The sequence below is a fragment of the Amborella trichopoda genome, chromosome 4 (genome assembly GCF_054954075.1).
Source record: "Amborella trichopoda isolate Santa Cruz 75 chromosome 4, AtrichopodaSantaCruz75HAP2 v2.0, whole genome shotgun sequence".
Classification (NCBI taxonomy): Eukaryota; Viridiplantae; Streptophyta; class Magnoliopsida; order Amborellales; family Amborellaceae; genus Amborella; species Amborella trichopoda.
In genome coordinates, this window is record NC_142339.1 from 50,349,144 (window position 1) to 50,492,715 (window position 143,572).

At 36.3% G+C, this 143,572-nt stretch overlaps 9 protein-coding genes across 46 annotated transcripts in view; 6 read left to right on the top strand and 3 right to left on the bottom strand.

The window, feature by feature from the left end:
• LOC18429059 (Agenet and bromo-adjacent homology (BAH) domain-containing protein) overlaps nt 1–1,831 on the top strand; it is a 7,953-nt gene extending 6,122 nt beyond the window's left edge. For all 3 annotated transcript variants that reach the window (XR_016054672.1, XM_006838352.4, XM_020664285.2), the window contains 3 exons: nt 1–150; nt 307–517; nt 899–1,831. The exon at nt 1–150 is cut by the window's left edge. Coding sequence is in view for 2 of the 3 variants with exons in the window: in XM_006838352.4 (XP_006838415.1) it covers nt 1–150; nt 307–517; nt 899–1,506 (969 nt within the window). In the remaining variant the exon portion in view is untranslated. The remainder of the gene's footprint in view (nt 151–306; nt 518–898) is intronic.
• A 294-nt stretch (nt 1,832–2,125) lies between these two features.
• On the bottom strand, nt 2,126–4,556 carry LOC18429060 (Bifunctional inhibitor/lipid-transfer protein/seed storage 2S albumin superfamily protein). Its single transcript, XM_006838353.3, has 3 exons — nt 2,775–4,556; nt 2,579–2,626; nt 2,126–2,483 (listed from the first exon to the last, which is right to left on the bottom strand). Exons 1-3 carry the CDS (start codon nt 3,097–3,099, stop codon nt 2,338–2,340), a joined length of 519 nt encoding a protein of 172 aa, XP_006838416.1. The 5' UTR covers nt 3,100–4,556; the 3' UTR covers nt 2,126–2,337.
• A 4,012-nt stretch (nt 4,557–8,568) lies between these two features.
• On the top strand, nt 8,569–34,602 carry LOC18429061 (Protein kinase superfamily protein). Of its 30 annotated transcripts, none has more exons than XR_016054677.1 (18): nt 8,569–9,235; nt 11,212–11,298; nt 11,429–12,939; nt 13,090–13,271; nt 13,424–13,653; nt 14,001–14,069; nt 15,016–15,088; nt 15,252–15,408; nt 15,500–15,791; nt 15,960–16,074; nt 16,377–16,540; nt 16,877–16,951; nt 17,145–17,579; nt 18,024–18,090; nt 18,487–18,544; nt 30,224–30,356; nt 32,711–32,777; nt 34,219–34,602. XR_016054677.1 is itself a non-coding variant. In XM_088865520.1 (13 exons), the coding sequence occupies exons 1-13, from the start codon at nt 8,870–8,872 to the stop codon at nt 17,331–17,333; spliced, it is 3,510 nt and encodes a 1,169-aa protein (XP_088721646.1). In that variant the 5' UTR covers nt 8,569–8,869; the 3' UTR covers nt 17,334–17,795. The 30 variants fall into 30 exon arrangements, 4 of the variants coding, with proteins under 4 accessions (XP_088721646.1, XP_088721647.1, XP_088721648.1 ...); XR_016054680.1 differs by having other exon boundaries at nt 34,211–34,404; XR_016054679.1 differs by lacking the exon at nt 34,219–34,602 and adding an exon at nt 32,918–33,033.
• AHP2 (Tat-binding protein 1(Tbp-1)-interacting protein (TBPIP)) lies at nt 18,024–50,757 on the top strand. 3 transcript variants are annotated; one of them, XM_088865525.1, is made up of 8 exons: nt 18,024–18,090; nt 18,487–18,544; nt 46,540–46,586; nt 46,781–46,806; nt 48,300–48,567; nt 49,553–49,623; nt 49,726–49,914; nt 50,327–50,757. In XM_088865525.1, the coding sequence occupies exons 3-8, from the start codon at nt 46,559–46,561 to the stop codon at nt 50,420–50,422; spliced, it is 678 nt and encodes a 225-aa protein (XP_088721651.1). In that variant the 5' UTR covers nt 18,024–18,090; nt 18,487–18,544; nt 46,540–46,558; the 3' UTR covers nt 50,423–50,757. The 3 variants fall into 3 exon arrangements, with proteins under 3 accessions (XP_088721651.1, XP_088721650.1, XP_088721652.1); XM_088865524.1 differs by lacking the exons at nt 18,024–18,090; nt 18,487–18,544 and adding an exon at nt 30,232–30,356; XM_088865526.1 differs by lacking the exons at nt 18,024–18,090; nt 18,487–18,544 and adding an exon at nt 32,709–32,777.
• A 348-nt stretch (nt 50,758–51,105) lies between these two features.
• Nucleotides 51,106–54,486, bottom strand: LOC18429063 (Regulator of Vps4 activity in the MVB pathway protein). Its single transcript, XM_006838356.4, has 5 exons — nt 53,949–54,486; nt 53,741–53,844; nt 53,460–53,631; nt 52,598–52,720; nt 51,106–52,492 (listed from the first exon to the last, which is right to left on the bottom strand). Exons 1-5 carry the CDS (start codon nt 54,132–54,134, stop codon nt 51,335–51,337), a joined length of 1,743 nt encoding a protein of 580 aa, XP_006838419.1. The 5' UTR covers nt 54,135–54,486; the 3' UTR covers nt 51,106–51,334.
• A 10,705-nt stretch (nt 54,487–65,191) lies between these two features.
• Nucleotides 65,192–74,383, bottom strand: LTA2 (2-oxoacid dehydrogenases acyltransferase family protein). The gene is made up of 6 exons (XM_006838357.4): nt 73,312–74,383; nt 70,689–70,880; nt 70,408–70,495; nt 70,243–70,313; nt 70,073–70,156; nt 65,192–65,606 (listed from the first exon to the last, which is right to left on the bottom strand). The coding sequence occupies exons 1-6, from the start codon at nt 74,233–74,235 to the stop codon at nt 65,502–65,504; spliced, it is 1,464 nt and encodes a 487-aa protein (XP_006838420.1). The 5' UTR covers nt 74,236–74,383; the 3' UTR covers nt 65,192–65,501.
• Nucleotides 74,384–79,359: 4,976 nt separating this feature from the next.
• Nucleotides 79,360–87,668, top strand: LOC18429065 (Cytochrome c oxidase biogenesis protein Cmc1-like protein). The gene is made up of 3 exons (XM_006838358.4): nt 79,360–79,598; nt 87,126–87,273; nt 87,439–87,668. Exons 1-3 carry the CDS (start codon nt 79,544–79,546, stop codon nt 87,503–87,505), a joined length of 270 nt encoding a protein of 89 aa, XP_006838421.1. The 5' UTR covers nt 79,360–79,543; the 3' UTR covers nt 87,506–87,668.
• Nucleotides 87,669–98,446: 10,778 nt separating this feature from the next.
• Nucleotides 98,447–119,806, top strand: LOC18429066 (Ribosomal protein L12/ ATP-dependent Clp protease adaptor protein ClpS family protein). Of its 4 annotated transcripts, none has more exons than XM_020664257.2 (3): nt 98,447–98,584; nt 106,954–107,104; nt 119,294–119,806. In XM_020664257.2, exons 1-3 carry the CDS (start codon nt 98,521–98,523, stop codon nt 119,460–119,462), a joined length of 384 nt encoding a protein of 127 aa, XP_020519916.1. In that variant the 5' UTR covers nt 98,447–98,520; the 3' UTR covers nt 119,463–119,806. The 4 variants fall into 4 exon arrangements, with proteins under 4 accessions (XP_020519916.1, XP_006838422.1, XP_088721654.1 ...); XM_006838359.4 differs by lacking the exon at nt 119,294–119,806 and adding an exon at nt 118,524–118,987; XM_088865528.1 differs by lacking the exon at nt 119,294–119,806 and adding an exon at nt 118,705–118,987.
• An 11,941-nt stretch (nt 119,807–131,747) lies between these two features.
• LOC18429067 (uncharacterized) lies at nt 131,748–136,463 on the top strand. Of its 2 annotated transcripts, none has more exons than XR_016054701.1 (7): nt 131,748–132,356; nt 133,691–133,932; nt 134,077–134,199; nt 135,049–135,201; nt 135,348–135,530; nt 135,663–135,804; nt 136,129–136,463. XR_016054701.1 is itself a non-coding variant. In XM_006838360.4 (7 exons), exons 1-7 carry the CDS (start codon nt 131,927–131,929, stop codon nt 136,287–136,289), a joined length of 1,398 nt encoding a protein of 465 aa, XP_006838423.1. In that variant the 5' UTR covers nt 131,748–131,926; the 3' UTR covers nt 136,290–136,463. The 2 variants fall into 2 exon arrangements, 1 of the variants encoding a protein (XP_006838423.1); XM_006838360.4 differs by having other exon boundaries at nt 135,085–135,201.
• The last annotated feature ends 7,109 nt before the right edge of the window (nt 136,464–143,572 follow it).

Consider the following 143,572-nt stretch of genomic DNA (forward strand, 5'->3'; position numbering starts at 1 on the left):
CTCTCTGCCAATTGTCCCATTGAAGTGCTATCACAGGATAGTGGGATAAGGGGGTGTTGGTTTAGAGGTGTAGTTTTAAAGAAGCGCAAGGATAAAATGAAGATTCGATACCTAGACCTTCAAAATGCAGAGGAAACTGGTAGTTTAGAGGTAAGATCTCGTGCAATTCGAGTGGGTTTCACTGATCAATGATTGTTGAAATGTTGGTATATATGTTTTCTCAAATATTTGCGTTCTTGTCTGTTTCATGAATTTACTATTAGAACTTAATTTTATTTTTTTAACTGATTGTTGTTATTGGTGTAGGAATGGGTTCTTGCTTCGAGGGTGGCATCTCCCGACAGATTGGGTCTTCGCCTATGTGGGAGGCATATGGTTAGACCCTCTCCTGCACCGAACAATAGATGCACAGACATTGATATAGGCTCTTTTGTGGATGCATGGTGGCATGATGGCTGGTGGGAAGGGCTTGTTATTCACATGGAATCTCAGGATCTTATCCATGTATATTTCCCAGGTATAAAACTCCTGGCCACCTTCTAAATCCATGTCTCTCTCTTGATAAGCATTGTGAAACCATACTAGGATTCTCTGGGTTATGAAAATTGATATAGTCCCATGGGTCATCACCATTGAATGAATTTTGCACGGTGGAGAGTGGGATCCACCAGGAATAGACATGGTCCTAATGGCAGGATCCACTCACCTTCTGTCGCTTTCATTGGGCTCTGTGGACACCCAGTGGACTATTATTATCCATAGTCTATTGTAATGTAGCATACTTCTCCATGGACATTATTTTTCTTTGTTGACTTACCTTAAATCTGATTGCTGTCTTAAATATTTATAAAGCACGGTACTCGTTTGTAAACTTATGAAAAAGCTGAAACTTTTTCAGGTGAACAAAAGACCTCAGTATTTGGTTCCGACAAATTGCGATCCTCTCAGGAATGGGTCAATAATAAATGGATTGCCATAAAGAACAGGCGTGATCTTGCAGTGACTCTTTTTTCAAGGCTTGATGGTCAAAATATAGGAATAACTTTCAAGAGCTCCCAAGTGTTGGATTTTGAGAGATTGCACGAATCCACATGCCCGGATGGCTTTAATCCATCTATGGCCTCAGTGGAAGAGAAGGCCTCAAATAAAAGCCCAAATCTTAGAGAGGGGTTGTCTTCTTTGGGGGCATTGAGCAAACCATTGGCTGATGGCAAGAGTGAGAAAGTAGCTGGGGTAGTGAACCTCGCTCGAGACAATTCGCTTGCTTCTCTCCGATGGAACAGGTCAAGGAAGAGAAGCCGGCTTAGAGAGAGTATTGTTTCTCTTTCTAATAAAAGGCATTCTAGTGGTAGTAGTAGTAGAAGCAGCAGCAGTGAAGAGGAAGATTTGGGTAGTTTCGAACATGGTTTCTTGATCCCAAAAGTGATGAAACGAGACAGAGAGAATTGCAAGTCGGGCTTTGGTGCTACATTGCCTCACCTTCCAAATTTGGTTATGTCAAGCTAACCACTGCTTTTGTTTTTGCGCTCATCCTCTTCATCATGCATGGATGCTTGTATTATACCAAGGTAACTTCTGGGTTAGTGCGATTGAAGGTGACCTTCCTCATACCTTTCTGTGAATATTTGGGTTTGGTAGGTTTCCTAGGTTCGCCTGCTTCATGGCTTGTGATGAAGCAAAATGATCAAAGCCATTTCTTGGGGCTACTGCCAATTAGGAGATTCCCTGTAATTTGTTTTTCGCTTTTGTGTTTCTTTCTCGCCATGTTTCTTAATGTAAGAAGAAATTTTGAGTAATGTGATGGGAGACTGTTCAGTCTCACCTTTGATTCTCCCATGTTCTTGTGCAGCTTATGTGTGTGATCTTGATATTAAATTCTGCAATTCTTTTTTTTGATTTTTGGGTTGATATTGTGGTTTGTTGTTTGGCTTGCAATTCTTCTGAGGTTTGGTGGTAAATGATTCTTTTCTCAGTTTGGTGCTAATTTGTCCAACTGATGCAACTGTTCTTATGAGTTGGTTTTGTTTTCGATTTTGCCAATCCATGCTTAGTGCTTCCCAGCCTTAAGTTTGCTGCATTATAGTGATCAGTTTGACAGATAGACACCACCTCTGTTCGGTAGAAATTACACAAAGCCCACATTCAGTATTGAAAATATGGCTTCCTACAAAGAACATAGACAACACCCTACAAAGACCATAGTCTCGAACACTATCTATTGCATGTACGAAAGAAATCCACACATCACACAAGTAGAGACTCTCTCTCTCCCTCTCTGCACGTACACTGGTAAACCTACGACCTAGAAAGACCTCTCTCTCTTTCTCTCTCTCTCTCTCAACTCATTAGTTCCAATAGCATATAAGCACCAGCCGTGAAGATCAGTGTCCAGCTTGTGGCTTGAATTTGTGAACTGGAACTCGGTGGGGCATGCCGGATGGGTGTGCTCATGGCGAATGGTGGTAATGCCCCTGTTGGTGACACTGAAATCCAAGAAGGAGAAAGTCAATAAGCGAATATTTCATTAAATTGGATCATCTAAGCAGGTAATGGAAGTGTCAATGCTTGTCATACATACCGGCAGCGGATTGACCTTGGGTTCCATTTTGTGCTGCACCAAGCAACTCTGAGGATTCAAGAGTGGCATGGATCAATAAATAGACAGAGAGAGAAAAGGTTACCTTCACTGTGTGTAGGGAGACGCTGTTATCTAGTGAAGGGGACGTAACTACTGTGTGTTTTTGTGTTTGTGTCTGAGAGAGAGAGTCCATTACCAGGGCAGCGAGATATGTCAACGTGGAGCTGACAAAGTATCGGGAGGTTCAAGGCCAGGGTCTGGTTTACTGCAGGGAAGCCAGCCATCATGGAAGATCCCTCCTGTAAAAGTACACAGATGCACTTTGGATCTTCATTATTGAGCCGCGCCAAACCATCACAACAAGCCCTAGCAGGAGAAGGGAACATTCCCTGAACATAAGGCAAACATGGTGCAAGCATGAGGACCCTAGTTGCACACTCGGCTTGGTCAGCTGTCCCTGCACTGGCCATCAAGAGAAGCCCCACGAATAGTCCAGCACAAGAAATGGAAGTAGAGGCCATTATACTTGTTCTTTCTGCTCTCTGTAAATTTGTTAATGAGAAAAAGGGGTGTGAGCTTCTGTGTGTTTGGTGTTGAGGTCTTTAAATGGGGTGGTATGGCAGTTGGGTTTGTGGGCACACTGGTTCGGCGTGGCCTGCAACATGGGTTCTTCATGGCTTTCACACGTGTGATTCCTTGGTACTTGTTTGAATGTTGGTTTTTGCTAGACTTGGGTAGGGTTGGAGAACACTTACCTCTGTTTTGAGTTCTCTCCCCCATTAATAAGAGATGAGCTAACAAGTGTTAAAAAAAAAATTAAATAAAGCACATCTAAAATAGCTTAAAAAAGTAATGAAAAAATGGATTTTGAAAAAAAATCAATTTGTGACAGGGGTATCTAAAAAGGAAAAGCTTACTATGTTCCCTCTACAACATAAAAGTTATATCTTTCTTCTCATCCAATCCTTCATTTTTTATTGGGAGTTAAGATTGCCTCAATCACAATGTCATGTTTCCACATTATTTTATTTTTAATTTTTTTTTATAAACTATTATGACACCAAATTTTGGAAACTCGCACTAATGAAAAATATAAAAAATGTATTTTTAATAAAATAAAATGATTAAAATACCCTTGAAAGTTTCGAGGAGTATTTTAGTTATTATTTTTTATCGAAAAAATTTTGTTAATATTTTTTATAGATGCGTCCAATGAGAAGATGGTATGTACCAAATTTCATATTCAGAAAATTGGTATTAAAAAAATTAAAAATAAAATACTTTAAAATGTCGGATCTAAGATCAAATGGTGAGTGGCTCTCTTGATAAAAAATAGATGGCTGGATGGTAGGAGGACGATAGAACTTCTATGTTGTAGGTGGACCATAGAAAGCTTTCCCATCTTAAAAATGCAGAATGATTTATATAAGGTTGCAACCTAGAATTAAAGATGCACCTCTAAAATTCATCGAAAAAAGTTGTTTTATTGTTTTTTAATATTTTTAATGTTGAAAAACCTGCTAATTGATCATCTCGACATCGAGATATTTGAATGTAAAAAAAAAGATTTTGAGTCACAGAAATAGTGCATCTTGCAACACATTATCTAGACCATCCACTTTCAAGATTTTCATATGTTTATCGATCTACTTGATTTTGCCCATTTTTTGAGTTTAAAATTTTATAATTAAAATATGAAAATAGATTTTCAGATAATCTTAAGATTTTTTTGGAGGAGCGCCTTAGTTGGATTGTTTAAGGTTGCAACCTTATAGAAACCGCACCCTTGACAAAAAGTACAAAGGTACATGTTATGATAAAATTTGGATGTGCATATTTATTGGATTATTTAAAGTTGCAACTTTATGGAAATCACACCCTTTAAAAATAACCTAAAAAAAAGGAAAAATGTAAAGTTAAGTATTCGTAGCCAAGTCACCTTTTTCAATCTTTGTTAAAATAATAAATAATACAAAAAAAATATTACAAAAAATGTATTATTTTTAAGATTTTTATATATATTTTTTCATAAGATCCTTGAGTTGACCACGCAACTCTAGGAAACTCGAGCTCACCAAGGTGGGGAGTCCAATTTACTCATGTAATTCAATAGCCAAAGGTGATTGCAACCCCTTGTACGAAAGATAAATGCTTTAATTTTATAATTGTTTTTTAAAAAATTTATTATATTCAATACACGGAACATTAAAAAGGCTTTTTTAGTATTTTTTTGGTTTGGTGTCATAAAATATTGAGAAATGTCATTACAGATTCATATTATCTTACAAAATTACTAAAGAGCTAAAAAAAACATTTTACTAGTGTGGGGTTTAATTTCATAAAAACGCCTACTCATAAAAAAATAATCAAATGTTCCCAAGTTACTCCCATTCGAGATTAAGAATCTATGATATTTGACAAAACTTTCAAATGTCAACAATTCCCCTACTTTCAAATTAACCAAGGGCGTATTGGTTATTTCACACTCTTAAAAAAATCAAGGATATTTTTGAGCCACCTAAGTAAGTCAAGTTACTAAAATACCCTTGAATGTTCATGTCCCAAACCTGAAAGGGGTAAATTGCATATTTCAAGCAATTTTTTTTTTTGTGAAATAAAAGTTAAAGTAAACCCTAAGATGGTAAATGAGATTTCTGAGGAATAACTAAGGGAAATTAAAATTGGATAAGTAAAGCTGGCCGGATGAGGTTATATATTTTTGTCTTTAACTCGTATCATTTAAAGGAAAATATGCACGAACAATATACAAGAGAAATTTTAAAAATAGTAAGGAGGTTGGTAATTGTTAAGAAAAATAAGATAAATATATTTTACAAAATCATCGAGGTAATCGAATCATCTCATTTAACATTAGATTGAATATCTTTTTAAGTTCCATTTCACTTATACACATACTAAAGACTATGTTCGAAAATGACGAAATTGCCTTTGTTTGGTATTGAAACTCCTCAATCAATAGAGGCATTTAATTAATTTTGTTTGGTAGGAAAAAGCCCATAACCCCTTGGGGTTATCCTGCGTTTGGAAGAAGAAGTAGGAAAAAGAAGAAGAAATATAGTGATAGTTTCATTCTTCGTTGTCGTAAATAGAACAAGTCGGGCGAACGATGGGGATTGAACCCGCGCATGGTGGATTCACAATCCACAACCTTGATCCACTTGGCTACGTGTAGTGGATTGAGCTATTAATACTATATTAGCAAAGTGGAACTGGCAAATTATAAAAATACCATTTTTTTTTTTTTTGGGTTGGCCCCTATCCTTTTGTAGGAATTGAACTTAGATGTTGCAAATTTTCAAGTGCTAACCAATTATGCCCGGACTCTTTTCCTAAACACCGTGGTTGTTTATGTTAGTAACACGACTCACTTTCTTTGGTTTTATTCTTTGCGCTACACGTAAAAACAAATTTTTTTCTCATCATCTTGCTAGGAACACTTAATTGTAGCAAATTATTGATTCAATAATTTTCAACATATTCTTAAGGAAGCACATGACTAAAGTAAAACTTAACAACTAATGATGCTAATGTTAAATGGGATTATCAGACTACTTTAATGATTTTGTAAGTTGGTTCAACCAATTGAAAAATAGTGAATGGTGCAATTTTGAGCTGCAACTTTCAATAATTACTACAACTTGAAGTCATACCAAAAAAACACAATTTTGACACTTGGAAACCTTGCAGTGACTTGCAAATCAATTTCCGCTTCTAATTGTGAAATTTGAGGCTCCAAAATATGAGTCGTGAACACTTGAAATGATGGTCAAGAAAATATATTACAAGATGAACTAATTTTCGAATTTAATTTTGTTTTTCAAATCTATTATGCTGAGGTCAATGATCAATTTATAAATTTTTGGACTGAACTGCATTTTTCTCAAATGAGATTTGAAGTGGAGAGCCTTATGCCTAAAAATACTTTGCCTATAGAAAATCAAGATGTAAATAAACTTCTATTAAACTCATACCAAACTAGTAGAGGCTGTAAATTGAAATAATCCTCGACAATAAACATTATTAGATTAAAAAATATTTAAGAATAAGATAAGATGAGATGCCCTTTATTTGAAAATATCATTATCCCTTCTAGAATCAAGACTCCATTCCCTTTATGTGAAAATTTTATTCTATATTATATAATTGCAAAGATCATCTTGCCCCTGAGGCTATTCTTCCTTCTATATTTCCCTAGCTATGGCCCATCATGCTCTCTGTATAGCTATTACCCTCCTGTTCTTATATAAAATGTTTTAGGGCAGAGAAACTGACCAGAAAGCTTTTGGTTTTTTAAAATAAGAATGGCATTTGAGGAGTGGACTTTTACAAATTACTTTATAAAGGTCTTCATTTTAAAATTTTCACACATGGATCGTAATAGTGAATTGCTAAAAAATCATTTATCTTTAGTACAAAGAGGTGACTGTCACTTCTTATAATCAAATGTTAAATTCAACAGCTTAGGTTAGCATAAAAGGTTTAAAATTTTTTTCTTGAAACTTTGAGCTTAAAGCACACCTCCAATAGATATTTCATGTCCAAAAGATGATTGTAACCTCCTTGAATAAAAAATAACCTTATTGGATGATTTTTTTAATTAGAAAAGGAGATATTTTTCTTCTTTGTTATTATAAAGCACTGTTGTATGATGAAAAATTTACACTAGTATTCTATCAAATTGCCCCTATTTAACCCCTAAAAGCCCCCATCAAAAGTTTGTTTTTTATATTCATACCTCTATTTTTTAATTTTTAAAATTTTTCACAAACTACCCCTTTTTTAGGTCCGAAGTTGAGTTTAAGCTTTCAAACAATTTAAGACCTTGAAGGTCTGAAGTCCCAAACACTTCGAAACATCAAGATTCAAAGTTGAGTTAATTTGAAAAAAAATTAAAAATAATAAACAAGAACGTGACGACGAAATTTTGGGGGGAATTTTTAAAGGAAAATTCAACAATATACACATGAGATATCAACTATTTAAGATATTAGTTTTGCCTTTTAATTTAATTTCAAAACAAATAAAAAATACACCTTACTATGAGTTGAATAGTTGAAAAAATACTAAATTATTGAAATATTGAAAATTAAAGTTTATTTTAATAAAGGACATGGCTTCTATAAAGCCTAAGATTTATGAAAACAAAATAAAACCTTATTTCAAATCTTTGTCCCGGCATAGAAAATATCCATGATGGTTCTAAAATCAATTTCCAACACCAACAATAAAATTTGAATTGTAATTTTGGATTTGTGAACACTAATTTTTGGGGAGAAAATGATGGTCTAGATACTTTTTTATAATATACACTATTTTTAGAGCTTGATTTTTTTTTTTTTCACAAGCATAATTGTTCAAGTCGAGTGATCGATGTAAAGGTTTTCCAATACTTTAATTGTAATTTTGCATTGGTTATGAGGTGAGGCTTTACCTATTTTAATAGGACTGCCGCCTATGAAACCATTTTCCTTTAATAAATTTCTCATTTTTAAATAACCGATATTTGGATGGATATTCACACAATTTTCCGCTACAATAACATCGTTATATGTAAAGTTGTTTTATGATATGTAACATTGAGGAATATCAAATTCAACCCCAAAAACCGGACAATGTTTATATCAGTCCTAGGGCTCATACGTGGAAATGCGTTCCCTCTTAAAAATTTATTTATGAGGTGGATTTTAGATCTGATTTCTAAGGAATATACCATCGATATTCATGTGAATAAAAAAAATAAAAACTAAAAATAATAATTTATATAACAAAATATTTAAACCATTAACTTTTTTTTATTTTTCTAAAGAGGGAGCACCCTTTGCATCCATCCTAGTGGTCGACGTTTTATGCCTCAGGGGATGCAAATGTAGAAATACGTCCCTCGACGCATACTACACTTTTAAAGGATCAGCCAGTCGCTTCTCTCTCCCTTAATCGTCGTGAGGACGAAAAAACGAATTTCCCTTTCTGTTACACACAACCCGAAACCCTAATCACACACCTTCCATCTCTCTTCCCGTAATCCAACCTCGTTTAAGTGCCCTCCCCTCCTTCCTTTCCCGTATTCCCTTATTCATTTCTGAAAAACCCTAATTTTTTTTCTCTTCTTCTTCTTCTTCCCCTTTTTGATACCTAAAATTTTTACAGGAGGAACTCTGAGTCTAACCCTAACCCTAACCCTAATTCTTCTTCGTCTTCCTCTCCAATTCACTATTTTTTTTGCACGAATACTTTTCCATTGTTCCACTGTTCTAGATCCGAACGCATTTAATGGGCTCTGTTGAAGCAGAAGCACAAAGAAAACACAGAAGGTCACCTGAAAAAGAAGAAGAAGAAGAGGAGGGAGAGAGCACGCAAGCATCAAAGAGAAGAAAACACCATGGACGTCACCACCACCATCACCACCACCATCGAAGCAAGAACAAGCATCGGAAGCAGACAAAGGATTCCCAGCCTGTTACTGCCATGGCTGAAGATGATAAGGAAGAAGGTGAGATATTTGAGGAAGGAGAAATCCCTGGAGTGAAGGAGAGCATTTTAGTGGAATCAGAAATTGAATCGGGAGAGATAAAGCCTGGTGATTCAATCTTTGATGATATATCAACCAAGAAACTTGTGCAATCCTCGCCTTCAAAGGTATTGCTTGAATATTTGCAGTTTGTCACCGTTCTTTGTCTGTCATTAAGAATTTACTTTGTAATTGTCGTCATATTTTTATCCTGTTTCTTCTTGTTTTGAATTAACTCTTGCTATTTTAATTGAACTCATTCTCTTGTTGGATAATTGACCAATCCCAGCCTTCTCAAAAGGGTCTTGCTGTTATTTGCTTGTGACTAGCTGAACAATGTATGAATTGTTGCATGTTCCTTTCTTGTATTAATATTCTAAGTCTAGAAGTAGTTGTCTATCTCTCAAATTGGGTTGTTAGTCTAGTGGGGGGTCATATTCCTAGTTTTGGGATTCAATATTATGACTTAGGGCAAACTGGAACCGGTCTGATTTTCCTTTTTATCTTGGGGTTCTGAATATGATTAGCCTTTCAAAGAAGAAATGTTTAGTCCACTTTCTTGGGTCGTTGATTATTTTGGACATGGTGTACAGTTACTTTATTTTTCGTTAAGCATTGTTCTCTACCGTAGTTTACTTAATTAATCACTTTCTATTGTTTTTGACTAAAGAGATTACTGCATGTTGCTGGTACAAGGCCTTTAGTACTCATTTTTGGATGTTCATATTGGTGATTCTGTTATTTGGATGCTCACTTTACAGTCTGTTAAGTGGCATTTATGATGTTGGTGCAACACTTTATCCATGTATTGGGTCAAGATTTATTGCTGTTTGTTCTTAAATGGCATTGCATTGGCATATAATAAATATACCAGTTTGAATGATTAGCGATTAGCTCAGAATTGATGAAAAAAATATATGCTAGATCCCTAATTGTAAATGAAAAGGATATCTGTCTAATAAAGAAGACATTTGGGCCTTACTTGTATTGCTGATATGAGGGGCACTTGGGAATGCTATTATATAGTTGTTGTTGGCTTTCTTCCAAGTGATGTTTGACTTGTTGAAATAGACCTATCAGTGGATTATTTGGTGTATTGACCTTCTTCTTTGTCTCTGAAAGACACAGTAGACCCTGGGCTTTGATGATTGGAAATCTAAAGTGATCTGCTCCCTAGAAAAGCCACTATGTCTTGTTTAGGTAGCACATGGCACTCACAAGATCTGTTCTTCTATAGTTTTAGGTACCAACTTCAATGTTTGTGTACCCCATAGGCTTTGAAAGGAGTTTCTATTGGAGATTGGCTGATGGTGGGTCAAGAGTATTTGAAGGCCATCTGATATAGCATTAAAGAGGCCATCAAGCAAATTTTGGGGGATTTTTGGTGTGAGGATGTTCCTGTTTTTTTGTGTGTTTAACTTGATCTTTTTAGCCTTTTTTTTTTTTTTTTTAAACCAAAGTAGATGGGCCTTTTAGTTCTGTGGTGGATTGGAATGTTTGCGGCGACTCTTCTTTTTACACACTAAGGTGTTGCTTGGGATGTAGTGTTGGTTCTGATATTTTAAAAGAAATGTTTGAGATGTGGAAATGATCCAGCCCTAAAATGTGGTTTTGTTTTTCAACCTTTGTGGCATTTGTTGTCTCAAAGTAGGATCTTGTTATGTAATTTAATTTGAAGGTATAAGCTGATTGTCTTTGTAGCCAATTAGTTGTGATGCTTTTGAAAACTGGACTTGCCATTAAACTGGATAGGCATCTTGTATGGTCATTCACAGTGAAGTCTTAGTCGAATTGGTGGGTTTGATTGCATCATATTGACATCCCAAGTATATAAAGAAATTTGACAAATTTGGATGTCTTTTTCAATGCTCAATAGGCCCCTTATTTCTGGCCACTGGTGGCATTATATAGAAGTCCATGGTTCCAACAAAATGTTCAAAAATGTTCTTTGATATCTTTATAAGAAGTTTTGTTCTTAATAGTTTTGGATAGCAATAAAAGAACATATTTATTCTCTGTTGTTTCTAGTAACTTCCTTGAAAATCCTGGCGGTAAAATGTTACATCCTTATAGATTCTTGTGCTTATTTGTCATCTATTTAAAGGTTGTTCATGTCGATACCAAGGGTGATGAGAACATGGGAACTTTTAATTGGTATGAGAAGAATGCAGATGGTAAGGTTGAGATGAAGGTAAGAATTGGTTACAGAAATATTTTTTATGAACTGCAGTGCAAACTTTCTATAGTTCTTGAGAAGAAACTATGTGCAAATATGACGGGGGTTATGAAGCATTGATTCCATGGTATAAATGTTTTTGCAGGATGATGTTCTGAATGGAGAAGATTTAGAGGACTTATCTGCGGACACAGACACCGTTAAACTTCGCGGATGCTCTGTACATCAAGAAGATATTGGTCAGGGCTTCACACGTATTGATTCTAAATTGCATGATAAGGATGCCGAGTCTAGGAAAAAAGGGGACACCTTATTGAAAAACAATGCTAAAGATCTCAAATCCATGAAAAGAAAGGATGTGTCTTTTCAATATGATGACGTTTTTCAATATGATGACGTCCACATGAGGCAGCTATCTATTTGTAATGGGGAGACTCTGCATGGTAATTTTGAGGAGGGTGTTCATTCACGTAATGAAAGAAAGAATCGGGATGCCTACTCCAGCACTAAGATCTCCATCAATGATACAAGGATTGATACGAAGGAAAGATCGCCAGTTGCTAAAGAAAAATCAGCCTCCACAAAATATAGGATAAGTGATGCTGCTGAGGATATTGCCAGGAAGTCTCATGATGCAGAGCATAGATCTGCCAAAAACAATGAAAGAAGACACTCAGAGTCCATAGAACTTTGCAGGGATGGTTCAGTGCATAAGAAACATTCTCTTTCACCTGAAAGTTTCAAGGATGATCACGACAGAAGGGGCCATTCTCAATTAAAAGATAGGCAACACGATGATGTTTATACCAGGCATATGCCTAGCTCTCGTGATTCTATTACGGAAAGGGTGTCCCAATCTAGAGATCACAGGGTCAGATCTCGATCTTACGACAGGTATCATGATGATGACCATGGAAGGAACCGGTCAACGTCACGTGAACATGCTTATGAAAGGGCATCTCGATCTCGAGATACAACACATGACAGAGGCTATTCTAGAGACGTTTATGAGAGGATTTCAACATCTCACCATTCAAGGTCGTACAAGGATAGCAGTGATCTAGCAAGACGTTCTGTTTCAAGGGAAAACAGGAAGATTGATACTGATCGTGATAAGTTAGGGCATCATGTACTTGATACTAGAAGGGATCGTCATGGTAGTCGAGACCATGACAGAGGTAATCGACATGGCAGTCGAGATCTTGACAGATTGGAACAGCATGGTAGTCGAGACCGTGATAGAGGTGCAGACAGGGATTGGGTGCGAGATAGGGACGGTAGTCATAAAGATGGTGATGGGGTTTTAAGTAGACGTGGTGGGAGAGATGGTGGGCATGGAAACCGTGATCGTGACAGAGATAGTTATGGAGAGAGAGACAGGGACAGGGATAGGGATAGGGATGGCGATAGGGAATGGAATAGGCAGAAGACTATGGATATGGATAAGGACAAGGATAGGAATAGAGAGAGGAATAAGGATAGGGATCGAGACAGGGTTAGGGATAATTGGGATGGTAAATACGATGGACGTTATCACAAAGATCGACGTAGTGGTCGAGACCGGCCTAAGGATTCCAGAAATGAGAAGTCTGATGAACGGGAACGTGGCAGGGATGGTGTGATGAAGGATTCTCGTGAAGGCCCTGATAGCAGCAGGTAGATATTCAACCATGCTCTGACCTAAGTTGCATTGGAGTTATCATATTTAGGTATTCTTGAACGTAATTATACATGAAATTTATGTAGGTAACTTAGCCCAAAAATAGGAATATTTGCTTTTCTTTAATCAAATGGGGTCTTTTGCAGAGAGGATGATGCTGAAGAGGATTATGAAGAACGAATTGCACTGCAGCTAGCAGAGCAGGAAGAGGAAGATGTTGAGAGGGTGAAAGAGGAGAGCAGAAAGAGGAGGCAAGCGATTCTGGAGAAGTATAAACAGCAGCAGGCACAGCAACAAGCAGAGTTGCTTCAACATGATCGAACAGGAGGTGATGAGCTAGTCTTTGTTTTTTTCTTTGGAGATATCGACTTCAGAATTAAAACAATAAGTTGGTTGGGTTCTTTATGGCATACACTTGGTTTTTTTTTTTTTTCATTTTTGTTGAGTAGTTTTTGCCTTGCTAACACATATCTTGGACAGAGGAGGCATCAGATACTGATAAAGGGCAGGACGAGCAGTTGATTCAGGTGGTAAATTCTGAGGATAGTACAAATCCAGTTCGTGCTGAAGGAAGTAACAATAAGAATGATATATCAGATTTGCTTGTTGCTGATCCGTCATTCTCTCTGAGGAAGTCTCCTCTGCAGAATGGAAATTTGACGTCGGAGAGGCCATTGGGTGCTGGTGGACTTGGTGATGGTTCTCCAAAGGTTTGTAAAGTATTTATACTTCTAATTAAATTTTAGAATATGTATTTTTTTCTTTTTTTTTTTCTTAATCGAGAAATCAGGCTGTGCATCAGGAAATAGACTTGTTGTGTTTCATGATGTAGTAGTACATGCATGTGTTATGTGTCTGATTAATGTTGCCGTTATTGTGATTGAGTGGGAAGTGATTTCTTACACACTTATCTTAGAGGTTTCTTCAGGTGAAATATTGACTTGTTAATTGTTGTAGTAGCTTGTTGTGTCATGATCATGGCGTTCATGCTGCCATGGTCAATTGGTTTCAAAAGTTTGAAAGTATCTTATTGTGTTCATTTGTTTGCTTGGTGCAGAGTGAGAGGTCAGAAGATATGTTCTGTGATGATATATTTGGAGAATCACCTGCTGGGGTCCGTAAACCGGTAATAATCTTGAATATTTATATTCAATTGATTAATTGTTTGTTTTTTTGTTGGCTCTGTATAACTACTAGTACTCTTAATTCCTTGCTTATTACGCTTAGTTGTACATGATGCTGGTGCTTGTAATATGTTGTTTATGATGATGTGTCATCGTTTTTGATTAATCGATGCATGTTAGTTTTGTTTCACTTACTAGAGCAAGATTGTGCTGTTTTCGATTTGTTTTATGCAATTAGATGCCATCTCTTTTTTTTTTTATGGGTCGTACTTGCACATTAGTTCTGTTTCTATGCTGTTTCTGATGCCATTCTTGGCCATGAAAGATTTGTAGATTGTAGTCTCACATATTTCAAACTTTTCTTGAGTGATGCTGGTCAAATATGCACCATTGCACCACCTTCTAGAAAGTTTGTTTTACTATTGTGATTAGTGTGAAATTTACATTTTGAAGTACTTATTTTATTATAGCTGTTGTTCTTTAAGCCATGCTACGTGACTTGATTTGGATAGTGGTGTTCTTTTTCTCATCAATGACACGTGACTCATATTCCAACTTCCAAGTAATCAGTTTTATTACCTGTTTCGTATGCTGGATGGTCTTCAGTTTTTGTATATTTATGTGTGATAATTTTCTGGAAATTGTTTGTGGTGTATGCTTGGTGCTGTATGAACGCAGCTGTTCTTAGATAAGACAGGTGTTTTCTCAATGTCTGTGTTACACAGTTTAGCTGATGTGATTCATCCTAGAGGCAGAGAATACTTCTGCTTTATAGTCGGTTCTTATTTTCGTTTTCAGTTTTTGTGATTATTATTAGATCCCTGCCTCTTCCTGGTCAAGTTTACCAAATAAAGTTTGATTATATTATCTATACCATTTTGACTTAGGCTGTTGATTGTTTAGATACCGTATTCATAGGTATTCTAATTCATTTGCCCATGATTTTAGGGTAAAGGTGATGGATTGCATGTTGATAGGAGTGGACTTCATGACAACTGGGATGATGCCGAAGGATACTACTGTAAGTCCTCAATCTAGCACTCATTTCTCAATGGGTTTGGGTTTGTAAATGTATGTGTATGCATGGACTTTTTTAAGTTGTTCTAGACTATGCAATGTGTGCTTTCTATGAATATCTCGTGTGTAGGGTTTCTGTAATTTTAGTCAGATTTCTTTCTATACAGGTCACCGTATTGGAGAAGTTCTTGATAGCAGATACGAAGTTACTGCAGCCCATGGTAAAGGTGTATTCTCCACAGTCGTTCGTGCGAAGGATCTTAAAGCTGGGAAGGAAGAACCTGAAGAAGTAGCTATTAAAATCATACGTAATAATGAGACCATGTAAGTTTTATGTTGTATTTTCTTGTTGAAATAATTACTGGTGATATTTTTGAAAAATGTTCTGATCTGTTTCATAATTCCTATGACAAAGGTACAAGACAGGTTTAGAGGAGCTTATCATACTGAAGAAGCTGGCCGGGGCTGATCCTGAGGATAAGCGCCATTGTGTTAGGTTCATCTCAAGTTTTAAGTACAGGAATCATCTTTGTTTAGTTTTTGAATCACTTAATATGAATCTTCGGGAGGTTTTAAAGAAGTTTGGTCGTAATATTGGCCTTAAACTAACTGCTGTAAGGACGTATGCAAAGCAGCTTTTCATTGCATTGAAGCATCTTAAGAATTGTGGTGTCCTGCACTGTGATATAAAACCAGATAATATGCTGGTAAGCATGCTTTGTATCCTTCAATATTGAATTGAAAGCTTCCTGCTGGATTGAAGGTTATTTGTTTGTAGAATTGTTCTGAAACATTTTATGCGCATAGAGTAGCAATCTTGTGATAAAGTTGCAATCTTGTGATATATTTTTAACTTATTTTGTATTTACATGCAGGTAAATGAAGCAAAGACTGTGCTCAAGCTTTGCGATTTTGGTAATGCCATGTTTGCGGGCAAAAACGAGATTACTCCGTACCTTGTGAGTCGCTTTTATCGTGCCCCTGAAATAAGTAAGTTTTCTCTCTGATTGCTGAGCATTTCTTGTTTATGGTGGTAGGTCTTTGTTTTTTCTGTTAATTTTTTTATGGAGGACTATTGGGTGGTATCTGTGCATTTGTAGTCATGATCATGTTTGTTGCATTTGTAGTCATGATCATATTTGTTCTATTTTCTTGGGCACGATTTGGGTGTATATGCATTCTTTGATTTCCTCAGTGGGTATATGTGTACTTGCATGTGCGGGAAAAGGGAATTCATATTTTGTAGCTTGAGGAATCGGATCCAGATTATTGATTAATTGCTTTCCTTTCAGTTCTTGGGTTGCCATACGATCATGCTCTGGATATATGGTCGGTTGGTTGTTGCTTGTATGAGCTTTATTTAGCGAAGGTCCTCTTTCCTGGTCCTTCAAACAATGATATGTTGCGGCTTCACATGGAATTAAAGGGTCCCTTTCCAAAGAAGATGCTCAGGAAGGTAATGATTATCATATAGTTTCGTAGATCTCTATTTGGAATTAAGAGAATGGGAATTTGATTTTCAGTTTTCATTTATGAAAATCATGCACTTATTATTATTATTGACCATCATACAATAGATTGTGATACGTCTAATGTCTAATCTCTTAGTGGAATTTATGTGTCGTGTTCCAAAAGGTGTCTTCCTAGTTACTCATGTATCCATCAGCTGTGGAAGTTATGTAATCTGTGCTTGTTCAACTTTGTGTTCCTCGTACACCAATATTTATCTTACTGTCATTTTTATTCTCTTTTTTTTTCCTTGTTTTTCTCCTCCTTTATGGTGCTACTGCAGGGTGCTTTTACTGATCAGCATTTTGATCAAGATTTGAACTTTCATGCTACAGAGGAGGATCCTGTTACCAAGAAGGTAGATATTTCTTTCTCGAGTGGATTTTGGGTTTTGTTCATCTTGGTTTTGTTTCAACTGTGGTTACTAAGTAGAAAAGCCTTGTAAGACAGTGTAGAGCAAAGAAACGTACTACTTATTAAAAGAAGTGATCAAAGAAGAGTTAATTTGAAAAGTTCTTGTTCTAAGTGTATTCTATTTGTTGTGTTTGCAGACTATAAAGAGGATGCTTGTGAACATCAAGCCCAGGGATATTGGTAGTCTAATATCACCTTCCCTGGGTGAGGACCCCAAGATGTTGAATAATTTCAAAGATCTCCTTGAAAGAATATTTGTGTTGGATCCAGAAAAGCGAATGACTGTGTCTCAAGCACTGAGCCACCCTTTCATCACGGGCAAGTGAAAAATGATGCTGCTTTCCTAACTCCAGAATTGCTCTTGAGTTAGATATGTATACGTTTTATGTTAGTTGATTTTCATTTAATCTGACCAATGGACATTTGTCCTGTGTGTCGCCGTCTTCATGGCACTTTGCCGAGAGCGAGCGGTACAAGTTCCTGGCGAGGATGAACCGTGAAACTGATGATGTTGGTTCGAAGACCTTTCCTACTTGGCGGTTCTTATCAGTGGGGATGTGTTCTGTTCGATTGTAAGACAACTCGCCAAAGGCGTTTTTATCTCTTGTAAATCACTCTTTAATGATGAACTCTGAAGCTCTGTAAAATTTATGCCTCTCATGTTAAAAAATTCAACGAACTGTCTTATCTTTCCTTGGTGTTGGATTCACATTTTTCGAATAAATTATTATGTGATTGTAACTGAGCAAGATCAGATAAAAGCACCATCTTTGATTGAAGTCTCAAAACTGAGTTCTAGGATGTAGTCGATCTCTTTTATTTTTGAAATTTTCTAGGTATATATCCTATTGTGGCAATTGTGATTTGGCTGCTTGGAGTCTGGTATAGGTCTTGTTGTTGTTCTTATGTCGGTGTGTTTGGCATTTCAGTGTTATCACTTTCTTAATGTCTAGCATGTTCATTTAATTAAATAGGTTCCTTGAATCCTGGAGAGTCTAATTGTGTATTTCATTCAGGATGTCTTCCATTGCTCATGTGGCTAGCGATTCAGTACCTTAGATGCTAAAGGGCGGCATAAAGAAGGTACCCCTGGTTGAAGTCTGTATTGTGGTTTGACACATAAGCAATATTTTCGAAATGATTCCTATGGAGGATGATCCTTCCTTAATTGCTGAAGATGATGCCATTTTATTTGGGATGAGTTTTTTTAAAATATTTTATTTGCAATGAACTTGTTTTATTCTTTTTAGCTGCTTCCCTATTCTAAATGCAAACGGTGGTGACTTTTAGTTCGCTTGTTTATTCATATCAAATTTAAAAGGGGAAGCTAAATAGAATCATCCCATCTATACCCTCCACGTTTCTATTGACAAAATGTTTTTGCCTTCTTGTAAACTTTTTAATGTTTTTGCCTTCTTGTAAACTTTTTCTTCTATAAGCTTCATTCATGATCTGACCTGCATTTTCGTGGTCCTGGAGGCATTTGGACTGGAGATGGATGGGCTGTGGTCATTATGTTGCTATTCTGAATAACTTGGTGAGTTCACTTTTTTTATCCGCCATTTTTCTTGTGAGCTGTAATGTGTTTGTATAAGTAACTTATGAGCATCATGCATAAATGTTGGGGGTTTATACAGATTGCTTGGCTTAATTTTTCTCTGCATTCAGGCCAGTATCTGATGCAGCAGCTTGGTTTATTGATTATAAAACTATACCAAGGTCACATGAATTATTATTGGTTGATCTTTGAAATTCAGTTTTGAATTTAATGATGACTATTACAGTTCTAGTTTCTATACTCATAGATGATTACCACATTTGACCAAAACTTTTCATGGTTTCTCACTTGTCTTTGGCCCAGAAGGAAAATTATTACAATTGGACTCGTACTCAGATATGGGCCTGTTTGGTTGTTTCACTTCTTTGAATATATGCTTTAGGTAAATTTAACATGAAAAATATCGTGGGCTATATCTTGTCATTTTACATTTTCTGATTTCATTCTCTTATATTTTTTATAGCTGTTTTGGACCTTGGAATAATGATAAACAGCGATTCCTCTATTGATGTAGATAGGGACATTTGAATCTTTCGTGTTATATGCTACTGAAACTTGGGAGTTCCAATTTTGATTCAAGTTAATATATCTTCATCTTTTATATAAATGTGGCTTTAACTTTTTATTTTTGATAAGTATGATCTGACACGAGAAGTGCGTGAATGGGGTTATAGGCGAATGGCCATTTCCTGCATGTGCTCTTGGTATATTACGACGTCCAGGTGATGTATGTCTGACTTTCATTTTTAAAGAAAAAGAAGTTTATTATAACTAGTTCTTTTTGGGTAGTGTAGGGGTTTGAAATTACCATCCTCATCCTGCCTAGGAAAGTTTAAGAAATAGTAAGAAGCGTAATGCATTTAAAAAATGTTGGTGCTGTTGTATATAGTAAGAAGCAATGCACTTAAAAAATGTTTGTGCTGTTGTATTCCTTATGCACAAGTGTATTGTATGTTTCTTTGCCTGACCTTAGAATTGAAATGAGGTGTCTGGGCAGCATATCCTAGTCTATTGTGGGTGAGGTTCTAGCCTTTACACTGCATCAACTGCCTTGTATCCCTTGTATCATATGAGGTTGTATAATTGTACCAGGTTGTATAATTGTACCAGATTCCCAAGGATGTAACTGCAGGAATTTTGCATATGAAATGACACACATTGTCAAGGAATCTCATGCTTGTGGATTCTTTGTAATATTGCCAGATAAATGTGTGATTTGTTTAAGAATCTGCTTAATCGAGCTAGGAGGTGTCTATCTCGTGGTGCATTGCATTTGTTGGATTCTCAGTTTTCCATAGTTGAACAAACCTTGGAACTTGGGTGATGTTGCCTGGAATAAGATTGTGCTCTCATTTATGGGCCTTTAGTTATATCAACTCCACTGTTCTTTTCAGGTAATAAATGTGATCCTTTGACAGAGGAATCTTGTACTGAAGTGATTTTGAAATGCAATCTCGATGAGTTTAATTACAAGTCCTTTCTGCAATGTATCAGGACAAGAAAACAATGGTATTTGTGCTAGATATCCTTCCCAATAATGAAATGATCCAATGTGCATCTTAACTTAGCATCCATCTTTGTTTATCTGCACTATGGGTTTAACTCCATGTGTACTTTTAAACAAAGAATAATGAAGAAAATTCGATTTCTCAGTTTTGCATATTGAATAAGGAAAAATCCTGTTTTTACGAGAAGAAAGCTCCGTGCTATACGAAGCATTATCTGCTTGGTAGTCCAAATTCATCTATTTATATTCTCCTTGATTTTCTTCGTATTTTGTATTCACATATCATACCATCTGAATCAATCACGATCTCATAAATCTCCTCTGAAGCATGCAAAAATGATGACTCCTATGATGCTTTTATGCCCTTTAAGTGGTAGTAATACTTGCACAATACAGTCAGCCAGGTTCTTGGGTCCCATGACAATCTCCTTGTATGAAGCCCCCATCTTGTTTTTCATTTATATAATTGTAAAAGAGGCCTCAACCCTCACAACTCCTTTGAACTAGTTTTCTTCTATTGCAGCCTTTGAAGTTCTAATTTATGCATTTTAGCAGGGGCAAGATCCACATCTCGGTGCTCTTGGTCGCAAAGTGTAACTCCTGTATGATGCCTGTCCTTACCCAAATCCTTACTGCTGACATCGTATACACCATTCTTCTTCTTACTTCTTGTCTGCTTTTTATATTTTGGGTTTTTGCTGAGTTAGCTGGGGTTTGAACCTTGGGTGTTTTGCTGCAACCCTCAATCCTAGACTGCCCAGCCAGGAGGATGACCCCCATTGTGCTATATTTTGTTGCTCCATCCTGATGAGCTTGTCCACCTTGGAATTGTTATGTACAATGGCTCATTGTGTTTTGTTCCTTACTCTAAAGACCGATTATTGGCGGGGAAGTATAGGGTAAACATTATATGGATGCCTGAGCATCCACAAGCAACATCTACACTGTAGGATGGAGCCTTTTGGAGATGTGAGAAAGTAGGTATTGGTCGACTTGTAGCTCCTGTTTTTATTCAGTCTCTCTCTCTCTCTCTCTCTCGCAAAAATGCAAAATTCCAACCCTCCGCTTCTTTGTTTCTTCTTTGACGCATGTGTTTCCATGTCTCTCTTCTGATTCTCTTTCCTCATTATGTCAAAAGTCTTACCCCCCAAGGAGCCAGACTGTTTCCAGAAACTATCATGATACACAAAGTTTATTGAATAGGGAGTCGAAAATCTTATTTTGGATCTGTTAAACTATCATGATACACCAAGTTTAATGAATGGGGAGTAGAAAATCTCATTTTGGATGTGCTTTCTCTCTCCCTCTCTCTCTCACTCTCTCTCTCTCTCTCAGAAAAGAAAAGAAAATACGTTAGAATAGGGAATGTCTTCTCAGAACGCAAGAATCATCTGTACAGTAGCTTGAAAATTTAGAAAACTGAGAATCCATCCAGGAGAAACCCTAAAACTAATACGACTTAGAGCCAGAATGCGTGATTCCAATTGAACACACTCTGAAAAGGAAAATCCGAAACAACAAAATGAAGTGTAAAACAGAAGAATCAATGGGGTTCCTTATCCAATCGCACTTCTCTGTCAAGAATGCTACCTCCCCTTCGGGGGAGCTCAGGTGCTGATCAGGCTTGTCTGTATGTGCTACATTGTGGGTCATGTAACAAGGAGAGATTTACCCTATTAGTGATCTTAAGGAAATTAAATTTAAAAATAGGGGAATATCTTCCTCTGTAAATCCTGAAGTCTTTGTTTAAAGTTATTTTTAGCAAGTATTTTTCCATAATCGTTTGCTTTCTTCCTTTACTCTTCTTCTCTTTTATCTTATCAAGATAATATATTCCAGATATTCGTAGTTCCTGGTTTCATCTCATTATAATTTGTGGGAAGGTTTAGGCTTTGGGGTTTTTCATGGATTTGTGGTGGTCGGGGTTGGGGGTGCGTGGAGTGGGAGTGGATGAAGTAAAAGAGAGCCTGACCCTTCATACATGGAGGAGAGAGAAATATGGGAGAACCATCTTGTTCGAGGAGAATGTGAGCATGGACAATTGGGTTTGCAAGCTAGGGCAGAGAGAACAGAGCAAAAGCAAGGATTTTGAGTTTGCTAACCAGGAGAGAGAGATGGGGGGGGAGAGAGAGAGAGAGGGACATGTATAAAGGAAACTGGCTCTACCCAGTAAACCGGTAGTCTCGTTTGCATACTTAACCAAAGGGGCCATCTGACAGTGTCGATGCTACTTAGGGATGCTCAAGTGTCCACATATTTTCTAAGCAATACTTTCCCCTTAGACATATATGTTTCATTGTATGTTCTCTCCCTTATTGATCCGTTTAACTTGTCCAGATTCTAGTGAACTTCAGTTTATACCATAGCATATTCATTGTGATAATATCCGACCATTGTTGCAAAGCTGTCTCTCTATGAACTAGTTCAAGGTTTCATGGGCCTTGTAAATTTTTTTTTTTTAGTTTGAATGTGGCTGTTGTCAAAGTTATTTGTTGGTAATTCGGACATAAACAAGGTTGGATGCTTTGGAAGCTGTGTCCAATACTCTTATATTTCTGATTTGGACATAATGAGGGAAATAGTAAGATCATTGAAGGCATCTATGTGCTCTAAAGAAAAATAAGGGCTTGAATGCGTGGTGCTAGAATATGAGAAGAAAAGCTTGACCAGTTAAATTCTTCTTGAAGAGGAGTGAGGCTCTTGATGCCAACCTGTTTTTTTTTTTTTCTAAAAGGCATTCTAACTATCTAGAATGCTTAGGAATTAGCTTTCCCAAACTTCCCATTTTGATAGTGGTCCATAACTGCAAGGCCTAAAAACTCGTTTCAGTGGTTGTTTTGATTTTGTCCTTTATATGAGGTTTTGGAAATGTGATGGTGTTTGGCTTAATGGTTCCAAGAATATTTTGCCAAATGATAAAGGCGTTTTGCGGATTGGATAGAATGGTGTTACAATGCATTTGTCAAAGGATGTGATGTTATGGTTTTATGATTCGTTTGTTATTTTTATAGCACTGTATGACATCATCCTATGTTTAAGTTACAATTTTTTTTAGTGTGTATACCGTGCTTCCTCGGGAGCATACTATACATTTACTTGGGAGTTTTTTTTAATTTGAAAATTCGGGATCCATCTTATTATTACTAGATAATTATTTTGAATTTGAAAAAAAATTTGATTTTGAGATCTTGAACATCTAGATCATTCCCTTAAAAAATTGGATGGGTCCAGTGCAATCTTTGGATGCCCTTTTTTTAGGCACATAGAGAGTTAATTATTATATTTATTATATTTCTTCATTAGGTTGGTTGCTGGGTTCTAGAGATCGCATCCCCAAATTTTGGGATCTCAAAAATACTCCTAGTGTAAGTTTTGCTGGAGGGAGTAGATGGATGTGGGCGTAGGAAATCTTTGCCTTTTTTTTTAAACACTATTTAAGTTCTATATTTTCCTCATGTTTTGTGCCTCTTGAGTTTGATCTAAGAGTATTGATATGAGATGCAGCAGTGACGAATTTCATAGACCTTCTATTTGAATTAAGATATCTTAATAAAGTATGTGTATTAATTGTCTTCATGGCTTTTTCTTGAAGAATGTAGATTCTGCCTTGAAATTATTTGTTACCTGCATTAGCTTAATCTTGTTAAGAAAGAACGTAGAAGCTGGTTTCTGAGCACCAGGCCAGAATATCCCAATGATGCTGCAGCAGGCAGATAATTTATAAAAAAAAATGTGTAGCACCCTAGAAGACCTATAATTTTTTTCACGAGATTCATGATCATGGTGGGTGAGATGATGGACCTGTGAAGTTCTGAATTCTTAATCCATCTCCAAGATGGAGTTTGGGACGTGGACACGGTACCTACCCTTTAGATGTTCCATCCCTAGATGGTTCTAGATGCAATGTAACTTTTAGCTAACTGGTTTATATTCTATCACATCATGATTTGTATTTTTTGAAATGTGGTTGATAGTATTGCTTTAGAGTGGCTCGTTTAAAAATCGGATGCTGCTTTGGAATTTATTTCATACAATAGCATTTGTAATCTTGAGTTGAAAGCAGAGAACTCTTTGTTGCTTTCTCTACTTTTATTTTACCGATATTGTTGGTGGGGATAATGTGATTTCCTTTACTGGAAATGAGTTGGTGTAATGAAATCTCGAATATGTTGACTCTTTTTCTAATCCACTCTATAGGGATAAGAGATGGGATTTGTATCTATAAGGTTGTGTGCTCCTTCCATATCCAGTCTTTCACTGATTGATTAGTGGATGGCAGTGAACAATGAAATCATGCTTCTCATGCTTGGATTTCTCAAGCTGCCAATAGCTGTGTCACTTGCCAACTGGCTCTTTGAAGTTCAAGTCCAGCAGTAGTTCTCTTGGGCTAGTGGTGTTTCCTTGTTTTATTTGGATTTGAATACATCTTGGATGTGGTCAGGACGATCGGCAGACGGCAGCTGAACCCAATCGGCTCCATTCACATGCTTCATGTAAGTAAATGGAAGGAGATAGTTTCGAATCATGAGAAAGTGATAGCGGAGTTGGTGTTATGGGTTTGTTTTCTCTATTCACTGATGAGTTTACTATGACAATTAGGGGATGGAGGCTGTTGGCACTTGATGAAACAATATTGGGGACTTGCTGATCCAACCCCTAGGGGCAATTGCTATCCCCTGCTCCCCTAATACCCATTTGACCTACATCCCTTCCCTCTCTTCATTTCCCTTTTTGTTCCACTGTATGGCCAAACCATGCATATTAATTCACACTTTGCAGTTGAATGAATAAATTGTTGGGAGGGGTTTGGTAGGGAGTTGGTGGAAGAGAAGGAAAGGAAAGGCTCTTTTCTTGAAATGTAGAAAGCATTAATAGCGAACTTCTAAAATTCATTGGTTGTAGGAGGTATGTGAGATTTTACGTAGTGTGTGTGGGAGAGATAGGGAGAGTTCCATGCATGAAGGGTTCTATTTAACTGAGATTCTGAGAAGCTTTTGTGCTTTTCTGTTTCTTATCTTCCCATGCTTTCTCTCATTTACATGCTTCCCTTTTAGGTTCACTGCGGTGTGCTATATTTTATTGGGTGATGTGATCCACAATCATTGCACTGCAATTTATGTATGTTATTTTGTTTTTTGTGTTATAGAAATGAAAATTTAGATTTTGAGTAAATGATAAAAACAAACCAAACTATGTATCAAAGGCCAGCTTTTGACCCTTTATCTATTGATTGCGCTGGTTCATGTGGAAACCATCACTATATGTTACTTCGTTTTTATGCTTTTTTTATACTATTGATTACATTTTGTAAATGTTAAGATTCACTTTTTAGGACTTGTAGTGAACTAGTAACTTATCTACAAAGTCAGAAGGGATAATATTAAGTCTATCAACAATATTAGTGTGTGCAGCAATGACACGTCTGGAAATGGAGCTATGTAGAAAAGATGCAAGAGGTTGGTTTAGAGGTAATTTGGGATTTGAAGACATTACTGTTGCATAATGGGAGCTGGATTGTGAGCACGGGATTGCTGTTTGCTAGAAGCTGCTTCACTAGGGAGCACCATGGAGTTCTTATGCAATAAATTTTGCAAATGTATAAGTACTCGAAATTGGTTTTGGTACTCAGGTAGTTATGTTAGTTTGGTCTTGACACTTTTGTTACTGGAGTTCTCTTGTGAACAAAAAATATGCTTGAGTTCTCTGCTGCATTTGGTTTAGAATTTAAGTGTTCCGCCTTCTTTAAAGCCCAAAGTTTACCTTGTGATCCATTTTGTGGTTCCCACAATGGAGAGTGCCGGAGAAAATGTGGGGTTCTTCCTTGACAACTTTAGAAGGAAGGGTTTTCCAAGAAAACGGGGAACACATTCCCACAAGCTTGGGAATTCATTGTCAACAAGTTTGTTCTTCCAAATTGCAAAACCCTGTTCAGGGTGCCAGAGTGCCACCTTAGTTCGAATATTCATCCCCCAAAAGAAAAAGATCCAGTAACTATGGTATGGATTGCGATGCTTCTTCTCGTGGGGAATGATCTACTGGAGGGATATGGGGTTGCATTTCATTTGCGTATCGACAAAGGGGATTCCTTGATCAGAGTGGTTTGTTGATGGTTGGCAATGGCAAAGTGTTTATGGTTTGATCGATGGTGTTAATATTGCGAGGAGTACCTTTGAGTTGTGAAATTGTTAATAACATGCTACTCTTTATATAATGGGAACTTATTGTCTTTTATATTACTTTGCACGGTATTCTTATTTTGAGAGATAAACAAATGTCACCCGTGAAAAGGCAGCCAATGAAACTTGGACGTTTCTACTTTGGTTGTTGTAATGTGGCTGACTAGTTTCTCGGGATTTACCTCAACCTCAAAAATACATAACTGAGGCACATGGACTTTGATGTTGCTCTCTAATTGTGTAGCACAACATTACGCAACTCTCCGAGAATTCAGAGCCCTTCATGTATCCAATGTGATCCTATGCCTTGTTTTCATTCTTTAATAATTCTCGAGGTTCGACAGCATACTCGGGGCAGGACACAGCTTTGTCACAGTATTATCAACGAGACTCTTCTGGGTTTTTTTCAGAAAATAATAGTAAAGTATCTAACTCTTGTGAGTCTTAAATTGTATAGCACGACACTCTGGGCTTTCAGGTCAAATGGATTCAGGTGAGTCCTTAGTTGACTTGTGTTGTTTTAAAACCTTGATAATCCTAAGCACTGTATAGCCTCTGGTAGAAGCTTTCTCAGTGTTGGGACAAACTACAAAATAATGGGATACTGCAATTAGGCATTAAGGAGAGAGAGTGAGTGATTGGGTGCCCAACTTGAAAGACATCTACCTTTGGGGATGTATAACGTGCCTATGACGGATAGAGGAAGAATTTATGCTTACTTATGATAGGGATATACAGAAAGCTATAGCCTCTTAGAGGTTGCTCACTGCTTAATTGCATTGAGATTGAGTGACATTTTAAGGCTAATGGAGAGGGTTCTCTTTTCATTGGGTATCTTCAACAACGGTGCTTCAACTCGAAGGAATACCCTGTGATGCACTAATAGATATAAAAATTGTTATTTTAAGTTTATCGCGTGAACAACAATTTGCTCTATAGGCCTTGAATTTGAGGAATAGCTTTTGATATGACTGAAGTAAGTGTTGGGAACTTGACAACTGTACCATGATAAGGATAGTGGGATGTTGTCTGCATTTGTCATTTTTTACATTAAATTTAAATGTTTATGAAGGAAATTTCGGTGTTGCACTAATAGCTAATAAGATGAGCGAGAGTGGACGTAGGTGGGCTGACCATGTGATGCGCAGATCTAGTACAACACCTATAGGAGGTGCGAGTTGGTTCAAGTGGAAGGCTCAAAAAGGGCAAGGGGTAGTCTTAAGAGGACATGATTGGAAGTAGTGAGAAAACATATGGGGACTTATGGCCTCACTAAGGGTATGGCCTTTAATAGAGCAGAATGACAAATCAGGATTCATGTTGCTGACCCTCATTAGTTGGGAAAAGGCTTTGACGATAATGATGAAGGAAATTATTATTAGGGCTTGTATACTATGAGAGCATTTATCTTTGTTATTAGGAGGTCACAAATACAATTAGCCATTAGATGACAAATTGGATGGCTTGGGGTGTGACACAAAGTTTGAGAAATTTTTTGTTGAATTTTGAACCTAGTTAATGACACACTCACAACAATCATCCAATTTGAAATCCAATGGACACGATTGATTGTGACCTCCTTGTACCAGAAGTAAATGATTTCTTTGTATGCTTTTCCATATTATTATATGTATGTGAGTATTCTTTCTTGGCCAATTGGTATCATATTGTTTTGTAAGAGAAGAAACTTCTTGTAATTTACTTCAGACTTTCAACATGTTATTGATCATTAGTTTTGTCATTCATGCTACTGTTTTTTGGCATGGATGGTGAGAAACAATCAGCTTGATAAGTGGTGCCTATTTTAGAGTTGTATTGGATGGTGTGGCTGCTAAAGAATTACTTGGATCTTAAGGCATTTAGACACAGAACCAATTAATTGTTGAGTTAGAATTTTGATGGAAGACATATCCATATGGTTTTGGATCCTTTATCGATGGAGGATTTAGACTGGGTTGAAGATTTTGAGTTTATTCAGGCAATATACCATTCAATAATTTTGTGAGATGAACTATTTTGACATTAATGTATGACTCAGAAAAAAGCTACTTGCAGGATGAGTGGGATGTGTGCTAAATGTTTTAATCTTTTGTGCATGTAAGGATCATTAAGAAGGCATGTAGCATGAGGGACACTCTGGTTGGCAACCTTGCCAATATATTGAGTTTTGGGCAAGGGCATTAAATTTTCTTGTACCATAATTTCTTTTAACTAATGAATTTATCTGATTACAAAACTTATCATGAACATGCTTTAACTACGAACCAGGATTTACTAACACATATTTTAGTCTTTTCCATGTCAAATGCAAGATTGTCGCATGTTGACAGTGATCCATGTTAGCACGACATTTAGGCAAGTTTAACAAATATTCAATTTAAGTAAATGGGACATTGGCGACTGGTTGTTAGACATAAAACTGATGCTTAACTGTAGTTTCTGTGGTGTACTTATTAGGACACCAACAGAATATGCTTGATCAAGTATATTGAGGTGTCTGAACTCTTCAGGAGGATAATGTCATCAAAATTTTTGAATTATGGATGAGAAGCTATGAAGAAATATTCTTTGTTTAGGGATGACCCTTACCCAATTGCCAGCCTTATCTTGAATTTTTTTTTGAGAGGCTTCTTGTTACTTAATGTTTTATTTGTTTGTTAGAGGATGATATCCCTTGTGAACTCTTTATCATCTTGGCCTTGATTTGGGGGGATTAAGAAGGGTAGGCAGAAATTGTTGTGTGGGTTGTGCACCCTTTGCGTGGAAGTATAGGGGAGTATGCAATGTTGGGATTGTAGAGAGAAAAAAGTCATGTGAGGTGGATCGATACTTCGATATTTGTATGTGCTTATGGCCTGGTTGCACAGGCCACTTGCATGAAGTAAGTGCCACAGTTACACTCTTAACTTGAAAACAGAAAACTGGAAGTTTGGTCTGCCCCTGCTATTTCCCCAAAATGTGCAAACACACCCTTAATGTACCAGTGTACTCGAATTAGTGAATACTGAGGTTTTTGTGAGTTCAATTGACGAGTGCTAAATTATGCATTCATATCGTTATGTTTCTAAATGAACGAGATTATTAAATATTATATCACCGAACTGTTTGCATCATGGCAGGTCTTGGCTTTAAACCTCCGTCTTATAAATGAGGTAAAAGTTTATATGAGGTTGACATCTTAGAATGTAGAATTACGATGCATCTCAAAAACCTTTTGAAAAAGGTTGTTTTGATGTTGGTGAAAGATTTAATTCATCATCTTGATATCGATATCGAGATGCGTAGATATGGAGAAAGGAGATTTCAAGTCCTAAAAATAGTACCTGCGTTACATTATCTAGAGCATCCATGTTTAACATTTTCATGCTTTTATAGATCTGCTTGATTTGAATCTTTTTTGGAGTGTAAAATTTTATGATGGGAGAGATAAAGACATTCTTGCACCATCTTCAGAATTTTCGACACTAAAAAACCAAAAATGCATTTCATGATAAAGTTTGGAGATGCACCTTTGATTGTTTGATTGTTTAAGGTTGCAACCCTATGCAACCATACCCGATAAATAAAGCTGACTGTCCGAAATAACAGTTGTAATACTGTGGGGCTGTTATTCTGATTTATTTGATATTATCATGGTTATTGACGGCATGCCTTGTGTGGAACTATCTAAATTATGGGGGAATAGTGTCATATGACCTGTAACTATGGAGGCTGAGGAGGCTATGTAATATCTTTTTGTGCTTTGGTGCTGTATGTCATAATGTATGTATCTGTGTGTCAGCATCTTTAGATCATGCTAAAGGTGTGACATGATATAATAAACGTTGATGACGCACGCAGTGGGTGCTTTGATAATTTATAATATGATTCTTTATAATAGTTTGTGAAAACTACCAGGATCAACTATCATTCCATATAGGGGGGAATTAGCTGTCTCAAAATTTTAACAATTTCAACCTCATTTGTAAAATACAGTTGCCATCTTATCTTCGACGTTAATTCTACTTCAGAAATTTGGTCACCAATTATGCATAACTATAAGGAGCCTAGATGAAGAACAATGGTTTCATGCGGGTTGGACCGCATTTCTACATTATGCAGTCCACAGGTATTAAACATTTATCTGAAAGATGAAAGTTACAATTGTTTTTACAATTGTTTTTAGATGGAGTGGTCCATCTAAAAACAATTGTAACTAACTGTCCAATTGCTCTCTTAATAATTATTATGTCTAGTTTTTAATTTTTTATTTTATTTTTATGTTCATGATCTCCATGGTAAATATTTTATATACTCTAAAAAATTAGGATCAAATGGAATTAAAAAATATATTTATTGCCAAGCCGGGGTTTCTACAATATGCCGGCTGGCTGCATGCAAACTGCGCCCCTAGATGAAAGTCGAATTATGAAAAATGCAATTCATGTGCCTTTGATATACGAATAAGCAATCATATCTACTTTATATGTGAATAAAGAAATCGTGACCATATTACACTCGCTCTCCAAAACCAATTTCATCCATAAAAAAATGCTTTCCAGGACCTAATAAGTTTATTTTTCAAAACCTAATAAACTTTCCAGGACCTAATAACCTAATAAACTGAATGTTAAGGTGGCACAGAAAATTAATATGGACTTTAGCATACACTTGGAATGAGTGGGTCTGATTTCTTGGGCTTTTTGTTCAACTCTTTGTCAATTCCTCTGAAGCCACTAGTGTGGTTTCAGAGGAATTGCTTTTATGAAAGTGCCCCAAATATGGGCTGAAGGTTGTAAAAAGTTAGAGACGAGGAGAATCATGTTGTACTCCTGCGGTATCGGTCTGCTACTGCAGGCTTCAAAGCAAATACAAGAGATGTCCATATGCGCGGTTCTAAATAAAATAGGGAAATTTAGAATGTCAGTATTTCTCACATTTAATGTTAAGAAACCTTCTAAAGGTCACTACTATCGGCTCTAAAGCGTCTAGTTGAATAAAAAACTTGACCTACCGAGAAGCCCCAGAATAGGGTCGCTGGTCGGAACTCTGGATCAGTAGAAGTGGGAGGCCTCGCAATTGGAAGAATACAATGATGCTGAACCAGTGTTGGAAAAATTGATCCGGAATGTTTAACTAGATATGGGCACGGAAGCGGTTCAGTTGGCTGGATTAGCTGTTTTATTCGGGTAGCACTTAGGTGGTAAAAAAAGTGCTAAAAAAAAAAAAAAAAAATCTACTAAAACATAAAAAGTAAATCTTAAGAATGATTAAGGGAAGTTGAAAATTAATAAAAAAAAATGAATTTTAAATAATTAGTTTGTGTTTAGATGTATTTTTGAAATTTTCTAAAAAAAGGATGGGGAAAATATAAAAATAAATATTAATGGCCAAAATAAAACGAAGATAAAAGGATGGAGAAAGAAGTCGTTGACAACTCGGCTAGGAAACTAAATAGGCTAGAAATGGAGATCTCACTTCCTAGAAGGAAAACATTCCTACACGACAAGGAAAGTGGCCTTCAGCAAAGTCAAACCTGTCTTGGGCGCTAACCAAGAAGCAAAACCCTCCAGGAAAAAAGAAGACCAAACCCATTATTCAGTATTATTGCAACTCTTAAAATCTTCACTTATTCTCCACAAGATTGAGAGAGTAGATATCCCTTTTCAATTATTTTTGGGAAAATTGTTTCATGCGGGCTGGACCACATGACTACATATGCGATCCAAAAAGTGTAAAGCATCCATCTTAAAAATGGATGCAAATAGGTGTTCCATCTAAAAATAATAGAAATTAACTGTCCAAATATTTTTTTACTAGAATTATTATTTTTATTTTTAAAAAATTATTTATTTATTCATATTCATGATCGTCATATTAGAGACTACAAATCCTTAAAAATTAAGTACAAAAATCCATCACAAAAATAGATTTATCAATAAGTCCGCATTGTCTGCATAAAAACCGGGTCCTTATTTTTGACCTAACAACAAAACGTCCAAGTTTTGGACACTTCTCTGTATCTTCGAGTGAATGACCTGACACAAAAAGAGTGGTTTATGCGTCGGGGAATGCACAAGTTCACCCACCGCCATCCGACATCGTTCTTAAAGATGAATGTAGAGTGGTCGTTCCTCCAAAAAAAAATAAAAAATAAAATAAAATTCAACGGTCTAAATTTTTTTAAAAATATGCCATTTTTTTATATAGGAAAATAATTCGATAGGGCTTCAGCTCTATTAAAACAAGTAAAGTCTCATCTCATAACCCATTGAAAATTGGAGTTCAAGCAATAGAAAACCTTTATAACAATCATCTTGGCTTGAACATTATAATTGTGGAAAAAAATAAGATTTCAAGTTCTAAAAATAGTGTCTATTGTAACAAATTATTTAAGACGTCCATTTCACCCTAAAAATAAGTGTTCATAGATTCGAAAGATCTATACCATTTCTTGAGTGTCGAATTTCATTGTCATTGTAGGAAATTGATTTTAGAGCCATCATGGAGATTTTTGTTGCCGAAAGTGCTTTCGGGATGAAGATATACGGTAAGGCTTTATTTTGTTTCATATTCCTTTGCCGAAAGTGCTTTTGGGACGAAGATTTGCAGTGAGGCTTTATAGAAACTTCATCCTTTTATATATTAATGATATTTATATTAAATATTACATGTACCTACAAAATTAAGTCATTCCTGGATCGTTGAAGAGGAGACACATATCTCCATGAGTGAAGGACACATAAAAACCATGTCCTTGTGTATGAGGAACAAGTGATAAAGAACATTATGGTTTGGGGCACGCATATGATTTTTTTTTTTTGTCCTTTTTTAAGTCCAACGAGCACGCATGTGATTTTTTTTTTCTTTTTCTTTTTTGGAAAAATTATGTCTGTACCATTTTATTTGACCATTATTACGTGATAATCCAAAAATATGTGACATATGCGGAGGTCTTTGTCCGCCCGAGTTTTTATATATTTTTTCAAGTTTGTCTTTGGTTCAATGTTTTAAACATTGGTCACGTATGAAATTCATTTTTTTGATTTTGTGACCACCTTAAACCTTCAAAAATCTAGGTCTAAACGCACTTTGATTTTAGACCTTCAACATCAGACCGCCTTAAACCTTTAAAAAATAAGTCTAAATGCGGTCCGATGTTTAAAACATCGGACCGCCTTAAAACTTAAAAAAATGAGGTCTAAATGGACAATTGATGTTACCAAGCCATCTGATGATTAAAAAATCGGACCAGGGGGTAAATTTGTCAAAAAATAAAAAAAATTGAGCGGCTTGTACTTCTGAGTAGTATTTTGGGCCCTTTTCGTTATAATGGTTTTAAAAACCGGTATGAACGTAAATTTCCCCTTTTTCTTTTGACTCAAAGGATCTGGATGCAATTGATAATTGATGTATGACGAACAAATTAGAGTGAAAAGAGGACTTTTTGTGGGCTGCTTTACACTTTCTTTATATCTCTTCTTTACAATAGCCTCATGTGTCACCTCCTTTTCCTATCTTTCCTCCTGCCTTAGGGCGTCATGGAAGCCATGGTTGCAAGAAGCCACAGCATCCACAACTGTAGTACTTCTCATGTTTGTTTGAGGCTGGGGCAACATCGTCTTGTAAGCCACCGAAAACATCTGCTTTCAAAAAATGTCAATTTGATGTTGCTTTGTAGAAGGGCCCATGTAATCAATCAAATGGCAGCAGAAGATGAGTCTTTGACAGCCCACTTTTCCATAAAACAAACGCTCCCATAAAACTTATCCTAGTCTTGTTGGTACTGGTTGCGTAAACACTGATGGATTCCTAATAACAATGGACTCCCTATGCTAACATGATTCTTATTAGCTTTAGGAATTCTCTAGTTAAAGAATACACCTTCATTGGTGGTTGTCTTCCATACCTTTAGCTGCAGTTTATGCGATGATTAAATGAACAGTTGTAATCTTTGCAATTCAACTAAAATTTTCTTGATAGTGTTCCAGGTAGTTTGAGAAAATCCTTCAGCCACCACCCATGCGTTGGAGCTCTCAATTTCAGCATTAGATGTACATTTTATTTTCTAAACCACTTGCAATCAATTGCTTCTTGCCATTTGGAAGATGAACCAAATTCCGTATTTGGTTCTTGTATCAATCTCTTCTTCTATAACATGTTGTCGCTTTGGACTACCTCTTACTTTTTCAATGCTCTTCAGCTCATGGTTATCTTATGACATGCATTATGTATATATATTGCATGTTGTACACATGATAATCATTGAGTCTTTTAAATGGATAAGTTGCCTTTCTAGATACCGCTTAATTTGTTCTTCAGTCTTGAGTAATTTTCTTCTCTTTTTACAATATGGGAGCTGTCGTTTTCTAACTTAACTTTGGATCTTCATTGGATGTCTGAGACTTTTCTTTTTCTTTAACTTCTTGCATAGCTTGATGCCATTGTGCTTATTTATTGAAATTCATATCTCTGCATTAGAACTGTGCATCGATATGTTTTTCTGACGATTACCTAATAAAGGTACACTTTATAGCGTTGAAATTAAGATTGTCATGATTGCCATCATTGTGCTTCACATAAATTATATACCGACCACATGTCATATCTGGTTTCTTCTTATAGAGAAGCTGATATGACACCTTAACTGTATCTCTCAATGGCATCCAATTGATCAAGTTACCTGCAGTGTATCTTGCCTTGGCCCAATAAATTTTAGGCCAGTCCTCACTATTCATTATTATACGAGCGATTTTCAAAATGTGAAGATTCGTCCATTATGCAATCCCATTTTATTCAGCTTTGATACAAATTCCCCTCCATTGTCTGTTCTGAAATACTAATTGTATGTTCTGAAATGCTTGATTCTTGAACTAAGCTCGTATTCTAAAAGTACTTTGAATTCTTTAAGTACCCAAACACTGCATATTTGTTTATAGAAATAAATCCATGTGCACTTTGAATAATCATCATTGAAAGTGGCAAAAAACCTCATGCACCTGTGAGATTCAATTAGACTTGCATCTCACAAATTATTATGGATTCTCCAATGGTTTTTTGCTGTAGTGGTGGATTGGATGAATAGATACTTTGTAGTCTATGCAAATGTACAAGCTTTATAAATGTAATTCCATAAAATTGGACCACATGCAACCCAATAATTAGTGTCGTAGCTTTTAGTTTTGGAAGATTACAATGTGTCATTCTCTTAGTAAATGGCAAATCCATGCTCATCGCATATAAGTGATCAGCTTTCTTTTTCACAGTCGACAATCTTCACATCTTCCTGTTACTTGCTTTCATGTTCTCTTTCACCAAAAATGCATGAAAGCCTTGATCTACCAATTCTATTACGGACATGAGACTTTTCTAAGTTCTAGAACATGCTGTACGTTAGAAATGTGCTTAAATTTTCATTAGGCACTCGAAATGTAATATGTCCTCTGTCTTGCACCTGGTGTTGTCTCATATCAAGACTCCTGACCTGTTAGATATTGGTGATGAGGATATTGCCTCTTGGCATTGTTTGGTATGAACATGTAGAATCCATGAAACACTGGTCTTTGCTCTCTTGAGCATTCATACAAAATGCTTTTTCAGCTTTTCTCCTCACAAACTTCTTTTTCATACTTCCATTTTCCCTTGGCTACAAACTTTCCTTAGTTGTGCTAGCAATCTTTGGCATGAAATCAACTTCCCCACCAGTAAAAAGGAATGTTTATTTGATCTACTGGCATTGAAACTAACTTTTCTAACTATTTTGAAATTATTATTGGGATTATTTAATACTTTGGATCCTTCCCGGATCACAATAGCTTCCTCTACAGCAAGACCTCCCACAAGAGTTGGTAAACAAGGCATCATTCCGGTCTTTGAATTTCTTGGAACCACAATTTATACCACAATTTTCTTATTTAAAAAAGTGCTTCTTCTTAAAATAATGGCCTTATAACATCTTCTGTGGGTGACATAGATCAACCCTCATGACATCAAACTCAGTCCTTAGATTTTCGAAGATGAGGACAATTCCTTGAATTTTATTGATAATAAGACAAAAGATTTCATGTAAAAGAGGATATATGAGAGTGATAAACCATGAGACTACTACATTTATTGATGTGGGATTATACGAGTTTATTTTTTTTCTTTTTTGTTTATTTTTTCATTGGGGGATATCTTTTTAATTTTATTTTTTCTCTTTTTTGTTTATTGCTTTCTTCTTAGCACGAGGGATAATGAAGGGAAACGGAAAAGGGAAATTTTTTATTTGTGTCATTCTCACGGGCAAATGGCACTTGAAATGTCCCCATTCTAATTTCACCCAACAAGGTTGATGTGATGTATTAAAATCAAGTTTCTCGAAAAGGATTGTCTACGAAGAGACCGTTGACCTTTTGCAAAGGGAGGTCACAATCGTTATGGTCCCTTAGATTTCAAAATGGGTGGTTGTAAAAGTGTCATTGATTAGACACAAAGTTCCAAAACAAAAATTTCAAACTTTGTGCCTCACCCAAGCCACTCAATTTCACATTTAATGAGTGGGAATAGTTGTGACCTCATTATACAAAAAGTAAAAGATCTCCTTCTAGACAATCCCTTCCCAAAATTGTGATTTCCATATAATCGATTGAGAAAATAAGGCACGAGAGAGACAAATAAGGAATGGATGAGAGACTTATATTAAGATCTCCTAGTACAAAAGCCAAGTCAGTGGGTATGGGTTATCCAATTAGCTTTGATTATCAGTTAGTGTTTAAAAAAATCGATGATTTGGATTGAAATTGGCCAATTTAGATCAGGAAGAGGTTGGGCCGATCTGGATCCCCTAAAATATCAGGAACTGGCCAGTTTCCCCTATTAACCAGCTAGAAAATAGGCCGTTTTTGGTAGGTGTAGCTTCCATGTTTCGAAATGAAAGCCTCATTTCACATTCTTCCATATTTGGTGGGAGATGATTTTTTGGCATTGCCGTCTCCCACAATCAAACACGCTAAGTTATTAGGACCCGAAAGTTCCAAACTGGTTTGACGAATAAATTTGAGGGCTTTGGAACTTGACATTTTGAATAATTAGAGCTATGAAATTTTATTTAAGAATTATTGATCTAGTATCTCACTTGCAGAAAAAAGCCCTCACCAATGCGTCAATGTTTCTATTTTGAAAAAAAAAACAACAAATCTTAAAAAGTGACGAGTGTAAAATTAAAAAGAGAGGAATTTTTTTTTTTTTTTGAAAGACAATCACAGATTTATTACTCATTCAAACGAGATTACATCATTAGAAATTAGAGGGAATCAAGGAAGACACCACCCTTGGCTAATGTATCGGCAAGAACATTAGACTCCCTGTACACATGCGAAAAAGTAACAGAAAAAGTCGAAGAAAAGTCTAAAATCTTCAAGCAAAAGGAGCGTAAGTCCCACGGAATTAACTGCTCTTTTGTACACTATTGGATGACATTCAGATAATCCCATTCAATCAAGCATGAGGAGCCCTTATTCCTCTCAACAAAGATCTCAATCTCATTCAGTAAAGCCCATAATTCTGCCATATTAGCCGTAGCTACTCCAATTGGACCCCACATAAGAGAGAATGATAGAACCAGCGGTATCTCAAAACACTCCACCAATACCAGCAGGGCTCGGATTACCAAAAGAGCTTCCATCAAAATTCAGCTTAATGCAGCCAATTAATTGGAGGGGCCACCCAGAGGCCTTTTGGTTTGCATCTATGAAGACCCAGAAGGAATAAATTAGGAAGGTTAACCATTACATCCACTTTAGATATACCCCTCCTTGTCTTAGAAACTGAGATACTTCACCAAATGGCCACTTTAATTAAGTGTAGTAAGTTATCAAAAGACCAAACAACCCCTTCAAAAGTCCTTCTATTTCTTTCCTTCCAAATTTCCCACAAGATAATACCCTTTGCAATCTTCCATATCTCACTTCCCACCTTAGGCAAGAACGGGTGAGAGAACTGGTGGATACAACTAAGAACATTCGGTGGTAGTGCAATAGAAATACCCACCAGATTCATTAGTCAATGCCAAATACTTGAGGAAAACAGACAATGGAGAAGGAGATGGTTAACTGATTCCCCATCCTATTTACATAATAAACATATGTTTGGCAAAAAATTTCCCCTTTTAATGAGATTGTCCACCGTTAAGATGTTCTCTTGGGCAGCTAACCAAATGAAGACCTGCACTTTATGTGGGTTTGGCCATTTCCAAACTTGGTTAATTGAGGGAGAAAACCATCTCCATTGGTCATGAAAGAATAAATTGTAGCACGACCCTGTCCAATAATTCCAACAACCTACACCATTGTATTAGAATAACATTATCCAGGCGTCTATAAATGAGGGGAATGTTCCATGATAATCTATTACCTCCCCTTTCAACTGCCTCTGAAATTATGATATTTGGGTTTGAAACCACTCTTTACAAATCAAGAAACACCACTTTCAAAGGATAGTCCCCAAACCACTTGTGCTGCCAAAGCATAATTTGTCTACCACTACCTGGGATCCATCTCAAATATCCCGAAATCATAGGCTTGCATCTAAAAATACTCCTCCAAATAAAAAAACCTTTACTTCCTCTACCACCTCCCAACCAAGTTCCATGCATTTCCAGTCCATACTTTGCTACCAACACTTGACACCAAAGATGATCTTTTAGATAAATACTTCTCCACCACCATTTACATAATAATGTCATATTGAAATTTCTTACATTCCTTATACCCAATCCTCTTTTCCTTTTGGGTGTACAGACTCTATCCCATCTAAGCAGATGATATTTTCTATTTTCACCATTTGACCCCCACAAAAAATCTCTCATCATTCGCTCAATCCTCTTAGCAACCATAACGGGAATTTCAATCACATACATCTGGTAAACTGAAAGATTGGCTAGGCATGATGTAAGCAGAGTAACCTTGCCCCCCAAATAAAGGTATTTATACCTTCAGAAGTCCAATTTCACCTGAATTCTTTTTATCACCCTATCCCAAACAGCAATGGGAAATTTGGAGTCTGAGAACGGTAACCCCAAGTAAGTAATAGGAAATTATTCAACTTTGCAACCCATGACTAGGGCCAGCTCTCAGACCTTTGACATTGGACAGTTGATTTCTACCAGCGATGACTTGTGGAAGTTAACTTTAATGCCTAAAACAACTTAAAAAATTTCCAAGAATCGTGCCACATTCCTTAGCTGATCTTTATCGGCATCAGAGAAAATAATGGTATCGTCTGCATATTGAAGATGCGAAACAACGATATTAGAGTTAGCAATTTGAAATCCATTAAAATTGCCGCAAGTTTCAACTCTAGCTAGCATAAGATTGAAACATTCCGCATAGATAGTGAATATGAACGGAGAAAGAGGGTCTCCTTGCCTAAGTCCTCTTGAAGCACTAAAAAACCAACATGGCTCCCCTTGAAAAGTACATAGAAATGTGCCGAAGAAAGACACCTAAAGATCCAGCTTCTCCACCTAGCCCCAAACCCTATCTTATCCAAAATTTCAAGAAGTACACCCCACTCAACACTGTCATATGCTTTTTTCAAATCTAGTTTAAGGAGTACACCCGACCTCTTACTTACAACACGTGAATGAATACATTCTTGAGCTACTAACGCACTATCGGTATTTTGACGATCCTGGATGAACTTAGATTTTGATTTATAAATCAGTGAGGTAAGAAACCTTTAAGATGCTCTGCTAATACTTTCGCAATAATTTTATAAGTACTCGAAAGTAGAATTATAGGTCGAATGTCAGTTAGCCCACAGATCATAGATTTTTTACGAATCATAGCCAGAAAAGTAGAACTAATTCCTTTAAAGAGATGACCTTTAATGAAAAATTATTTCTCCATCTGCAATAAATCATCTTTCAACAGCTCCCAGAATCTATGAAAAAATGCTAGGGCGTAGCCATTTGGTCCTGGTGCTTATCACGAGGTAGATTGAAGACCGCGGCTTCAAGCTCCTCAATGGTAATATCCTTTTCCAGAAAGGCAATTTGGTTGTTATCAAGAGTCTTAAAAGGGACACCATCAAAGTTACACTTTACAGATACTTCCTTCGAAAACGCATTCTTAAAATGCTGAATAACCCTACCTTCCATAGCCGTACAATTGTCTGGGTCAATTCTAGGAATAGAGAGGCCGGAGATATCATTTTGTCTTCGTCTGGCACTAGCAATTGCGTGGAAGAATTTTGTATTTAGAACAAATTCTTTCAGCCATTTATTCCTGGACCTTTGTTTCCAATAGATCTCCTCCATTCTCCTCACCTCTTCTAACTCTTTAACCTTTAGACTACGCTCCAACATCACCTATTCTGTCAAAACCCCACTTTCTTGGATATTTTGGTCAAACACTTCAATGTCAGCAACTAAACCATCACTCTTAGCTCTAAAATTCATGTGATTCTCTTTTCTCCATTCCAACAGTTTATGTTTCAAAATGAGCAATTTTTTGTGGATTTGGAAATCCATCGATCCTATGACCACCGTGTTAGCCCACGATCTCATGATGAGATCAATCACATCCTGAGACTCCAGCCAACTCAACTCCAATCTAAAAGGTTTGGGGCCACCTTCGAACTCCTCGTACTCAGGAGTATAGGCAGATGATCAGAGGACCGTCTCACCATAGATTTAACAGTAAGTAGAGGAAATTGATCTGCCCATTCCGCTGCAACAAAAAATCTGTCAAATTTGGACATAGCTAGATTCCCAACACTATTATTGGACCAAGTGAAACTTGATCCAACAATTGGCGGGCCTAGAAGAGAATTATCAACAATAAATCTATTAAAATATCTCATCACAGAATTAATTGGCTGACCTGCTAAACACTCATCATGCCACCTTATGAGATTAAAGTCGCCTCCAATGACAACCGGAATAGAAAATTCTCTAATAACAGATAACATCTCATCAATAAAAACACGCTTCAAGGAAAAGAGAGAAGGATCATACACACACATAAATCCCCAAGAAAAACACTGAGAAGGCCCCACAAAACCCAAAGAATAAAATTGTCTTTAACAACAAAAACAAAATTACTAAGCACCAAGGGGTCCCACAATATCCAAATCCCACCAGAATTACCAACTGCATCAATACCACAAAAACAGACCACCCTAGAGCTCCAAACTTCCCTATCCATAGAAAGAGAAGGACTAGGAAGCTTGGTCTCTTGCAAAGTCAAAATCAAAGGTTTATACTTCGAAACTAAAAATCTAACATCCCTTTTACGCCTGGCATCAATTAGGCCCCTAACATTCCAAGATAACAGATTCATTAAAACTAAGGAAGAAGAACCTGGTCCAGAAGGATCGACTCCTTCACGATCATCGAACATCTTCCCGGACTCCCATTCATCATCATCAGTGTCAGTCAAAGAAAAGGGTATCGAGGTCCCAACGTCAATCAGCTCAGGCTCGTGAATTGAGGTAGCAGTGTTCAAATAGCCTCCTTTAGGGACATCCCAAGCCTCCAACCTAGTCGAGGAGCGTACCCCCTGGTGAAGAGTTTTTTTCCCTTTTGGCTTGGTTGAGGTCTTCCCAGACGGGGTACAGGTAACCAACTCTTTCATAGGACTCTTTTCAGCATGATCAATAGAGTCCGAAGCCTTCAATTTCTCTTCAATCTTTCTACAATTACGAATCTCATTCAAAACCAGCCTCAGGGGAGCTTTCTCCATACCCATATCAATAAGAATTTTTTGAACCAAAGATGCATCATCCATTCGGTCTTCAGGTAGAATTGTCGAGGCTTCAAAAGGTGAGGGGAGAGCTAGCAAAGGTAATGGCTCGGGATTCATCACCAACGCTTGGTCAGGGGGCTGGAATGAAACATCGTCAAAACCACCATCGTTATCAACCACCGGAGAGTTCAGCGAAGCAAACATATCCGCAAATGTCCTCCGCTTCCAACATCAGATTGGGTTCATTAGGATCCACCACTATTATCGTCAAAGGGTCGATCAGCAGTGGGGTCAAAACTATTCCGACTCTTTTTGGATCTTCCATTTTAACGGGTGCATCCTAAAGTTGATGATAGCCGTCACAAGCACCATGCACCACGCACCACTCACGACCAAACTCTTTCCAGTGAAAAAAGAGGAGGACCAGAGCCGTAACTAGAGAAAGCTCCTTACTCTCTCTCTTCAGATATCAATGGCCCTTAGCCACCTATACAAGGGCTTAGTTTCCAAAGGTGTGCTGGTGGCAGGTTGCAGTTTCCCCAAGCAAGCACATCATAGATTTTGTGGGTAATAAGTCCCCTTGAAACTTTGATGGACCCTCGTTTAACTTCAATAGATGACCATATTGTGCCAATGAGGTATCGTCTAGTATCCATTCCTTAAGAGCATCATTTGGCTGCAAATCCGTGGTAATCGGGGATTCTATTGGAATGACCTCTTTCAAACTTTCTAAATCTCCTTGCTCAGAAGACTGAAATATTTGCAGATAATTTGAAATCCCTGCGAAGATTCTTGAAACCGCCCTACTGCCACTCAGCGTTTTGAAAATTTTGGAGTTATCTTTTTTTGAAATTCATTTCCCCTAGCAGTTACTAGCTTGTAGAGCTTCCGGCATCGGAATCTTATTTTCTGGCCACTACAGCACACCACTACCATGGCGTACTTTCGAGTGTCCACCATGAGGAAAATCTCCCACAACCAGGCTCCCACTGTCACATTGTACTTGAATGATAAGGAATCATTCCCAATATGGAGACAAATGTGCTCAGGATTACTGGAATTCTTTACAATAGAAACCTTGACACAATTCCTATTGCGTATAGGATTTAAAAAGGAATCCCAATCCATATCCAAATAACAGCCCACCATATTAGCAATCCTTTTAATAATTTCTAAGTTCCATCTAGACAGAGGAATACCAGAAAGGCAAATCCAAATATTCACTTTTTGTAAAAAGGATTTATGATCGCTAACCTTCCATGGATCTAAAAAACGCAAACTCCCACGAATACAACAAAAACGATGTTTGAGAGCTCTAACAACCTCCTCATGAGTTCTAAGTTTAAAAACAACCTTGTTAATAACTATCACCTTGACATCAGGACAATACAGGAGATTCCAACACCTTCTAGCCGAATCAACCAGACCAAAGAAACCAAATGGGAGGAGAGAAGAATCCAGTGACAAAATGTCCCGGATTAATGTTAAGCTTTTCCCATTTTGATTGACCAACATTCACCGATGGAAAAGCAGACACTCCATTAAGCTCCAGAAAAACACCATTGACAACCATCGTAGACTCTACCTTCTAAAGCCTTCTCTTTCTCTCATTATATCATCCATTAGTTGTTATGACAACCTCCTACAGCCCTATGAGTCTGGAAATGCTCATTAGTCAGCTCAACATTTTTTCGAACTAGAGGTCCCTAAAAAAAGAGGATATTCTTTAATGGTAGTCTATTGACCTTAAATTTACCTAAACCGAGGAAAGGAGGTAGATTGTGTTAGGTAAGCAACTAACATAAAACTGTCATATCATCAAAACTAGTATATCGCTAGCAAAGAAAAACCCTCATAAAAACTTCAATGTTTCTATTTTGAAAAGGGTGCAGTTGGCATACTGACGCTTCCGTAGGTGTAGAGGTACGACGCCCTTCAAATTTTATCATGGTATATAATTTTAATGTAAAATGTTATTAGGATTATCTCAAAATCTATTTTTATATCTAATTATAAAATTTTAAATTTAAAAAATGGTTAAAATCAAGTAGATCTATAAACATATGAAAATCTTGAAAATGGACGGTGTAGATAATATATTGTAAAATGCACTATTTCTGAGACTTAAAATCTTTTTAGTTTTCATAGTCATACATCTCGATGCTGAGATGATCAATCAAAGGGTTTTCAACATTAAAACTACTTTTTTCGATGGATTTTTGAGGGGCATCGGTAGTTCTATATTATAAGGTAGCATTCTTATATAAACTTTTTCCTTTTGAAAAATAAAAAATCTCAAAAAATTACATGTGTAATTTTTTTAAAAGGGAATATTCTTTAATGATAGCCACTTGAAACTTTTCCCAACCCATCCCAAGCCTGGGTAAATGAGGTAGATTGCGTTAGGTAGGCAACCGTAAAACTTTGCCGCATCTTATCATGAATTGTAAACCTATGCTTTTGTTTTTTATTAAGAGTCTGGCCCTTGATAGAGGAGAATAGAGGAACCTAATTTTTGTAGCAATCCCAAATAATTGGGATAAGGTTTGTTTAAAAATATCTCCTCATTTTGTAGAAATAATGCGCACCTCTAGAATTTGCTTAAGGATATCATTATGGTATCAAAAACCTTATGATGGCTTGAAATTTATTTTAATGTCTAGTTATAAAATTCAATATTTAAAACATGGTGCAGATCTAGCGTATCAATAAATACTTGAAAATCTTGAATACAAACAATGCAAATAACTTGTTACAAGATGCATTATTTTTTGGACTTGAAGTTCTTTTTTTTTTCTTCATATCCATAGGTCTCGAGGTCAAGATGATCAATTTGAGGGTTATTCAACACCGAAACATTCTATTATGCAGGATTTTTTAAGTGCACCTTAGTATAAGGTTGCAACCTTATATAAATTTATGAAAAGTTCCCTTAAATATATACAAATAATAGCTTAAAATGTGAATTGCATTGAAAAAAATTCTCGAACATCATGTAGTCAGCGGGCTCAACAAGTCAAACAAATAATTAGACCGATTACACTACGCTATTGTTGAACTAAGCTGGCCAAATCACCGATAAACAATCCCATTGGCCATTCCACGGCTCAAGGGTGGTGCGATGAGAATGAGAATGCGAAGCTCATGCATGTCATTTAACATAAATGCTTTTTTGCATCACAATACTCTATACTTAGTAAGTCGGGGAATAATATATCGGCCGACTAAAATATTGGTAATATATTGGTTTTATTTAAAAAACCAGGGGAAAAAAACAGATAAAAAATACGGATCACCAAAAAATATGTTAAGTTATAGATTCGTAAATAATTCGGATTTTGTTCAAAAAATGTATTGAAAAAATCGGATATGTAAAATGACACAATATAAGATTATGATTTGCAATTATTGTATAGACATATTAAAACCATTAAACAATAATTTTTTAGCCCTAGTGTCATTAGAGTAACACTTGACAATTTTTTGTTGAAACTTTCAATAAATCTAAAAGGTCAGTGATCTAATGCAACGGTCGTATCATAGTATAATGCAATGGGCTAAAAACAATGATTGCTTTGTTACCACAACACAGAACATATCGTGGATTTATTGGGAGCATAAAATAAAACAAGCAACTACTAAACACAAGAAATAATTTGCAAATAACAAGAATTGTGAACCAAGGTATAGGATTACCTTTCAAAAAAAACAAAAAAAACCCCAATATAGGATTAAAATTAATTAAAAGAAAACGCATAGACCCAAATATGTAAAATAGCGGTCCATCCAAAATGCAATGTTGTATACACCAATGAAATAAAAAATGAAATTAATCAAAATTTTCCTTGTATAAATAATATAACAAAATGCTTAAGCAAATTCGAATATCGCACTAAATTCTTAGCTACCTAAATCTTTAGTATTATTGAATATATTTCTTTCTCTTTATAAATTTTCTATGGGGTTTATAGAAGAACAAAACTAATTTTCATTGGGTTATTCTTCCTCTAATTCTACCTAATTATTTTGAGATATACAATTGTTTTGATTACTTTTGTTAGGGAATATATTGCTTGTAATTTTTGTATATTTGTTTTAAGAGAACTCATTGTTGGATTTTTTGATAAAATTTATTTTTGAATAAATATTTTTAATTTATGCCCACTATTAATGTACTTATCTTAAAATCAAATTTCAATAATAAGATATTAATGAAAAAATAAAGTTATATGGAAGAATTTTTTTGAAAAAAAGATAAAATATGGATTTATATCGGTTCTATTAAAAAAAACGTGATGTTTTGAAGAACTTTTAAAAAAACTCATAGTTCTAAACGGATTTAAAAAAATCCGAGACTTTTTGAAAGAATTATGTTTTAAATGGAAAATTGCTAATTATGTAATACCCTCAAGCCTACGCTTATATGACAAAGGCCATTTATGTAATTTTCCATTTTGGAGGGAAAATTAAAACGCGGTGTCTTTCTCACTCTTCTTTTCTACCGCTGAGTTTTGCTTCATTTGATGAGAGAGAAACTGTTTATACTTCTTCTCTCCTCCCCACATTTTCTTTCACATTTTGCAGGTGACTTTTGCTCCCTGAAATGGCACCGAAGCAGGACAGCACTGAAGGTATCATCATCATTCTTTAGCACCGCCTTTCAATTTCACTGTTTTTGCCATTTTTGCCCCCTATATTCAGCTGCTGCTCTGAATCTGCGCGCAGAGAGAGAGAGAGAGAGAGAGGAGGAGTCTATTTCGATTTCTATTTCTTTGCATGATTGATTGATCGACTTAGCTTTTATTTTTCTGTTGTTTTTGAGCAGGAGTGGTGTTGAACTTTGTTAATGAGGTAAGACCATCAAATCCTCTTTTTTTGAGTTATCACTAAGAAGATTTCATCATGTGGTGATTCCCTGTTTGTGCAAATCCTTGAATCATTGTTCTTCTAATTCATTGATCTTAAGTTTTGAAAACACGCATTTTAATTCCTTAGATTTCGGAAAAAAAAGTGGTGGAATTCTTTCTCCAAAATTATTAAAAAGAGATAAAGACAGCGTTATTGAAAGATATCTTAAATTTGATATGCACTTTTTCAGAAAAGCTTCTATTTGATCTATATCATACAACCTTCATGATTCTCTTTTCTTCATGATAAATTTCTTGTAACATAGATATGTAAAATTATATCTCCGCAATTTATTCTTTTTCTTTGTTTGATTAGTATCTAATTGGATAAATCACTGCTCTGGATTAAATGTTGATTGATAGCAGCTGGTTTCTTGGAGGTTACTTTAGAAATACTAAGAATTGCTCTGAAATAATCAAATTGTCATAATTTGTGTTTCTCTGTATTTGATTTCTTTAATTGTCTGTTCAGTTCTGTCAAATAAGCAGACTATGTTTGGTGAAAAAAAATATTGTATTCTCATGGAACATGCCGATGCTCATGATGTAAATTTACGATGTACTATACCTGATAAGAATTTGTGATTTACAATTATATGTTAAAAGCAATATGATGTAGCTGGTCTATTCTAAACTTTGATTCATACTGTGATCTAAATTTTTTTACAAGAATAAATGTTGTGATATCGAAAGTATCGAATGTTTATACGATTTCGTGCCCTTTTATAATATGATGGAAGCAACACAGATACTCTTAATTTCCTTAAGAATTCGTTATAATGCCCAAAAAGTTGGGGAGCATCTTTCCTCTGCTTGAAGTTCACCCAAACTTCTGTTGGACAGAGGGATGACCCTTCCCAACCATCTGCTGTTAACAACAGATGGGAGACCTGTTTATGTCCAAACATAATAATAATATACACAGGTAGTTATATTGTACTTATCCTTTTAATTAACGACTACAGACATATATACCACCAAATCAATTGGGATTCTGAATGGACATTCACCATTCTGTATCAATATTGAACAATGGACACCTCTACTTATAAAGAACATAAGAAATTGATATATAGCGAGGGCATGAACCACATAATGAATGAACAGTTGCCAGACTATTTGTTTTTGAGGCTTTAGTTAATACCACATAGTTTATCTATCTAGAGTATAATTTAATTGTGTAACCTATTTGGGAAGATAAGTGTTTTAGCAATCACTTATAGATTCTTGAAATGCATTGCTTGGATCTATGATCTCTTCAATTCTGTGAGTGACTTTTGTCATCCTGATTTCATAATTCTATTTGGTTCTTGGTTGCTGTTTCTGACCTTTCTATATTTCATTAGTTCAATTCATTTTAAATCCTTATGCCATTAGCCTTTAGGAGTGACTATTTGGGTTAGGTGAGTTATTAATCCTTTTGTTTTTTCTCCTCAGCAAAATAGGCCACTAAATTCTCAGAATGTTGCGGATGCTTTGCAAAAGTTTGGACTAAAAAAGACGGCTATTCAGAAAGCGCTGGACGCGCTTTGTGACAGTGGCCAAATTTCATTCAAAGAATATGGTAAACAGAAGATTTACCTTGCTAGGCAAGATCAATTCAAAATTCCCAATAGTGAGGAGGTCGATCAGATGAAGAAGAAAAATGCCAGACTGCAAAAGGATTTGGAAGATCAAAAGAGAGCAATGAGTGAGATTGAAGCAGGTATCCTCTCTTTGATCCTCTGCAATCTCTTAAATAACTTATTTACGGCATCGGGAAACACTTAGAAATCTATGGGAGAAGACAGAACAATCATAAGCTGGTGCATATTTTTCTAATTTATGTTTTAAAGGTTGTGTTTTTTTACGTCCTCTTTCCTGAAAGAATAAATGTAGAGATATTCAGGAGCAATAATTTATGCTATAAGGAAAAATACTTGATAAATGAATGTTCTAACTTGTGAGGTGATTTGCTCATTTTTAGAAGATTGCAGTGTCCTAAGACTTTAAGAACGCAAAAATAAGATATTCCGGGTGCTCTGGTCATTTTGAGGATGGGGACCGTGAGTGGTATCAAATCGAGATGAGGGACCAGGAAAGGCTAAAATATGCTACAATTGGAAGCACCATCCGTAAAATTAATATCTTAGGGATTTGGAGCCCCAAATATTAAGGATCGAGATCCCAAGTGTTTGGGGATCTTGATCTCGGCTTTTCGCGCTCTTTATCCTAATCTTTTGGGGATCTTGCTCCCAACCTAAAGGTATTGATCTATTTATTTATAGCGAGTAAGTAATGCAGCTTTATTAAAAGTATAGTCATATTGCTAGCTGGCTATAAATAAAAACAATCATTAGTTGCCTTGGTTTTTATAATTGGGATTGATATCTCAGGGAATAGGGATCCCTAATAGTGGGGATTGAGATTCCAATTTAAAAATCGAGTTCACTTAAAGATCCCTTTCCTAAAATGCCAGAGCAAGATCCCGTAGTGGGATATCCACCTATGTTGGGAGATCCCAATAACCGTAGCTAAACTTACTAATTATCTATTGTAAGAGGATGTTAGTAAACTACTTGGCTATAGAGATTACCTGAAATTTATGATGGAAATCTGCTAAATTGTCAACTTTTGCTGCTTATATACAAGTATGTTGCCCAAGGGATTTTGAATTGGAATGATGAAGATGAGGGGTTCTGTTTTTGTAGAAAGTAAAGCTCTACAGTCAACCTTAACCTTGGAGCAAATGTGTGCCAAAGAAGCCAAATTGAAAAATGAGGTGAGAATTTCTTGGAAATATCTGCCATTACTTGTAACTTGTTTGGTCTTTGCAGATAATGAAGCTAGTTCTGTGGGTAAATTATCTTTTGAATTCTATCAGGTAAACCAAATGGAGGTCAAGCTAGCTAAATTACGAGAAGGAACTTCCCTGGTAAAACCCGAGGACAGAAAAAAGGCAGAGGAAACTTACGTTGAGAAAATCAATCAGTGGAGAAGACGGAAGAGAATTTTCAAAGACTTGTGGGATGCAATAACTGAAAACATGCCAAGAGATACAAAAGAATTCAAGGTTGTCCTTGTAATCCATGGCCCAGTGTTTTTAGATTCGCTTTGCTTCGGCTGAAGAGGCCTAAGTCTTCAGATTTTAGGCCCAAGTGAAGCGAAGTTTGGTGCTGTGCTGTGGTCAGCTTCGGGCCAATTCGGCCTAAGCAAAAAAAATACCTATATAAAAATAAAATTTGTATTAAATTTTTTTAAAAAATTATTTTTTATTTTTTATATATTTTTATATATAAATATCTAATTTATTTCTATGAAATTAAAAAATATATATCCGAAGTCTTCCCCCGCATCGCGCATCGTTTTTCTCACCAAATCGAAGAAAACTCCGAAGCGAATCTGACAAGGCCATGGCTACACCTTTAGTTCCTTTGATGGTTTTCTCCTAAATTAAAATATTTAAGTTCTGATTCTTTTTACAGGAAGAGCTAGGACTTGAGTACGATGAAGATGTTGGAGTAAGTTTCCAGTCCTTGAGTGAGCTATTAACGCAGAGAAAGAAGCCCAGGAGAGGTTAGCGAATGGTCCCTTTTGCAAAATCTCCTTTAGCTTGGAGATTGGGTTTCCAATAGGACAGAGCAGCACATATCTCTGTTCTTACTTCTATTGGAGAACAGAAAATGGGGATAACAGGAAATCCACTATTGAAAAAACTTGTATTGATGGTTAGTATTCTCGATGCTTTGTGGCTTGGCTTTCCATATGCCAACTGCGTTGGTTGTATATAATGTGTTTCGTGGATTATTTGGAGATGGAAGGTAAAAAAATGGAGGTCTTTGTATACACGGTCAAGTGGTCTAGTTTCATTTTGTACGACTTTCTTTAAAAAAAATTTTGTTTGGTTTGGATGCCTCATCCTGAGCCATTTGAGAATGTTTATTTGCACTTCTTCCTAATGTATCACACAGTGTGGAATCAAGTAACACACTTGAAATTGTACTAGTTTTAGTAGTAATATGTGAGAAATTCAATTATATTAAAAAATGAAAATTCATGTATAATAGGACCATTATAGTCTATCATTTTTACTAAATAAGTGTTAATTCACTCTTCTTTTTTGAAATTATACACAGGTATATTAATTCAAACACACTTGGGGTCGATTCAGTTCTTGCATTTGGCAATATTAGTGCATAGAAATGCAGCTCTAAATATGTTATACCATCTTGACTCAAGAGTAGCCTCATATACTGCAATATGCTTTTGCAAAAATAATTTATTTCACAAGCAGGCCTGCTCATTTAGAGAATACATACTCACCTATACAATAACAGTGCTCAATCAACTACACATTCAAGCCTCAACTTTACAAGATCAATACTAGGAAAGGCCCCCATACGGGGCAAACAGGAAAACGACTGATAACTAATAATATGGGACACTACAACCTTGCATTAAGCTTTCTTCTTTTTTGCCTCAATATATTTATACTATTGCTTAGTCCCCGGCCTAGTTCTAACAGAAACAAAATTGGAGCCACGCCTGAGTGTTCTTTTAGGAAGATCAGAAGCTGTCTCCTTCTCTAGGCTTGATCCCTGCCCCTGAAGTTTGCTCGAAGAACTCGCACCCACATTTTCCAGTTGAGATGTGTCATTTGTTCCATATAGTTTAGGCTCCTTTTTTAACTCAATGTGAACCTTTTGATTCAGTTCCTTGGGAGGTGAATATGACGAAGCCTGTGATCTTTTTGGGCTTCGCTTCTTGTGAGAAGACTGAACCTTAACTCCTGCTGTCTCGGCATCTCGAATTGTCTCAACATCAGTACCTCTCCCTCTTGGTAACCAATTATCGGGTTCTTTAGACAAGCTCAACACAGGACCTGGATTTCTATAAAAACCCACTTCACTGTGCTTCAAGTTTGATGAGTTGAAGCCTTCTCCACTCTTACTTTCATGATCACTTTCATCAAAGACGATGGCCTTTCCCAAAGGCTCGGTCTCATTAACTTTGGTCTCTTCCTCATTTCTCTCTACAATTCCGTCTGAATCTGAACTTGAAGAGGACAAAGATCTTCCTAATGGCGATTTCAAATTTTCTCCATGTACTCCATGTACTCCATGTAGTGATTCGCAGAATTCTAGTTTTACTTCATGATCTTTTCTCTCTTCAAGCATTTCATCATCTGATTCAGAACTATCAGTTTCTGTGGGGTGTATCTTTTCAAAGCTCCGTTTGATGCCCTGATTATCAATGTGCTCTGATATATTTTTGCCCAGATCATCTGGAAGTCCAGTCCTAGAGTGAAGTTCTTTGAGCCCAAGTCTAGATCTTGAGGATCCCTCACTTGGTTTCCCATCAAACTCCTTTCTACCTCTAGGACTGGGACTATCTGAATCTGAATCATTTTTTGCGAGTTGTACAGCTGCTCTTGCAGCTGCTGCTGCATAAGCAGCCGACTCAAAAGCTGCTTGAGCTGCAGAAGCCACATCTGAATATTTCCTCCCTGCTTCCATTGATTCCTCAAAGGAGTTATCGATTTCTGAATATTTGAGATCATCAAGATCTGCATCCACAGATGCTGCTTCATTCAAGTTCTCTCTCATGGGTCTTGTTCCTTTAGTCTGACTATGGTTATATCCCAATTCCTCCTGCATGTAGAAGTATTTACTCTAGGATTAGTAGAAGAGTGGAATGGGGCTGTTTTGAATAAATTTAAAGGAGGTTTTAGTTTGATTATCTGGTTTGCTACATACCATGGTGTTTTGACGAGGAACTTCTACTATATTCACATTGAGACCATTCTCCAAAGCTATCTCTTGCACCACTTTTATCCTGGCTTCCAAACTCGACAATTTCGTTGACATCTTTTGTATCATCTGCAAATCCAGAGACAGATGCTAAGAATTACAACAGTTCAACAAACACTAGAAGTGAGGAGAAAGCTAGAGAGGAGGAACTGATAAAGAACAATTCAGAAGAAATAAAAAAAGAGAAAGCAGGAGACCAGGAAAGAGTCATACCGCAGAGCGGAAAAAAAACAGAAACGAAAAAGGAAAAGAAAGACTAGAGGGCAGGAGCTGTAGGACTAATTCAAAACATGGAAAGAAAAGGCCCGAGGACATGAAAGAGGAGAGAGAGCGATTCAAACATAAGTATTGAATCAATGCAGAGAACAGGACATGAGATAGAAGAACTTCAACAAAACTAAAAAAGAGAAAGTGGGAGCTAAGAGAAGAGTAATTCAAAAAAAACTGAGAAATGTGGTAAAAAAAACAGGAAAGAGAAGAAAAACAGGTAGAAAAACTCAACCGCTACTTTTAACTTTAAACCTAATTTTCAACAAAACAAAGAGGAAGAACTGAGGAAAAGTAAGTACAGGACAGAGAATATGAGCTGAAGTGGAATTCTTCAAAACCAAAAGGCTAGTTCAAACTGAAATTGATATGAAACACAGAGCAATTTGAAAGTTGAACCAATAGAATAGGAAACATAGAAATAGAACGGAAGAATAGAAACTGGAAAGGCAATTCGTAAGCAGATGATAAAAAATTTAACAGAAGAAAAATCAACCAAGATAAAAAAAAAAAGAAAAAAGAAGAAGAGAATCATTTGTACCTTTGGGTTCACCCCACAACTGTTGCGTAGGTCCACTGCAGAGGCCACAAAATCTTTCCCATACCTCATAGCAAAAATTATGCGAACTTCATTTAATTCAGTCAGTTCCCCACACCTTGATGCTGCGAAAATCAAGCTCGAGATAGCTTCCTTCAGTTCATCAGGACATGACCTGATGCCGCAAAAACGATGAATAAAATCGTTAAGATTGAAAACTGCTGCTTTTAGAGAGAGAGAGAGAGAGAGAGAGAGAGAGAGAGTAAGAGAAGAGAGATACTCACTTTTCATTTTCGATCAGAATGACTCTTTCCGTCAAGAGATGGCAGTAGCTCTCTATCAGATCAAAAACATCCATCATATTCTGCTCCCTGATAACATGGTCGGCCTACAAATTACCAAACACAAAAAAAAAACAAAAAATCACAATGCTACGATTATACTTCAATATAAAACTCTCTGTTCAATGGAGGAATATAGGAGTTCTCTTACTCGAAGAAGAGCTCTTTCTAGGGGGCCGAGCTTGAGAAGCTCAGCGACATCGTTGCGGGAGTGGGTGCACCGGCTGTTTCGCTGGTTCTTAAGGAAGGCGAGGCGAGACACAGTGAGTTTGAGGAGGGTTTTGAACTTTGAAGTCTTGAAGTTCCTCCCCAACAGAGCGTTCAGCTTCCTTCCCATGTTTCCCTTTCTCTCTCTACCTCACACACTACCTCTGGTGGAGATGAACCTGCAATTGCAGCTCTCTCTCTCTCTCTCTCTCTCTATATATATATATATAAAAGAGCAGCAGTGGCCGCTTTCTCTGACGGTCGGTGAAATGCGAAGAAGCTTAAGTTGGAGGCGTTTTTGAGGGCACGATTCGTCTCGTGGGGTAGCCTTCAATTACGTGACGACCAAGCATACGTGGGCTCGAATTGTAGAGAGATAAAGAAACAAGAGTCAGATAGATAGAGAGAGAGAGAGAGAGTGCGGCCGGCCTTACGCGCTTCTTCCTCTCGTCTTTTCTTTCAAACGCTGCTCACCTCTTTACGTGTTCCTCTAATAAGCTGAACTTTCCAATTAAATTCCGGATATCGTTAATTGGACTAAAATGCCCCTAGTTTGTTTGTGTTTTCTTTTCAAATTGCCCTGTTGGAGTATTATTTTGAGGAAAAAATATTTTGATAATTAAAGTCTCACAACAAAACTAACTCAAAACTATAGCTTTTACATCGAAAAAACGTTCAGATCAATCGTCTCGGCTTTTATCATTATAGTTATTAACAAATATTTGGTTTTTAAATTGTAAAAATAATGTATACTATAACATAGACTATTCATTTCACCATAGAAATAATTATTCACGAATCTGTATTATCTTTTGAGCTTTCAATTTCACGATCAGTGTTGGAAATTGATTTTAAAGCTATTATAGATATTTTGGACGCTCAAAATGCTTTTTGGATGCGGATTATAAGTGAGGCTTTCCTTTGTTTTTATAAAGCTTCATACATAAACTTCATCCTTATTTCGATATCACTCTTCTTGTTTTTTCTGTTCCCAAATATAACATAATTCTTCAAAAATTTTGCTCAAACATAATTTTACACTCAATAATCTTTTCCTTTTTCTATTTCCTTCTTTTTGGCTAATTCTAATCCTATAACTTTTGGCGTTCCCAATTTCTACTGGCATGGCTAATTTGGGGTACAAACGAATGCCTCCTTCACATCAATAGATTTAGGGCATTTTGGGAACTTGGGAGAGGAATGCATGTGTTAGCATTTGCCAAAAAGCTAAGGGTCCTTCTGGTCATTAGTGTTGGGAAATCGAATTACTACAACGAGACGAGCCTATTTTTGATATTTTTCAACTTTTAGATGAGGGTGTTTTTGTCATTGACCGTTACCTTCCATTCCTTATCGCCTCTGGAAAGTTCCATAATTTATTTTCCAAATGAAACGCCATTGACGAGTAACTATTTTCAGGTCTGACGCTGGCTGACCGTAAGTCACACATGGTAATCGCGAATGCCCATTCCTATAAATAATCGTCTTCCCCATGTTCCAAAATTATTATTATCCAAATTAAATCATCACTAGAAAAGAAATTTTTGGAAAATGAAATAAAAAATGAAATATGATGGCTCTTTATATAGGTTTCATAATTTTCAGTTTTTAGGGGCATGAAATCCTCACTGATCTATTAAATAAAAGTAATAGTTTTTATTTTTTATTTTTTATTTTTTATTTATATCTGAGTGCCATTTAATCGTTGAGTTTTATATAATACAAATAAAGCGCACCTCCAAATTTTGAGGTGGTACAGTTCTAGTATTATAAATATTGCGAGGGCTTGCAAATCCATGTCTAATTCTAATTATAAAATTTTTAACTCTAAAAATAATATAGATTTAGTAGATATATAAATATTTGAAAATAGACCGTCCAGATAACTTATTGCAAGATACACTGTGTTTAAAATTTAAAATTATTATTATTATTTATATCCATATATCTCAAGATTGAGATGATTAATTGAAAGGTAACACTCTTCTCCATCAATTTGAGATATACCTTATTTCTATAATATAAAATGGGAAAGTATATAATGAGATCATTTACCTTTAGTACGAGGTGGTCACAATTGATCTTGACCAATGGATGTGAAATTGGATGCTTACATTTATTTTATTGATTAAGCTCAAAGTTCAAGAGAAATTTTCTCAAACTTTATGTCACACGTAAAAAATCAGATTTTACATTAGATGGTTATAATTAGAGATAAGTGGTCTCATTGTATGACATCCCACGTAAAATTGCAACTTTATGTAAACTTTTTCCTAAAGAAAAGTAATCATTAATAGGGCCAGGACCCTCCCATCGGGGTGCCACAAAAGCCGACAGCGATGGGAGCCACAAAGGCCTACAGCCATGGCATCCCCATGGTAGAGTAGGTGAGAAAACTAGGAGGTTCTGTGGGACAAAATTTATGTTATTTCATGAGCTCCAAAACTCCCAAATGCTGCTGCAGGTAACTTTTACTTCTTAAAGATCAATCTCTTTTATTATTAAAAAAGCTCGAGTGCTTAAAAACTATGATCAAGATCCAACCCAACACTGAATTACGAGTTCTCTTTTCGAGGGCCACACTGGCAGAGTCATGAGTTCTCTGTATGTGTGCACTTATACAAAGAGAGAGAGAGAGAGAGAGAGAGAGAGAGAGAGACCAAGTCTTGTTCCTTGTATTCTTTTGGTAGGGTGATATAGGTGAGGGTGATATGGGGGAGTATTCTTCATTACTTGAAAGGCAACCACAGGGTTGATGCAGATCAGAGAAATAAAAAACACTTGAAATCTTCATTGAAAAAAAAACCATCAAAAAGATGCCGGGGATTATTCTTCTTTCCTATACTAATCACTTTTTAAGATGCATAAAATATCTAGCCTTCTAGTTTCTCACTCCAGTCCGCAGGATAAACCTTTTGCTCTTGGAAAGGATATTCCCCGTTTCTATTTAAATAAGGAAGAAGTTTCTAGGCTTTATAAAAAACAAATTCAGAGAACACTTTCGGCAACATAAATCTTCATTATAGCTCTAAAAATAATTTTTAATACCGATAATATAATTTGAAACTCAAACAATGGTACAGATCTTACAGTTATGTGAATATTTAGTTTTAGGGGCGAAATAGACTGTGTAAATAATTTGTTACAATATGCATTCTTTTTAGAGCTTGAAATCCTAATGTTTTTTATAACCATAATATTCAAGCCGAGATGATGGATGTAAAGGTTTTACACAATTTTCTATGAGTTATGAGGTGAAGATTTACTTGATAGAGTTGCAGGACAATTGAACCATTTTCCTTCAAAATATTTTGGGATGCAAATAACAAAAGCTTTTAAAGAAGGGTTTACCGAAGAGGCCTCATACCAACTATGTATTTCCGAGCTTTGTCCAAAACTTGGAGCTTGGGATGATAATAAGCCAAAAGATATTCTACTCTAGCGGATAAAACCCCACCTAGAATAAATTTTAGGGTTTTAAATTTGGAAAAAGTTTATATAGAGCCGAGGCTCTAAACAATCAAATTTGAGCCTACCTCAAAACTTTCACTAGAAGATGTTGTTTTCATGCTCAAATATCTTCAAATTAATCATATTGACATCAAGATGTATGGATATGAGAAAAAAATGGATTTCAAGTTTTGAAAATAGTGTATTTTATAATATGTTTTTGGACCGTCAATTTTAAAGATTTTTAAGTTTTCATAGATATATCGATCTACATTATTTTTGAAGCTTTAAAATTTATAATTAAAGATAAAAATATGTTTGAAGGCTATCACAAAGATTTCCAGTACTGAAACTGCATTTCTCGATACTATTTGAAGGTAGGCTCTAATTTGATTGTTTAGAGCCTAGGCTCTATACAAACTGCAAGTGCAATCCCGTCAATTCATAGATTAACCTCAATAAAAAAAAATTGCTTAATTATGCCTTAATATTGAATAAACACTATCCAATTTTTAGATGACGAGATCTAAGTATTTGAAACCTCAAATTTCAAATTTTTTTTGAGAATGATAATGCAGTAAGTCTCGAGTGATTCTAAACTTTCGGATGAAAAAATCATCCTACGTAGATATGTTGACGAAGGCAGTAGAAGTAGAGTATGGTCCTAAAGGGCAATGACCTAATAATAATACATGTGTACTTTGGCTACGTCATAAGAAAAGTATGCCTTATCTTCTAGAAGAGTGAGCACATGTTGATTTCGTGAACAGCGTAGCTGGAGTGTCTTACTCTCGAAGGCGCTTCCCCTAAGAACAAGTGAGAGTCAGTTTCTTAATGCCGTGCTCATACGGTCCGCCCAGCCTCGGCCTTCGCCATGTAGGGGCTGCCCTGGCCCAGCCTTGCCCGGCTGGGTCGGGACAAAAAACAAGTGAAGAAAAAGCAACAAAAATCATTGAATAGAATTAGGGCCGCACCAGGCTGAACTTGGCCCTTGGCCATATTTTTTTTAGAGTGGGCTGGCTGGGGCACTCTTGCCCATTGCCAACCCTAATTTGGGCTTAGGCTAGTTGATGATGAGAGAGAGAGAGAGAATGGACCCTAGCTTAATTAATATAAGAAAGTGAGATGTGTGGACTAATTCACGAATCTCATCTTACATCCAAAAAAATAATAATAATAATAATAATAATAAAAAAAAGGGAGAAATTGAAGTTTCACCTTATCTCTAGATTTGGGGCCCATCGTTTCCAAGGGTGGCAATCCACCGGGCCAGCTTGGCCCTTGCTCTCATAGAGCCTACTCATGCTTGTTCGGGAGGGACGAGGCCGGACTAAGTCAAAAATAAAAAAGAAATTGAAAAAAGGAAGACTGGCGGCCAATCAGGTCCCTCGGCCCTCAGGTCACAATTTGTAGCCTAGGCTCTATTTTTTTGGAGCTTTGTGGTCCAGTCCATGGCCAGCCTCACGTTTTCTTTAGAAAGAGATGAAAGGCATTTCGTGGAACGCTCGATTGTTTTGAGTAGAGGTTGGTAAGGGTGGGTCATGTGGCCAAGACAGATGGTAAAAAAGCCATTTTGTAGAGAAAAAAAATAAAAAACTGTGAATTGCAAGGAAACTCCATGGTTGCGTGTATAATAGAGAGTCCCCTTCCATCTTTAAATCAACTTATTTTATTGTTAATTCAAATATATCATCAGAGCCTTTTTTTTAAAAGAAAAAATTTATATAAGGTTGCAACCTTAAAATGTAAAATCACATATGCACCTTAAAAATCTATCCGAAATATTGTTTTAATGTCGAAAAACCCTCTAATCGATTATCTCGATATCTAGATGTATGAATATGAAAAAAAAAAAGTTTTTCAGACGCAGAAATAGTGCATCTTGCAACACATTATCTAGACCGTCTATTTTCAATATTTTCATATATTTATATATCTACTTGATTTTAACCATTTTTGGAATTAAAAATTTTATAATTAGATATGACAATAGATTTTAAAAGAATCTTAAGAATTTTTTACAACAAAATTACATGTTATGATAAAATTTTGAAATGCGCCTTAATTGGATTGTTTAATGTTGCAGCTTTATAGAAATCGCACCCTTCCTTAAATTATTCGAAGTCAGCTTGTTAATTTAAATATATATTATTTGGCATAAAAAAAATTAAAATATATATTTTATAGTACGACGACCCACTCAGAGAAAATTAGTAAATGACCAGAGTCTTTGTATCTTCTCTTTCTTTCAAAAGCACAAGGAATAAAAAGAAAATCTAAATTACAGGGCATGGTATTATTTTAATAAGGAAGAATAAAGTACACGAATCAACGTATTATCTAGGATACTGTTCTGATTTTTCTATTTAAAATGCCTCTACTATTTTAAATTTATAAGCATGAAAACAACACTTTAATAATTTCCAAGGGCCTAAGTCTGTAAACCGTGGGTGGTGGTGAGCCGGACTCTGAGAGTATACCAACCAAAGGTGGTGGTGATAGCATCCATGTAGGAGCCCCTGACTCAGAGAGCGAGAGGGAGAAGGTGTAGTATATATGCTCTTGAGTGTTACTGGAATTGGACAGGAAGCCGGACTTGAAACTGGTTCCATTGGCGATTTAACCAGTCAAAAGATGGATCGGATTCAGGAGAACCACTTAAATCCCTAAAATATACACAAAAATTTAACAGTTACGCACTATAGACTGGTTTTGTCAAAATGTGGTTTTCTACGTTATTTTCAAAATCGAAAGGTTGAACCAGAATCACCCGATTCAACTCGGGATTAGTGGGTTGCAATATGGGCATTGGATGGCTTGAAGTCGCCTGATTTCAACCCTTTTTTATTTCTTGATCAACCTTGCAGTGTGACCGACTCGGGCACCCTTTGCATTTTTAAAACACTGGGTTGTTTTACTCAATTGAACCGGTTTAGGCCCGTTGGATGATCCAAAAGGTCTAATTCTGACAACCCAGTTGCATGTTACAATATTTCTTCATTTTTAACCAAAGAAAATGAATGGTATATTAAGTTAAAGATGAAACCACGCTTAATCTATTTAAAATAGATATTTACATAATATTATAACTTGATTATCATTTGTAGAAGTAAGGTTATAGTGTTTTACGTTGTCCACTTTAGCTGGATGATGTGGATTTGAAGTATTTTTTAAAAAAGTATAAAAATTGACACATCTTTTAAAATAGTAGCTAATCTACTGTCCCAAGTAATATAACCGGTACTGATTCCTACTACGATTGCTGCCTCATAATTTTTTCCCTCTAGATGTATTTGAAGTAGTTATTCTGTGGTTTCCTTTTCAAGTAATAAAAAGGAAATTCCTTGCAATGAAAGAACTTGAATTACTGAATTCATAAACTTTATATTGGTTTGGGCCCCATTTTTGTGTTTCTTTCAAAGAGTGATTTTCATACAGACCTTTAAACTTATTCTTCTCTCACACACACATTCTCATTCTTATCTAACATGATTTGGAAGTGCAAGTTGTCATAGTTAATAGTTTTCACAAACTCTTATCCAACATGATTTGAAAGTATATCATCATTAGGCCTCTCAACCATGAATAAATTCTCATAGTTAATTGTTTTCACAAATTAATATGGGTCTCCCTCCCTCTCTTTCTATATATATATATATATATACGGATAGAGTGGGTGAAGGTGATGAAGACTATGTAAATTTTAAGTTATTATTATATGCAATGTATCTTTCTCATAATTGCCATTAAACAATGCTAATGCAGTTCATCAATAGGTAGAGTCCCGGACAAGTTAGAGGATGGGTTAGTTTAATACTTATTATTTAATTAGTGCTCAATTATTGTGAAAGTGAAATGACAAGCTCTCATTTTATATATCACAATAGAAGAACATGCAAGTCTTAACAATATTTTTAAATAAAATTGACTCATGTGCCCCACCATACGTTTGTTAGTACCAAAAGTACCCTTTGCCAAAACAATCCATTCTTTCCTGGGATGTAGTTTGTATAAGGCTGAGGCTTTCAACAATCAAAGTAAGGCACATCTTCAAATAGTATCGAAAGATGTTGTTTCAATAAAAAAATTATTTACGATTGCCTAAAAATTTATTTTCATCTCTAATTATAAAATTTAAAGCTTAAAAAATAGTGCAAATCAAATTGATCTATGGACACTTGGAAAATCTTGAAAATTGCTGGTCTACTACAAGATATATTATTTTAAGACTTAAAGTCCAATTTTTATTTACTTCTATGTATCTCAAGGTCAAGATGATCGGAATTAAGGGTTTTCAACATAGAAAAAATTCTAATGAATTTTTTCGGTGCGCTTTAATTTGATTGTTTAGAGCCTTCCTTCCTTCAATATCACTATTTCTTATTTGTTTTTTGTTTTTTCTAAAACACAATAAAAAGTTTATAATATTCTCAACGTTTCCAAAATGGGATTGTATAATATGAGGCATTTATGTTTAGACAAGGAGGTCATAATTACTTTTAGTCATTGGACATGAAATCCAACAGATGAAAGTGTATCACAACATTTGTGGATTTTGTGCCACACATCTTTAACCACCTGATCTCAAATCTAAAGGTCAATGATGATTGTGACCTCTTTGTATGAAAAATAAGTGGTCTCATCATATGCATTTCCAACCAAAGTTTATACGAGGAAACTAAACCACTTTGAGATAGTTGAGGGGCCTAATTGTATGATAAAAGGCAACATGTTAATCCTTGGATTATGATATGAATATGACTTGCTTCTGTAAAAGATATGGATTTCCATCATTTTCCAATGATCCCAACAATGAACCATCGCTCATGTAATTTTTGCAAGGATCAATCCTTTGATTGTAATGTTTTGTCATTAAAATTGCTATTAAAGTACCAAAAAACAAAAACGAAAAAAAAAAAAAAAAAACTTAAAATCAAACACCTCTCTCTCTCTCTCTCTCTCTCTCTCATACACACGCATAAAGGTGAAAGATGTCTCATTCCCTTGTAGCTTACTAAGCGTATTTTTCATCTTAATATCAACTAAAGGAAACAAAAGAATAACATTCCTCTCTAAGCCTTTTGTCTCTCAACTTTAATAGTAATAGATCCTCCTATGAATATGTCACTAAACTGTTGTCCTTTTGCCTCTTTCCTTTTTTCCAAAAAGACAGAAAAATAAAACTTAATTTGGATTGTATAAATACTATAATTTTGTTTTTTGGGTAATTTAATGGGAAAGATAGGCCCCTATCTGCTTTTTCAAATATAGTTTAGGAGTTAGTTTTTTTTAAGGTGTTCATAGGTTGGTATCGTGTGAATGGTACGTGAATGGAAATCACAATGTAGTGACTACAGTGTGGTGTGCTAGTAGTATAAGTTCGAATGGGAACGAAAACCATAATATGATTACTAGGATGTGGGGTGCTACCACCACAACCTCAATATAAATACTATAATTTGCCCCCACCATCTTTTATTTTTTTCCCCTTGCTATGCCAAACAACCCGGAAAATAAAATTAGAATGCCCCTTATCAGACCTGGGTGAAACATGTGAAGGAATTTTGGTCTTTATTTTGAAAAACAAAATACTATGAGTCTTGGAAGTAAGGCACTATGCACAAGTCGCTCATCTCTCATTTGCTTTTTTCTTTTTGGTAGGTGAACGGAATTTCAATACACAATAAGTGAAGAAGCACCCTCATTAAAATACACCAAACCCATGTCCTATCAGCCTCCAAGTTGCAGCTATTCACATTAGGTTTTCTTAGCCATTAAGGAGTTCAAATTTATAAGGCTTTATAATCTAATGAAAGCAGTAAAAATACTACCACAATATTGACAAAGGAAAAGGGATGGTATACAATGAGATCACCCGATTTGATATCTAGCTGGCTTTATTAATGACATTCTTACAATCACCCGATTTGAAATCTGACGGACAAGAATGATTTAGATCTTCTTGTATCAAAATTAAATGATCTCGATGTATATTTTTTCCACTTTTTCAATAAAAATTTCTGATCACCAAGGAAGTAAATGAATAGTACACTCCCGCAAGAGCACAAATCTTTTTGCTTGACCGATATGAGCTCCAAATCCATCCATGGAGAATGATTTGCAGGATCTCTTGGGTCCTCTTCCACTAAAAAATATATATGTATGGGAAAATTAGGGTGGGTATACACAGTTCTATGCTGTTGCTGCCAAAGCCTTTTTGGTTCCCCTTCCATACAAAAAAATGGAAAATGGGGTGTGATGGTACACAGAATTTGGGGGCAACTGCGTCATGGTGCAAGCAAAATTTAGAGGCTTTTTTATACACTTTGAGAAAAAGGTTTTTAGAGTCTCAGGTTCTTTGCAGAGAACTGTGTGTTATAAATATCAGGTGAACCGACCCTGATTCATAGAAACCTGGAATCAGGTTTTGGACTCTAATCACAACAGCGAAGATACATCTAATACTAATATGTTTTTAAAATTTTAAACCCTGAACTAACATGTTTTTTAAAATTTAAAACCCTGAACTAATATGTTTTTTAAAATTTAAAACCCGGAATCGGGTTTTGGATTCGCCCTCTGGTCAACCGACCCTGATCCATAGAATTGGGTGGTCCGTATCGGCCGAATAGGGAAAATAACAAACTTTTTTCTGATACTGTTAACAATAAACAGCAGTTGAGCTCAGATGCTAGAACTCTCACCTGTATGGGCGTCAAGGTGAACGAACCCTTCACTCGCAAAGAGACCAAGCAACGCAATCTTCACCGCTCACGTGGGGAAAATAACAATTAGATCTTAAAATTGGTGGGAATTGGGTAAAATCTAATGACCATAGAACCAAATTGCCAGCCCGCTAAACTTGATCTAGATCAGGCGGTCCCAATCCAAACTTTATTTCCAAATCATGCATCTAATTATGGTTGCAGGTAGAGCCCCAGTATCTTAATACCTAGTAACTACAGTGCCATTATTGGTATGCACGTAATGATAGAGTTTCTAGCATGCTCTTGTAGTTTGTACGGTTTATTTTTTAGGAAAAGGATGGGTCTCCATAGAACTAGTACGGTTTGTATCAGTATATAACTAGAAACATTTATATTAATCAAGAAAGTTTACCCTTCCGAAATTCCATTTTGAGAGAGATTTAAAAGTTGAAACACGTCCTAAGTCACTCCATTTCCCCTTTATGTTCATCATTTTGCATCTCAAAAAACAGTGCAGATTCTAATGATCTATGATAAATTTAAAATAGAAAGATTCAAAGACTGTTTAAAATAGTCTGTTATGAAAGTTCAAAATCTTTTCTCTTGTTTTCCAATTCATCATTATAGTGGTCAAGGTTATCCACCTGTGAAACTTCATGTGCAATATGCTAAGATGGATTTTTCGACAGAGACAGCATTTGAATGGTGGTGTGAGCTATCCACCAAAAGCCATCCATATTAATTTCCATTTTAGTTTGCACATGATTTCACAGTAAATATGTGTAATGGTAAATATAGTGGGTAACTTACCCAAAAAATAAAAATATAGTGGTTAATACGACTTACAATTTACTATTAAAAAAGACAATTTTACTTACAGGAACGCAAATCTCTACTGCAATTGTTTCTAGTGAATATCAGTATGGGTTTCAACTTAAGTTGGTACATGCTTCTATTCAATTAGTACAGTTCCTTAAGAAATGGTAACAAGGCCACCAATCATGAGACTACAAAATTGGAAGTTCGGTTCTTGAGAAAACCAACATACACGTCCAGTACTCATAAATCATACAGGAACGCGTTGAAGTTCACTATCAATGGATAAGATTCAAAATACTACATTTCAATTGAAACGTATTCGGCTGCATGAGAGAGAGAGAGAGAGAGAGAGAGAGAGGGAGAGAGAGAGATCCAAGAAAAGGAAAATGAAAAGAAAAGAAAAACGTTCACACTTACAAAAAAGCCTTTATCCTAGGATATAAATCAACAACAAGCCTCCGGGTTCTCTGGTTGTCTTCAAACCAGAGAGAAACAAGAGAAATCCTCTTCAACTAGAAGTTCTACAATGTTAGGCTCTCTGGGTTTTCAATGATCTTTGCAAACGTCTGGAGGAAGGCTGACAGGTCAGCCCCATATATTATTCGGTGATCGGCAGTCACATTCACCTGAGAAAATATGGGTCAGTAAACAATTCAAATTGAGTGTGTTATTACATTATTTATGTAAATCACTTGAAATCACTTATGGAGACTCTATGTAAAAACTTGAAATCAAATACCAGTGAGGCATCTGGTTACAACCATGAGAGAATGGCCAACTATGTTGCCAGATTCATAATTACTCCACGCGAATTAATAAAAAAAAAAGATGCCTGAAGTACACAATTATGCAAATTTCTCCACACCCTATCCCATTGAGTATCCAAAAAAATCGGTTTAAAAAAATTGATGATCAGGATGTGGGAACTGGCCAATCTAGATCAGGAATCTGTAGGACCGATCCAGACACCATAAAATATCAGATTCTACTATGAATTGGTCAGAACCAGCCCCACTTTTTTTATTTTTTTCAGCTCTTTTAATTTTTTAATTACCGGTCCCTGGATCCGGATTGCGAATCTGCCGAACCACATCGGAAATCCAAAGGGGCGATCCAGATCACTGATCTGTTTTTTTAAAACCTTAAAAAAAACACATTTACAGCAAGTTACCAGGGTATTTAAAAGTCTAAGCTCACAAGCCCAATCTTGAAAGGAGCTGTAAGAAAATATGTTTCAGCAATAGAAACCCTATTGGATCTTCATTCCTCGGAAATTTTCAAATCCTTGTCAAAGTGCGTGGAGTCGGTTTGATAATTAAACCAGTGGAAGAGAAAAGAGAAAGGGAATAACTACTAATTGTTACGCACAACATTTGGAAGGGGCATAACTCTGACGATGGAGAAGTTCCAATGGACTTGCTTTACGAAGACTCCAGATGAATGAGGCTGAAACCTGGAGTCACAATGACACCAATGCAGGTCTAGATAGAACTCAGAACATCGTGCAGCAGCTGTTTCAGCAATTGATGATTCATGAAACGATTTTGGCACGTTTTCTTCTCCAACCTCATTTTTTTCTCAGATAAACACCAAGGCTGATTTATGTCGCATTCTTCGTGAAATTGCCAGGAACTCAAAAATCCCTCTTATGTGCTTTATTCAAATACTTACAATCTAACCATCGCTCCCAGAACACAATAGCTTCCAAACCTCTTTGTCTCTATCCATGCCCACTGTGGCTATGTTCATGAAGGCACCAAACCCCAAATATCACCCCATTCCTCTCCTCCAATTTCAATTGAAATGGTACCCTAAGCACAAGTCCAAACACTCCCTTTGCATGAACAGTAGAGGACAGCACACACTTCACCAAGGCACCAAATGCTCCACCTTGGTCCCCTTACCTTTCTATCTCTTGAGTGAGCCCTCTTATCAACTTGGCCCTGTTTCCCTGGTCATTGGTCTAGCTCTATCATTGCACATGAATCCAAAAGCCTTGAAGTGGTATTATCACACTCTCCCTGAGATTTCTCAAATGCTCTAAGTTCCAATGATCACGTTAAGATCCAACCTGATGGCATCAAATGTATTGTTAACTAATAGATGGGAATCCACAAAAATACCACCCCCTGAGTACCTACCCAGCCAAACCTCAACTTTCCTCTTTTTGAGGTGCACTACTCTGTGTAACATCAATTTATAGGAACAAGTGTGTGCACATCCTTCCCTATTTAAACTAATAGCGCTTATACTATGCTCCAGCCGGAGAATAGTGTACATGTCCTCCCCGATCAAAAGACTTACATTGGAGAATTTTTTCAATCTGAAATTTCAGGAACCACCTAAGAATCACTAGATGAATATTGTCAAAGGAAAAAAATTTTGTATTTTGAGTTTTCTAACACTTAGATCTCACCCTTTAAAAATTGAACAGTCTATGTTCAATCTTGAGATATTTCTTTGATGGAGAATGCAATTAGGAAATTTTTTATTGAGATTGGTCTATGGATTGAAGAGGTTACATCCCTGAAATATGTGAACATAAATCAAATCTACCATCTCTCGCAATCAGGTATTTGTCAGCATTCACATTATTGCAAATGACATTTCAAATAGAACAAGAAGTGGAATTTCAATAACAAGGAATCCAGGTTATATGAGACTAATGCAATAAGTTATAGATCTGTCTGAGGGATATTAAATTAAATTAGTAGCTGCCACAATTCATGAAGTCAGGAATTGAAATGAAATGTTTTTTGGACAAGTTAAAGGTATCTATCATTTTAGTTGCTGGCGTGTTTAAGACTCTAAGGTCTTGAATTTGCTTCAGCTGGCCATTGACATTTATCAAAGACGTCTTCAACAAATTGTCAAGGATATGACAAAAAAGAAATAAAAGACATGTTAGTGCTTGTTATGGGAGCTAAACATATTGATGCATTGTGATAAGCTTTTATGATAGCAATCCCTGATCACCAAAAAAGAGGAGGGTGGAAAGTGCAGGTAAAATAAGCAAACTAGATATGGTATACAAGAATAATAATCATGGGCAGCAGAGAGGCCAAAATTGCGCATGATGGATGCAGGTGAGTTACAGCTGTAAGCAGCTTGAAGTTGCAATGACATACAGATGCAAATGGGTGCGATAGGGAGGAGGCAGCTGGAATTTGGATGGAGAACAAAGGAAAGCCAAGAGTTTGTACCATGTAGAAAGCATCCAGGTCCCATAATTTAGATAAACTTATGGACTCAGACCTATTTGGGGAAAATTTGTGAAGACTTTGTGGTCCAGAAATCCTTAAATTTGCTTTCATAGTTCTCAAATCCATACTATATCATGAGAGAAGGTCATGGTTCCTTTATTATTGAAATACTATCCTTTTGTGACTTCCTCTCTCCCATGATGTTTTTCCAGTGTTTTCTGTTCATATTTTGTGCTCGCATTTTACAATATGTCATTTTAGGTATGTTGGCGTTGTTAGGACTTTGTAGACTTATTTCTATTTTCAATTATCTTTTACACAAACTTTCACATTTATTTTTCAGTCTGTCGGATATTTATAAGTATTATACATTGTTTCATATTTTTATGTTCACTTATTATTACATTACTGTTTTTATGTACAATTTCCCATCTTTCTTATCATGCTAAATTATTTTCTTTATATTATTAGCAATTCATCGTTTCCTCCCTTATGCAACTTATAGTCTCCAGGCTTGCTCTCACTACTGATATCAGAGTCACTCTATACAAATATGTGTTCCACCTTATTTTACCATTCCTCCACCATATTGTTCATTTCCCTGCATGTTAACAGAATTCTTCACATTTCTCCCCATGAATCCCCAAATCTTTCCCCTCAGGACCTCCTATTACGTTTCATATTTCTACTCAAATTGATACCGCATCCTGCAAGTCACATACACACTCTTTTCCATTCAAAAGAACCATTGTAGCTCCTTCCACTTTACCAACAATTTACTCTGCGTCTATCTTGTACAGCATATAATGATTTAAAGCACCAATCGACGATTTCTCATAGAAATGAAAATCTGAAGAAGGCATCAACAAGGCATTCAGAGAATTGAGTTCCTCTGGCAAACCTTCTGGGTATAAACAATCTTGCAAGCTCGTGAACTACATTGAATTACATTTTCTTTCTAATAGGTACTTAAATAACCCAATGTCAGATAAATTTTTTTTTTTTTTTTTGGAGAAAGACAGCCAGACCAAAGCTAGCATCTCAAAGGAACATGGAATTCTGTATGATCACAAGTGTGCTCATTAACATAACCTGCTAGTCCGCGCAAGCTGTGGTTACAATCAAGAGAGCAGACAAAGGCCAGAAATAGAAAAATTAACCGAAAATAGGATCCAAGACCCCATCCAATAATGCTTAATCATAAAAAACTCTAGAAGGCCCAAAGACCGTCCGAACCCACTTTGTAGACATAAGATACGGGATAGTGACAAATAGGCAGCAACATTTGAAGCTCATGACGTGCTATCTAAGAGCACAACCATGGAAGGAGAGAGAGACATCGATCTTAATAGGCTGTCTGGGCATGTTCACAGTTTGAAACTCTAAAACAGATCATTTGAGTTAACTCCCTGGCCTTTAGTTACAAGTTCCTAGGCAATCCCTTGAACTCTCCATAACATTCCACGATGCTTGTTAAGGGTGGCAGCCCCCTAAACATGGAAGCAGCATTCACCTTTGGACACTTTGAATAAATTTAAATCAGTGAACAATGAATCAAGATGAGTGCAGGCCATTAGAATTTAAAATTGTTCTTTAGAAGAATGTCTCATGGCAGATATATCATTGGTTACACAACTTTTACGCACAATGAAACCAAACCACATGCAAGACGTCAGGTAATCGTAAACACAATGTTATAAAATTATCAGTGTAGGTGTTTGTGCGTGCATCAATACAAATCTGTATGTGAAACTGGTCACTGCATAGTTATACTCCATGATACATTTCTATCAAAAGATCTCAAATTATTGATCAAAGATATGTCTTGAAAGCTGGTCCTAAAACAGAAAAGGATGAAGCTAAATTTATTACTAGCAATGGCGGCTTACCTGCATTTTACTCTTCACACTGAAGAACCCGTCTCCCCCAGTCACAACTGTTGGCTTGGATGCTCCAACAGCCATGATTGCTCCCTGCACATCCAAACCAAGAATTACATTAGCAGGACATGTAAAACCTCCAGGCTTCCATTTGAAGGAGGTGATAAATAGAAACTTACTTGGCCTGGAGGAAGGATTGCATCAAATCTGTCAACTCCAAACATTCCCAAATTGGAAACAGTAAATGTCCCTGTGCAAACAAATAAGAAATTGTCCATTTTGGAAGTCAGCAATTTTGCAAATTACAGAATCTGAATCAACACAAATCATATTAAAATTGTCACCTGAGTTGTACTCATGCGGTTGAAGCTGTTTTGCTCGGGCCTTATCAACCAACTCCCTCCATCGTTGTGAAAGCAAATACAAATCCGCCTGAAATAAGAAGAGAAAGTAACTAAAAAATTCAGAAGTGTTGCGAAATAAGAGGATATGCATTATGAACACTATGTAATTTTGAATAAAACATCCCCATGGATTGTGCCCTCAGTCCCCAGGTATTATGAATAGTTATGAAGTACCACATGTTTTAATCATTTAATAAATGGTTAATTTACACCATAGAGACCTTATCAGCATCCTGCAGAACTGGAGTTATTAGGCCCCCATCAATGGCCACCGCCACTGCAATATTGATGCTAGCATTGTAAGTAAAACTCTTTCCATCCTTGCAACTTGCATTCACAACTGGATGCTCTGCTAAGGCCATTGCTGTGGCCTTTGCGAGAAGTGCAGTCATGGTGACCCCCTTTGACTTCACCTGAAAGCCAGATCAATCACATATTCAATTATCAAACAAAAAATTATTAATAATTAAACTAGAAAAATCAAAACCATGATAAGGAATTAGAGGAGCACAAGTAAATACACAATTAAGAGAATAATGAATCATGACCCCACTAACCATTTGACACAAATGCACTATGAAAGTGGGCACAGGTTCGGTAGAGGTGGCATTCAGCAATTAAAAGCCAAAGTAAAAAGGCAAACCCAATTTCACTAAGAATAATACGAAGTACTAACCTAAAAATCGGATCACACATATTTCAAGTATCATCTTACAAAGATAAATAGTAAAAATGCTAAGAAAAACGCTAAACAAATAGTAAGGCTAAAATTATGGCATATGAGAATCTATACAGTAAACTGGGAACACGAAAAGGTAAGAACGTTGTCTTCAAATTAGCAAAAATGATAGAGAAAACGTGTAGGATTTAAACCATATTAAATGCATTAAGAGTGAGGATCAAAGGGTCTTGGTGAAGGATGAAAAGGTCAACAAAAGGTGGAAAGTCTATTTTAAAATATTATTAAATGACGAACACAATAGAACATAATGGTAGAAGAAACTGTTAGCATAAATGAGGGCGGCGGTCATAGTTATATTCGTAGAATTACGATATCGGACGTGAAAGAAGGCTTGAAATGATGAAGATAGGAAAGGTTTTAGGACCAGATGGTATCCCGATAGAGATTTGGAAGTGCATGGGGGAGATTGCATTGACTGGCTGACTAAGCTGTTCAACATGTATTGAGAACAAAGAAAAATGCCAGACGAATGGAGGAAAAGTACTGCAGTACCTGTTTACAAGAACAAAGGAGACATACAAAATTATGCGAACTATCAAGAGATCAAACTTATGAACCACACTATGAAGGTCTAGGATAGAGTGACTGGGCAACAACTAAAGCATAAAACGAGTGATCAGAAAACCTATTTGGTTTCATGCCAGGGAGGTCAACAACTGAAGCTATTTTCCTACTTAGGTAACTGATTGGAAAGTTTAGGACGAAAGGAATAGACCTCCACATGGTCTTTATTAATTTAGAAAAAGCTTATGATAGAGTACTTCGGAATTTGATTTGGTGGGTGTTGGAAAAGAAAGGAGTCTCCAAATACTACAACAACTTGGTGAGAGATATGTACGATGGAACGCTAACTAGTGTACGAACAACTAGTGAAGAGACGAGTGAGTTTTCAGTGACAATATGTCTACATCAGGATCAGCATTGAGCTCATACTTCTTTGTCTTAGTTATGGACGACTTAAATGGGCACCTATAAGATAAGGTATCGTGGTGCGTGTTGTTCGCATATGACATAGTTTTGATCGATGAGACCCGAAACGGTGTCAACATAAAGTTAAAACTTTGGAGGGATGCTCTAGAATCTAAAGGTTTTAAAATTAACCGGACTAACATATAGTATATAAAATGCAAGTTTAGTAATAATAGGAGTAGAGATGAAGAAGTAGTTAAGATTGACGGCCAGGGAGTACGAAAATGAGCATACTTTCGATATCTTGAGTTTATAATGCAGGAAAATGGACATATTGAGGAAAATGTTGCACAAAGAATTAGAATTGGGTGGGCGAAGTGGAGATGTGCACCGGAATTTTATATGATCTATACTAATGAAGCTGAAGGGCAAGCTCTATAAGCCAACTGGGAAACCAACATTGCTCTATGGGCCGGAATGTTCAGCTGTCAAAAAACAATATACCTATAGAATGAGTATAGCGGAGATGAAGATGTTGAGATGGATGACTGACAAGACAAGAAGTGATAGAATTTGAAATGAATACATTTGAGAAAATTTAGGTGTGGCACCAATAAACTATAAGATTAGAGAGAGTAGAATTAAATGGGCTTACCACGCAGTACAACACCTGTTAGGAGGTGAGAGTTAGTTCAAGTGGAAGGCTCGAAAAGGGCAAGGGGTAGGGCCAAAAGGAAATGGTTGAAAGTAGTGAAAAAAAATATAGGAATTTATAGCCTCACCGAGAGTATGACCCTTACTAAAATAGAATGATGGACTAGGATTTGCGTAGACGACCCAATTAATTAGAAAAAGGCTTTGACGATGATGATGATGATCTTACAAAGACAAAAGTAAGCCTAGATAACAAGCAAAGAAGCACAAATAGGATCTAAAGAATTGGTGAATTATGACCCAAATGAAATAACTATGATGCAATATTAATAAGATAATGGGTCAAGTGGAATTCAGCACCCAAAAACAAAGTCAAAACCAATTCGCTAACTATAATAAAAAAGGGAAACCAAATTACACACTTTTGATCATATACGTTATAAAAGGAAATACTCATAAAAGGCAGTAACTAAAAGTAAAATAACAACACCACACTAAAAAAAGACCAATACAGCACCTCAACAAGTTCAAAATCAAACCTTTTTATAGAGAGCATCCAGGGCGTCCGTAGTCACAGAGTACCCAACCCTAAACACCGGAACCGGGAGGCTCTCGACCATGTTTCTCGAAACAGCCCCTTGCATTGTAGTAAAAGGAACTACGGTCGACCCACCACCCTGGACTGAAGACCCCGAAGAGCCAGCACCACCCTTAACAGTAGGAGGAGGAGGAGAGGATTGTTGAGGCGGAGGAGGAGAAGGAGATGAAGCCACTGTAGGAATGGCACTCGGTGCCCCCAAATTCGAAGGTTTGGCTATACCTGCAGCTGCCTCAATATCAGAGGGAGTAATTCGACCATAAGGTCCAGTCCCGATAACCTTATTCAAATCAACCTTCTGTTGGTTTGCCAGCTTCTTTGCATAAGGTGTGGCCACAATCTTACCCGAAGAGACCCTAGAAATAGGTGGTGTTGGTGATGATGATGGTGATGGAGATGGAGGTGGTGATGGTGGTACAGGTGATGACACAGACGATGAAGAAGATGCAGCTTTAGCCTTGGCCTCTGCAATTTCATCTTCAGTCTCAGCAAGAAGACCAATTGGAGCTCCGACAGGTGCAGATTCGCCTTCCTTTACAACAATGGCGGCCAATATCCCATCATAAAAGGTCTCCACATCCATATCCGCCTTATCAGACTCCACAACCACCACACTCTCGCCTTTCGAGAGAAGATCCCCCTCCGATTTCACCCACGAAACAATCTTACCCTCAGTCATGGTAGAGCTCAGAGCTGGCATGAAAATCTCTCTGATTTTCGCCCTAATTGTTGTGGATTTCACAGGTCGGAAATGGAGGCGCCGGGTATGGCATTTGGGTAGGGTTTTATCACCAAGGGAGTGTGAGAAAGAGAGGTTGCATAGAGAAGAGGATGGAGAAACCCTAGACGAGAGCAGGGACGCCATTAGAGCAAAATCTGAGAGAGATGAAGAATGCTTAGACTTAAGTTCTTTCCTTGTGCGGCAAATTTGTAGAGAGAGAGAGGTATAAAAGGGTACGTTGAGCGGAGAGGTCGAGGAAGATAGTCAGTGTTGACATCGCCCAGCTCCAACCAACAACTGAATGAAACATTTCGGTTTATTAACGAGCAGATGTTGACCATTTCACCCCTACTTTCGAATGAGGCTCCCTCCCTCTTGAGACACTTTGAGAAGCGCATCCTGGTATGTCGGGTCGGGTCTAGACCCGGATCTAAGAAGAATTTATGGAACATAAACCTGGCCCCCACATGAAAATAAAAATATATATATTTAAATATTGGATGAGATATATATGTATGGGAAAAGTTTATATAGAGCCAAGGCTCTAAACAATCAAATTTGAGCCTACCCCAAAAATTTCACTAGAAGTGTCTGTTTTGATGCCCAAATATCTTCAAATTGACCATCTCGACTTCAAGATGCATGAACAGGAGAAAAAAAATTGACTTCAAGTTTTGAAAATAGTGTATTTTGTAACATAATTATGGACTATCAATTTTTAGGATTTTCATAGATCTATCAATCTACACTATTTTTTAAGCTTTAAACTTTATAAATAAATATAAAAATATATCTTAAGGCTATCACAAAGATTTCTAATATTAAAACCACATTTCTTGATACTATTTGAAGGTAGGCTCTAATTTGATTGTTTACAGCCTAGGCTCTATACAAACCGCACCCTATATGTATTATTCAATAATATATATATATATATATATATATATATATATATATATATATATATATATATATATATATATATATATATATATAATGACACTATTTGGCTCAGGTTTGGGTTGGGTCTACATAGACTTGGACCCCACCGAGTCTAATTCTTGGACCCATACCTGAACCCGAGTCGGATCTGAATGTTGGGTTGCCGTCCATTGCCACCCCTAGACGTCGATACAAAGTATGATTGTTGTATGAACAATCAACCCGGGTGATATATCTAGTAACTCAAGTGTTTAGTGCATCGATTTAAAATTTAGTATGACACCAAGACGCATGTACAAGCATTAGATAAATATAGAAAAGTATATGAAGGGATCATTTAATATAGGGAAGTTATAATTACTCTTGTCTTTCATATTTCAAATCGACCGGTTGTATGTGTGTCATTGACTAGACTCAAAGTTCAAAATAAAATTTCTTTAATTTTATGACACACGTTAAGCCAACAAATTTGAAATCTACCAGGTATTAGCAATTGTGACTTCTTTGTAACAAAGATAAGTAGTCTCATAGCATACAATCCCATAAATATAATATACACATGAATCATAACATAATTCTAAAATATAAAAATTCAAAATTCAAAGCCTAAATACATAAATGTTAAAAATTTAAATATATTATTTATAAGATAAAAATTAAAAAGGTATATTCTTATTTTTTTGCAAAAGCAATATTTTGTATAATGCGTATTAAACATCTTCCATAATGCTATCGGTAGAACCATTGAAAAATTTGACATATCTACGATGCAAGTTTGAATTCAAAAAATATAATTTAAAATTTAAAATATAACCACAATTAAAACTTTAGTAATATGATAATAATAAATACATATCATTACTATCATTCAGGCTTTATCCCAACTACTTGTGGTCGGATACATGAATATTGTTATGTCATTCTGCTTTATCAAGGACCAAACCCCTAGTTAGACTATAAGTCATCATATCTTTTTTCACTACTGCTAATCATGTCTTTATTGGCATTTTACTTGCCATTTTAGAGCCTTTCACTCGAATGAAATCACCTCTCTTAACAAGTGTTGATTTAGGTCAACATTACATATGTCTAGACCACCTAAGATTATTTTCCCTCATTTTATTACCCATTGGAGCCATCCCTAAGTTCCTTTGAATCACTCATTCTAAATTCTATCCTTGTTTCTCTTGTCACTCAGTCATCTCAAATCGTTATTTGAGTTGTACTCATTTTATGATTATATTGTCTCTTGACCATCCAACATTATGTCCCATAAAGCATGATATGTCTAAGAGTTGTTGTATAGAACTTCCCCTTTAGTTTCACTATATGCAATGATCACATAAGACTTCGGAAGTACATATTCACTTTATCCACTCAGCTCTAATTTTATACAAGATTAATTATAAATTGAGCCCATATCTCTTTGTTTTAATAAATGTTATTCTTTCGGTCAATAATTTTTACTTTTATTCCTTATTAATGATCTAAAATACCCCTTGACAAAAGTAATGTATGAGTAGCCTAACACAATCTTTCTTTTTATTAGTCCCTTCAGCATTTAAAATAGGAAAAAGTTTATATAAGGAGGTAACCTTATAATGTAGAACTACAAATGTGTTGGGTTTATGTTGCTTTTAAAGGCTTTATGAGTGTTTGTAACGAAAAATTTTGATATAATGGAACATAAACTCAGTGGGAGTGTGGTTTCTCGAGACCATACTATACAAGCAGTGTTTGTAGATACCGATATATGCTTGACAATCTAGGCCAATCGGTTGAGAAAAACCCATGTTACCTGGGTACGAAGAACAAACTGATGATGGTTCATAGGTTAGCTCTTGATGAGGTCGGAGAACATGCCCGGATGAGTGAGTCGAGGGACTATGCAATCCTTGTGTGTGATGGTGGCCTATAGAGACGGGGGCCAAAATCTCATCTATGTATCATCATATAGCATGCATATCGATAGATCGTTTGGGAAAGCCAGAAATCCACCTTTTAGGGTGAAGCGTATGCATGTGCGAGAGACCAAAATAAAGTCTTGGTCACCTTGATTCATCTCAGGGGAAGACCTATAATCCACAGACCGAGATTGCGACCCCTTGGCTCTTCAGTCAGACTTTGGTAACCTACTAATGAGCCCCTGCTTGGACTATGGGTTATGGGAAATATTGGGTTGGTCTGATAAAGCAAGTGTGGTCCGTAGTCTACAATTGAAGGTAGAGTGCCTCATGATTATTAATTCAATTCTTAAACCATATGGATTCATTTGCCATCAAATTAATTTAAGTATGTTTGTTTTATGATAATGATTATTTTAAAATTATTATTTGAGTTTTTATGAACTTTTGGATATTTTATTTATAATTTTTAGATTTATAAAATTATAGATATTGATTTTACAATGTTTTAATATTCACTATAAATTATTTTGTTAATTTTAAATACATAAAAAATAATAATCATGGGGGCCCATTGTGCACATGGGCCCACTATGTTTTCTAGAAGGTGGGGCCCACATGTGCCTCCCATGGGTGGCACGCCCCACCTCTTACTACTTTCTATTTGATGGAAAGTTTTGTTTTGTGGTCCATGAGACCTTATGTTTTAGTAGCTTTAAATTGTGACATGTGGTCAAATTATGGATTGAGTATGTATTGACCATGTATAGACTTAATATGGAAGTAGATATTGACTTGATATATTTTTGATAGATTTTATGGAAAATATGTGTAGAGATGTCCTATTTTATGGAATGCACAATATTTAATTAAAATTAATTTAATTATTTTCTATTGATGAGAAAATGATTTAGAAAAAAGGGATAAATATTCATGGACATTCCATAATATTGATAGCCCATCTATGGAATGGATGACTCAGATCTCTCACACCACAAGTCACCCATGATCGACGGTTCATATTCAATTTCATATAAGAGGCAAACTATGAGAAACTCTAGACCTAATTTTCTCTATAAATAGAGGACCGCCCCACTTCTATACTTTACACACAAAAAAAACCTCTCTTCTCTCTCTCTAGAGGGGTACGTCCCAACCCTAGGCTCTATACTTTCTCTCTCTCTTATAAAACCTTTCAAAAAACCCTATCAAAAGGGCACAGTCAACCTAAGGGGCACGCCCCAACTGGTAGAGATATCCTTCTTTCTTTTTATTTTGTAATTAAGGGTTGGGTAGAAAGAGATGCTTTGAATTAGGCATTAAGGGTTTGAGCCAAGGTAGCTAGTAGAGATATCCTTCTTTCTTCTTATTTTATGATTAATGGTTGGGTAGTAAGAGATGCTTTGAATTAGGCATTAAGGGTTGAACCAAGGTTTAGGGTTTTGAGATTAAGAGGGGTTCAAAATTCCATAAAAGAATAGTTTGGCCGAAATTTATTTTTCCCAGTCCAAGATTGAAGCTAGATTGTCGATCACGCGCTATCGGATGGTGGTGACTCGGTGTAGGGTATAATAAGCCCGATTGAGGTAATATCCGACACTCTTCTTTTTGTTTATTGCAATCTTATCTTTTACTCTCAAACATAGTGCATAGCTGTTTCAATGACATCAAGTTGTTAAGATCTTGATTTTATTGTTATGTTGATTTTATTTTGAAATTTATCTTGTTGTAATAAATACCACCTATAAGTGAAATTAAAAAGAAAAAAAAACTTATTCCCCGATAAAAAATCATATAGGTCTTTCTATCATGATGCATCTAAAAAATCCATCGAAAAAGGTAGTTTTAATGTTGAAAAAACTTTTGATTGATCAACTCGACATCGAGATGTATGACCATGAAAAATAAAAAGATTTTAAGTCTAAAAAATAATGCATTTTACAACATATTATCTACTCTGTCCATTTTCAAGATTTCATATGTTTATAGATCTACTTGATTTTAACCATTTTTGAAATTTAAAATTTTATAATTAAATATAAAAAATACATTTTAAGATAATTCTAAAAATAATTTACATTAAAATTATATACCATGATAAAATTTGAAGTGCACCTTACCTCTAGATGCATCCGTATGCCAACTGCACCCAAAATAAAAGAGATCTTTTGTTTAACCAAGGTGTAGAACCCTATAATTTTTTCACTTTTTTCAACTCATGGATACACTAGTATAACTGGGCACGTGCGTGCATTTGTTTTACGAGTTTTAAAAACAATAACAGTGGGTCATCACCCTACGTATAAAGAGTTGGATGGTGATCGCGTGATTGTAGTCTGTAGATTTGAAATTGCGACAATGTTTTGGTGAGACCACTTCTACCGTTCAGGATAATAATTTTACGGTTATGTATTTGTACTGCATCTTGTTCAAAGTGTATGTTTTCCCATGCTTGAAAGGTCACAGACTTGCGCTTAAGAGAGAGAGAAACTGGTCGAAGCATTTGACTGGGGAGAGAAAAGAATTTAGGCCTTGGAGCCGGAACCTGCGAGGGATTCCTACTTTTAGAGAGAGAGATTTAGAAAGAGAGAGGCTGAAGGCTGGGAATGGGGTACATTCAAGAAGCGAGAGAGAATCATGTAAAGAAGAAGGTTGAAGAAGGTAATGCCAAACCTGTAAAACCCACCCTGCTATTTCTCTATTATTTCCACATTGAACTCAATTTAATGAGAAAATCACTTTGTTCTTAGAGCTTCTATGACTTTGTGTAGCTCTCGATTTCTCTGGGAACAAACTACAACTCAGACTGTTACTTCCTTTTAATCGCAACTGTAATCCCAGTCTAATATTTGCCCCCAAATGAAAACATCTAGTTTCTCCATTTTCCCCATTTTTTGGTCTTCTTATTTTTATATTGGGAGTCTCTAGAACTGGAACTGGATGGTTTGGGTGTGTTAGGAAAGATGCATTTGTTTATGTTTTTCAATTTTTGTTTATTTCCTTACGGTGAATTATAATCTCTCTTGGACTTAGTGGCTGCAATGTGGTTCTCTTACTTAGCTAAATTTTTAACTAATCGATTACCGGTTTTATTTCCTTTATGATATTTCTCAACCCAGAGTCTCACCTTATCAATTTCCTTTTCATCATTCAATAGATGATGTTGCATGCGGTACATTATCTGATGGCTGCTAGTAATGAAGTTTATGCAAGTTGTACAAAAAACAGATAGTAGAAAAGGATCACCTGCGAACCGTGGATTACTTATACATATATTGTGCAACTGTTATCTTGGAAATTTCAGGTTTGGGATTTGAACTCGGCGCGTAGTGTTGTGATCATCAGATCTTAACCAAGCAAGCCTTAGCCCATGCCCTATATATATTGTGCCTGCTGTTAGAACTATTAGTTTTCCAATTTGAGGAGATCATAGAATGAGATGAAAGTTATATATTTGAGTCATATACTATTTTTAAACTAGTAATGCCTAAGTATTGAGCTCAGATTGTCTAGCTATCTGCTTTCTAGTGATGAAATCTAAAATGGGTTACTTCATTAGCATATTGAGCAGCTGATGCGAGAATATCACTTGGCAGAAGCTCATCTATATCCTATATTTTAAAAGAATTTTAGTTTTATGGTTTTTCTTTTTTGCGACTCTCTCACATAGGGGTTATTCTAATGGCTTGGGGTTAGATAATGAGGAAAGAGACAGGATTATCTTGTTATTTCCCTTTTGGGTTAATTAGTTTTCTACTTTTCTGGAGAATTAGTTGATTAGGGGAACTGTAGGTTTGGGTTATAAAGCAAAGTATGCAAGCCATTAGAATAATCCCAAACACATTTTGAATGCTTGGCCAACCAAACAGAAGGATGGGTAAGGGTGATGGTGGGTGCTCATGATGTGTTAAAAGATGAAATTAGGATGGATGTACAGAAGTTCAGATCCTTTACTGTGTCAACACCTATTTGGGCAAGGTTATGGGACGAGAACTTGGCACACTAGCTTTAAGTGAAGATAATGGTTTAGGTTAAGTATGGGATAATTCTTGGTAGAGCGACTGAGGGGTTGCTGATGTGTTGCTAGGACAATTTGAAGATAGCTTTCTCATGGCGATCCATTTTCCTTAATCTGAGTGGATGAAGTGAGCGATGAAGAATGGACAATGGATAAGGATTATTTGAAAATATTGAAAGACTTCAACAAGGTTTGAATTGCATCCCGCATTATTCAAATGAAGGAGGAGAGCTTTGACATAAGATAAAGTGTGTGATCGACCATCGGCCGCCATTGCGATTGGATATTCTTTAGGAATTTCATTCTTCTCCTAGTGAAGGTCATTCGGAGTATTTGAAGGCATACAAAATGATATTCCAATCCTTCTTTTTGGAAGGGAATGAAGCAGGAGATTAAAAGGTTTATTGAAGAATGTGATCTTTGCCTAAAGAACAAAGGTGAAATGGTCACCTATCTGGAATTACTATTGCCACTCCCAATACTTGATTATATTTGGACAAACATCTCCATGTACTTCATAGAAGGGTTGCCAAGTTCTCATGGAAAAAATTTGATCATGGTAGTGGTTGACAAGTTATTGAAATCTGCCCGTTTTGCCCATTATCTTACCCTTGCACTGCCTTGACCATTGCTCAAATTTTTGTAGATCAGAGTTTTAAGTTTCATGACATGCCACAATCCATTGTTTGTGACACATATGGTATTTTTATAAATAAATTTTGGCAAGAGAGTTTTTTGAAGTGAAAATTATGGATATCTCCCTAAAATGTGCTTTGTAGACACCCAACCCTCCATGCATTTCATATCACACCATTAACCCAATTACTGGTTTTCCTTGCTTTTACCCCCTAGTCAAAAAGTTAACATGCTGAAGACTAAAATATCCTTTCAATCCTCTCTCTCTCTCTCTCTCTCTCTCTCTCTCTCTCCCCCCACCCGATCTCTCTCTCTCCTTGCATGATGTTAGTCTCTCTCTCCGCGAAATCTCTCTCTCCTGGCCAGATCTCTCTCTCCCTGCCCGATCTCTCTCTCTCTCTCCCCCTACCCGATCTCTCTCTCTCTCTACACCCGAAATGGGAAAATGCGGTCCGACACAAAAGTGTGCCGGACAGGTAGTGAGGCTTGTGGCATTTGAACCCATAATCGCTTTTTTTCATTGTTTCTCCCACGGTCCGGCACATTTCTTGCTCGAGTGTGGAAAAACAATGAAAAAAGCGATTCTGCACAAAAGTGTGCTAGACCGGATTTTGGCTTCAAATTCTAGAAGCTTCACTACCGGTCTAGCACACTTTTGTGCCGGTCCACACTTTCCCATTTCAGGGGAGAGAGAGAGACAGACAGAGAGAGAGAGGGTGGAGAGAGAGATATTGGGCGGTGGGCAAGAGAGATATATCGGGCAGAGAGAGATCTGGTGGGAAGAGAGAAATATTGGGTGTTGGATGAGAGAGAGTGAGAGAGGATTGAAAGGGTATTTTGGTCTTTAACATATTAACTTTTTGACTGGGGGTAAAAACAAGGAAAAACAATATTTGGGTTAAGAGTTTGATATGAAAGGCATTGCGGGGTCGGATGTTTACAAAGGGTATCCATAATTTTTCCTTTTTTCAACTACAGGCATGCAACTTAAGATGAGTATGGCTTATCATCCATAGACTGATAGACAAACAAAAATGAAAAATTGTTACCTGGAGACATATTTACGTTGTTTTGTTGGTGATAGACCAAGTATTATGTAAGATGGTTATCATTTAGCAGAATGGTGGTATAATACTGCATTCCACCTTGCGCAAAGATGACACCTTTTGAAGTGGTTTATGGCCGACCGCCACCATCAATATCAGATTATGATCCCAATTCTATCAAGGTTGATCGAGTTGATAAGGAAATATGGAATCATGATCAGATTTCAAAGGCCTTGAAGAAGACCTTCATGTTACTCAACATTGTATGAACCAACAGGCAGATCATCATAGGTTGGAATGGGAGTTTTATGTAGATGATTCTGTCTGCTTGTGGCTTAGACACTATCAACAGACCCCTACTGGGGAATATGTTGTACACAATCTCTCTTCTAAGTTTTGTGGGCCTTACAAGATTGTTTAGAAAATAGGTCCCGTGGCCTACAAATAGAACTGCTAGAGGGGACAAGTATTCATCATATTTTACACATTTCTTGTCTCAATAAAAAGGTTGGACCACATCATACAGTTCAAACTATGCTTCGTGCCCCAACTGAAGATGGTGTCATGAAGATTGAGCCGCTGCTATCTTGGCCAGGAGTATGGTTAACCACAATAATCAGGCAGTCATTGAGGTACCAGTCCAATTGGCTAATATGGCCCCCAGGGATGCAACTTGGAGCACCTCTACTGGATTCAACAACAATTCCATATTCTTGACCTTTGAGGACAACGTCGATTTCCAGGGTGAAGGGATGTTACATCTCTCCCTCAACGTCTTTCCAATATAGGAAGGACGGATTATTCCGATGGGTTTTAGTTAGATAAATAAGGACACAGTGAGGATTTGCGTGTTATTTTCATGTTGGATTATCTTTGTGTGGGTTAGTTCTCTATTTTCAGGATAGTTACTTGGTCTCTTGAACCGTAGATTTTGGTTTAATATTTGTACCATAAAAGCAAAGTATGTAATTTCAATTGGTAATGAAAAACATCTTTTATTGAGCAAGAGCTATATTGAGAACCCCATGGAGTGGCAGTTTTTTCAATAAATGAGAGTCATAGATTTCTCATTTATACTTGTCCTTTTTTTTTTTTTGAAGCGATTTAACTGTCTTGCACTTGTCCTTTTTCATTTCCCAAGTGTCTTTTTTTTCTAATCAGGCCATCCATTTCTTCAGACCTGTCATGGATGAGCTATGTGTTTGAAATCTGATTTAGTTAACAAATATTGCCATCACATCAATGAAAACTTCAATGAACGGTTAAAATTGGCGAATTTCCAGATCTTTTGGTTTAGAAAATCTTAGGTTAAACTAAGCACAATTTTCCCGGATCCCCAGAATTCCAAACAGATTTAGACAAACACATTATTTTCCAAGGTCTTAAAACCCGAAATGGATTGTTGATCACACACCCACTGTAGTAAACTGGATCGGCCATCCAGAGAGGTTGAACCAGGTGAAAAGCAATAAAAAATAGTATTGGCGGATCCATCCCCTGAATCTAATCCGAATCGGTGATTCATGATCTGGATGACTGGGTCTAACTAGGTAGTCAAAGGTCCAGCTTCGACACCCCAGAATTGGAAACTCTCGATCGAGATTCCAGCTTCTATTTGCCGAAGGACCCCATGCACTTCCTACCTTCCACTTTTATTTGTTTCATAGCAAGATTATTTATTTTTGTCTATGTGTTGTTGCTAGGGCCATCAATATGTTCATTTAAATGTTATCTGTTAAGTAATTTTTCCATGGTGAAATACACATGCGTGAAAAATCTTATTAGAGTGCAGACTTTATTGTCATCATTTATTGATTCCATTATATAAATCTGTTGAAACTATCAGCATCTGGAAAGGTTTGATCATGAATTTCTCTCTAGCAATCTCAAACAGCAACTTTCTGCAGTCCTCTATTGACATTCAGAGCCATGGGGATCAAACTACTAGAGAAAAGAAAAATTTGATATCTCTCAACCATTTGGAGTATTTATTGGCGTATCCAATATGTAATTCCTTGGAGATTTTATGATGATCCTATAGAAAAGAGTGCCACAACAGCTTTCCCTTTCACATGAAATCAAAATTTGAAGTCCCAAATAGTGAGATTTGGGTGTTCCTCAAGGTCCTGATACAATGTTAATATCAAACGCTGCGGCCTAAATGATTTTATGAAATAGTGAAATAAGCCAAACTGGCTCATGCATGAGCCACTAATGGAGCAAATAGCTTTACTACCCCTTAACTTGGGGGACTCGGTGGTTGGTACCTTATATACAATAGAAATTAGGAAGAGTTTCATTCCAAACCCGAAAATTGACCTGCCACTATTCAAAAAAGAAAAAAGAATAACCAGCCCCATTTTGGTAGAAACAACAAAAACCCATGCTTATGTTTTTCTCAAAAAATCCTGAAAGTTTTTTTAATTAAATTTTGGAGTATAATATCATTTTCTTTGGTAAAAAAATTATTTCGAAGAGTTCTCTACCTCTCTCTGTGCTCTGGTTTGCTTCATCATCTCCATCTCCTACTTTGGTTGAAGCACAAATAATCCCAATAGATTTCAGAGATCAAATACAGAGGGGTGGAACCATGAGGCAAAAGGATAAATAATTTATTTCTAAAAAGTCTCCCTCCTCTCTTTTCCCAAATGGAACCATGACCCTGCTGTGGTTTGCTTCAACTTCTCCATCTCCTGCAGGAATTGAAGCATAAATAATCGCAATAGATCTCAGAGATCTTAGGGCGAAAACATTAGATAAATCAAACAAAAGAAGAAGTTCAGTATACAATATTCTTCATAATCAATAAAGTAAAACAAATTTTGCATATATACTATTTCTATCATCATCATCATCATCATCATCATCATCATCATAATCACCATCATAATCACCATCATCATCATCTGAGCCTTATCCCAACAATTTGGGGTCCGCTAACGAATCTTGTTGCGCTGTTCCACTCTATAAAGGGCCATATTCAGTTAGACCATAAGTCACCATATCTTTTCTCACTACCTCCATCCATGTCCTTTGGGGCTTTCCCCTTTCCCTTTGCCTTCCACATGAACCAAATCACCGTTCCTAATAGGTGTTGTTCTAGGTTGACACTACACGACCACAACACCTAAGTCTATTATATAATTCTAGAAAACAAACCATTGCTACTAAAAAACATTAGAAATCAACAAAGTTCCATAAACACACAAAAGAAATCATAATCAACCAAGAAAATTCTAACAGTTTCCCATAATTCTTGAAACCTAACCGGAAAAGACCCCCGAAACACAAATAAAACCACAAGTTTCAAACAACTAACCTCATTGTGAGCATTACTATGGTACACATTCCTAAGAAAATTGTTTCTCTTTCTCAACATTTGGATATCAAAATGGCCATCTGTTATAAAAGCAAGGACCAACCTGTGTAACCTATCGAGCGCAGAGTGAGTAGCTATGTGAAAGAACAGGAAATAAGAATGGTGGATTTGGGGTGGGAAGCATTAATCAACATATATCTTGGAATTTTCCACTCTGTTCATCGGACCAGCCATTGGAGCCAGGATGACCTCTCATTATCTTGCAAACCTGTGAGGGGAATCGCGATTTCTGCAAATTAAAATGAGAGATTTTTTAGAGAGAGCTGACAATTTCTATGGTTTCAAAAAATTCAGAGTCATTCCTTTCTGTTTTTCAATTTCCTGTCTTAATGTTTCTCTCTTTTCTCATTCTCTCTCCACATGTGTTGAGAGGAAACCAAGGTGAGGACTGAAAGTTTTGCTAGAGGTATTCTTTTCACAATAGAAAAAGGTATTTTTCTCCAAAATTACATTAAAAAAGACATGGAGTATTTTTAGAGTAAAAAATAAAATATCGGGTCTTGTTGTTACCACCAATAGGGCTGAGCGTTTGTTCTAGGAATGGTTATGGTCTTAGGATGGGATATAATTTTCTCTATAAATTAAATGACTGAATATATCTTTGGATCACATAAACAATAAGAAATTAGTGAATGCTTTTGAAAGTCCAAAGTCCAGACTATGTCTGTACGTGGATAATATTTATGTATTTGATTATATTGAACTGCTATTTATTTGGAGTTCTGTCTCGGTTGTCCGGATTCTGTTCGCTCAGTTTTGCTAAGGCTGCTATAAATGATTGGGTCATCTGGTTGCCAAAATAATGATTTTAAAAGTATTTAGTCAAGAAACGAGCTCAGTTTTTTTCTTTGTTCTTTTTGTCTTCCTGGAAAGTGAGCTTAGTTTTATATATGTTTTAAGTTGAGAAAACTTTGTAATCTGATCGAGTGATAGATTTTCAAGGTACTGTATTTTGGGCTTAAATAAGAATTTTGCATATTGTAATTTGTATGTAAAATAATATGGAGCACTTTGGATATCTGGTATATCTCGTACAAATGCCTTTTATGAAAAGAGCACGTGGTATATTTGGTGATGAATGGCATGTAAATATCTTGCAAATTTCCCAGCTTTACGAAGCAAAATGAAGCAGAAGGCTCTTAAAGAATGTGATCGATACATGGTGAAGTATGCTGAATGCGCTTCAGGGAGAACTCTATCTGTAGTTTGGCTCTGTCGACAACAAGCAAAAGAACTGAATGAATGCCTTCATCAATAGTAAGTCCTAGATTGAAGCCGTTCAATTCACTACTTGGATTAAAACTAGTGCATATTTTTTCCTTCCACATTTGTGCATGAAGTGCTGCTTTCCTTACACATTTGTGTATGAATTGCATCGTGTTCTTCAATAGATGTTACGTTCTCATGGGTTTTTGCTGGCAGCACCAATGACTCTGTTTTAGAAGAGATGAAGAAAGAGTATATGCTTGGGCAGAATTCTAAGGCGTGAGTTTCTGCTGCCCATACATGGCATCCATTAAGGTCCATTTTGTAAGAAATGAAGGTATTATTGGGTGGTGAAATCTTGGCATCAATTTTGTTTACAGAAGTTTCTCATTGTGAAACCCAACTTGAACAAACAGGTTAAGGAAATAATACAATCATCATTTCTAGCTGCTGTTTCACTTGCTGCTTGAGTGTACCTATTCGTTTGTTTCTTTTATTTTGCATTAAAGTCGCATGAGTATTTGGTTGATCGCATAATTCTTGTAACAGTTTCTGAAGATGTAAAATAATGCGACTGCCATCTCCTCTATTCTCAACTTAATTTTGGTCATTTATGGAAAAGAATCCCACATTGCTTGACCACCTTTAAATGTGATTGCTTTGGTTTTGTTGTCTGTATGATTGTGGGGGATCTCATTGATTTCCCTGATCAAAACAATCATGACAGGGACTGATAGAACTATTAGAAAGTAATTTTTTTTTTGAAACTCAAAAACATTTGTTCATGAATGGGTGATGTCTTATAAATGAGCCAGATAAAAGGATTGATAATTAAATTGCCTCCTATGTATTTTCTTGAAATTTCACTGCAGTAGATCCGGTTCCAAACTTTCTTTTCAACATAGGAGAGCTACGTAACTTCATTAGCATTTACATATTCAACAGAAGTGTATCATGGTCCATATGGTCATGACAAGAGCATGATCATAGAGGTTTATGACCATCCATCCAATCACTAAGCCGATAGTGATGGATAGACGAAGTGTGGGGTAGAAAGGCAATAACCCTTGCAACCATGATATCATAACCGTATGGATAATACGATAATTTTAATTTTGTTTTTATTTATTTTCAAATGAATGAATAAAAATACGATAAATCAGGCTCCTCTTCCAGGTGAAACTCTCTTTTCAAATGGTTATGTTTTCAGGTGTTGGGAATAATTGTAATTGAACAATTAAATCATCACCCTCTCTTCTTTGTAATCCTTAAATTATGGAGTAAACAGCCATGACAAAAAATTCATAATTCCCCTACAAACTGCCTAATCCACTTTGAGTCGCGGTTTCATTGGCATAATATTGAAAACATGCTTAGAGCTTCCATGCTCCACTCTCTTTCGGCAAATCCCTCGTAGGAAAGCAGAGGAACTTATTGGGGTCCTCATCCAAGATAATTCCCATGGATCGGAGGAAAATCAAAGTTAAATACGAGAATACCCTCTTTTATGGGCAAGCTTTCCATGCTTTCCCTATAACATAAAACTTATATACTTTTCTTTATCCAACCCTCCATTTTGAATAGAGGGCTAAGATTGTCTCATTACAATGTCACGTCTCTATATTATTTTATTTTTAATTTTTTTCTATAAACTAGTTTGACACCAAATTTTGTATGTACAATCCTTTATTAAACTCGTACTAGCGAAAAATATTAAAAAAGAATTTTGAATAAAATAAAATGACCAAAATACCCCTAAAAGCTTCAAGGGTTATTTTGGTCATCATATTTTATCAAAAAATTATTTTTAATATTTTTAATAGGCGCGTTCCAATGAGAAGATGACACGTACAATTTGTATAAAAAAACTAAAAATAAAATTCTTTGAGATGTCGGATCTAAGATCAAACGGTGAGTGGCTCTCTTGATTAAAATTGGAAGGCTAGATGGTAGGGGAAGTATAGATCTTCTATGCTGTTGGAGAAGTATAGAAACCTTTTTCCTCTTTTATTGTGTTCTAAGAACCAAGGAGCAAGAATGCCAATCTTGAGGAATGTGCGACACACCACCGCATGATAGTTTATCAATCACTTATTTTGTTGTAGACTTGGGCTTGAGCAGTAAGCGGTTGATGTCAAGCAACACTACATTTCAAGTTTGATTCCCACCACTAAATAACCAATTTTTTTTTTCTACGTTGTTGCATCCCAATGACATATTTGTTGAGGCAAATATTGTTTTGTGAAAGTCAAGTTTTCATGCTTGGAGATTCATGTCCCTTCTTTAGTTCTCAACCAAAGTGAGAATCAAAGTGTTAGAATTCAGTTGGCAAACATTTTAATGTGATGGCAAAGTTTTCATGAATAGATATAAGAAGATTGATGTTCATTCTTTGGTTCTCAACCAAAGTGAGAACTAGAGTGTTTGAAATTCAGTTGACCATGGAGTTTGGAATCTAGTGAGTGCGGGCATCTCTTATGAGGCAGGTGGTTCATAGCTCCCACTCTAATGTGATTCCTCTGTTTCCTTCCTCTTCAAGAAATCCTGTCTCTTTTTTATCCCTCTTCATCTTCCTGAATGAACCTGTTTGTGGGCTGCTCGAAATGCAGCATCCCAGTTTCTTCTTAGCGCATTTGATTTTTTTGGAAGTGGCGGTTTTGGAAACCGCTACTTCCTAATACTGCAACACTTCCCCGTTAGATAACTTAGAGTGCTGCATATTTTTTGGGAGCTTTAGTATCCTGCGGCACGCAAGACAGCATTAAAAATAGGAAAGACATGAGTTCCACTTCCTTGAAAGATGTAGCTTCCACATAGCTAGACCTTTCAAGAGTCAAAAACAACCTTAGACTTTTATTTTGAAATATCTTTAGTGTGTCTGTACCCAATTACGCCATGTTGTTTGAAGTTTTTGTTATTTAGAAGACATTTCGATTTGGGTGATGGCTCACAAAATGTTGTTAGATTCGTTTCGGAGTCTTCGTCGGTTTGGTGAGAGAAATGAAAGCAATTCGGTGCTTTCGCTGATTTGGGAGAAGACTTTAGACTCTTTTTTTTTAAAAAAAATTGATATAAATAAATTAGATGTTTATATATAAAATAATATAATTTTTTTAAAAAAAATAAAAATAAAAATACTTTTATATAAATATTTCTTTTCTGACTGAATCAGATCTTAATCTAACCAAAGTGGCAGCTTCGGGCTTCTCTTCGCTTCGGTTTATGCTTAAGATCCGAAGGCCGAACGAAGCGAAGTAAATTTGACAATACTAGGCTCACATATTAGCTATTCTTGGCAAAATTGTACGGGGACTATAGTGTTTTATCTAAGGTAAAGCTTGTGACCATACCTACATATATTATTTATGTGACCTGGGTTTCAGCCATCAATTAGAGTAGATGGCTGAGATGGCTTCAGTCACAACGTCACATGTTGGCTCTTGAGCTTTGATCAGATGGCTCATATTGTTTTAATTTTAATTTTTATTCGATAAATATTTTTGGAGAAAAATTTGGGGCATCCATACATCTCATAGGGGCGCACATGATAAAACTATTAAATAAAATATGACTAAAAATTACCAGAATACCCCTAAACTTTTAGGGTCATTTTGGCCATTTATTTTCATGATTTTTTTTTTGGGCTTGGTACGCCCCAAGTAGGAAATGGGATGCCCCATATTTCAGCCAATAGGTTTTTTTTTTTAATTAGTAATCAAACGCATGATGTTGTGGTTGGGTAACACATAAACCTTTTAGATGAGGTTCCTATAAAGCCTAAATTTTATGAAAACAAAATAAACCCTCACCTAAAATTCCCTTCCAAAAAGCATTTTCGGCAATGGAAATCTCTATGATGGTTCTAAAATCAATTTTTAATACCGACAATGAAATTCAAAACTCAAAAATGGTACAATCTTGCGGAACTATGAACACTTTTTTTTAAAGTGAAATGGACAATCTAGATACTTTTTTAGAGCTTGAAATCTTTTTTTTTTTTACAACAATATTCAAGCCAAGATGATTGATTTAAAGGTTTTTTAAAACTTAAATTTCATTTTTCGATGAATTATGAGGTAAAGAATTACTTGCTTTGATAGAGCAGCAGCCCTGTCAAATTATTTTCCTTATCTAAAACTTCCATATCTAAGCACTATACTCTCGGCAATGGAGAACTTTGAAAGTGGTTTTCCTCGTTTGTCCCGGATTATTTTACCTGGATTTTATAGTTGAAAGCAATTGTTTCATCAGTTTTTCCTCATTTTTTCAGATTTTCAAGAGATCTTTTGGCGTCCATGAATGAATTGAAAAAAGTTTCGAGCCTTTGGGTTTTACACGGTACTGCGGTTTTACGATGAAAATCATTTAATCAACATTTTTGGACTCGCCTCGGACTGCGAATAACTAGCCCTTCCGAGTGGAACCCCTAAGCAGTATACAACACCAAAAGGGCCACTAAAAATAAAATAAAAAATCAAAAAATAAATTTTAAAAATAAAATAAAATTATAAAGCTGAAAGAAAAATCATAGGTAACATAAAAATTAAAAAACTAAAAAACTAAAAAAAAATATATAAAACATAGATTGAGGACAAACAAAATTGATATTTGGTTGGATATATTTTAGAAATGACATGAAAAACTCAATCACATTGAAATTACATACATAATTTTTAGGAAAAAGCTTATATAAGGGTGCAACCTGATAATGTAGAACTACGGATGCACTTCAAAAATCCATCAGAAAAGGTAGTTTTAATGTTGAAAAACCTTTTGATTGATCATCTCGACATCAAGATGTATGACCATGAAAAATAAAAAGATTTTAAGTCTAAAAAATTGTGCATTTTAAAACATATTATCTACACCGTCCACTTTCATGATTTTCATATGTTTATAGATCTACTTGATTTTAACCATTTTTGAAATTTAAAATTTTATAATTAGTTATAAAAATAGACTTGGAGATAATCCTAAGAACATTTTACATCAAAATTATATACCATGATAAAATTTGAAGGTGCGCCTTACCTCTATAGCTACGAATGCATCCGAATGCCAACTACACCCTAATTTTTTTACATTGATTCTTTATTTCCATATATTTTCATCTTTTTTTTAATTTTTTTAGGTGGCCCAATTTGGACCAGAGCAATCGGCCCAGCAAGGGAGCCAAGTCTGAGCAACTTGGACAAGTCCGGCTACTGAATTGACAGAAATGGTTCTTTATCACTTCGCCCCAAGTATATTGGTGCATAGCAGAAAGCCATGGATGAATTTCAAAGTGCAGATCCTTTGTTCTTTACAATTTTGCAGGATTCTTGATACATAATTTTGATCTCTCTCTTTCAATCTTTGAATGGAGTTGTTAATTATCCATGACCGCTTTTGGGAGATTTTCCCATTAGCCTTGGAATTTTAGAGGTCATTCCTGCCACTTTTACCCTGAATTTTAAGTGTTTTTTGGCCATGAAAAAGCTAGATGCATTGAAAATGGTAGACAAGCCTTATAAAACTTCTAAACAAAATTGGGACACAATGAAAATGGAAGATAAGCTCTAAAATGACACTAAACTATTTTTGGGAAAGAGAACAATCGCATAGTTTTTGTGTTAGTATATTTGTGTAAAACAATACCACATGTTATTGTAAATAGAAAAAAATTATATAAGATTGCAACTTTATTATAAAAATAAGGTTACAATAATCTACATTGTTTATTTAATTTGGATAGTTTAAATTGAACACTATTTTAAAAAACGTGCAATATATTGACACTGTTTTAAAAAATGTGTTAAATCTACACACGAAGCAAAGCATCATAACTTTATTTTTATAAATAAAGTTGCAACCTTGTACAAACTGCATACTTTAAAAATAATATATAAAAAATAAAACCTGGCGATTTGGATTGGGAATCACTAATTCAAATAAATAATTTGCAAGAACTGAACCAGTTGTGGAAACGTATTCGTCACGGCCTGGTTCCCCCTTAAACCTTCCCTTTCATATGTTTTTTATTCTTTTTTCTTTTAAGCTTATCTGATGGTTATTTTGTTTCTTCATAAATCCCCAACTCCTATTTTTATTTTCTAAAAAAAATTTAAAACCTCTAATTTAGACATATCTAGATTGCCAATCCAGTGATTTGACATGGATTAATGGGTGGATGATCCGCTTACATAAAAATAGGAAGGTACATATTGAGAAATTCTCTCAATCGTTATCTAAACCTAACAAAGCACAAAGAAGGCGCCGATGTGCATGCGCTTGAAAATTTGGAAATTAAAAATGAATAAATATAATTGTATGGCAACTCGATTTCATTAGCAGTGTGTTAGTAGCAATCTGAACTTTCGTTCTCTTTCTTGATTTTCACTTTATTCTCAAAGTGAAAAGGAACTTTTAATGTTAAAGGGCACAAACCAATAAATCTTTGACAAATATTCTCATTTCTTGAGAGGGGTCCATTACTCTCTGTATAAAAGAATCGATTTCCTTATTGAAAATATTGTGTTCTTAACAGTATGAATTCTTTTCTCTGCCTCAATTTCCATATTTGTTTTTCTTTTCTCTGCCTCAATTTCCATTTTGTTTTATTACTATAAAATAGAAAAGGAAGTTCTCCAGTCCAGAGTTCTACGGTTCTTGCTCATAGATACATGTCTAAATACATTTATTAAAATTTTAAACTAGGAAATAAAGTTTACATTATGTTGCAACAAAGGGCACATATCTAATTGCAGATCTATTGGGAGGAACATAACTCGTTTTCACGGGATTTTGCTTGAAACAAAACTTTGAAAGATTTTTCTTTTTTTGGGAAGGAGGGGAAGAGACTTTACGGGCTGTGCCTGGGCTAGGCCAGACCTAGCCCAAACCCGGCCTTAGCAGGGGTGAGGCCCGGGCTAGGGCTACGCTAGTAAAAGAAAACAAAATAAAGTGCTAAGTGGCCCGAACCACGTAGGCCAGGGGCCCAAGCCCTAATCTTTCAGGGTCAAGCTAGGCCCTAATTTTTTAGGGCCTAGGCCACCCCATCCATTGCCATGTAAAAAGGTTATCGAAATACCACTTTTGATAGAGAGAGAGAGAGGTAGGGGTGGCCACAGGGGTCACTTGAAAATACAGCATGGGACTCAAACTCAGACCTAGATTCGGCATGACTCGACCCAAAAATTAAAATATCTATGTATTTAATTGTATTTAAATATATTTCTGACTGGGCCTTGATCTCGTCTCGGCCTGGGACCTGATGTGGGTTCCGGCATGAGTTCGTTCTCTCAAAAAACCGCATGCCCACCGGCCTTGCGCATGCATGCGCATGTGTGTAGAGAGGTACCAATAAGGAGAGAGATTTTGGTGGCGAGAGAGTTAGGCGCCTACCTCGCACGATTGGGTTCGTGGACACACCTGAGCTCGGTTAGCCCTCTTAGATCAATTCGAAAGGCCCCCTGGCATTCTCGACACGGTATGAGACTCTCTCCCTTTCCGGCTATCACACCACACTGGCTTCTCGTGCTCTATTAGTATGAAATTCGGGGTTGATAACCCTTGGTACCCGGTCTCCCTTAGGAGGCTTCTCGTGCTCCCTTAGGAGGCTTTACCGATTAACCCATAAAAGGTACCCGGTCTAAGCCTAATACCCCGGAGGCACGACGAAAAGGCGCAAAACTTCTTGGGTGATAGAAATCCCCAAGGTTGGCCTAGTGTACGGTCCTCCTTAAAAAGTATATGTGCAAAAAAAGAGAAGCGAAAGAAGAAATGAAGAAAGGGAAGAAGAGAGGCACTTTACAATCTTGCGGCCTTCTGGCGTTGCCTCTCCTAAGAGGCTTTATCGAATAACCCAAAAAAGATACTAGGCCTAAGCCTAATACCCCGGAGGCACGGCGAAAAGGAGCAAAACTTCTTGGTCGCTAAAAAGCCCCAAGGTCGGACTAGTGCATAATCCTCCTCATTAGAGTGGATATTTAAAATAGAAGAGAAAGAAGAATGTGGGGATAAAAGAGATAAGAGAGAGAGAAAGTGAGATTGGGAGTAGAAGAGAGCGTGAGAAAAAGAAAGAGAAAGATGATGAGGGAGAGGGAAAGAGAGAGAAAGTATGTGAGGGGGGAGAGAGAGAGAGAGAGCTAAGCGACCTAGTCGCTTGGCTCAAAGAGAGGGAGAGAGGGAGCTGGGCGGCCCACTTGCAGCTTAGTCGCCTAGCTCTTAGAGAGAAGAAGAAGAAGAAAGAAGAAGAGAAGATGAGAGAGAAAGTGACGGCGTACTTAGCAAGTAGACTGGAGACTTGGACTCCGAGGCTAGGTAGGCCCCTGAATGGTCATTTGAGTGCGCCTTGAGATGGATTTGGGTCTGTCAGTATAGGTTAGGGTGTAGGTTGAAGATGAACCTAGGAGCACTAGGGTTTATGGTTCATTGGTTAAGGATGGGTTAAACTAAGGTGTATCCCTAATAGGTTAAGTATGAGTGAACTCCGGTGTATGACTAATGGGTTATGAGTAGACTAGGGTATATGGATAGTTGTGGTGTAGAGAGTATGGGTAGGTGTGGTGTAAGGAGCATGGGCTGGTGTAGTGTGTAAAGTGTATGGACTAGGACAGGGAGTATAATCAATGGATAGGGTTTGATGGTCCAAGGGGTATTCCTCTCAATGCAAAAGTATTCTCTCTCATCCATCTTGAAGTGAAAATGATACCACACACATAAGAAAATGATATCAACTCAGCCAACTCTTGAAGCTGTTGCCCCTTATTTTCAACTTAGGGTTACAAAGTGAAAATGAAACCACACACATAAGAAAATGATATCAACTCAGCCAACTCTTCAAGCTGTTGCCCCTTATTTTCAACTTAGGGTTACAAATGAAGGAAAAGAACTTTTACAAGAGTCATCCCAAACAAGGGTGGAGGGCTAAAACTATGCCTAATTGCCAAATAATATATTAAAAAAGGTGCGGTTTGTATAGAGCCTAGGCTCTAAACAATCAAATTAGAGCCTACTTTCAAATAGTGTTGAGAAATGTGGTTTTAATATTGGAAATATTTGTAATATCTATAAATGTATTTCTATATTTATTTATAAAGTTTAAATTTTCAAAAAAATAGTATAGATCGATAGATCTATGAAAACTTGGAAACCTTAAAAATTGACGGTCCAAAAACGTGTTACAAAATACACTATTTTCAAAACTTGAAATCCATTTTTTCTCATGTCCATGCATCTTGATGTCGAGATGATCGATTTGAAGATATTTGGGCATCAAAACAACCTCTTCTAGTGAAATTTTTGAGGTAGGCTTAAATTTGATTGTTGAGAGCCTCGGTTCTATATAAACTTTCCCATATTAAAAATGATTAAAAAGTGATTTCCATTTGGACAAAAATCACCATTTTGCCCCTCCATACTTTTGTAGAAATGACAAGACCATCCATAAAAAGGGGCTCTTGCCTTCCCTATGGTTCGGACCCACTTTTGGCACTTTGCATCGACATTCCAAAGAATCCAACATCATAGAAACGTTGGTATTCTCGAGACAATCGATATTTTGATATGCATTTTTGTGGCTTAAATCGAATTTTTTTTATGAACCCAAAATATGGCAAAACTTATAAACGTGCATTATTTAATTTTCGATCGTGTCTGTTTTGTTGCATTTCTAGTCATGTTTCTTATCACAAATCAAAGGTGAAGTAGTTATGATCAATTTGCTATGAAAACCCCTCGATTTGGAGTCCATTTGATCACTTTCCTATTTTTTGAGGAGAAATGGGATTTTGGCGACCGAAAAATGAGATTCTGATGATTGAAAAATGTGTGTTTTTTTGAGCCTCAATAGGATGCCTTTCTGGGTTTTATTTTAAGAAAATATGTATTCAAAATGATGCCCTTCGAGTCACGATCACAATAGACCTGACATTGAGGTCGTGGGAGTCTAAAATCTCGAGATAAGGCTGCTAGAGCCACGACATACGCTGCTGGAATTTTCTGCAATTTCATACTTTTTGGCAAACTTCTCTCTAGGATTTCTCCTTATCTGGGAGCCTCCATGGTGCGTGCCACTGGCCAAATCATAGATTTTGGTGAGAGGAACAACATATTCAAATTTAGGGTCGATCTGCATCAAGATGAGAGAGAACTATGCTTCACAAGTTGCCTCATTTTTTGAAAAACACAATTACTATAAATAGTAATTGGTTCAAGGGGTTTTGAGTGAATCGTAAAAATCTTACCATTTTTAGAAAGTAAGACCTAGAAATGTCCATTTTAGCTGAAATTTAGCAATCTCAGCATTCTGATGCCATTGTAGGTGGTTCCATACTCACTAAAAGTATCTAGAATGGAGTTCTAGCTATGATGCGCTGCAGTCATGCTAGTAGCCTGGGCTGAAAACTGATTTTGCACCGGTTTCTTCTATTCGCCCCCGAATTGGACGAAACTTGGAGGGCATCATTGGATCATCATAGAAGACTCACATGCTTGATTTGGGGCCGAGATGACATCCTTATCATGGCTCTTCAAAATAAGGCTTATTTGTGCGGGCTTTTGTAGCCCATGGACGTGACTAACACCTACATGCCTGAGTCGTAAGTGCCTCCTCTATTATTTGCATTGGGGAATTACTGTGTCAAAAATACACACTAACAATTTTGTATGTCGGGACCCAAAAAATATTACCTAGACCCGTCCGGACCGAAATAGTATCCGGATCCAAGATTAAAAACTGGACCCAATCCGTTGGGTCAAATTTTGAAACCCATACCCACACCTGGAGTAGAGTGACCCCTCGGGTGTGAGTCTGTGTCCATTGCCACCCGTAAGAGAGGTGAGTGGGGCACATAACATTTGTAAGCATGAATGGTGAAGGAAGAAATCTGATTTGGTTACAGTAATGTCGCTGCTGTGTATGTGGCCATTAAAAGGAGAGATGTCCCAAACTCTTTCCATGGCAAGATTAAGAGAAAGAGAGTCACATTTTCATCACAAAAAATTACGAAGGCTTTTAATGTGGACGTCACATTGCCAATCTTTTCAAAATGACAGGAACACCCTTACTCCTCAGCTCTTTTTTCACTTTTGCACTTCAGTGGTCTTATGTCAATTTAAATCACATGGAAATGTCATGGCAGAGAGTCAGTCCTCATGAATATCACTGAAATTTCACTACAATGCAAGGTCAAAAAAGTAAAACAGTATCAACCTCACTTCATAGCCATGTTTGGCGCTGCTATATATACAGGTGTTCATTACGCCATTCTTACAGTGCCTGGAAACCAGGTCTCTGTTGCTTGAATAAGGCCAGCAATGGAGACCGCCATTTGTGGGAGAATCACCCTCTCCGCAAATCAACTTCTAAACCCTAAATCAGGTCTTTTTTCTACAACCCCATTATTCCGTTTCTTGGTTTATTTACAAATTGCTTCACTTTTCATTTGTTTTTTCATCTGTTCATCCTCTGATGCTACTATTTTTGTCTCAGATTGCTATCATGAGATTATTTTCTTCGTAGACTTTGGTCTTTTCTTTATCGATGGCTTTCAACCTTATAGCCCCTTTAATGGTTGCTTAATTTAATGTTTTGATGTTCCCCACTCATCTCTCTCTCTGTTGCTCTGTCATCCTTTTAATGGGTATATTAGATCCCAGAATTTGTAAAGTTATTTTCATTGTTCTTTGTACTCTGATGAGTGTTCTTTGTACTCTGATGAGTGAAGACCAGCACTATAGGTGTGCATTGGTGGCGATGAGTTTTTATCTCTACTTTTTTCTCATCCTTTTGATGGGTAGTGACAGTATTGGATTCTATGGATGTTTACAAAGCAAATGATCAGTTTCATGGTTATTTTGTGTTTGAATTGAGGCCAATATTATGGGGGGCATATTGCTATAAGAACTGTACTATTTTGTGTGTGTATATAATTGATGGGATGATAAGGGAATTTGGAACCTCTGTATTTATAGATCTTATTTTTTGTTCAAAATTGGAGAAAAATTTATTGGAGATTATGACTTGGTTGAAATATTATGTAGTCCACATGTGAAACCATTCATAAAGAGGTGAGCTCCAATCTGTAGCTTATGGGTGAGGAATTGGATATATATGGGAGAATAGATACTTTCTTTTGTATCAACAACTAGTGAACTGGTTTTTATCAAGAGAAAGCAAAATGTTTCTATCTTTCCTCTTGGGTAATCTTCTCTCAACAAATTTGTGGACGATACAACCCACTTTCCCTGTTATATGTCCATCAATTAGAACTCTCATCAACTTATTTGAACGCTGTTCTCATAGAGTGATTATTCTTTTTTCTTTTTTCAAGATCATATAATGGGTGAATTCTTTCCCTTGTCAACTGACACCTCTGTGAAAGAATGAGATGTGATTTTTACATAAGCTATGGAAGTTGAAGTAGTGCCTCTAGGAATTATTGATGGACTCCCTATAAATATGAAATAAAAAATTACTACTACTTGCAGTTCTATGGACTTGTATTTCACGTATTACTCACTAGAAAGATTCTGACAATTTTGGTTTTTCTTATCAACTGACTTTGTTGCTGATTCACAGAGGAGTCTTGTTGTGCACTGCAACAATGTATTGAACTTACTAAAATAAGTCTATGCTATATTTTACCATTTATTGTCCTTATTCAAATACACATCACGATGGACCCTCATTAACTATATATGATCCAAACATTAGAATCACCTAGATGGGTCCCAGAACATTGTTTTGTGGATTTTGAAGTGTGACAGGGGATCATGCTTTGAATTAATTTATTAGCAGAAACTCTTACTCCTTGTTGTGGTCTCTTTTTTATGAATTCCAACATTGAAATGAATAGAGGTTCCTTATTATTTTGTCATCTTAAAAGGTTTATCTTGGACTCAGACTGATGGAAACATTGTGAAACTTATAACTTTCTAATCTTACACCAAGTTGCATCTAAAGTTAGATTTTTTTCATTACAGACTATGGCTTGGATACCAAGTTTGTTTATTGATGAATGTTTAAGTTTAATTCCACTTAATTTTTTTCTTGTTTCGTGTGTTTTGATATAATTTTCGAGTGTACAATGTTTTAGCTATCAAGGGAGCCTCATGTAATTGGGCTGGTTGGGAGAATAGATTATAACAATAAGCATTGCTTTGAGAACTAATCACTCAAGAGCTTCCACTTGCCATGAAGGGAGTCACTTAGGTAGTCAAGCATACAACCTTGAGAAAAGTTCTTTGACAAATGAGCTCTTCCAGATGGGGAAAACAATATCATCTTCGTATTGGTAGGGAGAACATGAACCTCTTGAGGTTTAGGAGTTATGCATCTCCCTCGTTTGGGTGCCTGAGTCGTACTGTTTTATGGTTGCCTCCACGGTGATGCTAGCTCTAATGTAATTGGAGGTGTTTTTTTGAAGAAGTTGAGAAAATTATTTTCCAAATTGCAAGCAAACTTAACCATGATGGGGTTCCTTTCTCTGTGGGAATGGTCCCATACTGTATTGCCTGCATTTTTATCTACCCCATTCATACAGAGGTTGATTTACGTAGTGTAACGGCTTACTGGGGAGCTATTGAAAATCTTTTAAGAACGTACTGCAGTGCAAATAATATATTATGTATGTCTCTTTAGGTATTGAGAGGCAACCAGATTGTCCTACCTATATTCAGTGATTTGACAGTATTGATGACTAGCCGATTTTAAGGAGTTAGTTTTCCTTTTGGTTCATTAGGGTGTTCAATAATAATAATTTGGAAATACTTTAATTGTTTATGAGTTAGTGAACCAATTATACCTATAAGAAGGAAGGTAGATCATGGATTACTTTGTCTCACTTATTGGAAACTTTTAAAGGGTTTTTAAGAGAGCCGTTATTTATCACAATTAAAACTAATGGCTGAGACGTAAGTCATTATCCAAAATCTTTCCATCATCCCAAAGCTTGTCTTTTCGATCAAGTAGTGTATGCAAGCATAGTTAATGGGATTATAAATCTTTGGCAAATCATGAAAAAGAACATGGCTCATGATCTCTGGGGTCAAATGTAGCAGCTATTCGGGGTCCAATGGGTAACGCCTCCGACAGTCAAGGATATTTTATCTTCGGACCCTGCGTCTCACTGGCTGAAGACTGGACGAATCCTTTGGAAGGCTGCCGTGGCAGCCATCGTTTGGGTTATCTGGAAAGAGAGAAACTTCAGGATATTTTATGGCCCTACTGCCCAAGGTCCAGCACTTTTCCACAAGGTTACATCCTTAATAATTTTGGGGCATCCAACCAGCGGATCTTTTCAGGGTTCTCAGCAAATACCTTCCTAAACCAGTGGGAAAACATCTTGCATCACCGTCCGCGGAAGGTGCAAAAATCTCACAACTGGCAACCACCCCCAGAAGGAGTTATAAAACTTAACTTTGATGGTTGCTCTCTGGGGAACCCCGGTCATGCAAGTGTGGGAGGTGTCTTCAGAGACCACCATCGCACAATATTGCTTACCTTTTCTGAGTATCTTGGCTTTCAAGATTCTCAGTATGCTGAAGCAATGGCCCTCCTCTTGGGCAACAAAAGCTTCAATCACTCTTGGGGGTGATACCTTATAGTGGAGGGAGACGCGCGTAATATTATATCATGGACAATCGGGAGATGCACTCCTCCATGGTATCTCGCTTCGATTTTTGATGAGATCACATACATCTGCAGGGATATGGTCGTCTTATGGATGCATACCTCGAGGACGTCAAACGAGTTAGCAGATCTCCTGGCAAAGGATGGGACTAGGGCCCAAGTTGAAGAACAAAACCGGTTCATCTCCTTTTTTGCTTTGGACCACAGAGGGTACATGCAACAATAAATTTCTTTGTAAAGGGACAAACTTATAAGCCCATTTTTTGTAATCTCATTATAAATCTATTGTAATCGGGCAAATCTATAAGCCCATTTTTGTATAGGGGTGACTGACATATTTTTTACTGAGATCCTTGTCTAGGGGGGACTCCGGATTTAAACCAATATGTACTTCAACTCTTTATAGCAATACAAATGTTAACTTTTATCAAAAAAAAAAAAATTCCTCCACCATGTAATATATTATGTATGTCTCTTTAGGTATTGAGAGGTAACCAGATTGTCCTGTATTCAGTGATTTGACAGTATTGATGACTAGCCGATTTTAAGGAGTCAGTTTTCCTTTTGGTCCATTAGGGTGTTAAATAATAATAATTAGGAAATACTTTAATTATTTATGAGTTAGTGAACCAATTATACCTATAAGAAGGAAGGTAGATCGTGGATTTCTTGGTCTCACTTATTGGAAACTTTTAAAGGGTTTTTAAGAGAGCCGTTATTCATCACAATTAAAACTAATGGCTGAGACAAAAGTCATTATCCAGAATCTTTCCATCATCCCAAAGCTTGTTGTTTCCATCAAGTAGTGTATGCAAGCATAGTTAATGGGATTATAAATCTTTGACAAATCACAAAAGAGAAAAATCCTCCACCAAATCTGTTTGGTTGATAGTACCTAGCTCGCTACCATGAGCTCTTGAATAGTTTAGATATTTTTGTAAATCCTCCACATGATTAGTGTGCCGATACTACTTATATCCTTCACAATTTCTTAGGAATCAAATCAAACAAAGTTGAAAGTACATATGAATCTACTGGAGAAAATCCTCCAAGATGTGCCGTATATTCCAAGAGAGTCCTGAACATAGTCATGTGCTCCATTGTAGGAGTTACTCTTCAAGCAATTATTATCGAATGTTTTCATATTGTCGTTTCCCATACTTGTCAATGAAGCTTGAGATATTTGCTCTAGAATTTAGAATATTTATTTTTCTTAAGGTGTTGTAGAGTAAACAGATGAAAGAGGCAGCATCACTTAACTTTTTGAGATGTTATTAAATAGATGGGGACAAGATGATCTATAGTTTTCCTTGTTGATGCTTAGGCTTTTGCACACTTTTTGTTTTGGTGCTGTGGAATTTTCTTTGGGAATAGAACTCCTTGAGAAGAGCTATGAGAATATTTCCATGCTTCCATGATTGTTCCATGATTTTGTATGTATACTTTAAATTGTCGGGGCATTGGCATAATAATTTTTGAGAACTGAAAATGGAGGGGATGTGGACTCAGAGTTGTGGGAAGAGTCCCTTTTTTGTAATGATTATTACTTTATTAGAGGACGGGCCTTTTCACATCACTATTGTAGCCATGGATATAAGCAGCTTGTGTAATATTAAATCTTGCTTACCATAAATTGCTCTTGCATAAAGAGTGGCTTATGCAAGGGGTAACTAGACTTCAACATATTACAAATATTCAACTCGGTCTATGTTCATTTATCAATACTCTCAAATCCACTGCATGGAGACCTAAAACCAGTTTGGGTTTTTATTTTTTTCCTCTAAATGACCCACTGAAGCAAAATGTGCTTTTTGCTTCTTCATTTTGAAGTGATTTTTTAGTTTTTCTATACTATCATCTCAAAATTCGCAAAAGCCATAAATTGAAAATAAAAAGCACAAATTGTGATGTCTCATGGAGATTGAATAATTTATGTTCTCTATTAGATCAATCTTTTATTGAAAATATTGATGGTGTCCTTAGGTGTCTTTTTTTTCTTTACGGAAACATGATTTGCTTTTTGTTGGCATCACACACAAAATTTTTGCTCTGGAAAATAATGTCTGGCAGAAGGGATCTGCATTCACTTCTGTGGATTGTATGCTCATGCAATTTTATTTGGTATAAAGTTACAAATGTCTGAGAAAATATCAGGGACTCCCATAGTGATAAACCAATCATAAAGAAAGATGTGCAAAAGGGTAACTCTTTGAATTGGAGATACAAATTCTTCTAATTTAGGGTTTGTAGGTAGACTCCATGATGTTAGCGCCAACATGTTGGGTTACGTTATCAGGTTTATCTCTGAGTGTTTCATCATTTATCAATACAGAGTAGGAGCACTAGACGTACTTGATACTTGTCAAGGATGGGGTGTCTCATAATTGGGTGTTGCTTGAATATAATTTACACGCTTAATAGATAAGTAAGGTCATTGAAGATTTGTAATGAATATGAAGGGTTTGTTTACATTCAAGTTTTCCGATTCTTTCGAGCTGCCAGTGCATTCCTATTTGAGGACATGTGTTTGGATGAGGCTTTAATCAGAGTAGCATGGCGGACATATTTAGATGAACGTGATGAGTGTTTTTGGCACAAATGTGTTTTTTATGCATACATGCATGTCTTGGACACCTTTATATTGGAAGCAAATGAAAACTCTGACCTTAGTCATCTCCTGGGCTGTACAATCTGGGTTCAAGCCATGGACCTGTGCCGCCCTTTGATTCATGGCACCCGTTCATTGGTCGAGGCTTCTTAGGATCAAGAAGTAGAGAGTTGTAGACATCTTATCAGTGTGCCTTGTGCTCCTTGAAAAGTTTACTTTGCATATATGTATAATAAACATTACTTCACGCATGTACATGTATGTCTAATGTGTCTGTAAATATGTGTAGTTTTGTTGGCTGTAGCGAGCTTAGTGACCTTGTAAGTTGTTTAGGATTATACATTGAATCCATGGATTGCATGTTAAGTAGAGGTCTTGCTGGCACTCTGTGCGTTGATGAATATCTTGGCAGTTGTAGGCGAGGCTTTTAGTTTGGAAATTTGGATAGAAAACCAGTGTTTTAAAATGCGGCCGCATCGCCGCATATGCGGCCACATCAGGCGCTATGCGCTGGGCAGCACATCAAAATCCCCGCATGTGCGGTTTGGAGAGATGCACCTGCAAATGCGTTGCATCTCTCCTCATTAGAGCTGCATCCCGCATCTCACCGCATCAGGCCGCATAATCTTCTGCCATTTTTTTTCTAAACTGTACCCCTCGGGCAAGGTCATTTTGATCTTCGAAAATGGGGGGAAAAGGGTTTGGGGCGGTATGAACCTCCCAAAACAACATTTTTCAGCCACATCTGTGGCTTTTATTTGATAGATTGAATCAAAAAACAATTTTGGACGAAAATTTTATTTGTTGAAGTGCTTCATTTGTGCATTTGTTGATGCTTGGTTGTTGATTTGTATCTTTTGGGTGTTGATTTGAGGAAGTTTAGGCGAACTTGTGACAACAAATCTAGGGTTTGTAAATTTAAAATCTTTGAGGCAGTGTTTTAAAATGTGGGATGTGGCTGAATTACACTTGGTAAAGTGGTTACATCACATTAATCTTTTTGATAGATTTGTGCATTGTCTTTTGATAGATTACTTAAATGATATGTGCAGAGGGATAGTTGACCTATACCAAGTTAGTCAAGAAAAATTGTGATTACTTGGTGTTGGTGTAGCTTATTAAAACAAAGTCTCACCCTGTTAGATGTCCCTTGTGGCGACATGGATGAATTGGGCCAGGTGGCCTTTCCATGTTTAGAGCTAAGCCCTTGGAGATCCATAAAAATCTGTGTCTATAGGCAGCAAATAGCATGATCTAGATGGTCAAAAGCAATATCGTGTAAAAAAGTTCCGAAAATAATTCATGTAAAGAAGTTTCGAAAACAAGTTACATTTGCAAGAGTATTATGATGAGTTTACAGTTTTGATTATTTTGATAATTCCTTGGCCCATGGTTGCTGTGGTAATTTGTTAGCCAAGGGGTAGAATTATTCCTTGTGAGGGCATTTCAGAAAATACCTGAATATGCTTTGAACTAGAAGTAGAATTTCTGGACTTATTTTGTAATTCTTGAGGGTTTTAAGTAATAATTGAGATAACTTAAATAAAGGGACTTGAATATGAATCTATTGGCCGGTCATTTTTTCAATTCTAATGTGATGTAACCACTTTACCAAGTGTCCTGCCACATATATGTTGGGTGAAGCCAACTGTATGTAAGAGTTCTGCTTCAACTAGTAAGGGAACTTTAGTTGAAGGATCGTAGTTGGGATACTTATAGAAGAAAAGGATCCTAGTTGGAGCAAACTGGGTACATTAGAGAAAAACCTATAGAGTTTAGGTGCTTTAAAAAAGTCTGCATTGGATAATTGGTCATAATCAGGATAAGTTTGTCAAAGGTTGTGTTTTAAGATGTGATACAAAATGAAAGTGCAAGGGAAAGGCTATTTTTTAAGATTCAAGGAAAAGGCGATGCTTTAAAATGTGAGACAGAGTGTCTTGCATTAGGTGTGGATGTCTAAGCTAAGGTGTAATGGAGCTGCTCCATGGAAGTCGTAAGGCATTAAAGAGAGGGATGACTTGATTGTGCTGTTTGGTTTTCTAATTTTTTTCAAGGAGAGTTTGTTTCTTTGCTTTGTGAAGTCCCTTTGCCATTTTTGGTTTCTTTGCATTTTTCATTCTCAGTATTTCTATTGGGGTGTAAATTGTTATTATCAACTTTAGTTTTTACGTGGGAGAAATGTGTTTGTATTGTTACCTGTAATTTTATAATTCTTAAATTGAGGATAACAGTGAAAGATGTGCTTAAAGGACGTAGGGTGATATGGCCAAAGCGACCAGGTGAAGAATTTTTAGCAAGCGTTTCTCTTCCTTGTGACACAATATCACACTAATCTCGAATTAAGCGGTTGCTGGTTTCCAATGTACGAATTTATGTACACTTATCAAGCATTTGAAATCCAGCAATTAGAGTGACGAGCCTTGTCAAAACAAACATTTCTAAAATTGTTTAGATTTAACTAAAAAATATTGTGCTTTAACTGAACTTACTGTGAGGATATATTCTATAGGTGATAAGCTGCTTCTCCTAAAAGGAACATGCCCAAACCGAGGCACTATTATGATGGTATCAGCGAGTGGACCAGGCAAAGGTGGTGGCTTGTTGGAAAGACCAACCATTGAGAAAACCAGCCCTGGCCGAGAATCTGAGTTTGATTTGAGGTATGGATGCTAACATCTTAGTCGATTGAACTTTCCATCCTTCTCTCAAGGTATCATCTTGTAGGTCTGTTCATTAAGATTTTTTTATTTTCCCCAAAATACGTTTAGTTTGGAACTTGAAGTCCAGGGTCTTTTTTTATGTGAGATACCATTTTGGAACTTAAAGTTCTGAACCGTGTCACTTGTATGTTTATGAGTAATGGACATGTTCGGAACGCCCCGAACTAGGTCGCTTTTATTTATTTGTTTATTTATGTTTTAAGTGATAGACCGGTTCAGAATTTGAAGGTTTGAACCAATTCACCAGTGTTTAAAGGTGGTTTGTAGGGGTGGCAATCGGGTTAGGTCGACCTGCTGGGTTAGGTCGACCCAAACTAGGTCTGTGTCTAGGTGTTGGACCCAATAGTCGGGTCTGGGTTGAACTCTATCAGGTTGGGTCAGGTGGAGGTCAGTGTAACTCTGACCTGATTCGATATATATAAGTATAAAAAATATAACTATATACGCAAAATAATATTTAAAATGTATTATAAAAATATACAAAACTATTTTTCTGTTTTTTTTTTCTAGAGATGGACCTGACCCGACTTCAGGTCAAAGTTAGACCGAGTCGGGACCTCGACCCGGACCCGACCTTACCCGTTGCTACTCTTACTGGTTGGAACTTCAAGCTCCAAATTGCATGAAAATAAAGCCTCTGAAAAGAGGAAGTATGGTGTACTCCCATAGAAGCACATTCCAAACTTACTCACTCGAATAAAATGCTTATTGAGATTGAAATTCCAAACATTTTTGAAATAAATCATCTAAGATTCTAAAATGCATCTCAGGATTTCAAAAAGAAAAAATGCAAAAGAAAAAATGCAATTTTGGAGAAATTTATGCTAATGTAGCTCTAAATTATTATTTAAGAAATACCCCCAAAATTTTGATTTCACGGTCATACCCCTTTTTTGGTTTTTTTTATTTTTTGCAAATTGCCCCTACTTCAGACCTTGAAGCTCTGAAGTTTCTATTTTTGCTCAAACTTACTTTGGATCTTGAAGGTCTGAATTTGTTCTAAACATCAACTTTGGACCTTCAAGGTCTGAAATCGGCTTTTTTTTTTCACACATACATTAACTACAAACTTTGAAGGTCTAAAGTTAATTTGATACCTTAAGTAGGATTTTTACAGAACAGGAACATGCAATAACCACACGTGTGTGTTTTCCTTAGGTTTCCTTCTCATTAAAACCACTAAGTTATTCCTATTAGGTATCACATATTCAAAAAAAAAAAAGATCTTATCAGGTGCCCTGTTGTGAACTAGTGCATTTGATGTGGAGTCTTTTGGTAGTTATTGTGAGGACAAATTTTAAAGTGCAAAGTCATGATAAACTGTGTGCCCAGGGCTTTTTGTTGTAACAAAAACCAAGATCTTGAAGCTTCAAAGTCAATGTATGTGAACAAAAGTCAACTTTAGACCTTGAAGATTCAAAGTTGATGTTCGGATCTATTCATGACTTTCAAGTTCTGAAATAAGTTTATGAGCAAAAAAAGAACAAATTTTGGACCTTCAAGGTCTGATTTAGGGGCAATTTGGGAAAAATTAAAAACATGGGTATAAACACAAAATCACACTTTTTGGAGGGGTTTTTTAAATAACGGTAATTTAGAGGGAACAATTAACAAGTTAAAAGAAAAAAAAAGGGTAATGTAGAGGGACATTAGTGTAAATTTATATACATTTGCTTAATGGAGCAAGTATATAGTGTGCGCCTTGCGGAGGAGATTAATATAATAAAAGTTAAGAAAATGAAATTTGTAGTAGGTGACTTTAGCTCGTCAAATGCAAGTTAATACTTTTGCTTTTTGTTAACTTCTTTAATTATATTGTGCTCCTGCAGGAGCACATTGTATTTTTACTTGCTTCCTTGGGCAAAATGTGTTTTTTATTTTTTATTTTTTTGAAATTTAAAATCCACTTTATAACCTCAAATGATTATTTTTAAAAAATTTGGATATTAGATCAAAATAAGTCTTTTATTTGAGGAATTAGGTTTAACATGTTGTCCCACATTGGCTGACTGTACTAGGTTTAACATGGATGTACTCCTTTATGGAGGCCATTGTTTTTGTGAGGATAAAAGGTTCGACATTGAAGATTTGAATTAGTCTTTAACTACATAAAACACAGGTGACTTTGTTTGGAACTTGAAGTTCAAAACTAGTCTATCATTAAAAAAAAACATAGGTTCAAAGTTTTGAACCGGTTTATCACTAAACAAGAGAGTACAAGTGACACGGTTTGGAACTTGAAGTTTTGTACCAGTATTTCTTTTAGAAAAAAAAGATCTTGGTTCGGAACTTGGAGTTCCAATATGAGGGCATTTTGGAAAAAATAAAAAAAATTGAGAAAAAGGGAAGTGAGTGTGAATTAAAAAACATGGGGAAATTTTTTCAATACTGCAAATTATAAGGGATGTTTAGGAAAATTTTGCTTAATTTCTTATTGATTTGAAATCATAAATCTTGTTTTCTGAATAGACTTTTCGCAAATGGGTCGAGTGACTTGCATGAATGGCACAAAAAAAGTATTAAATCAAAGTATAGAAATTTGGGTAATGTTCTGTCGCTATCATTTGGTTTTCTTTTAGTTTCCTAGAATTTCCCCGACCTTAGATGTCAATGATGGACAGTTTGGAGGGGAGTTGTTACTCCTCCTCTCGGAATCCTGTAAAAAAAAGAAACGGAGTTAAAAGCCACAAACGGAGTTTGTGGCCTTTAAAGCCTGTGAGAGCATGTAAAATAAATATAGTGATTATGTCCTTTAATAAAAAAATAGAGAGAACATGGTCCTAAAGCAAAGTCCTTACGTTCCAAACATGAGAAAGAGTTTAGTTTCGGTCTTAAAGTTGGCTAAGGCAGGATATACCGCCATATTTATTGACAATAAGATGGAAGTAAAATGGACAAAGAAATAGTCCTGAACGGTCTTCTTGTGTATGGTTTCTTGTCAGTTCAATAAAAAATTGTATTGGTTATGTCTCGTGTTATGATGATGACGTCGATGATGTATACATATGGCATATGAGTTTGGGGTATCTAAATTACAAAAGAATGAAGAGATTAAAGAGAGAAGGATTATTGAAAAACCTAAATGATGATTTAAGCAAAGAATGTGAATCTTGTGTTCAAGGAAAGCTAGTTAAGAAACTCTTTACAAAAGCTCAGAGAGCTGCTGGCATTTTAGATGTTGTCCATAGTGATATTTGTGGACCTATAAATGTGGCAACTAAGGTCATAAGAGGTACTTTATCACTTTTATAGATGACCACTCCCAATTTGGCCATGTATATTGGTTGAGTGAAAAGTCAAAAGCGCTAGACCGTTTTATAGAGTATAAAGCCGAGGTAGAAACCCAAAGAAACTAGAAAATTAAGATCCTTAGAACTGACAGTGGTGAAGAGTATTCCTTACGTCTATTTAAGGAGTTTTGTATTGAGCATGGTATCATACATCAATATATTATGCCATATACTCCTCAATAAGTTGGGGTAGCCAAGTGATGGAATAAGATCTTAGTGGAAATGGTGAGGAGTATGATGGGACATACTAAGCTCTCCTTAGATTTTTGGGGGGAAGCAGTTTTAATAGCTGGTTACATTTTTTTACTGAACTCTTACCGAAGCAGTTTTACTAACTCCTCTTGAGATTTTCACTAGTCGCGTTCATCCTTGACCACTTAAGAGTGTGGGGATGCCCAATCTATGTCATATTACCCCGCCAAAATAGAACAAAGTTAGAATCTAAAACCGTTTAAGTGCATCATCATAGGATACTCACATCGTGGTAAGGGATACCATTTCTACCATCCAGAAACTGGGGTTGTCCTAAACTGTGGGGACTGCAACTTAGCGAGAGTAACACACACGAAGATATATTAGAGAGAGAGAAAATTGGTGGAAGTCAAAGCTCACCACAATATCATAGCAAAATGCTATATATTCAAAACTGAAATTACATAAAACATGAACTCCAAATTGGAATGTCCAACCCCTTTTATGTTACTTGTCTTTCAAGTTTCCAATACATACTAAAAGCTAACCTATTCTCATTGCACAATCCACCAAGTTCCTAAGCATACTCCAACTCCCAAATTTTGGAAACTCCTCACGTTGACTCTCTCTTTACCCCTTTCAAGACTTTGGAAACGCACTATTATACCATTCTAGGCTCATAGAAACTAGCTGTCCGTGCTGGATTTGTGGGTCCCATATTGGGCCCTACATCATTCTCCTTGGGTTCGAGAGAACTCGCCCTTGAGTTTGTATTCGACACACCATAGTACTCAGTGAGAATGACCATCTCTGTAGAGTTAGTCCATAATATTAGTAGCCTTAACTTATTCGAAATGATTCGCCCATGAACTTTGAAATGGGCTAAGATGAGTCTTGCAGTACAACCACAATCCTTTTCAATTTGAACTTGGTGAGTTGCTATCGGGATCTTTGACTTAAGATGAAATAATAGCTCATCCTGCCTTCTAGCATTGAGAGCATTATCATACACTTTTTGGTGTACATTCTTTTCAACATACTCATCAAGAACAACTAATGAAAGTAGCATCAGCTCATTGGAGCATGTCTCCCATGTCACCCCGATTCAGATAAACATAGAAAGCGAGGGCACAGCCAAGGAAGTAGTCATAAAGTGGTAGAAAGTAGTCATTTGAGTCAAAACATGATTGATTGTCACCACTATCATTGAGAGAAAGGAGTTCTTTACAGTTTTTCCCTCTAATTGTTTCCCTTTCTACTTCTTTCCCTCCATCATAAATATCATTTATCATATTATTCCTTTTGGGACAAAGAAATAGGTTATCTCCAATATTTTGCAATCAACTCCTTCACGTTCACTTGGTTGTTCATATAAAACTGGAGTATCCACAAAGCCCTCTCTAAGGGTAGGATCTTCTTCTTGATCCTCTTTAGTGACTGGATCGCCATTAAAGTCATTGTCGCTAGCTTCTTTCTCAACTCCTAAATCATCATCCAAGTACTTTTCAAAACTGGTGGTAAGTCCCAGTCCACACCGGGTGATCCTGAGAACTATTTGATGAGAACAAAGTTTTTCCATGTTTGTTCTCTTTTAGAGTTCCATAATACCCACTCAAATTATCATCGATTTGGCATCTAGGTCAATGACATAGTGCACCAAACTCTTGATTATGATCCCACGACGAATATTACCCGTCTATTACCATCTGGGTATCTGAGTTATCACTTGAGTTTTCACAGCTGAGTTCATGTTCACTGAGAGCTTCTTGATGCTCGGGTTGGAAGGTTAACTGCTCCACTTGCCTCCGAAGTGCCTCCAACGCTTCATCTCTTGTGTTGTTCACTCTGTAGTTGCCACAACCACCTCTCTTCCACCTCTTGCCACCATAGAAAAGGATTTGCTAATGGAGATAACACCCTACCCAAGCTTGAACTCAGGCTCTGATACCAAATGATGTGGCTAAAATGTGGGGACTGCAACTTGGTGAGAGGAACACACACAAAGAGAGAATGTAGAGAGAGAAAATTGGTGGGAGTCGAAGCTCACCACAATATTACAGCAAAATGCTATATATTCAAAAGTGAAATTACATAAAACATGAGCTCCAAATTGGAATGTCCAACTCCTTTTATGCTACTTGTCTTTCAAGTTTCCAATACATATTAAATGCCATCCCATTCTCATTGCACAACCCACCAAGTTCCTAAGCATACTCCAACTCCCAAATCTCGGAAACTCCTCACATTGACCATCTCTTGACCCCTTTCAAGACTTTGGAAACCCACTATTACACCATTCTACGCTCATGGAAACTAGTTATCTATGTTGGATTTGTGGGTCCCATATTGGGACCTACATCACCACTTCCTTGAGGATGAGTTCCTTGAGGAGCATGCAACTCATAAGCAAGCAGATACTTATGAGATGATGAGTGAGACAGGTAAGACCCAGTATCCTAAACCACCTCATCCTAGGAGAAGTAAACATGTTATGAGATGACCTGATTTCTTCACCTTCCTAGGATAATATTATGAGCAGATTGAAGAAGAATCCCTGCATGAACCTTGTTCATATCAGGAAGTCATAACCTGTCCAGAATCAATGGGAAGAGGCCACTGATTGATGAACTTAACTCAATTAAACATACCCATGTTTGGGACCTAGCAACCCTACATGATGATAGAAAATCCATAGCCGCAAGTGGATCTTGAAGAAGAACCTAAATTCGTAAGGGAACCTAGAAAAGTGCAAAGCCAGATTAGTAGCCAATGGGTTTACTCAGAAAGAAGAGACTAAGTGAGAGATTATTATGAGACCTTCTTCTTGTTGCTAAATTCCAGTCCATTAGGATCCTCATAGCCATAACAGCTCATTTCGGCTTCGAATTCTACTAGATGGATATAAAGACAACCTTTCTAAATGGAGAGTTAGAAGAATAAATTTATATGAACAATCAGAGGGCTTCATAGAAAGGGAAAGGAAAATCTAGTGTGTAAATTTAACGAGTCCCTTTATACCTAAAGCAGGCATTAAGGTACATAAAGTTTCAAGAGACCTTGTCAAAAGCTAGTTTTGTGCCCAACCAGGAGGATTACTGTATGTATGTATCACTGAGAGTGATGTTTTGTCCATCTCCCTGTATGTGGATGACATGTTAATTGCTAGTAGTTTAATGACTCTCATTTTGGAAATAACAGTTTTCTTGTCACAACACTTTGAAATGAAAGATCTTGGAGAGGCTTCATATATTTTGGGAATCAAGATCACGAGAAATAGACGAGAGGATCATTTAGTTATCTCAAGAGACACATTGCAAAAAAATACTGGAAAGATTTGAGAAAATTATAAACCCATACTGACCCTTATTGATAAGAAAACCAAGTTAAGCTTGGCCATGTGTCCCACAAGTACATAAGAGAAGAGGCCATGCAGAGAATCCATAACTAGGGACGAGACCGGGCTTATTGTTTGTTGTGAGCATGATTAGTAGGTTCTAGAGTAATCCAAGCACGGAGCACTGTCAATCTTGCGCTCACTTATGGAAGGAGATTAAAAGAGTTCTATGATGTTTAAAGGAAACTGTTATTCTTGTGCTCACTTATGGCGTAGACTTAGATATTTAGATACAGGGATACTCAGATGTTGACTATCACGATGATCCAAATGAAATGAAGTCTACACTGGGTATATCTCCACACTTGCTAGTGGAGCTGTTTCTTGGTGCTCAAGGAAATAGGACGTCGTTACACTCTCGACTATGGAGTCAAAGTATGTGGTTTTTTGTCTCGCAGCAAAAGAGGCCTTCTGGTTGAAGAAGTTCCTAAATTAGCTTAGGTTTCATCCAGTTAAGGTCTTGTATGTGAGGATCTCTTGTGACAACCAAGCAGCGATTTGTGTGCTAAGGTGCCATGGTTTCATAAGAAATTTAGACGCTTAAAGGCGGACTATTATTACATTCGCAATGAGATTCGAGTGGGAGAGATTGAGGTATCTTATCTCCCTACAGAGGCTATGTTACTTAGGAGATCCTTTGACTAAAGGATTAGTAGCAAATGTATTTGCGAAGCATGTAGATAGGAATGGCTTGAGAGTGAGAGAGAGAGAGTGAGAGGGTGTGATTATACGACCTTTAAAGGCCAAGTAAGAGATGTTGAGCTTTGGGCCTTTGAAGCCCATGAGAGCATATAAAAATAATAAATATAGTGGATTGTGCAGTTCAGTAGGAGTATGTTGGATGACTGACCTAGGTTGGGGTGGTCTATGGCCCAAGTCATGTCCAAAACCCTTTTCCCTGGGGCATAGGCACTACCATTGAAGGTTTCTTGGAGAGTCGTCTTGTATTGAGGTCAAAGAGATGCCCAGGGACGATGTGTGTAGGCTAAGAGAGCTTTGGGTCTCTTGAGTGCGGTTGTAGGCATGTGAGAGCGAAGGTTAAATCCTTGCACGACATATACATTTGACAGCAACATTCTGGGAAGCCTGTAGAAGGGGATGTGTACATGTGCATGAAGAGAGTCTCCTTGCACTATAGTTATAGGTACATGTAACTTGCTATTGGGGGGAACTTGTAATCCACATACTATTTTGATGGGCCAAATTATGAGCCCTTGTGCTTGATTATGGGTCATGGGTCCTGCTTGGCTTGTCTGAGAAGATATTTGTGGATCATAAATTCTAGTACAGGTGTAGTCAGTGTTTTAAAATGCGGGATGCAGTCAGGGGTCCAATGCTGTGATGCGACTTGATGCGGTCCAGATGCGGGTGCATCACTTCAATGCGGTCAATAAATATAAAAAAATTCCAAAAAAATTAAAAAACTAGCTTAATGCAGGGGAAAAATATGTGGTGATTTATATTATAGTAGGTATTTCATTTATTCATTACCTCCAATATTATCAGTTGTTGAAGACTCTAAATCCCTTTATAGAAGACAATGGAAATAGAAAGTAGAAACTTGAAACTAACTTCATAGAAGACATTAGAACTTAGAAGACGTCATATTATCATAATTCATAAACATCCAAACCCATAACAAATTCGCAATTGCAAACTTTAAAGTTGCAAACTCTAAAGTAAAGATACATACAACTACTAAAAGTTTATGAAGAGTTCAAGAGTTGAGACACATTATAGAAGACAATAGAAATCAAAAGATGATCCAATCAACTGTCAATCTCAAATCTCAATTAGACAAAGTCATCTAGGGAGTCTTCATGTGCATGTGCATCTCTAGCATCTGAGTGTGAGGAATCATCTTCATCAATATCATCCCCTGCGGCCTCCACATATTCTTCATCTTCCTCGGCTCCTCTGAGTTGGCCAACTCCTCCTCGACCTCTGGAATTGATATGCCATTGGATCTAGCTTTTCTCTTTTGTGCTCTAGTGTAACGATTTAGGAAGTAAAAACTTACCAATTGATTAAAGTTTTTTTTTTGATATCTGCTTGGCCCTTGAACGCTAGATATGTTGATGAATCTATGCGCAAAATTTTTCAAAACAAAGCTCAAGATAATCCCAATCGACAACCCAACCAACACCTAGAGCAAATTGACAATGTTTTTTCAAAACAAATTTCTGCCAATTTTTTTTTCTTTTTTTGTTTGATCCAAAAACCGCCACATTTGTAGCTGTTTTTTGTGTTTGGGGGATTTAATACCCCCTTAACTCTTTCCCCCTTTTAAGGGGGGAATTTCAAAAATACCCATGCTCATGAGCTTTGTGGTGCATATGCACTATGAGTTATGCACTACATGGCCGCATATGCTGTGGGATGTGGCGCATATGTGGGGGCATCCCACCAAAGCACGTATGCGCCCCTATGTGATGCGCTTCGGGGCGTAGAGCGCATTGTGCTACCGCAAATGCGACGATGCAGCCGCATTTTAAAGCAATGGGTGGAGCGCCCGGACAACCACTTTTCTTGGCACATTGGTACAAATCCACTTCTAAAGCTATTTCTGAGCGTTTTTTTTTTTTTTAAGTATTTCAAAAATATTTTTCTCAACTTTACTTATTATTATGCTTTTGTGATTTTTAAATATTTTTTGAATTTTTAAAAATTATTTTATGGCTTAAAACCGTAAAAGGGCACTTTGGAAATTTTAGAAGTTAGTAGAGGCAAGGTGGGACCCATGTGGCGCTAAGGGCCAAGCTTTTACACCTAGGGGGCCCACATGGAGTGAGATATGGAGCCCACATAGGCCACACACCCACATAGGTGGGATGCCCCACTAAATCTAAAATGTATTTCTTTTTCTTAGTTGAAATCTTTTAGGATATCATGTAAAAATATTTGGTTGGAAATATTGCTTACGATTTTGAATTGGATCTTTATGTTGACTTTGATTTCTAATGAGTATTGGAAGTTATTTCTATGTTAGAAACTTGGAGTCCAAATTTTATGGGACTATGGGAGATCTAATTCTAGTCTAACTAGGAGCGCATATGGGTCAAAGATTCAGGGGATAAGGTTCTTAAGATTCCTCCTTAATCATGATAACTAATTTCAGGGATGAATGACTCTGATTTGTTTCTCTCTCATTCACAGATTACCTAGGAATTTTAAGTCAAATTGAATTCTAATTCAATTTGGAATACCCTAGAGCCTTGGGGCCTATATAATAGAGGGTCCTTCCCTCATTCTTTACACCTTGTTTTATGACCATTCTCTCTCCTTGTATCTCCTCCACGCCCCTCCTCTCTCTCTCTCTTGTGCCAGCCCATAGAGACCTAGGGGTGGCACACACTGCCTAGGGCATAGAGAGGGGGAATGCCCAGTGGCATGCGTCAAAGGTTTAAAGTGCTCAATCGGTTTGGTTATTGGTTGCAGGAAGCGCTAAAGTCTTAAGGGGGTAAACCCTGGGCAAAGGTTTAGCAAGTCTTTGTTTTTGTTTGTTAGTTTATTTTCAGTTCTTGATTCATTTTTGTTTTAGAAGTCCTAATCGTGTTAGGAGTCCTTTTATTATTAGTATTCCTACTTGGACTAAGACTTTTACTTATTAGAATTCATATTGTAAGTTTGAATTCAGTTTTTTAATAAAATTTTATTTGGCACTTAGAGTTGAAGATCCTATATTGCAGTATTTCTGCATTGTATTGTGGCGGCTGTAAACACTTATTAATAAAGGAAGAGGGGAAGTTTTTTGAATTTATACAACGCAGCCACACCTTCCAATCCCAACCCTCAAATGGCGTTGGACATTTGAAGAGGTGCTAGATAACCCAAATGATAACATAGTATAAAAACCCATAAAGTATCATCTTGACAAACTATGAAAAACTGTGGTTTAAAATTGATATGAAAAACAATGCATCAAAGTTATGGAACAGGATATATCGAAACAAAGATTAAACCTTTTTGGAATGGAGTGTCAGAGAATTTGGCGTATTTCATGAATTAAGACCGTATCTTTCATAGTTGGAATAAAAATAAGGTTTTCAAATAGAAAGCAAATGGAAATGATGGTATACCATAAGAATTTTGATGCCTTCTTGTTTTGACCATCTCTAAGAAACCATTGATGAGAGTATGGAAAAGCTAATAAAGAAACTTCAGAAGATTCTTGGTGATTATGATGCTACACATTTGTAATGTAGTAATTGCTGAATGCTCTCTATGTACTTACTTCTAGTGACGAATTGGAAGAGATGATTCAAAAGAAAATTTCTACTTGCCATAGCTCTTAACCAAAACTTCTTAGACTCAAAAAGTAAATTTTGCCCTTGAAGTACTGCTGGACTTTTTATAGAGCTATGGGCCAGAAATTTGCAAAAAGTGGTGAGTTTGGTGCTTGGATTTGTTGATATATTCATTATTTATTACAAGAAAGACACTGTATTTACATTTTAGTTATTTATATTGGGTTTTTAATCAGAAAATCAAGGAAAACATCCCCTCCATATCGTGTGTTACTGCATAACGACAACTATAACAAGAGAGAGTATGTTGTCCAAGTGTTGATGAGAGTTATTCCAGGAATGACCCTCGACAATGCAGTCAATATAATGCAAGAGGCCCATTATAATGGGATGGCAGTGGTAATTGTGTGCGCACAGGTTGATGCAGAAGAACATTGTATGCAATTGAGGGGTAATGGCCTGTTAAGTTCAATCGAGCCAGCAGGAGATGGGTGCTGATACTATGCAGCCAATGCATGTTGCGTTTTGTAGTTGCTAATACTATAGGGCTGGCTGGCTGGCTGGCTGTAATTTATTTGTAAATAAATAGCTTGGGAATGACCCATACATATTATATCCACGATTATGTACAGTTGATTACTTTTGTAGAACCCTAGTGAATAAGCGCAGATGGGGGAATATTTCTCTCCACTTTTAGTTAGTAATGTCTTGGAAGGCCCTTTTTTTTTTTTTTGATAAAATTGGGGTTCATTTTCCATGGAGGTATGATAATCTTTGCAATAATTTGTAGATCGATTTTTGGGGCTTATGGTAAATCACCATTATTTTGAAGGACCACTGATTTGCTCTCTTTCTAAACTTGATTTAGTTGCTGCAGCATACTGGTTAGTTTGTAAGCTTGCCACTTGACTAGTGATCTCAATTAGTCTTCTGTCCATTTCTACAGAGTACTGTTATGGTCGTTTCTGTCCATTTCTGTCCATCTCTTATTTATTAAAAATACCAGGAAAAACTACCTATGGACAGTACTGTCCATTTCTACAGTGTTGACTGAAGCCCCAAAAACCATGTTAGGAGAAGTATTAGGTTTGGAAATGCTGCAAACATACCTGATTTACCATGTGAACAGTTCTAAAAAAGGAGAAAAAGGATTTTCAACTCTCTATAACTGTTGATCTAGTTGTGGAAATCAACTCTTTATCACTGTAGATCTAGTTGAGCAAATGGATGGTCCATAATCAAAGTCGGAACATGAGCTACGGTCGAACAAATCAATGCTTTTTGGGGCTTCCATCAACCCTGTAGAACAGGGTGGCCCCATCCATACAATATTCTCTAGAAGACAATGTAATGGATTTTAATTGCATTGTACAAGTCCATTTATTTCTAGGAGGTCATAATCACTTTTTAGTTATTGGTAAAATCCAAAAGATGCATGTGTCACAACATTAAATAAATTTTATTTTGAGCTTTGTATCCAAATAATGATGCATTCTCAACTATTTAATTTCAAATCAAACGGTCAATGATGATTGTGATTTGTATAAAAAATAAATGGTGTTATTTTATACATTTCTTATTGTTTTATGGAAGCGGTTTCTATACTTCTCTTACAACATAGAAGATCTATATGCAGTCGTCAAATTTTGATCAAGAGAGCCACTCACCGTTTGATGTTAGATCTGATATCTCAAAGTTTTTTATTATACAAATTGTATGAATATAAAATTTGGTACATGCACATCTATAAAAAATATTAAAATTAATTTTTTGATAAAATATAATGATTAAAATACCCCTTGAATCTTTCAGAGGTATGTTAGTTATTTTATTTTATTGGAAATATTTTTTTAACATTTTTGGCTAGTGTGAGTTTAATAGAGGATTGGACGTCTAAAATTTGGTGTCAAAATAGTTTATAGAAAAAAATTTAAAATAAAATAGTGTAGAGACATGACATTGTGATTGAGGCAATCTTAGCCCTTCATTCAGAATGGACAGTTGGATAAGGGGAAGTATATACGTTTTATGCTGTAGGGAAAGTATAGAAATCTTGCCCTTATTTTATTTCATCATAGAGAAAGTCAATATCAAGATTTCTTTTGCCAAAATCAAGAGGATGTAATTAGGCGTCACAATGTACTCAGTTCGTGTTGAACCTTTCCCCACCCATATATCTAGTATATGTGAGCCCTGATCTCAATCGTCAAACTTGAGTACATGTCTGAGTTAGCTCGTGTCACAATATTACAAGTTGGTTTTTAAATATAAGATCTTGATCCGATGGCTCAAAGTGTTTTATTTTTAATTTTTATCGTATAAATTATTTTACAATGAAATTCAGGACATGTATATATTTGACATGGGTGCAGATGATAAAAACAATATACAAATATTTCTCATGATAAAAATTATTAGAATACCATTAAAACTATCAAGGGTATTTGATCTTTTAAATTTATTTGAAAGTCCTATGATAAAAATTATTAGAATACCACTGAAACTGTCAGTGGCATTTTGGTTTTTTATTTTTATATGAAATTTTTTACTTTTATTTTTACTCGGTGTGTCTCAGGAAGGATATAAGATGCCTCAAATTTCAGCCAAAAAAGTTTTGTAGAAAAAATTAACAAGAAAATAGTATTTTACATACTTTAAGAAAGTTCCATATGTTCTTGTGAGGTTCTTTTGATACTTCGAGAAAGTTCCATCTTCTTAGATGAGATAGGGTATGTACACTGAAGAGTGAAGGTGGATTGGGGTTAAGAAAAATTAAATTGGTTAACCAAACTTTATTTTGTAAGTGGTGGTAGCGCAATTTCCACTTTAAGGACCATTTGTGGTATCAAGTTCTTTGGGCTAAGTATGGTGCAAATAGATTTGGGATGTAGAATGGATCTCGGCGAGGAAATGGGAATGTATCATCTTTTTGGAGATATATTTATTTGTGTAAGCAGCTTATTTATTGGAATATTCGTTGGAATTTCAGTAATGGCTTATATATATCCTTTTGACACCATAAGTGACTTCAAGCTTGTTCCTTAAAAGTTGCATTCCCAAATATTTTTTATAAGATGGATAATCCTAATGCAATGGTAGCATATATGTTTGAAGTTAGGGGTAATCAGGTAGTTTGGAATATCAATCCACAGTATAATAGGATTTCTTATTACCTATGCTCTCAACTAGATTCTCTTCCGGACGTCTTGAGCCATGTCTATATCCCACGGATAGTAGAAGACGAGGTAGTATGGGAGATAGAGAGCAATGGTCTTTTCTCGGTGAAGTCTATTTATGTTATTCTCTTTAATGATCGTTGGAGATGGTCTTTATTTCAAATTGTTCAAGTTTGGTAATGGTTGATCTCACAAAAGTACATGCTTTTGTGTGGTTGACTACTCAAATCAAGATACTGACAGTTGATAATCTGATTAAGAGGGAGAAGATTATGCCAAACATATATATTTTGTGTAAAAACAATAATGAAACAGGAGCTCACCTATTTTTATATTGTTCATTCGTAGGTGTAGAGGTAAGGTGCACCTTCAAATTTTATCATGGTATATTTTGATCTAAAATGTTCATAAAATTATCTCAAAATCTATTTTTATATCTAGTTATAAAATTTTAAAAGTAAAAAATGGTTAAAATCAAGTAGATCTATAAACATATGAAAATCTTGAAAATGGACGGTGTAAATAATATGTTGTAAAATGCATTATTTCTGAGACTTAAAATCTTTTTATTTTTCATAGTCATACATCTCGATGTCGAGATGATCAATCAAATGGTTTTTCAACATTAAAACTACCTTTTTCGATGGATTTTTTAGGAGCATCCATAGTTCTACTAAGGTTGCATCCTTATATAAAAATTTTCCTTACAAAAATTAAGAAGTGCATGGCGAGAGAGAGTTGGTTTTCCTTTGTGCCTAAAGGATAGGGTGCTCTTCGGACTAATATTTATATGAATCTCAAATTTTTGGCTCATCTCTCTTCTCACTCTAGCCGTCCCCTTCGAATTTGGACTGCACCTCTAGAAGCTTGCCTTAAACTTAATTTTGATGGCCGCTCATTTGGAAATCCAAAGCCTGCAGGTGTTGGTGGGCTTCTTCACAACAATTTGGGATGGGTTCTTTTTCTTATTCGAGTTCTTGTGGGTCTACAATAGCCAATCATGTTGAATTGACTGTTGTCATTCAAAGCCTTCATATTATCATCGACATGGGTTTCGTTGGTGATATTATAATTGAAGGGGATTCACTAAAAGTTATCAAGTGGTGTAAAAAAGAGCAAATGATCCCTTGGTCCCTATTTACTCTTTGGTTAAAAATTGAAGACCCATATGTCTAACCTAATTTGATGAAAAGCTTCGACCACACCATGCGTGAAGCCAATGATGTTGCTGATGGGCTAGCTAAACATGGTGTTTCTCATCCCTTTTTACAAGTTTCCAACGATTTGATCCAAACTTTTGTTGGTTTTATGTGGCTTTTAAAGGCCTTATGAGTGTGTATTGAAATACTTTTATTATAGTTAAACATAAACTCAGTGGGAGTGTGGTTCTTTGAAGACCTTACTAAGTGAATAATGTTTGCTTATACGGACTGTGCTTATCGAACTATGTCAGTCGGTATTGAAAACCCAAGGTACCGGGGCATGTTAACCAAAGAGGGTTTCGGGTTAGCCCTTGATGAAGTTAGAGCTTATGCCTAGATGAGTGAGCTGAGGGACTGTGTGACCCTTGTGTGTGATGGTAGGCCTACTGAGACGGGGGCCAAAACCTTATCCATGTTCCATCACACAGCATGCATATTGATAAATCGCTCAGGAAAGCCAGATATCCACCTTTGGGTAAAGCATATGCATGTGTGAGAGATACCCCTATGCGCCATAGAGCTGTAGTCGTATCAGGTAGTGATCTTGACTCGTCTCTAAGGGAGGACCTGTAATCCACAGACTGCGATTGCGACCCCTTGATTCATCGGCCTTACTTTGGTGACCCGCTAATGAGCCCCTGCTTGGATTGTGGGTCATGAGAAACACTTGGTCAGTTCGATAAAGCTAGTGTGGTATGTAGTCCACAGTTGAAGGTGGAGTACTCCATTATTACAGATTGCATTCTTAAACCATATAGATCCTTTCCCATCATATTAATTTAATTGTATTCATTTTATTATTGAAATGATTTTAGTTTTATTATTTGAATTTTTATAAATCTCTCAATATTTTATTTATGATTTTTGGACTTATAGAAATACAGTTATTGATTCTACAAAGTTATAAAAATTCAAATATATATTAATTCCTTTTATTTAATTTTCAATTTTTTTATAAAATTCTATAGGGCCCCAAAGTGCACATGGGCCCACCATGTGGCATGTGAGTGGGGGCCCACATGTGCCACAAAAGGGTGACATGCCCCACCCTTGGATGCCTCTTCTTGATTACTTTGAGTACAAGGTTATTGAATATGGTAACTTTATCTTATAGCATATGGTCAAATAGTGATTAGGAAATATTGACCATATCTTATCTTGATTATTGAAGGAAAATCTTGACTTGATATTATTGAAATATTCTTATGGAAAATATGAAATGGAATATGCAATTTTATGGTATGCACTATATCTTTGATAGATTTAATTTATTTAAATATATTGATGGGAAAATGGTTTAAAAAAAGGGGGGTAATGGTCCATGCACCTTCCATAATGTTGATGACCCATATATGGAATGGATGGCTCAAATCTCTCACCCCACAAGTCACCTTGATCAACGGTTCATATTCAATTTCAAGAAAGATGCAAACTATGAGAAACCCTAAACCTAAATTTTACTATAAATAGGGGTGCTCTCCCCTCATCTCTACACACCTCTCTCTCTCCCATAAGCTCTCTCTCTCTTCTCTCTCTCCTAGAGGGGCACGCCCCACTCTCTCTCCTTTATTTTTCTCTCTCTAACCCTCTCTCTCTCCTAAGATCCATAAGGGGCACGCCCCAACCTAGGTCTCCTTTTCTCTCTCTCTAGACCTAAAGATTTAAGGGTTAGGAAAATTAGAGTTTGAGCTTAATTATTTTAGAGTTAGGGTTTTGTAGAGATTTAAGGGTGGTTATTTAGTTTGGCCGAAATTAGCTTTCTCGGTTCAAGATTGAAGCTAGAGCGCTGATCTTGCGCCATTGGATGTGGTGACTCGGTGTGGGGTGTAAAAAGCCCGGTTGAGGTAATCTCCGGCATCTTTTCTTTTATTTGTTTGTTCTTTTATTTTATATTCTCAAGCACAATATTAGGTTGTATGAATGACATCAAGTAGTTGAGATTTATTTTATTAATGTGTTATTTATTTTTTAGAATTTCTATTGTTTGTAATAAGACCATCTGTGAGTGATCTTATAGCCAAAATTTCTAAGGGGTGATTATTATTAAAAATAAAAAAATTGTATTTCCCTAGCAAAAGGTCACATAGATCTTTCTTTCATTGGTATCAGAATAAGTTTTACTTGATTGCCATTAAGAGTATTTTCTTATTTTTGCTTGAGAATAGAAATATATGGCTGCTCGTACCTTCGTCTCAGAGATCCTAAAAACCGAAAGGTTTGATGGGACCAACTTTGTTTCATGAAAAAGAAAAATCAAATTTGTGCTTTATGAGGAAAACTTGCATGATGTACTATTTGAGGACCGACTTCGTCGTCCAATTGACAACTTATATCAAGTCATTAAAGATGAGTACACCAATTGGAAGAGGAGGAATCTGAGATGCAAGCACTTTCTTTCATTCGCCATGACTAACTCATATGCTTCTGAGTATGAGTCAATCTATACTGCAAATGAAATTTATGATAAACTTGAGAGAGAGTATGCCGAACCCTCTCTCATGAAGCAAACCATGACTATGAGGAGGTATAATGAATTAAAGATGTCAAAAAGTACCAAGTTTGTAGATCATGTGCACGTCTTTCACGTGTTAGTCAGATACCTAGAAGACACAAGCATGAAACCCAATGAATCTATGCAACTTTTCATCATATGAATTCACTTCTTAATTCATGAGAGACTTTTATATTTTCCCTTTCTGCTAGAAGAAAGGCACCAAAAGTGAATGAGCTCATCACGACAATCAAATTTGAAGAAGAGAGGAGGAATTCAACGCAAACTCCAAGAGATGCTGTACATGTGGTAAAATCTCCACCATCCTTTAAATTTAAGAAAGGAAATGACAGAAATTATTTTGGAACGAAAAAAGATTTCAAAAGGAAAGATTTTGGAAATAATGGAACAAGGAGATAGACTCGAACTTGCTTTATTTCCAAGAATGTGGGCCACATAGCCAATAGTTGTCGGTTCAACAAGTCTGGAGGGACCAATAAAGAATTGGTATGTGTGGTTTTTGAGTCTATACTGGCTGACCCCAAGGGAGCCTCTTGGTGTCTTGACTCGGGGGCTACGACCCATGTCACAAACACCAAGGATGGTTTCCGTTATTTCACTCCCATGGGACCAGGACAACAACAAATTCAGAACTTAGAACTCATTGTGAAACCTTGACATGTCCTAAGAAGGAATACTGGGTAGAAGCCATGAAAGATGAGTATGCTTCCATTAACCAAAACCATATATGGGAATTAGTACCTCTACCTCATAAACGTAAGGCCATTGGTTGTAAGTGGATTTTCAAGAAAAAGTTGAACTCTGAAGGGAAAATAGAAAAATACAAAGCTAGGTTGGTTGCAAAGGGTTTCACCCAAAAAGAAGGGATAGATTATGATGAAACTTTTTTCCTTGTTGACAAATTTTCATCCATCCGAATCCTTATAGCTATAGCTGCCCATTTTTACTTTGAGGTTCATCGAATGGATATCAAAACAACCTTTCTAAATGGGGATTTAAAAGAAAAAATTTACATGACCCAACCTGAGGGGTTTGAAAAAAAAGGGAAAGAAAATTTAGTATGCGAATTAGATAAATCTCTTTATGGCCCGAAACAAGCATCGCGACAGTGGTAAATAAAATTCCAGAGACCTTTGCTCCTGCAGGGTTCTCCACAAATAATGAGGATTATTGCACATATCAAAAGGTTAGTGAGAGTGATGTGGTCTTTATATCGTTATATGTGGATGATATGCTAACTGTTAGTAGCTCAATTGCTCTAGTAGTAGAGACGAAAAATTTCCCTGCACAACACTTCGATATGAAGGATCTTGGAGAAGCTTCATATGTGTTGGCCATCAAGATAATAAGAAACAGGAGAGAAAAAACTATTCAACTTTCCCAGGCAACCTACCGTAAGAGGATACTGGAAAAGTTTGATATGAGTATGTATAAGCCCATGTCTACCCCAATTGACAAAAAGACGTTTTATGTATGCCATGACAAGAACAAGGCCTGACTTGTCATTTGTCATGAGTCTGGTGAGCTGTTTCCAAAGTAATCCGGGAGAGGAGCATTGAAAAGCTGTAAAAAGAATTTTCAGATATTTAAAAGGAACCATGAACTATGCACTCACATATAAAGGGGGAACTGAAATAGCAATAGAAGGATATTCAGATGTAAGCTATTTCGCGGATCCAGATGATGCAAAGTCTACATCTGGGTATGTATTTATTGCTTGGAGGGGGTGCAGTTTCTTGGAAGTCAAATAAACAAGATATTATGGCCTTGTCCACCATGGAATCCGAATATGGGGCATACTGTCTAACAGCCAAAGAGGCAGTGTGGATTAAGAAGTTTCTTAATCAACTTAATTTTCATCATATGCGTTGTAAGGCAGTGAGAATTTTTTGCGACAACACTACGACTATTTGTGTCTCTAAGGAGCCTCGGTTTCACAAGAACTCCAAGCATATTAAGCCTTATTTTTATCACTTGATAAATGATGTGAGATTGAAAGAGATCGATATCAGTTACATATCTACAGATTTGATGATTGCATACCCTCTAACTAAGGGAGTTGTCCCTATTGTTTTTGTAAGACATGTGAGAGAGATAGGGATGAGAGAAAGTGATGAAGAGATAATGTAAAGCCTTCAAAGGGCAAGTGGAAGATGTTGGGTTTATGTGGCCTTTAAAGGCCTTATGAGTGTGTATTGAAATACTTTTATTATAGTTAAACATAAACTCAGTAGGAGAGTGGTCCCTCGATGACCATACTAAGCGAATAATATTTGCTTATACCAGACTGTGCTTATCGATCTAAGCCAATCAGTCTTGAAAACCCAAGGTACCTGGATATAAAGAATTAACCGATGAGGGTTTTGGGTTAGCCCTTGATGAGGTCGGAGCTTATGCCTAGATGAGTGAGCCGAGGAACCGTGTGACCCTTGTGTGTGATGGTAGGTTTAATAAGACGGGGGCCAAAACCTCATTCATGTTCCATCACACGACATGCATAGTGATAGATCGTTCGGAAAGGCCAGATATCCACCTTTTGGTGAAGCATATGCATGTGCCAGAGATACCCCTATGCGCTATAGAGCTGTAGTCGCATCAGATCGTGGTAACCTTAACTCGTCTTTAGGGGAGGACCTGTAATCTACAGACTGAGATTGCGTCCCCTTGATTCATCGGCTTGACTTTGGTGACCTGTTAATAAGCCCCTGCTTGGACTGTGGGTCATGGAAAACACTGGGTCAGTTTGAAAAAGCTACTGCGGTCTGTAGTCCACAGTTGAAGGTGGTGTACCCCATTATTACAGATTGAATTCCTATGGATCATTTTTCCATCATATTAATTTAATTGTATTCATTTTATTATTGAAATGATTTTAGTTTTATTATTTGAATTTTTATGAATCTCTCAATATTTTATTTATGATTTTTGGACTTATAAAAATACAGTTATTGATTTTACAAAGTTGTAAAAATTCAAATATATATTAATTTGTTTTATTTAATTTTAAAAAATTTTATAAAATTTCATGGGGACCCAAAGTGCACATGGCCCCACCATATGGCATGTGGGGGGCCCACATGTGCCACAAATGGGTGGCATGCCCCACCCTTGGATGCCTCTTCTCGATTACTTTGAGTACAAGTTTATTGAATATGATAACTCTATCTTGTAGCATATGGTCAAATATTTATTAAGAAATATTGACCATATCTTATCTTGATTATTGAAGAAATATCTTGACTTGATATTATTGAAATATTCTTATGGAAAATATGAGATGGAATATGCAATTTTATGGTATGCACTATATCTTTGATAGATTTAATTTATTTAAATATATTGATGAGAAAATAGTTTAAGGCAAGGGGGATAATGGTCTATGCATCTTCCATAATGTTGATGACCCATCTATGGAATGGATGGCTCAGATCTCTCACCCCACAAGTCACCTTAATCAACGGTCTATATTCAATATCAAGAAAGAGGTAAACTACGGGAAACCTTAAAGAAACCTTAAACCTAAATTTCACTATAAATAGGGATGCTCTTCCCCATCTCTACACACCTCTCTCTCTCCTATAAGCTCTCTCTCTTTTCTCTCTCTCTCCTAGAGGGGTACGCTTCACTCTCTCTCCTCTATTTTCTCTCTCTCCTAGGACTCATAAGAGGCACGCTCCAACCCTAAGGTTCATTTTCTCTCTCTCTTGACCTAAAGATTTATCGTAAGTCTCATTTTCTCTCTCTCTTGACCTAAAGATTTAAGAGTTGGGAAAATTAGAGTTTGAGCCTAATTATTTTAAAGTTAAGGTTTTGTAGAGATTTAAGGGTGGTAACCTAGTTTGGCCGAAATTAGTTTTCCTGATTCGAGATTGAAGCTAGACTGCTGATCCTGCGTCATTGAACGTGGTGACTCGGTGTGGGGTGTAAAAAGCCTGGTTGAAGTAATCTCCGACATCTTTTATTTTATTTTATATTCTCAAGCACAGTATTAGGTTGTATGAATGACATCAAGTAGTTGAGATTTATTTTATTAATGTGTTATTTATTTTTTGAAATTTATATTGTTTGTAATAAGACCATATGTGAGTATTCTTGTTGCCAAAAATTCTAAGGTGTGATTATTATTTAAAAAAAAAAGAAATTGTATTTCTCCTGTAAAATATCACATAGGTCTTTCTTTCATCTTTGTAAATATCATGCTCTTGAAGCATTGCTTTAATATAAGTTCATAACATTTGTCAAAAAAAAAAAAAATGATCAAGTATATTCCCTGGTTTCGCTGGGCATTAATGGCGTGGTTTCCTGGGGCTACTACATTCTGGATTCTCCACCGAAATTATGGAGCAATCTTTAGTCTCACGTGTTCTATTATAAAGACCAAAGTTTCTATAAGGTCTTAGCTTTATGAAAATAAAACAAAGCCTCACTTAAAATCTTTGTTCGAGAAGCACTTTTGGAAACAAAAATCTTCATAATGTTTCTAAAATCAATTTCCAATATTGAAAATAAAATTTGAAACTAAAAAACTAACATAAATCTTCCAGATCTATAAACAATTATTTTTAGGTGAAATGGACGGTTTAGATAATTTTTACAATATACATTATTTTAGAACTTGAAATCCTATTTATTTTTTTACAACCATAATGGTCAAATTGAGATGATCGATATAAAGGTTTTTGAATACTTGAATTAAAATTTTTGATGAGTTATGAGGTGGGTCTTTATTTATTTTGATAGGGCTGCAAACCATTTTCCTGATGTAAATGGATCTATCAATATCCAGCTAGTCCAATTTTTTATAAAAAAATTGTTTAATACGGTCGGATGTTTGATTGTCACACTTCAAAAAAGGTTAAATCTAGATCTGGTTTGATGTTTCAATATTAGATCACCCTAAAAATGACTGCCCTAGAAACCAAAAAAAAAAGAAAACCAAAAAAATTGATATGATGCTTACAAGATCGATGGCAAAACTAGAATATATAAAAGCACGAAAAAAGGGACCTCAGTGTAAAATTGCCGCTAATTTGGGCCTGACAGTGATTTTGCTAAAAAAAACTTATTCGTACATAAATTTTCCATTAATAAATAATGAATAGCAATCCCGTCGTATTTGTATATATATATTTGGAAAAATAGTTTGGGCATGAGGGTACACCCTTCTATAATAGTGTCCCCTGACACATCTGACATTCATCTTGGGAATAGATGGTACAAAATGACAGCCCCACAATCTTAAAATCGATGGTGTTAAAATTATATAAAGGAATTTTAAATTTTTGCATTTAAAATTTATATTTTTTGAAGTTATTACATATCATTATTGAGGTTATACATTCTTCAAAATTTTGAACCCAAAATTTATCTCTATTGTTTGTTTTCCCCCAATTTTGAAACAAATCTAATGAGATTGATTATGAATCCATTTAGTGAACATTCGCTTGATTAATCTCCGCCGTTCATGGACTCAGATTGCACACAACGAGGATACACGATTCACAATTGGTGCATTATAGTGTGCTTCCAAAAATATTGTAGAAGTGCAAGTCCCTTTCATTTGAAAATTGAAATCAAAGTGGGCCACATCACTTAAACAAGAGAACAAAAGGCCTCCTCGATACGTCAAAGGTTCGAATCTCATCTAATATGCACCACATAAAAGCAGTAATCATAGTTAAAAACCATATATTAATTTATACCACAATAAATTAAGGGAAACACTCACAACTCCCAACATTTTTATAATCTACATGCGTTGACTAGGTACGATCAAGTATAAAAGTTTATAGGATTATCGACTATGAGGTCATTTATCATTTTTACAAAAAGATCACAATCACTCATAACCATTAGATGTTAAATTTGATGGTTTGGGATGCGTCACAACTTTCGAGATTTTTTTTTATTTTTTATTTTTAACTTTGAGTCTAATCAATGACGCACTTACAATTACCCGATTTAAAATCCGATTGATACGAGTAATTGCGACTTCATTGTATTCATATTGACTGATCTTTTTGTATACTTTTTCAAAACTTGGTGCGAACCAATAGTTAAACAAGATATATTACAATTAAGCGTGAAACCATGACTTTAAAAACAGGAATCTAGCCTAAATCACCAGGGTTCTAATTCTTTTTCCCCAATCCGATGAGAAGTTATCGTTTAGGATTGTCGGGTTAGAATATTTAAAAGTGCTAAAAAATAAAAAAATTGACACAATTCTAATATTCCTCTGTCAAAATAGTTAACATATTAATTTCTAAATATTCGTACGCTTTTGAGTCAGTTCGACAATTTTTAATCACTAGTTCAAAATACTAACATGACATTTCTTCCTTGGTTTTAAATGATAAGAATATTAGTGGTTGAAAGCTTAAAAGTTTTTTTTTTTACCTTGTCAAAAAAAAAAAAAGCTTAAAAGTTTTTTTGTATGGGAAGAACTCACTTTAACTAACTTTCAAATAAAAAGCATCTCTACTTTTGGGCAGTTATTTTGGTCGGTTATCCGATAAAAATTAGCATGAGATAAAACGTTTTTTTAACGCTGTCTCTTCCTTTCACATCAGAGACATGGAGCATCTCTGACATGTATCTCGTTTTTAAGGTGCAGAGAAAAGCTCAGAAAAACCCTAGATCTTTTACGCCCTCGGTTCCCTCTGTTCTTTCCCCACCATTCACTGTAAAAAACTCTCAATTCATCAGGGGTTACTGAATGGTTCCTTGATTCTTCAGGGACCTCTTTAATGGCGTCTCCTACATCTAGATGGAGTGGAAGCTTTAGAGACGCTAATTCTGGGGTTTGCATCGAATGCAGGCTCAGGAGTTTGGGTCACCGTTTTAGGAACTCCATTTTCTATAGAAGTTCAGGAAAAGGTTTTGTAGAGGGGATTGAGCATCCTCTCACTTCTTTTTCATTGAATTTTGGTTCTTTGAAGACCAGAGCCGCCATTGAAAGGGGAAAAGCTTCTTACTCGAGTGAGGATTCAGGGCATGGGGATAAGAGGGGTAGAGAAGAAGGGGGATCAGAATTAGGGCAAAAGAGGAAGCTGGTTTCTCGATGGAGAAAGATAAGGTCTGATATTTTTAAGGGAAGGAACCTATGGAAGAGGATTTTCTTTGCTTCGAAGAAGGTTCGGAGCATTATAATTCTCAATGTTCTCTCTGTCATATATGGTAAGCTAATTTCCTGCTTTCTTTCATGTATATGATTGTTTGATGTTTGCTAAAATGTAGCTGAAGTTTGGTAATTCTGGTTCGAGAAATGTTATTGACTGATCAACGGTATTCATAAAGAGGAAAAAAAGAAAAAAAGAAAAAAAAAGACCCTAAATAGGAACTGAGTGAAAGTGTTCCAAATGAGTAGGTCCTTGTTCTTTTCTGAAACGCGTAAGAATTCCTTTATTATTTTGATAGTCTATGTTACTTAGTTTTGGTTTTCTCTTGCTGGTTTTGTGGAAGCTTGGAAGTAGCTTAATTGTTTATGGGCATTGTAAAAAAGTCTGAGGAGATTGGGAACTTAGTTGCCAAATGGAAGAAATATATTGTATGGATGTCGTTTGTACTTTATATTGAATATGGTAATTATTGAACAATTTCACTGTTTCTCTAGTGAATTTTCTGCTTATATTCCTTTTGTCATTTTTGAGAAATGCATTTTGTTATTTATTCACATCTATGTGGATCATATTGTATTACTGGTGTGTAGATTATCAGTGTCATTGAGCTACTGTTGTGTAGATTATCAGTACCATTGAGCTCCTGGTGTGTAGATTATCAGGGTCATTGAGCTACTGGTGTGTAGATTATCTGTGTCATTGAGCTACTGGTGTGTAGATTATAAGTGTCACTTAGCTAAGTAGTACTTTGTTCTTATGATTCCTCAGTTGATTTTCTGCATTCTTATACAAAACTTGCAATTTATATATAATACACCATTAGGCATAGGAGAAGCTGAATGGGTATCCATATGATGTGCCTAGATGTGCGGCGCAGTTGCCTAGGATTTCTCAGGTGAGCAAAGAAGTGGGGAAATAAAATTTAGACAAAGACAATATTAATTTTGTGTAAGAAAAAATAGAGTATTGTATTATGCTATACAGTATCAGTATATAATTATGTCCCTAAATTACTTATAGATTATGACTATGTATAATAGTTTAACCAATTAATAATATAGCTACTCTATGGTAATTATAATATATATTTTATACGTTGCCATTGTACTATATTGTTGAGACACTATAGTGAGAACTCTACGAACAATTTATATAGCCTCACAAGCACTTTGAAATGGTCATGTTTCCCAAGTTTAAGTACAATTATAAGGCTCTTGTTTTCTTAATTGGAGAATGTTGCATTTCTTGTAGAGTGCTTTACAGGTCAGTATTAATCACTAGACAGACTCTTTTTTCCCTTTGGGTAATTGATCGATAACAGACTCATTAATTTGGTTACATTCATTATAAGCTATTGTAGCCTATTCTAAGTCATTATGTCTTCCTTCTCAGCAAGTGATATCTCTGTGGTGAAAGAAGTGGAAGCCATCACGGATCCAGCTCTATTTACATTTGTAAGATTCGTTGGTTCAGCCATTCCTTTCATTCCATTCATTGTCCAAGCACGCAGGGATGGTCGCACTTGTGCAGCTGGAATGGAGTTAGGCTTCTGGGTCAGCTTGGGATACCTTGCACAGACAATTGGACTGCTCACATCTGACGCCGGACGAGCTTCCTTTCTTTCTTCATTCACAGTAAGCTCTTTGCTGGTTCTGCTTTTTCTTCATTTTTAATTGGCACACAAATTACTTCTTATTGATAACAGAATCATTATTTTTTAGAAAAAGGAAAAAGATGAAGTTAATCTATGTTGACAACCTTTTTTTGGAATTTGGCAGGTTATCATTGTACCCTTTCTAGATGGTCTTTTAGGAGCTAAAGTTCCCAAACTCACATGGTTTGGAGCTGTTGTATCTCTCATCGGGATTGGTCTTCTCGAGTCCAGTGGCTCACCTCCTAATGCAAGTACTTGAAAATAATTTGCTTTATGTTGGTTGAATAATGTTTGAGGCAGAACACAAGTTGCTGAGAACTGCTTGCTAATGGGTTCAATTTGATTCCTTTAATTTCATGTTCTTAAAGGTGTTCTGTTTGGTTAATCTTATTGGGTTCTATCCAAACTGCTTCTTAAGTATGACCAAGTTTGGTCCTGTTTGAAAGGAAAGAAAATAAAAGCCTGTCAAATTCAGGCCTTGGATCACAAATGAAATCATAACTGGGTCATAGGTCATTGACTAGCAGATTGGGACCTCTGACTGGCCAGTTCAGCCGATATGCATAGATACTCTAGTTTCGTTTTATCATTATTTAATGCATTCTACTTCCTAATAGACTGGAAATGAGTCCACTTTGTTGGTCATTCAGTTTTAACAAAGGGTGTGGTTTGTATAAGGCTGAGGCCTTAAACATTCAAAGTAAAGCACACCTCCAAATAGTGTCGGAATATGTTGTTTCAATACCATAGATCATTATGATGGCCCTAAAATTTGTGTTCATCTTGAATTATAAAATTTAAAATTTTAAGAATAGAATAGATCGATTAGATATATGAAGTATGAACACTTGAAAATCTTGAAAGTTGATGGTCTAGATAATACATTACAAGAGGTACTATTTTCAAAACTTCAAATCTATTTTTTCTCATATCAATACATCTAGAGCTCGAGATGATCGAATTGACAGTTTTTCTGCATCGAAATATACCTCTTCTAATGAATTTTTGAGGTGCACCTTAATTTGATTGTTTAGGGCCTCACCCTTATATAAACTTTTTCCTTTAACAAAAATGCTTTGTTTTGGTGGAATAATAGGTCTCTGTAGATTGATGGCATTATACTGTCCTCTAGGTTGGAGACTTGCTGAACTTCATGAGTGCTATTTTCTTTGGGGTCCATATGCTAAGAACTGAACATTTCTCAAGAACCACGAAGAAAGAAAAATATTTAGCGCTTCTTGGTTATGAGGTAACCTTACAATATAATTTCATTTAAACCTTGTTATGCCATTCAGATCTAAGGATTCAGGATCCCTGGTATTTCCCTTCCTTCAACCTTTGTACTGGAGCATTATCTATATTAACTGAAATTGATGGTGAAATGATGGATGTTAGGTTGCTGTTGTAGCATTGTTTTCAATGATATGGTACTTTCCAAGAATTGGGTTGTTTCACCTGCATCAAATGGACTGGACATCTTGGGTATGGACAGGCATTTGGGATAAATTTCTTTCCTTCCCATGGATCCCTGCACTTTATACAGGAATGTTTTCAACTGGCTTATGCCTGTGGGCAGAGGTACAGTTCATTTATTTTTTTACTGGAGTGCTGTATACTCTCTATGACCCCAAGTTAAAATCCAGAAAGAGTGATCCACTGATTATGAATGCCATGTAACTACTGATTCCACAATGCAAACTTATTTTTCAGATGGCTGCCATGCGTGACATATCAGCAACAGAAACTGCCATTATCTATGGATTAGAGCCTGTTTGGGGTGCTGCTTTTGCATGGTTCCTGCTTGATGAGAGGTGGGGTGCTACAGGATGGATAGGAGCTGTTCTGATATTGGGTAAGATGATTGCACTCTAACTTATAACATCCTTAGTTGCATTTGACATTTGCTTCCAAATCCAAAATTCTCCTTTCAAATTACTTAAAAATTGTAGATATCTACATTGAAAATGACTTCTAAAAGTCACATAAATCCTCCTTTCAAATGGAATTCTCTTTTAGGTTTTGTTTCTTTGGTTAGGTGGGCATCATTAATAACGACTTCTTGTTCTAAATCTGAGACAATTTTTTATTTTGTTTTTCTTCTTTTTGGCTGGTTCCCCTCACTCCATTTATCGTGCTTCACTGCTAAAATTTATACGATGGTTGTTTTGTCATGCAGGTGGAAGCTTAGCGGTCCAGTTATGCCCAGAAAAGCCAATAAAAGAAGAAGAAATTGACACCCTACTTGAGAGCTTTGATTCACTGGATGGAGGAAGGGGCATGTCTCCCTCAAAGATCTATGTTAGCTCGAGAAAGAAGGTGACCAAGTTCGAGGAATAGGTCTATCATTTGTATATTAGTTTCTTGTAAATTATTATCCTTTCTCATTGCTATCATAAAGTGGGAATCAGAAGTGAAACCTTGTTGTTGGGATGAATAGCTCCCTGATACTTGGTTATGGCAACCAATCCCCTACATGTAAATTCATGTCTATAATGTATAGCTCTTTGTTTCCATCACTTGTTCTGTTTCTTTTCTTGTACTAGGTTGCAGTTCTCTCCACTTGGTAAGCTAGTCTCAGGAGACTGGAGACCCAGAGGCTAAAGTCAAAATATTCTTTTCACGTGAAAGAATTTCTCATGTGGTTAGGTGTGGGAATGTTTTCACACCAATTAATCATAGTGTATATTTTCACACCAATTGGCGGCTAATTAGTTTGAAAATATTTCTACACCTAACCACAAGAAAAAAAATTTACGCGAAGCAAACGCGTGCTAAATGTAAGTTTGAATTGCTAATGAGAATATAATGCGTTAATATTGTCCAAAAAAAAGGGAGAGTAAAAAAGGGAGCTCAATCTATCGTAGAAAGAGAAATGGAGAGTTTTAACTTTACATGTGGGGCTTGTTTGATTTTTGGAGGACGTGGCTTTGGAAACCGCATCATCCAATACTGTAGCATTTTTTTTGTTTGATAATGGGGAAGTTTTACATTAAAGTGGATACTGCAGTACCCACTTACCTTATATTTAGGCTAAAACGTGGATACCGCCAATTCCATGAAGGACTACGGAACTTGGGGTATCTACTTCCACAGAAGATGCAGCTTGGGGTATCGGGTATCTACTTCCACAGAAGATGCGGCTTGGGGTATCGGGTATCTACTTCCACAGAAGATGCGGCTTGGGGTATCGGGTATCTACTTCCACAGAAGATGCGGCTCTCAAAACCGCATCTTTCAAAAATTGGACATGCTTGCAGTGTTTTAGAGAGAGGTCATCTAGTTAGAGTAGCTCAGTGAACTCGGAGGTTGGAGCATTAAAGATTTATATTTACCTTCAGAAAACGTTTAAATTAATTTATTGATGGAGTTATATATATATATATATATATATATATATATATATATATTACTTTTTAATGCTATGCATATTTCATTTGAGTATTAAACTCCCACTACTTTTCTTAATTGCAAAATCACATTGTGATCCATATGTTCTTTCATTACGATTTATTACACTGAAATAATAAATTGGAAATTTTTTCCCAGATTAAATTGGAAATGAGGTAACTACCATGGAATATTATCATCATAGATATCCTTTATCAAATACATTGAGAAGTGTAGAAATGAATTCCCTTGTAATGGAATTGTGCTTTGTTATTGGGGCCTACACAAACTTTTTTTTTTATATATTTTTTTTAAAGAGAGAAACTTGTGAGATGATCCATTATTGCCTTTGCAACTACCCACCAAAGTGGTGAGAGAAGACCCATTTCTGCCTTTGCTTCTACCAGTCAAAAGTAAGAGAGAGAGAGAGAGAGAGAAATTGACTTTCATGGAGAAATGAAAAGAGACATTGCATAGAAAGAGATCAAAAGAGGTATTGATGGCTGGCTATGAATGACGGTTCAAGAGATTTCTGCAACTTCTCCACCAGTCAAAAGTGAGAGAGAGAGTTACTTTAATGGAGAAATAGAAAGCGCCATTGCATAGAAAGAGACCAAAAGAGGTATTGCTTGGTGGCTATAAATGAGGGGGACAGGAGATTTGTGCAGAAGTAGTTTCATCTTCATTTTCGGTATTTCAAGGCTAGGCTTTTTCCTTTATCTATTGTAATTTGATAACAGCTTGGCTATGTAAATGGTCAATCCGTGGGCCACATAAGGTTGTTCATGCTAAGAATATATGAACGTATTTACTCATGTACAAATGGGTACCTCATCTTGAGGTATATGAACGTATCTCATAAACAAGGGAAAAGTTTTTAATAGAGCGGAGGCTCTAAACAATTAAATTTGAGCCTACCTCAAAAATTTCACTAAAAGAGGTTGTTTTGATGCCCAAATATTTTCGAATCGATCATCTTGACATCAAGAAGTACGGACATGAGATAAAAAACAGATTTCAAGTTTTAGAAATAGTGTATTTTGTAATGCATTTTTGGATCGTCAACTTTCAAGATTTTCAAGTTTTGATAGATCTATCGGTCTACACTATTTTTTAAGCTTTAAACTTTATAAATAAATATGAAAATATATTTTAAGGCTATCACAAAGATTTCCAATATTGAAACCACATTTCTCGATACTATTTGAAAGTAGGCTCTAATTTGATTGTTTAGAGCAGTGTTTTAAAACACGGCGAGTCGAACCGGACTCGCCCGGTTCGACTCGAAAATACGCGTGCCCGTTCCGGTTCCAACCGAAAATCGGGAACCGCCCGGTCCTAGAGTGGAACCGCCGGTTTCCATCCGGTTCAGCCCGGTTCTAGAGTGGAACCGCCAGTTCTCATCCAGTTCAGCCGATTCTAAAGTGGAACTGCCGGTTCCCATCCGGTTCAGCCCGATTCACACACGTAATACATGACACGCACGTGCAAGCGTGCCCCCACGCACACTCACACGTGCACACGTATGTCCGCACGTACAAGCGTGCCCCACACACACTCACACGTATACACTTGTGTTCGAGCGCACATGCGAGCGTGCCCCCACGTACACTCACACGCGTACACATGTGTCCGAGTGCACGTGCGAGCGTGCCCCCACGTACGCTCACACGCGCACACATGTGTCCAAGCGCACGTGTGAGCATGCATCACGCACACTCACACGTGCATACATGTGTTCGAGCATGCGAGGTTGCCCTAATATTTTTATACACATTTTATAATTCATATTGCATAGGTATTTATATACCAAATTTGAATACCCATCTTTCGATGTGGGATAATTCCCAAACATCATTAAATAAAAACGAAATGTAAATATAGTCTATTAATCAACAATTTATAATCATATGTAGTTAGATGGCTTGATGGTTATGATTTTGAACTTTTTACTTGAGGTCCCAAGGTCGAATCCCCTTCCCCTTGGGCACCCCCTTGGGCATGTGTTGCATTTGAATCCCCTTGGACATGTATTGCATTTTGTTGTGTATATAGTGGTTGGTATAAATATTTTTGTTGTTTTCGAATCCCCTTGGACATGTGTTGTTTTTTTGTTGTATATATAGTGGTTGGTATAAATATAAATATTTTTGTTGTGTATATAGTAGTTGGTATAAATATAAATATTTTTGTAAATAATATAAAAGACATAAGAAAATGAAAAGTAAAAAAATTAATTTTTTATATAACCGTTAATTTTTGTTGTATATAGTGGTATAATTATTTTTGTAAATAATATGAAAGGTATAAAAAAATAAAAATAAAAAGTTTATTCTATTTGAAATCTTCATTTTTCTACTAACAATCTTTTTTACTAAATTTATTATAGAAACCTAAAAAAATAAATTTTTGAAAAATTGAAGTATTATTTCCAAAATTTGTACGCATTTTATTAATTTTTACATTGATAACCAAATCTTTTATTTTATTTATGAATTTTTACATTATAAATCATATAATATACTATTTTTCTTACAGTTGTCAATAATACATTTTAAATTAGACAATATTATAAAATATTTTTAATTTGTTATTATTTTTTTAATAAAATAATTATAAAATGTAAACTAATAATTATAATTTCAGTATATAATATTATAATTAGTGAGGTTGTAATAATTTTGGATTATAGTTAGTTAGGCTGTAATAGTTTGGGTTTTTTTAGCAGGTTAGGGTTTTTCGCCAAAACGAGATTTTAATGGCCATTCTTTCATTGATTTGTCTACTCTTTATAATAGTCCATATATAATTATAAATTTTATCCATGATAATTCTCTGATTTTTGTTTTATGTGATGCAAATTTAATAGTTAAAATAAATTTATACAGGGAAAGAACATCTCAATATTCACAAATTGATAAAAAAAAACGAAAGTTAATAATGTAGTACCCTCAGTTTTTATTGGATTCTTAAAATACAACATTTATAATGAATTTTAATAATTTTTTCGAATTTTTTTGAAGCTTTAATCCGACCGATTCAGCCGATTCCCGATCCGGATCGCCGATTCCCGATCTTGATTGCCGATTTTCGATCCAGATCGCCGATTTGTCGATCCGAATCGGTTTTTTAGGTGCCCAATCTGGGTCACCGATCCGTTTTTTAAACCATTGGTTTAGAGCCTAGGCTCTATACAAACCTCACCCCATAAACAATGGTGTACAACAAGTCTAAAAGCTATACCACAATGCCACTATTTTTTGCCATGATACCAATGATGTAAGAGTCACACAATATGGAAATGGGCTCAAGACTAGGTAGTTAAGGTAGCCGAACCCTATCCCTATCGAACTAACCTAAAAAAAAGAGTTGCACAATGTTGTAACGTTGATATCACCGCATCAAAATCAATTTCCTTTGTTTTTTTTTTTTGGGTAATTCAGTGGAGGGGAAGGCCCTACCCATTTTTCATTAATTAAATGAGAAAAAACAATTATCGTACAATCTTATAATAAAGTAATTGCGCCAGATCCAGAAGTAACAAAGGAGAAAGTAAGTTTGCAGTAGCGCCGGGGCCAGTGGATACTCTCTTAGAGAGGACATCAACAACCATATTTGCCTCCCGAAAAACATGTTCAATGGACCATTGATGAGTAGAGAGCATAGTATGGCAATTATCTGCGATCGACTATAACCTCCATGGAGCACGACACCGATTCTGAATGACATTCACAAGCAAGGCCGAATCACTTTCTGACAAGATTGGAAAGCAATTCCTCTGATGAACCAACTAAAGGAAAATTGTTTCATGCGGGCTAGACCGCATGACTATATATGTGGTCCAAAAAGTTGTAAAGCATCCATCTTAAAGATGGATGCAAGTAGGTGTTCCATCTAAAAACAATGGAAACTAACGGTCCAAATGTTTTCTTACTAGGATTATTATTCAAAGGTTTTAAAATTTACTTATTTTTCATATTCATGATCTCCATGTTAGAGATTACATGTCCTTAAAAATTAAGTCCAAAAATCTATCTCAAAAATAGATTTTATTAATAGGCCCACATTTCTGCATATGTGGGCTTGGCCGCAAAGAAACCGGGTCGCCAACTGAATGCCTTCGTCAAGGGTGAAGAATTGAGCATGGTTATTAGAAGCATGACCAAAATGCTTTGCAAATGCAGTAATGAAAGCCCATTTCTGTCCGTGATAACCCCACCACAATAGAGCATATGCCGCAAAAGAAAAATGAAGAATACATACAGATTATAATGAATAGTGATCATGGCTTTAAAAGAGAATGTGTATTAGGAGATGCCGCAACAAGAAAAAGGCTTCATCTTGGGAGTTGGGAAAAAATATGTACAAAAATGAAGGAGGGATGATTGGTATTAGGAGACTGAAGCACATCGACACTTTTGGTTAAATGGTGGTGGAGGAACCACATACAACCAAAGTCTTTCTGGGTGCTTGTTTTGATAAATAAATATGGCATATATTTGAATTATGACTTTATTAAAAGTCCAAGAAATAAGATAAGCTTATCCCGTGTTTAGAGAGGGATTAACTATGAGAGATCTGTATATTTGGGGCAGTACCAAAAAGTAATGGAGATTGGAGAGTCCACACTGTTTTGGTTTAACAAATGGATTGGAGACTACCCTTTGAGATACCTCTTTTATGAGATTTTCTCAAAAGTCTTAAACCCATTAGCACCTGTCAAAGGAGGCTAGTGTGGGTGTTTATGCTAACATTGTTTAGTCAATTCCTTACAGGTATAAGAGAGTTACATATAGATTCATTGAGGAGTATCATGCTTGTTTGGATTTATTGCACGGCACATATCTAACTCCAAATGTGGATAACAGTTTTTTGTGGGATATTACTCTTCGGGGGAATCTTCGGTCAAGTCAACTTACAATATTTTGTTCAGTGACCGTTGGAGGGAGTTGGATGCTGGTCTTTTCCCGATCAAGAAATTATGGTGCCCCTAAAAGTGCAGTTTTTCGTATGGATCCCATGTCAAGATAAATTAGCAATTGTTGACAACTTGAGGAAGATGAGCTCTATTATTACCAATGTATGTAACTTATACAAATGTAGTGATGAAACATCGCATCATTTGTTTTTATTATACCCTTTTGTTATATATCTTTGGGATTAGGCTCCCCAATATCTCAATCTATCGTTACCATTGCCTCAGAAGGTCAGAGCCCTCCTTGATCAATGGATCACACCAGGTATTTTAAAGAAAGGTACTATTATTTGGAGATCTATTTGGGTTAGCTTTTTTTGAATGTGTGGAAGGAAAGAAATAACATAGTCTTTGATAGTATATGTACAGATCTGTCTACATTAAAATCAAATGCCATCGCAATTGCAGCTGATTGGCTCCTTGCTCGTAAGGACTGTGGCTTCATTCCTAAAAATCTTATTATTAGCAACCCTTTGGGCAGTGGTGATAACGGGTGTTATTACTAACACTTGTAGTGCAGTCTTTTGGATACCACCATCAGAGAATTCCTTCAAACCTAACTTTTATGGAAGCTCATTTGGCAATCCAGGGGCAGCAGGCTTTGAAGGACTCATTAGAAATAATTTGGATCACATTATTTTTTCCCTATTCGGATCCTTGTGGTATCATAACAATAAATGAGGCTGAAGCACGATGCTTATTGGAAGGGTTGAAATTGCTATCTACTTTGGAAGGGGGTAAGATTATCAAAAGAAACTCAACAAATATCATTGCTTGGAGTAAGAGAGAGGTCCATATTCCTTGAAGATTAAAGACTTTTTTTTATCAGATTTGGGATATTTTGTCAATTTCTTCAGCAATTGTTCAACATTGCTTTAGGGAGGCGAATGAAGATTTCGACGTCCTTGCCAAAAGAGGAGTTCATGCCCCCTCTTTGGTGGTCACCTCTTTTCAATAATCTTTTTCTCTTTGATTGAACAATTTGGATTTTATATTTTGATTAATAAAAAATCTTACGTTACTGTTAAAAAAAAATAAAAAGAAAAAGAAGAGATTGAATTAGATTTTGTTATTTAAATAACACACATATACGCATAATATTCAATATTTTAAAACACATTACCCAACCTAGATATGATTGTATTTTAGGCCCACACAAGGCAATCTGCATAATATGAACTATGTCTTCCATATGGTTCCAAAATAGGACACGATTTTTATGAGTTCATGTAGAAATGAGTTGACTCTTAAAAATCTA

Bases quoted from the DNA above. Each gene is read 5' to 3' on its own strand.
- LOC18429060 (XM_006838353.3), bottom strand. From the start codon at position 3,099: ATGGCCTCTACTTCCATTTCTTGTGCTGGACTATTCGTGGGGCTTCTC. The intron at 2,627-2,774 runs GTAATGGACTCT...TTGAATCCTCAG, and splicing joins TGACATATCTCGCTGCCCTG to AGTTGCTTGGTGCAGCACAA. The intron at 2,484-2,578 runs GTATGTATGACA...CTTGGATTTCAG, and splicing joins CCAAGGTCAATCCGCTGCCG to TGTCACCAACAGGGGCATTA.
- LOC18429061 (XM_088865520.1), top strand. From the start codon at position 8,870: ATGGGCTCTGTTGAAGCAGAAGCACAAAGAAAACACAGAAGGTCACCT. The intron at 9,236-11,211 runs GTATTGCTTGAA...ATCTATTTAAAG, and splicing joins TGCAATCCTCGCCTTCAAAG to GTTGTTCATGTCGATACCAA. The intron at 15,089-15,251 runs GTAAGTCCTCAA...CTTTCTATACAG, and splicing joins TGATGCCGAAGGATACTACT to GTCACCGTATTGGAGAAGTT.
- AHP2 (XM_088865525.1), top strand. From the start codon at position 46,559: ATGGCACCGAAGCAGGACAGCACTGAAG. The intron at 46,807-48,299 runs GTAAGACCATCA...TTTTCTCCTCAG, and splicing joins TGTTGAACTTTGTTAATGAG to CAAAATAGGCCACTAAATTC. The intron at 49,624-49,725 runs GTGAGAATTTCT...GAATTCTATCAG, and splicing joins AAGCCAAATTGAAAAATGAG to GTAAACCAAATGGAGGTCAA.
- LOC18429063 (XM_006838356.4), bottom strand. From the start codon at position 54,134: ATGGGAAGGAAGCTGAACGCTCTGTTGGGGAGGAACTTCAAGACTTCA. The intron at 53,845-53,948 runs GTAAGAGAACTC...GGTAATTTGTAG, and splicing joins TAGAAAGAGCTCTTCTTCGA to GCCGACCATGTTATCAGGGA. The intron at 52,721-53,459 runs GTACAAATGATT...CTGGATTTGCAG, and splicing joins GTTGTGGGGTGAACCCAAAG to ATGATACAAAAGATGTCAAC.
- LTA2 (XM_006838357.4), bottom strand. From the start codon at position 74,235: ATGGCGTCCCTGCTCTCGTCTAGGGTTTCTCCATCCTCTTCTCTATGC. The intron at 70,496-70,688 runs GTCTCTATGGTG...TTCTTATTTCAG, and splicing joins TTCTGCAGGATGCTGATAAG to GCGGATTTGTATTTGCTTTC. The intron at 70,157-70,242 runs GTAAGTTTCTAT...TTGGATGTGCAG, and splicing joins CAATCCTTCCTCCAGGCCAA to GGAGCAATCATGGCTGTTGG.
- LOC18429065 (XM_006838358.4), top strand. From the start codon at position 79,544: ATGGGGTACATTCAAGAAGCGAGAGAGAATCATGTAAAGAAGAAGGTT. The intron at 79,599-87,125 runs GTAATGCCAAAC...CAAATTTCCCAG, and splicing joins AAAGAAGAAGGTTGAAGAAG to CTTTACGAAGCAAAATGAAG. The intron at 87,274-87,438 runs GTAAGTCCTAGA...TTTTGCTGGCAG, and splicing joins AATGAATGCCTTCATCAATA to CACCAATGACTCTGTTTTAG.
- LOC18429066 (XM_006838359.4), top strand. From the start codon at position 98,521: ATGGAGACCGCCATTTGTGGGAGAATCACCCTCTCCGCAAATCAACTT. The intron at 98,585-106,953 runs GTCTTTTTTCTA...TATATTCTATAG, and splicing joins ACTTCTAAACCCTAAATCAG to GTGATAAGCTGCTTCTCCTA. The intron at 107,105-118,523 runs GTATGGATGCTA...GTTTTTAATCAG, and splicing joins GAATCTGAGTTTGATTTGAG to AAAATCAAGGAAAACATCCC.
- LOC18429067 (XM_006838360.4), top strand. From the start codon at position 131,927: ATGGCGTCTCCTACATCTAGATGGAGTGGAAGCTTTAGAGACGCTAAT. The intron at 135,531-135,662 runs GTACAGTTCATT...CTTATTTTTCAG, and splicing joins GCTTATGCCTGTGGGCAGAG to ATGGCTGCCATGCGTGACAT. The intron at 135,805-136,128 runs GTAAGATGATTG...TTTGTCATGCAG, and splicing joins AGGAGCTGTTCTGATATTGG to GTGGAAGCTTAGCGGTCCAG.